At 50.1% G+C, this 121,459-nt stretch overlaps 6 protein-coding genes and 1 long non-coding RNA gene across 16 annotated transcripts; 6 read left to right on the plus strand and 1 right to left on the minus strand.

The window, feature by feature from the left end:
* Positions 1-2,019: 2,019 nt before the first annotated feature.
* Positions 2,020-5,310, plus strand: LOC131581386 (uncharacterized). Its single transcript, XR_009278083.1, has 3 exons — positions 2,020-2,193; positions 4,419-4,542; positions 5,178-5,310. It is a non-coding gene; the product is annotated as an uncharacterized LOC131581386 (long non-coding RNA).
* Positions 5,311-10,750: 5,440 nt separating this feature from the next.
* Positions 10,751-29,447, plus strand: EIF2B5 (eukaryotic translation initiation factor 2B subunit epsilon). The gene is made up of 16 exons (XM_058843502.1): positions 10,751-10,936; positions 12,073-12,197; positions 12,565-12,750; positions 12,847-13,024; positions 14,217-14,297; positions 14,964-15,041; positions 15,122-15,434; positions 16,089-16,234; positions 16,528-16,663; positions 17,117-17,218; positions 17,864-17,971; positions 18,860-18,950; positions 19,709-19,832; positions 24,954-25,079; positions 26,572-26,682; positions 27,731-29,447. The coding sequence occupies exons 1-16, from the start codon at positions 10,784-10,786 to the stop codon at positions 27,794-27,796; spliced, it is 2,124 nt and encodes a 707-aa protein (XP_058699485.1). The 5' UTR covers positions 10,751-10,783; the 3' UTR covers positions 27,797-29,447.
* A 3,531-nt stretch (positions 29,448-32,978) lies between these two features.
* Positions 32,979-66,672, plus strand: DVL3 (dishevelled segment polarity protein 3). 5 transcript variants are annotated; one of them, XM_058843492.1, is made up of 17 exons: positions 33,014-33,276; positions 54,512-54,581; positions 57,929-58,050; positions 58,431-58,537; positions 59,118-59,253; positions 59,512-59,605; positions 59,966-60,035; positions 60,318-60,457; positions 60,655-60,731; positions 61,232-61,299; positions 61,660-61,710; positions 61,832-61,981; positions 62,744-62,875; positions 63,105-63,272; positions 63,885-64,097; positions 64,381-64,779; positions 65,230-66,672. In XM_058843492.1, exons 1-17 carry the CDS (start codon positions 33,110-33,112, stop codon positions 65,259-65,261), a joined length of 2,196 nt encoding a protein of 731 aa, XP_058699475.1. In that variant the 5' UTR covers positions 33,014-33,109; the 3' UTR covers positions 65,262-66,672. The 5 variants fall into 5 exon arrangements, with proteins under 5 accessions (XP_058699477.1, XP_058699478.1, XP_058699475.1 ...); XM_058843494.1 differs by lacking the exon at positions 61,660-61,710 and having other exon boundaries at positions 32,979-33,276; XM_058843493.1 differs by having other exon boundaries at positions 33,015-33,276; positions 64,381-66,672.
* Positions 66,673-67,195: 523 nt separating this feature from the next.
* Positions 67,196-94,400, plus strand: AP2M1 (adaptor related protein complex 2 subunit mu 1). 3 transcript variants are annotated; one of them, XM_058843527.1, is made up of 13 exons: positions 67,321-67,336; positions 68,202-68,270; positions 68,809-68,895; positions 77,786-77,898; positions 83,286-83,551; positions 84,922-85,004; positions 88,466-88,601; positions 88,698-88,839; positions 91,148-91,267; positions 91,784-91,919; positions 92,635-92,732; positions 92,876-92,987; positions 93,284-94,400. In XM_058843527.1, exons 4-13 carry the CDS (start codon positions 77,825-77,827, stop codon positions 93,416-93,418), a joined length of 1,302 nt encoding a protein of 433 aa, XP_058699510.1. In that variant the 5' UTR covers positions 67,321-67,336; positions 68,202-68,270; positions 68,809-68,895; positions 77,786-77,824; the 3' UTR covers positions 93,419-94,400. The 3 variants fall into 3 exon arrangements, with proteins under 3 accessions (XP_058699507.1, XP_058699509.1, XP_058699510.1); XM_058843526.1 differs by lacking the exon at positions 68,809-68,895 and having other exon boundaries at positions 67,274-67,336; XM_058843524.1 differs by lacking the exons at positions 68,202-68,270; positions 68,809-68,895 and having other exon boundaries at positions 67,196-67,336.
* Positions 94,401-95,193: 793 nt separating this feature from the next.
* ABCF3 (ATP binding cassette subfamily F member 3) lies at positions 95,194-105,982 on the plus strand. Of its 2 annotated transcripts, XM_058843500.1 has the most exons (21): positions 95,194-95,349; positions 95,546-95,693; positions 95,767-95,846; positions 96,167-96,222; positions 97,934-98,031; positions 98,147-98,269; positions 98,542-98,808; positions 99,013-99,093; positions 99,631-99,690; positions 100,008-100,064; positions 100,265-100,287; positions 100,876-100,931; positions 101,056-101,256; positions 101,412-101,488; positions 101,724-101,768; positions 102,098-102,230; positions 102,810-102,898; positions 103,093-103,184; positions 103,716-103,848; positions 104,197-104,284; positions 105,078-105,982. In XM_058843500.1, exons 1-21 carry the CDS (start codon positions 95,277-95,279, stop codon positions 105,234-105,236), a joined length of 2,139 nt encoding a protein of 712 aa, XP_058699483.1. In that variant the 5' UTR covers positions 95,194-95,276; the 3' UTR covers positions 105,237-105,982. The 2 variants fall into 2 exon arrangements, with proteins under 2 accessions (XP_058699483.1, XP_058699484.1); XM_058843501.1 differs by lacking the exon at positions 95,546-95,693 and having other exon boundaries at positions 95,232-95,349.
* A 2,197-nt stretch (positions 105,983-108,179) lies between these two features.
* Positions 108,180-112,352, plus strand: LOC131581783 (PHD finger protein 13-like). Of its 2 annotated transcripts, XM_058844442.1 has the most exons (5): positions 108,180-108,416; positions 109,937-110,029; positions 110,331-110,943; positions 111,254-111,292; positions 111,408-112,352. In XM_058844442.1, exons 1-5 carry the CDS (start codon positions 108,315-108,317, stop codon positions 111,632-111,634), a joined length of 1,074 nt encoding a protein of 357 aa, XP_058700425.1. In that variant the 5' UTR covers positions 108,180-108,314; the 3' UTR covers positions 111,635-112,352. The 2 variants fall into 2 exon arrangements, with proteins under 2 accessions (XP_058700425.1, XP_058700424.1); XM_058844441.1 differs by lacking the exon at positions 108,180-108,416 and having other exon boundaries at positions 109,738-110,029.
* A 175-nt stretch (positions 112,353-112,527) lies between these two features.
* Positions 112,528-115,648, minus strand: LOC131581785 (uncharacterized). Of its 2 annotated transcripts, none has more exons than XM_058844444.1 (2): positions 115,345-115,648; positions 112,528-114,388 (listed from the first exon to the last, which is right to left on the minus strand). In XM_058844444.1, the coding sequence occupies exon 2, from the start codon at positions 114,362-114,364 to the stop codon at positions 113,240-113,242; it is 1,125 nt and encodes a 374-aa protein (XP_058700427.1). In that variant the 5' UTR covers positions 114,365-114,388; positions 115,345-115,648; the 3' UTR covers positions 112,528-113,239. The 2 variants fall into 2 exon arrangements, with proteins under 2 accessions (XP_058700427.1, XP_058700426.1); XM_058844443.1 differs by lacking the exon at positions 115,345-115,648 and adding an exon at positions 114,841-114,955.
* Between the last annotated feature and the right edge of the window lie 5,811 nt (positions 115,649-121,459).

Raw genomic sequence — 121,459 nt, forward strand, 5'->3', positions numbered from 1 at the left:
ATAGTCATGCTTTTGCAACAAATGCCTCTTGGTGTTATTTTTCTTTTTTCAGGTTTTGATCATCCTGCCCTCTTTCTGCAGCATTTGTGCTTGTAAAAGTGCAGAAGTAAACGGTGCAATGCTGCGCTGTTTCACACAGATTAAATTTGGTTTGTAATTCATCATTCAGGTTGGGAGGAGAAAGCACCGAAAAAGTATCTTATTTCATAGGCTACTTTCTTTGGGTTTTGGGAGAGTGGGATACAAATAAAACCCTCCCAACACAATTAGCAGCAACTTACTCAGGACTGTTTTTTCTTACAGGAAAATCAAGAAGATTTCAAAGCTGTTGCAATGTTTGAAGTGTAATCCAGCGCAGAAAACCAGTTCAAGGCAGTTCATACTTGGACTGATTGTTCAATTTTTCTTCTATAAACCCAATAATTCAGATGACAAGATCAATTCAAGGGCAAAGAACTGCCCAGGGACCAGAAACGCGTGCAGACCTACATGGGTAGCAAGTTTCATGATTTCAACGCCTTGCACGACACCCACGGCTAATGAGTAATCGATAGAAGTCAGCAGCATGGGTCAGGCTGGAGCCTGCCTGCTCTCACTGGCACAGCAGACTGTGTTGTATGGCTGGTTATTTGATGAAATTAGTGGAAAGGACAAACAGTGCTGTGATAAAAAAGCTGGAGATGTGTCTGGATGAGCATTAATGCACTAGAATGCATTCTAACTATACCACTCTGGCTTTGGGAGTTAGGTCCTTTCAGCTGGATCCCTGGTTCATTTCCCATAGTCTGCAGATGTGCAGCAGTGGCTTTAGTTAGCCTGAGGCATGCAAGGAAAAACTCCTCTAACCCCTTTTCAAAAGCAGCCCAGGATTGTCCCCAAGACAGGGCATAGAAAAGGGGAATGGCCACATCAGAATGTTGTGTTCAGTTCGGTTTGCTTTTCTGAAACAGTTCTTGGGGTGGCCAAGCAGCCATGGCTGGGGCCATACGTAGGCTGTAGCAGGGGAAACTGGTTTAAACCTCACAAAAACCAGAGCTGGTGGCCAGATGCAGCACGACCTTCCCACTGGCACCCAGGGACATGGTCACAGTCTGCTGCCAGGGCAAAGCTGGGCTCTGTCCACTCCTCATCCGCCTCTGCAAAAACAAACCTGTGGGTCCACTGAGGTGAAAGTGTCACTGCTTCCAGCTGCATGGAAACAGCAGAGCCAGGCACAGCAGCAAGGTCACTTGGCTAGGCTGGGATGTGGGTTCCTTTTAGTTGGCTGTTTATGTGGCTGTGCAGAGCCTGCTGGATGGGCACCAGCAGGATGTACCATGGAAAAGTGATGTGTGGATGCAGTAGTGACAGTCTTGTTTAAAGTGCAAAGTGCTGCCTGCTGCTGCTCTCTGCCAGCACCCACAACGCTGCAGCTCCTCTGAGCAGCTCTTGGTCTATGAGCTGCACATCAGACATGGACAGATACCACCTCTTTCATCTTCCAGGAGATGACAAGCTTGCCACTAGCCATGTCTTCACTCTCATTACCCCAAATCCTCCCCATTTCCTATTTGTTGAGAAGTGGCCCTGCCAGCAAAGGGTCTTGGGGATGCTGCATAGCAGTGACATCCAACACCTTCCTCTGCTGCTTTGTCCTCCCCCAGGACACAGTTCGTGGGTGCCATCAGCTCTCTCACCACCTGTTCTCATCCTCTGCAGAGATGCTTGTTGATGATAGCTCAGATGGTCATTACATACCTCACATCTGCGTCCTTCCCTACTGCTGGCAAGATGGGATGCTCTCCTGATGCCTGACAGTGGGAATGTAAGGAAGACACTGCAGGGACTGCCACTACTGCTGGAGTCAAGGTGTCTCTTTCCCCATGTGTCCTAAAACCCTGGGGCTTTTCCACAGTGGAAATATAGCCAGCTCTCAGGTGCCCCTCTGAGATGCATGTGAAGGATGATCCAGCCTAAGCAAGCACACAGCAAACAGCCTGTGGGGAGGAGGCCATTCTGTCCTATTGGAAACAGCATAAACAGCATGACCAAAAAAGCCTTCAAAAAAGTAAAAGGAGAAAAATAATTAAAAATGCTGGGAGCCCCTGGCGGTGCCTGGAATCCCACGTGGTGGAGAAAAGGCCGTCTGGGATGCCAATTTTGGAGCTCGCCAGTGCGATCAGCCAGTTTTAGAAGCAAATGAGAACAGCCAAGGTCAGAGAGCGTTGGGCCTCTGGGATTGTCGCTGTGTGCTGAAAACTGGGAGGCTGGGGAAGCTGCGAGTCAAACACAGCTCTGTCCTTGCTGCTGCAGCTGGGGCTGGGGCTCTCCCAGGTCTCAGGGTGGCCAAGCCCAGGGGCTGGCCTGGCTGCACACAGGGGTAATGGGGGCAAGAAACTGGGGTTTTAGGAGACTCCTGCTTGGGGTTGCAGGGGAAGGCTGGCAGGTAAGTGTTCAGAAAGCAAAGTGGTGGGAACTCTAGGGAGCAGTGAGTAGTTATCAGGGCTTGGGAGACTTGCTCTGTTTTGCTGCTGGGGGAGAAAGCAGAAGAGGCAGCTGTCTCCTGCTTTCCCTTCCCACAAAGAGCAGAAGGTTTCCTGGGATTTCTTTATACAACCCTCCTGTGTACATCTTGTTTTGCTGTGCTAATTGCTTTTGCTTCCTCGGGAAGTGCTGCCTGAGCACCAGCAGCCACCCTGCACTGCCATTACAGCCCCCAGGCTCCTCAGGAGCCCCATGCTGCCCTCTGTGCATTGCTAACCCCAGCCACACAGGGCTTGTGTGGGACTGGCAGAGTGAGTGGATGTGTATATGTGTCCTGGTGGACTCTTGGACTCTGAGCAGTGGATTAGAGCCACAGTGCAAGGAGGCTGGGTCCCAGTCTGGGTGGCCATGGCACTCATTCAAACCTCCTCTCATTGCTTCAGCTAGTGAGACTATGGGGACAACCATTGTGGGACATCAAAAAATTTAGGACAAAGCCTAGGCAACAGCCTGGTTGAGGAATGGTGAAGCCTGCAATGAAGATGTATACCCCAAAAGGATCAGTCTGAAACTTAGAGGCTGTTAAGGCTGCAGAAATCCCTGAAAAGGAAGGCATACTGGTATAGGTTTGTTTTGCCACACAGAGACATGTCACGTGCCTGTCCCATGTGCTGCAGGCAGGGACAATCCCCCAGCTGTTCTGAGCTACAAATAGGAAAAGCCCCCTGTGTAATCATGGCTTAGGTCAACTGGAAACAAAGCACTCCAGCTGCTGTGTGCTGCTCTCCATTGCAACTTGAGAGGACAGGGACCCCCCCCAGCTGTGGCTTCAGGGATGAGAACAGTGCTTGAGGAGGGCCAAGGAGCTCAAGGGTCTGCAGTCTGGTTAATTCAAAGCACAGCCCCACAACCCCACAACACTTAGAACAACAAACAGCCTAATATGACAACCAGAAAAATCTCCAGGCTCCCCCTGCCCTCTCCCCAGGACTGGGAGTGCAGCACATGGGAGCTGGGGGTTGTAAAGCCCATGAAGCATCAGAACCACTTCCTTCAGAATGCAGTTACAGGGTGAGAGCAAGGAGACAGTGGTGAATTCTTGGGGTGGTCAGCAGCTTATTATGTGACCACAATTGTACCACATCTCCAAATTGTGGCTCATTTCCTCCTCCTAAAAAATGCATGACTGCTGGAAACCATGGGATAGAGGCAAAGGAGAGTCACTGTAAGAAAAGCAGAGCAAGGTCTCAAACCACTGCTGGGGAGAAGTTCACCCCATGAGGGAGCCACCTCTGGCTTCTTCTTAAAGACAAAAGAGCGAAACAGTTTGAACTAATGAAACATACACTATTCAGACCCAGCTCCTTGTTGAAGTGAGGCACATGTACCATCAATCACCAGCTGCTCCTGACTTGAAAATACAGCAGCTCCTCATGTGGGTGGGAAAAATGAGCTCCAGCATTGTACAACTTTTGTGAATCCTACTGCTGCCTCCTCTGTCTTTAAAAAAGCCAGGATCTGCACCCTGCACTGCACTTACTGTGGCTACAGTCTTGTCTAAAGTAAGTTCAACTCTCAGGATTAGTTTTTCACCTTTCTGTTTCCTCAATGTGTTTGCAGCGATGCACAGAGATGGTTTTAAACAGATTTTACTGCAGGCATTTATCACATCAATCAGATCACACCCTGATGTCCTGGCTGCAGGCAGAGATGTGATTTAGATAGAGTTTCTGGCTGAACACCTGTGTCACCTGTAGGTAAGAGTAGGCCCGGGTAATGTCTCTGCAGAGAGAATCCCTGCACCATCCACCTGTGGTAGGGAAGAGCTGGGCCCTGGCTGTTCATTTAGAGCTGATTGCTCTGGGCTCTCTTGTTGCATCAGCACGGAGAAGTTACTGCAGTCATGGTATCTTTGGGCTTACCTTTGCCCTGTTTTGCACTTCATGTCATTGCAGATACCCATTCAAAGTTCAAGCCAGGTCTTTACAGATACCCCTACCCAAGAGGCTGTGACTCCCTGCACTGCAGGGGTCATCTCTAAGGACCAAGGACCAAAGCTGAATATCATGATCCTGCTAGGTGAGTTTATTCCCATATAGGGTATTGGCACTGCAGTCGTGTCTGGAGTCCCTCTTTGGAAGTAGAGGCCCTCCAGTGGGGACAGACAGCCCCAGAAGCAATCCAGACTGGCTCTGACAGCATTCATCAAGCCTGGCTGGGTTGGGAGCTGTCTGAATGCTGAGGAGGGAGTATATTCCTACCTGGTGGAGATAATAATTTAATTTAATTTCATCTCAAGTTTGTGACAATAAACAATTTTGATAACTATAAGGCATCAGGGGTGTCAAACCTTGTGATTGGTCATATCACCAGTGCTTTGGATTGTGGTTGAGTGCAAAAGGGTGAAAAGAAGTAGAAATAACACATCTGTTTAGGGCACCCAAGCCAGCACTCAAATGAGAGAGCTGCAGACAAGTGGAGACTGGGAAGCTGCTCCCAGAGAAAAAGCATCCCAATTGCCTGTGCCTAATACTCCCACTGATGTGACAGAAAGTGATGGGAGCACTGAGATGAATTCCTCCATGTACCTTAGGTACAGACCCCCCTCACATGTCTGAGCACATTGTGTTACAGCATTATTAATTGCTTTGACTTGGAAGAAAAAGAAAAAAAGAATCTTTAATCTAAGAGACTTTCTCTTTTCTTGTTTCCAGTGTATTACCTTTTCTTTGGTATCTACTACAGCTGGAATGACCACATCTACACTACAAGGAAAAAGGTCATTAATCAGCAACTTCCTTCAACTTTTCTGCAACCATGTGCATGTTGCACTTTGAAATACATCCCTGACAAATTAAAAGAAGTGTTGGAATGAGTCCATGGGAAACATAAGTTCAGTAACCAGATCTGTAGAATACAACATCTGTCAAGATAACGTGATTTCTCAGCAGCTTTGATGTGCTGGAAGGGGGCCACTGAGTTCCCCTGAGAAAGTTTCCCTTCATTCTCTTTATTAATTAGATCTGTAGGCAGCCTCAGCACAAAGATTTTCTAAACCAAAACCTTGGATGCATGAACAACTGAATGGATCCTTGAAAAGGCACAGTCACTGAACATCACTCAGTTCCCAGACATCCTTAGAAATGTGAAGCCCTTTGGTCTGAAAGTTGTATTACAGGTGCCTTTCCTGTGGAGCTCCAGACTCACAGGGAGAGAAGGGTTAAAGGAAATGTTCCCTCTCCTCTGAACAGGGCCCTTGCAGGAAAGGCATCGATCAGAGCACAGATAGCTGTGCTTTGATCAAAGCTCCCCCTCACTTCTGGCAGACCAGGCAGTGGGAAGCAGAGCTGTCTCCTTCCTGAAGTGATGCATCTGGGGCCAGCAGCGGGGAGAAGGCAGAGGGATGGACTCCTCCTCATTGAGCATCTTCTCCAGGCAAAGCTGGGGCTGCTATGAAGGGAATGCTACAAGAGCCCTTTTCATCCTCTGGACAAGTTGAGAGATGAAGAATAACCCTGCCCTTGCACAGGAGAGGAGCAGCCCCATCTCAGAGCAAGGGAGGAGGAACAGAGCAACAATTCTGGCTGGTGCCTGCTCTGTGTTGATGACACAAGGCCCCAGGTGGGAGGAAGTGGAGGGATGAGCTGGAGCCAGATAAATTGCTCTGGAAATGCGGGCAGTCAGACAGTGACCAGCCAACCTTCTCCTGGGTATTTGTCCTGGCTGTTTAGAAACAGGGAGTTGCCTCCTTGCCCCTGGCAACCCTGATGGCACCATGGGTTCCCTTCTTATGATGCAGGTCAGGTGACACTAGGTCTTGTCCCTGTACTGCTGTGCAATATGGCATTTCTCTGCCCATCTCAACAATCCCAGGGTTATGGTTACCCAGCCCCACACCTTTTTCTCTCTGGCTCAGCCCACGGATCCCTTCCTAGGAGATACTGAGCCTGCCTGGGCTACCCCAATGTATCTCCTTGGGGGGGGGGGGCGGGGGGGGCTCTTCCCAGCTTCTCTTGGTACACGTATCCATACATATCAGAGCTGGAAATGGGTTAGCTGGGAAAACAGGAGGCAGCTCTGCTACCTCCCACCGTATGTACCACTGAACTGGGAAAAAGAATCTGCTCAGAAGCTGCCATCCCATTTCATATGTCTCAGTGCAGAGAGAAACAGGAGCACAAAGGTAGGGTTTGAAGGCCAGAGATCCCAGGAAAGGAGGTGTTGCTGGTGCAGCAGCAGAGCAAAACATTGTATATGAATAAGAAATACAGAAAGGACAGGGGAGCTCTGCAGACTGAGGAGCCTTGCTCCAGGGTGTTCGTGCTCAGGCAGTCCCCATGTGACCAGGAGTGCCTGTCCCTGTGACTGCTCCAGCACTGTCCCCCACGGGAAATGTGCTTTGCTCTTCAGGCTTAAGCAGCTTCTGGGGTCACACAGGGTGGCTGCCTCCAGGGACTGCTGTCCCTGTGGCTGGAGCACATGCCAAGCTCAGATGGCTGCTGACTCATTTTCCACCCCTGAACAGGGTGTCCTCACTGAGCTCACTGAGGAGCCTGTGCCTGCCATGACCAAGTCCTCAATCTCTAAGAGTGACCAGAGGGTTGAATCAGCAGAGGATGGAGCCAGAGCATGAGCAGTGATAGTAGAAGGGCAGCACACAGGTGCTCCTGGATCTGCATGATGGTTACCTGGGCAAGACCACGTCTGTTAGTTGGACATGAGCATCATCACCCTGGGGCTGGTGTTTCTCCTCAGGAGAGCTGCTGGTGAGGAATCATGGAAGCAGTGTCCTGAGGGATGAATCACATCACACAGAATTCATCCATTAACTACTTATGAAATCTGGAAGGAGATATTGCTTGCTGAGGCCATGTGAAGAAAGAAAAATCATTGCAAGCAGGAGAAACTGGAGCAAGGCTTGTAATGGAAACTCAGCTAAAAATCCAGGGCAGTATATCCTGCTGCTAAGCCTGTGTCTATGAGGGCAGGGCCTGGGACCAGGAAAAGTCCCAAGAAGAAGTAAATTAGAGAGAAATTTACCCTGGGACTTTGCTGTGCTTTCCCTCTCATTTCAGGTTCCTGAGCTCCAGGCATGGCTGGTCAGCGGCAGACAGACTGTCACATGGATGTCCCTTCTGTAAGTAAGCAGAGGGGCCTCTGCTGTCCCCTGTCCCCCCAGGGAGACCTGTGCCACACATGGGGAACCTTCTCAGCTTAACATACCTGTGTGGCATCTAGAGACACAGGATGAACATGACCCCTCCAGCCCCATCTCCATATTCTGGCAGCTGGGGAAGTGCTGATGCAGCTCCTGCCTTGTTGCATGTCCCAGCTGGTACAGCAGCTGAGTACAGGGAGTTGTGGTAGCCCAGAGTTCAGGCAGCAGTAATGCATTCTCCCTGTTAGCAGTTGAGGGATGCTGGGCACAGAATCCCCTGTGGTGGAAAGGAATACCAGGGAGTTCTGCAAACAGCACCCCAGGAGAGGTGGAAACCCAGGGAGATGCAGACAGGGTGGCCACATGTCTGGTTCACCTTCTCAAGTCTGTCAACCCAGGAGCCAAGAGCGGATGAAGCCCAGCAGTTCATCTGGCAGAAACCCTCTGCTGAGAAGCACAGGAGAAACCCAAATGAGCAAAGAGTAGATGAATAGCCTGTGAGTCAGTATCCCTGCTGTCCCTGCTTGGCCAGAGCCCAGGGCGTGGGAGGCAAGGAGCCAGGAGGGTTGGGGTGTAGAATCTGTCTGGCTTTCATGCTTACTAACTTACTAGTGGTCTGCAATTTTATTTTTCCCTGCAGAATTTGGTTCAATGCTCAGGTAAATCTCGTGTCAGGCACAGAGTCATTCAGAGGTATAAGAAAGCTGGACAATGTCCATGTCCTGGCCATTGCCTATCCCTTCTCCCCGGGACAGGAGCTCCTCCAAGGGTGCTTGGGGCAGGCAGACCCCTTTCTAGATCTGCCAAGTGAGCATCAGCTGTCCTGGCTAAGTCCAGGACACTCTCCTGAGTGCCCAGGGTTCTCTGTGCTGGGGTTCATGGCCTGCGCTTGTCACATCTAGCACTGTGTGGGAATCACCCCAACCAAACCAGGCTCCCTGCCACCATGGAGTGGGCCAAGAAGAGCTGAGTTTAGGCAATAATTGCATCCCTGACCTGGAGCTGAGATGACAGAAGTCTCACAGCTCTGCTGAAGGCACAGAAGGATGCTCTAAAAGCATCAGAGTTGCTGGCCACCAGGCAGGACATATGAGGGGAAATGAGCCTCATGTTAGGTACATGGTCCTTCCATGCAGATTTCCTGTGATCCTCCTCATTGCAAATCTCACTGCTCTAGAGACCCACTGATTCGACTCAGTCCCTGTGGGGTCCCAAAGCAGTCTAATATAGGACCAAACCCAGAGCTGTCTGCCAAGGCTTAGAGATGCCTCATGGGCCATTGTGTCTACAGAGGGAAAAGCCAGGAAAGAAACAAATGCTCAGAAACAAATGAAAAGAGAAAATTGTTTAAAATGCAGGAACAGGGACCAGAAAGATGTCCCAGAAAGCAGAGCATCCCCACCAGGCTCATCATTTCCGGAGTCAGTGTCTGCTGCCCTGTACAGGGTGTATGCTCTGTCCAGGGATATCCAAGGATGAGGCAGCAAGGAAAAGTCCCACAGTCTTTGTGTCTTCCCACCACCCTGCCCAGCCACTGTGGGATACTGGGATTGACAGACCTCCAATCAAATCCAGTTCCCTCTCATTTCAATTTTCATGAGGTCATTTCAGTTTTAAAAGCTCTCTGGAATTACGTTGCTTTCAGAAAATGTTTGGCCTGGGTGCTGCTGGCCTGTAAGTTCCCAGTGAGACCAAAGGGAAATTGCAAAGCCTGAGGAATATTTATCAAGCTGATTTTGAGTTTAGTTCATTAGCAATTACCTTGATTTGTCTTTCCTTGTTCTTGCCAATTTACCAGGGCAACGTCTTGGAAACTCGCCTCATTTGGAGAGAACAGGATGTAATTAGCCAGATAATCTGCTGGTTCCCCTGTCAACCTCTCTGTGCCCGGTCCCAACACACGCAGTGGCTGTGCAGGCTGGATCAGACCTGATTTCTGGTGCTGTTTATGCACTTAGTGCCACATAAGCAGGAACTAAGATGCTGTCCTGCCCTCAGGCAATGACAAATCCAACTTTTGGATCACTCCTCAGGCTGTGACCCCTGTGCTGAAACCATCTGGGACCCTTTGTTCTGAGGTTAGTTCCTTTGCCAGGGCAACAGAATTCCCAGGGGTATGCAGATACTTATTTTTGAAAAGGATGGAGATGATTTATTTCCCATGGGCAGCTCATTTATATTTTCCTGTTGTGTCCATCCTTGCTGCTTTTTTCCAGACCACTAGCTAAGGTCAAGCGACTCAGCCGCAAGTTGTGGCACAGCAAGAGCTCAGTCACAAGTCACTGGGCACAGATGGCACCACGTAAGTGATGCCTAAACATTTTAACTGCTCAGGGAAATTTCAGGGAATACCCAGTGCTGCAGAGTCCTTCAGGAGACAGAGGAGACTTTGTTTTCTACATCGGTCTTGGACCTGCAATTCAATCGGTGGGGAGGAATACTGCATGTCGCCTGTTACAGCTTTCTTCCCTTTACTAAAGACCCCTCAGCAATGCCACGGGGACTGTGCGGCACTGCCCATGATATTGGGGCAGTGCTGTAGGTCTGTGGTTAAGTGGTGCCTCCCTCAATTTCCCTCCCTCAGGATGGAAAGGCCATTTGTGTGTGCCTTGGGCTGATAAGCGCGTGCCACCTTCCGCCCTTGGGAGAGGCCCTGCTACGGAGGCGGGGGTGCAAATGCCCTGTTTCTCTCAGACCGCAATTGAATTTGAGACTCTTTCAGCCTTTGGCTTGTCACTCAGTAGCAGATGACAGCAGTGAGGACCAGAGCAGGGCATCACAGTGTGTCAATTTATGGGGACCGAGGGGTATCAAGAGAGGCTGGTGAGGTGACAGAGCAGGGGCTGTGAATGCCTGTCCCACGTGGAGGGACAGAAGTGTGACAACGGGGTGCCCGGCTATGGCAGAGAGCTGCGCTGCTCTACCCCCGCTCCCTCCTCGGGAGACTGCGATGAAACGCCTCTCCCCGCTCCTGAGGCCGTGCAACGGCGGATCTTCTCCACGGAGGTGATGCCGGGAGGGGCGAGATGAGGGGGAGCCAAGGAACAGCTCCCGCCCCGCTGCGGCCGGGACGCGCCGCCCCGCGCTGTTGTGTCCCCGCCGGGCGCCCGTTGCCGCTCCCGTCGCGAGCGGAAGCGGAAGCGGCGGCGGCCGCGTGCGGCGATGGCGGCCCGCGGTACCGCGCGGCGCGGGGCGAGCGGGGGGTCCGCCCGCGGCCCCGACCCGCAGGAGGAGCCGCCGCCGCCGCTCCAGGCTGTGCTGGTCGCCGACAGCTTCAACCGCCGCTTTTTCCCGATCTCCAAGGACCGGCCACGGGTGAGAAATCCCCTCTGGGTGCTGCTGCCTGCGCCGCTCCGGTGCCTCCGGGGCCGCCTGTCTCGGTGTGCACCGTCCCCGGGAGGCCGGGGTGGGCAGGGATCTGGCGAGAGGCCGGGCTGGGTCGGGAGGGGGCGAGGCTCCCCGACCTCCCGGGTTCGGGCAGCCCCCGCCGCGGCTTGTCCCGCCCTCCCGCGCTCCGACAGTTCTCGCCCGTGGGAGTTTCCATCCCCTCTGGAGAGGCGGCGAGGATCTGATTGCTGCCTTGGTGCTGTCCGCTTTTCCATATGGCCTGGCGAACTGCGCTGTTGGCTCCTCGTCTGTGGCTGGTGCAGGACTGGCAGCGGGTTTGGACAGGCTTGTTTCTGATAAAGGGAAGAAACGAAATCTTGGCCCTTGCCAGCTGTAACGCATTAAAGAATATGGCCAGAAAAATGGATGGGGGTAGTACTTTAATTATCCAACTCAAAAGGCTGTGTGTTAAAGGAACACGAAAACCATCTGGAGACTTTAAGTCTGAACAATTATCTTACCTCATTTGCTGATGAAGTGTTGGTGGTGCTTGTAATTATACACGCGAGCTCAGGCCTGAAATGAAACAGCACCAAGAATGAATTAAGGAATGGTATGGCATCACTCAGGTGTGACTCAGTAACTCAGTTTAAAAGTGTGAGTTGAGTTTCAAGTCAAGAGAGTACTTACTTCACTTTAGGTTGGGTTTTTTTCCGCTTGTTTAATTCTGGACACTCATATTCCTGTGGCTTCATCATTCATGTCTGACAGGTTTTTCTTGAAGCAGGTAAAGCCTGAGTCAGGGAATCAGCACTGTTTTGTTGTTTTTTTTCCCAGTCTTTGTCATTTATCTGAGTCTTCTTGAACAGTTTTCAGTGATAACTTCCTATTTTTATGCCTTTCTTTCTGAATTGAGGATCTGCCCCTAGAAGATCACAAATTAGCTCTTACTGTTTAGATCAACTGTAAAACATTTTTATAAAACCTGGTACGGTTACTTGCGTTATGTTTCTGGCACTATTGATCACATTATATCCCCAGGTTGAAAGGGCTGTTGCTGATGTTGGGGCATTGGGTGTTTGTTCAGCTATCTGTATGTTTTTTTGGTTTTGTTATTTTTTCAGGCTCTTTTACCTATGGCAAATGTGGCTATGATTGACTATACCTTGGAGTTCCTAACAGCAACTGGAGTGGAAGAAACCTTTGTTTTCTGCTGTTGGAAGTCAGCTGAGATAAAAGAGCATTTGCAGTAAGAATATCTTCTTTTTAGTTTTATCATGGAAAGTATTCATCTACCCTCCAACAAGCCTCAAAGGCCTCACTGATTCTTATGAAAACTGTAAGAGGCACCCTTTCAGCAGTGGTCTCCTATTTCAGAAAAGACTATTCCTGCTGTATAGGAGGGTGGTTGTGCAGTTTGTTGAGAGTTGAGTGTTGTGGGACTGCTCCTCAGTTCACCTTCTGAGTGTACCTGAGCCTGGCAATATCAGGCTCACTGTCACAGGATGCTCCTTGCATCCCCTTAGAGGTGTGGCATGCACTGGGACACTGTGTCCTAGTGTGTTGGTAGGAACAGCCTCTTTATGCATTCCTGATGGTTTTTTTCCTTCTTCCAGAAAATCCAAGTGGTGCCGGCACACGTCTCCCAACACGGTGCGCTTTGTCACCTCGGACCTGTACCGCTCCCTTGGTGACGTGCTGCGAGACGTGGATGCCAAGTCCCTCGTTCGCTCCGACTTCATCCTGGTCACTGGCGATGTGGTGTCCAACTTCAATATATCCAAAGCCCTGGAAGAGCACAAGTAGGTGCTGGAAGAGTGAACGCTTGCCTGGTGTGCTGAGTCTGTGGTCTGTAGCTCTCTGAGGAGTGTTCTCATAGTTCTGCCCTCCTTTTTCAGGTTACGTCGCAAGATGGAAAAGAATGTGTCTGTGATGACGATGATATTCAAGGAGTCCTCGCCTGGCCACCATGCCAGGTGCAAGGAGGATGACATTGTTATTGCCATGGACAGTGCCACAAACCGTGTCCTTCACTACCAGAGAACGCAGGGGCTGAAACGATTCCGCTTTCCTATGGTGCGTCTGGAACCTGGCAGGTGGAAAAGGACTGTGGTAGTGAAGCAGCCCACCCAAGGAGATCCTCCTTGAATGAGGGCTGGGGAACTGTCCTAGCTGCTCCTATTGGAGGAGCAGATGATAGGAAGTAACTTGGGGTAAACTGGCTTTTTCCCCCTTAATCTTTATTTGAGGCTTGGTGAAATCATGCTGGGACACACGTTTGTGACTCATTCCAGTTTGAACATGAGGCAGATGTACTTCTCACAGTTCAGGTTTTACCCTTTATTTCCTTTCCATGATGTAAAACAAGGAAATGAGATTATTTGTGCTATCGCAGGGGTTCCCAAATTGGGGTGCATATACCTCTACCATACACAGACTATTTTTACCAAATCATTTAGGTTGGAGAAGTCCTCTGAGATCAGAGAGTCCAACCTTTGATCACCACCTTATCAACTAGACCATGGCACATCCAGTCATTTCTTGAACACCTCCAGGGATGGGACACCGGTAGCTCCCTGGACAGTCCATTTCAGTGTTTAACAACCCTTTCCTTTTTGAAGTGTTGTTGAGCCTGACTTGGGGTGGAATTACAGAGCTGCAAGGAGTGGTACCTCCTATTACCTGTTTGTTGACTTAATGCAGTAAATGTCTGTGGAGGCACTTTCTCAATGAGATAGATGGACCAGATTTTTTTTTCAACTCAGAACTAAAGCTGTGTTTGTATAATATTTTCATCCCCAAATCAGTAGTCAAGAGGTTATTTCATGTCTTCAAATGGAAGTACAAATCACTGTAGGAAACCAAAAAGGAAAAACCAAAAGAAACAAAACCCAGCAACACAAAACTGACCCACAGCTGTAAAAATTGTATTTAGCTTTATCAGTGTTTTTCTTTTGTACAGTTGTAGCTCCCAGAGACTGAGGTAAGGAGCCTCCTGGAAGAAAAGTGATTGTTGGAAGTACAAGCTGTTTCTGGGAGGCCTGCACTTTCTAAGGGCAGGGGCAGTCTCTGCTGGCAGACACTCAACTCTTTGTGTGACCAGTCTGTGCTTGCTAAGATTGGGTTTAGTGTAGTTTCTAGATTTCTCTGATTCTCAGAACTTCAGCTAGTTTAATAATTCAGTCAATACTGCCCCTGGCTTATAGAAGCTTTTGGGGTTCAGTACTGCGTGGGGCACTCAGGTCATCTGAATTTTTTCCTCTATCAGAGTCTGTTCCAGAACTCTATTGAGAATGTCGAGGTGCGCCATGACTTGCTGGATTGTCATATCAGCATCTGCTCTCCACAGGTGAGCCTTGCCCTTCCAAGGATCCAAAAATCAGTCTGCACTGCTCCCTTGGTACTAGTGGTGTGCAGGGGCTTTGTGTGGCCTGAGTACCAGGTTTGGAAAACAACTGTCTGAGCTGAGGGCCTGGGTGATCATGTGGTGCTGCTGTGTGGAACACATGGAGGCTCAGTCTGTTTATGGCATCCGCTGCTCAAGCCCAGGCAGAAATACATGGTGGATGCATCCAGAGACTGTCTGATTTGGCACAGAATGAAACTATTTCAGAAAAAATGTGATTTCACTTTGGTAGAATTAACATCTGTGGAGCAGAGGTGGTGGCTGTGCTGTGGAGAAGTGTCAGTACATGTAAGCTGGTACTATGATAGGGTAACATTCATGGTTATTCCAGCTAAGGGTCAGTAACATATCTTCCAGATCTGATAAAGTTTGTCCACAGCCTTCCTTTGGGGGTGAAACTACAAAGTGAGGCTGGGCAAATTGCTTGGAAATGGTAAAGCAATGTCTTACCCCTTTTGAAAACCAGAATCTCTTCATGGATTCAGGAGGAGATGGGAGGGTCAATATTCCTAGCAGAAGGAGTCAGAGCTTTGTTCAAGACAAGACCATCACTTTCCTATATTGTATAATTTGACTCTGTGTTATTTCCATGTACTTTATTCCTGGCAGGTGGCTGAACTGTTCACAGACAATTTTGACTACCAGACACGGGATGACTTTGTGCGTGGTCTGTTGGTGAATGAGGAGGTAAGGAGAGGGTTGTTACAAGGGAGATCCTCTTACTTTGCCTTAGAGAACCTTCTGATGTGCTCCTGCCTCTCTCCCAGGTCCTGGGGAACCAGATCCATATGCATGTAACAACAGAAGAGTATGGTGCTCATATATGCAACCTACTGATGTACGAAGCTGTGTGCTCTGACATCATCCGGCGCTGGGTTTATCCTCTCACTCCAGAGATGAACTTCACTGATGACAAGAACCAGAGTTACACCCACTCTAAACACAATATTTACCGAGGGGTGGACGTGAGCCTTGGCCACGGCAGTGTGCTGGAGGAGAATGTGCTCATCGGGCAGGGAACAGTCATTGGCAGCAACTGCTCCATCACCAACAGCGTTATTGGGCAGAACTGTAGGATAGGTGAGTGCAAGAATGAGGGATGTACCAGCCTTGCCAGGCCAGGACACACATTTGTTGAACTTCAGTTTTTAAAGTGAGTTTGGCACTGAGAGAGGATGATATATGGGTTCTGATTGATTGCTAATGGGGAGAAAGGAGAAAATCTTGGTTTACTAGTAGAGGAAATAGATTAAAGTTTTCAGGGTACCATAATGAAGCTGGAAAGTACTTCATGCAAATGAGGTATTTCAGCAGCAGAGAACGCATGATCTTTACTGATCTAAAGTTATCAACCACCAACATCCTGTAAATAAGGGACATCTGTCCCCATTTTCATGAGCTGTTTCCTAGCAGCTCACTCCTAACCTTGCTCCCTCCTAGCTCACTCCTTCTTTGCCTTGCCTGGATTTTCTATTTTTTTTTTTTTGTGAATTGGCTGTGTTTGTCCAAAACTGAGATGTCAGTTGTCACTTTCAATTCTCTGTAGGGAACAAATTTGTCTTTCAACTTTGGGTAAGAAGTGGATGTAGGCCTCTGAAGTAAATTTTGCCGTTGTCTAACATCCATCATGCATCAAGGGCGTTGGGAGTCAGTAAGATGCTTCCTAGTGGACTCAGCAGTGTCAGAGAGCACCAGACAGCCTTCCTTAACGAATTTGTACTTGGTGTATAACAGGTGATAAAGTCACTTTGGATGGAGCTGTTCTGTGGGACCGAGTGCACGTAGCAGATAACGTGGAGATTAACCATTCTGTTGTCTGTGATGAGGCTGAAGTGAAGGAGAAAGTAAAGCTAAAGCCCCGCTGTGTCCTGTCTTCTCAGGTGAGCTGATTTATGTCTGTTCTGCTTTCTGCCTCTCTTGGTAGGTTACTCATCTTACACTGTACTATTCCAGAACACAGGGCTGCCCCAAGTCTTTTTGCAGAGGTGGAAACTGTGCTACTGCTCCTACCCTTTTCTTCCCTTTGCTTGGCTGGGACAGTATAGTATAAATGTACCCATGCTGATGTCTTCAGTTATACTTGTTAGGGACAGCTTGTCTGGAGGAGGTACTGGTGGAAGTACAAGGGCCAGTCAGAGTGTTTTTCATTAAGATATGTCTCACATATTTTCAGGTAGTAGTAGGTCCTGGCATTACTCTCTCTGAGGGCACAGTGATCTCTCTGCACCCCCCAGATGAGGAGGAAGAGGACGATGACCAGTTCAGCGATGATTCTGGTGTAAACAAGGAGAGCAAAGTGAAATTGAAAGGTATGAGAGTCTGTCTCCATGCACTAAAGCTATGCAGAAGGTTTTGTCTTATGTGGTCTTTTGGGATCTTTACCAGCCCCATGCCAGACACTGCAGGGCCAGGGTGCTTAGCGCTTCATTCAACCTGGAACCTATATGTTCTCATCAGGGCAAGCAAGGATACTCAGCTGTGTCCAAGGGCTTTGTCCTTGTGAAATACTGTTGCTACAGTGTGGGTTTGTCAAGGGATCTAAACATGATCTGCCAAATGTTGCTGCTGTAGGAAGGAGTAAGTCACTTGTCAAAGCATGTGAGAAAATCCAAGCTGAAACCCATATGCATCTGCAGGAATTCCAGCTCCTTCTTGATGAAGGCTATTTAGGGGCAGTAATATGCAGGTTATATCAGTCTATTTCAGCTTTGCCTGTAAGCAGATCCAGTACATCCACACTCTGATTGCTGATTCTTTTTCAGGTTACAATAAAAAGGATGTAGGCTCAGAAGGCAGAGGCTATCTCTGGAAAGCAGATGACAAGAATGAAGAGGATGAAGAAGAGCAGAGACAAAGCCTATGGGGTGAGAAGTTTAGTGTGGTCACCTGAAGGTGAACAGACAAGCATGTGTTGGGGAAACTGGCCGAGTGGGATGCTGGTGGTGGTGTCTAGAGCAGGACTTGAGCTTTGTGAAGCAGACTGGCTCCATGTAACAGCTATGTGTGGAGGGAGGGTGAGAGGTAAAAGCAGGTCATGGAACAGATTCTCTCTACCTGTGCTCTGTGGAAGGTGTTTGTTAGATATTTGCCTTACACTAACACACAGAGCTGTCTGTGCTGGGAATGCTGCACTATGGGTCACTCACCAGGCCCTCCCTCAGATGGGAATATGCTTTGGCTATTCAAGGTGCTGCTGGCTTTCTTCCTGCCAGTGGCAGGGTCTGCTGACATTGCTCCACTATGAGTCAGCAGTCTGCGCAAAATGCAGTTGCTTCTGTCCCTGTCCTTTGTTGTCTGCCTGCAGACTCCCAAAAAATCCCATTATCCTAGTGCCAGCTGTAGTGTTCCCTCTGCAACGAATATAATTATCTGGACCTGTAAATAGAAGCTTCCTTGCAAGGACAGATAGTTGCTGACTTGGTTGGGAAGTCCCTGGGACAGCTGGTTCCTCATGGCATGTGATAGTTGCAGCTTTTTAGTGCTGAATGCTGCATCTTCTCCTTCCTCAGGCCCAGTTATGCACTCAGAGGAAGAGAGCGAATCTGACAGTGACCTGAGCATGGGCTCTGAAGAGCCAGACAGTCGGGCAGCTTCCCCTCAGCTGGATGACATCAAAGGTGAGAGGGGCTAAAGAAGTACAGTGACTCGGTAGATAATGCAGTGTGGGAGGTTTGTGCTGCTTTCTCTGGGTGTACGGGAAAATTCGAGCATCTCTATGCTACGTTGTTTCCTGATCTCACTTCCTGCGTTTTCTACAGAGTTCTTCAGTATTCCCCGTATCACTACTGGGTTAACCCAAGGCAGTCAAGGGTGAGAAACTAGACAAAGAGCCTCCATCTTTCTCATCCTCATCACTGGACCTTCATGAAAGAGACCTCCCTGAGTTGTCTGTTTAAATGGCAGTGCCATTGCCTAATTTTAGAGACTATGGGAAGGTCCAGCAGAGTTTCTCTGTATGGACAGCTTAGTACTGTAATCATTCTGGAGAAACAAATGTCCTTGTAGGAGCTGCCTCTTTTGGCAGAGATGCTTTGATTTTCTGTTTTGTTGTGTTAAGCTTATCTGGATTTGAAAGAGATTCAGGCCAAATTGGAAAAACTCAAAAACTTTCTCATGTTGGAATATCACCACAAAGGAAATGAAACCAATAAATTTTAGATTTGAATTAATGCTTTCAATTATGGGAAGATGAGGTTTGTCTGAATAGGAAAGGCTAGATTGTGAAAGTATAACAGAGTCTTCTCTAAAAGGCTGCAGAGGTAAATAGCTTTGTACTGGTTTCTGTGGATACATCAATGATATTTAGTAGGTGGTTTCCTTTGTTTGAATTATATCCCACTATTTATAAGTATAGTTGCTGTGGGTTTGTGTCAGCTTACAGAGAACAAATAGACATCTGTGTCAGAATGCTTTTTTTGTGAAGGGCATCATTCCTTCAGTAATGAGCAGTTTGAAGAAGCTGTGCTTTTGCCTCAAGTCTAACTGCCTGTCCTTTCTTTCATTAGTTTTCCAGAATGAGGTTCTGGGTACGTTACAAAGGGGTGAAGAAGAAAACATTTCCTGTGACAACCTGGTCCTGGAAATCAATTCCCTCAAGTGAGTTGGGGATGTCCTTAAGCATCCTTGGGGCATCCTTAGGGATATTGTTCCTTATGCTGAACAGTTGGGATTGACAGCAGACATGTCAAAAGAAGAGGAGAAACCATGTGAATGCCCATTGTTAGACATTTTATCAGTATGGAGCATGAGAAATGCAGCTTAGACATCATGACTGAATGACAACAGGAGTTGATGGAGAGCACCAGCTGCATGTCTAGCATCCTTGGTGGTTAGGCTTTTCCTGCCCCTTCTCTGTAACAAGAGATGGAATTGCTGCTAAATAACTGTGGACTGAAGAGAACAAGCCAGTTCTTGGTACGACTGCCTGGAATTTCATGCAGGGTGTGCTGCTCTGGGCATTGCAGCATTCAGCCACCTGCCTGCAGCTGGGGCTGTACTATGGTGTGGCTTGTCCACAGTATTTTTACAGCAGCAAGTCTAGAACACATAATCAGAGTGCGTTTTGTCTAGTGTTTGTCAAATCTAAACCTGTGGGCCTTTATTTGTGAAAGAGCATTCCTACAGCACTCTGGTAAATGTGAGGGTGCTGTCCCTGCAGCAGCTTGTTCCAGTTGTGAAAACAGATTTTCAGGACTTATGCAGGGCCTGATGAATCAGTGATAAAGTGATTTTATTGTCTGAATATTTGCAAAACCAAATAAACAAAAAATAGGTTGAGAAGATGAAAATGAGACTTACTACTCTATCTCTGTGAATAGCCAAATGTTATGGGGTTTTTGCCTTTTTCATTGTAGGTATGCATATAATATTGGCCTGAAGGAGATGATGCAGGTGCTCAGTAAAGTGATCCTGGAGTTCCCACTGCAGCAGCTGGATGCAAACCTGGACTCCCAGAACTATTTCTCAGCACTACTTCCTGTGAGTCCTGCTCTGTTTGACTCTTCCTTGGGCTTGTCTCCTAATGTGTAGCAGTCTCTCTGTGTGCCCCAGGTAGTTCCTGTCTGAGAAATCTCTTTGGTTAAGCCTGGAGCCACTTGAACTCCTTGAGTTCATGAGCCTCTTTGTCTTCTGTAGAAGTAAGAATGAACTGAAACTGTTGTTCCTGCTTGACCGAGCTCAGCTGAGACTGCAGGTGTGGGAGCTCTACTTCAATACCTGTGGTTATTTCTGTTGCCTGTGTGAGACAGTAGAAGTGCATCATTTGTAAAAGAGAAAAGAGAAGGTCTGGTAGAGATGTCTTTACAGGCTTGCATTCCAGCAATGTGGTTCTAAACCCTCTCAAGTCCTGTGCCTGGGACAGTGGGGAGCACAGTGGGGATCCCAGTGAGATCCTTTCCGAGGTCTTCCTTGTCTGCATCCTGTAATTGGTGACAATTTTTTTTAAGCCAAATGTAAAGGCATGATATCGTAGTCCTTGTGCAAAGATAAAGTTCTGCTTTCTTTCTAGGGAGATGGGTTGTATAGTTGGGTGTACCAACTTCAATTTCCTGCCTTATGGCAGACAAAATAGGGTAGGATCTGTTTTTAAAAGCAGTTTTCTCTTAATGGTTTTGTTCACCCAAGCTGAAGTCATTGTAGTATTTTTGTCTCTTTGTCCATTTATCTATTTGACTTTGCAAACTCTACAGATTCTGAAGATGCTCTTTCAGAATGAATAGGTCTGACACATGTCTGGGGCAGACTACTTCAATTTTTTAGGACTACTTTTTTTTTTTTTTTTAGGAGATTGAAAAGAACACTGAACTTCCTCATAATCTTTTCTCTGAGGAAGTATGTGCTTTCAATTGATGGGAAAAGATGGAAAACTAATTCTCCTTTGTGTAGGTGTAAGAATGCTACTTAATTCACCTCTTGGACATGTGGAGATGCCTTCTGCAGAAAACATCCGTGTAAACTGATCTATTCTTCAGATGGCTTAGTGAGATTTTGCTGCTCACTCTGTTTAAATTCTGCTTGCTTTTGTTCATTTTTCCAGACTGTTTTCTTGAATAGCATGTCCTGTCCTAGAAAAAGAGAATTGAAGGAGGAGGACTGAAGAAAATGTTGGAGCACGTGTTGGATTCTAGGTGGAAAGCAGTACATCTAGACAACAGCTTGTGTGGAGTTGGTAGCTATATAGAATAGTGGGATTTTTTTTATCCCAACTGGGATATGCCATCTCTTGGTCTCTCAGATTAGGCTCCTACTCTAGCATGAGCAGTAAAGGAGAATTTCACTGCAGCACCCAGTCAGAAGATGTTGTAGTCTGGGATGAAACATATAAATGCATAAAGTTTTGTGTAATTACCCCAAACCCCTAGAAGCTGAAGACAATGGTAGTACATGAAAAGTTTCTCTGCGTAACTTTGTCCATATATTTTTCATCAAAGGAAAGCTAATGCTTATGTTTAGCAGCAGAAAGAGCAAGTCAGCTCACCTTAACTGAGAAGTAGTAATAATCAAATTGTAATGTTTAGAGTGGCCATGTGTCATGTCATGGTGGCATTTGTCTAGGCAGGGAATTGTGTTCATTTATGAAGTACAAATTACCCTTAGATTTATCAAAGAAAGCCAGGTGTCAAACCAACAGAACATCATGGCAGCCAGTTTCTCCAGATTCTCCCTTGTAAAGAACAACCAAGAAGTTTCCTAGAGAATCCTTCTCTGGGACAGTTTGTGCCTCAGATGATGCCTCCACTGTGTTCAGGATTGCTGTCCTGACTTTCTGCACTGCATTCAGCAGGAGAACAGTGTCCTGGTGAGGTACAGGTGTGTTCACTTGCACTCATGATGTTTGTCACTGTTACAATAACCCAGTATTTGGGATGAGATACACCTCTAATAGATGTAATGAACCAGCCTAAAAAGGCTTATTAAACACACATCACTGGTCTTCTGAGGCAGCAGCTTTGTGTATTTACCAGCAGTGCTCTGAAAAGACCCATTCTTTGGGCAGAAGTTGTACAGCATCTGGAACAGTGGCTTCTCTGCAGCTTCCGATTCCCTGGTTAGCAAAAAGTACATTAATTTACTAATTCTTATTTTCAGTCTGCAAATCCCAAGCCCAGGCTTGGTATTTGGTTAGTACATAATGAAAGCAGTTGCTGCTGAAGTTTGCAGCTAAAACTGCCTCAGGCAATAGCAGTTTTGGGCTGAGAGCTGCTCATGATGGAGTAGTTATGGAAAAGTGTTATTTTGTGTGAGTTGAGGCTACCTGCATTCTGAGAGTGATGGGTATCAGAAGCCCACTGAACCTTATAGGCCTTTTTATGTTTCTCACTCTCTTTGTAGCTCAACCCTAACCAAGAAATGCTGAATTAAGATGGGTTGTTTATGTAAAACCTATGTCAGAGCAGTCCCAGGCAGCTCAGGAGGGGAAATGGTGGGAATGCCATAGTTGTGATGTATGGTTTGACGTGAAACCACAGTATGTGGTCTGAAGTGCTGATGAGCCCCTGAGCATGATGCTCTAAAGTGTTGCAGCAATTTTAGGAAACAAGCATCTGGTAAAGGATATTCCTGTGGGTAGTTTTTTCAGATGAAACATGGAGGCTTGAGAAATAGAGATATCCAGTTTGATGTATGTCAGGCATCTCGTTCAGTTCTTGTACAAACTGTAAAGGAGAGAAGGTGCAGAAATAGACCTTTCCTAGAGCTATAAACCTTTCCCAGATCTGGGATTCTGTAATTGTGTGCATGTGAACACACTGTGGGATTGCTTATTTGGGGACCAAATGGATTTCTGCTTTCACTGAAGCCATTTATGGTGATTAGCACAGTTGCTGTTGTGGTCTGACAGGCTGGAATTACAGTTTTGTCCATCATGTTTTGCACATACTTCCTGATGGTGTTCTGTGCTGGTGGTAGGTATAAAATGATCTTGGTGTTGAGACTGTCCTTCTGACAAGAGAGCTGGATCACAAACCTCTTTGAAGTTGTTGGAATATTGTTGACCAGATTTGATGAAAAATGAATCAACCTGTCAGAGAAATCTCATTGCTTTCTCCAAATTGTAGATTGTTTTGAGGAATTACCTGTGTAGAGTCAAATCTGAAAAATTGTGATATTGTCCATAGGCCTCTCTGTCAGGTAACTTTCCAAATTTTCAGTGTTTCATCAACTCCACATTGCAAGCTTCTAATTCTCCAGTTTAGATTTTCATGAAACTCCCAAAATAGCCTCTCTGGTCATACAGGCTTAGAGGATGTTTTTCCTAGGGGCTCTGTGGGGCTGAGCCCTACTATCCCCATTAGCACCAGTTACAGTGCAATACAACTTGACATAGTATATTTTTACTTCTTTCCCTTTTCCAGCAGCAGGCACACTGAATTGAGTCGTGGGGTTGTGCGTGTTTTCTTTACAAATAACCTCCTTTCAGAAACTCAATAGCTTCTGGTTAGATTTGTGCCTGCTTATGATATAAAGGTGTTAATAGAAAGGTATTACAAAGTGTTTCTTAGCCTGGAAAGAACTCAGTAGCTTTACTGCAGTGGAGGTGAAGATTCCAAAGAATAATAAGAATGAGGAAATGGTTGTAGAGGAGGGAAAATTAAGCATTTTGCTAAACACTAAAGTACCTCCTGTAAATATGCCACAGAACCCTCAGTTGTTTTATTGTGATACTATGATGATCAGGATCATTCTATGCTGTTACTGTTGTTCCTTAAACCAGCCAATGTACCACTGCACATTTTGTTTGTTTGTACTAATCCTCTTCTTTGTTTCTGCTTGAGGCACACAAATTCTAGCATGGTTGCATAACAAATGTGTCTGAAGAGGTGATTGAGTGCAGTACTACTGAGCAGAGGAGCACTGTTTCCTAGCTCAGGCTACCTTTGGTAGTCCTCACCAGCCTGGTGCTCTCCCTCTGTCAGGTCTACTGCCTGTTAACAGTTATCCCGGACAGTATAATGCTGATTAACCCCAAATGTAGGTGACTAAAAGCTTCTTCATCACACCCCAAGCCCCTGTGGATTGCCAGTTTCCCTTCAAAACAGACCAGATGTGTTCTGTAAGGAGACACTGCTGAAGGCACAGCAAACCAGTGTATCTGTGCAAGCATGCCAGGGGTATAGTTTCAGGATTGCCTGCTGTTGAATTACTCCATTTAAAAAGATGTGGAACTCTGATTTAATTTCCTACGATGTTTTTGCAGGGTGGTGAGGTCATGATGTGGCCAATGAAGAATTTTTGTATCTTATCCAAGTTCTGATACCTTTTAAAATTTTTATGGACAGGGATCTAAGTATTATCTCCTATCCCAGATTCAGGTCACTTTGTGCTGCTTTGCAGAGCTCCCTGCTGCATATTTCCCAGATAGGTACAACAAGGGAAGGAGCTGTGGGAGACTCAGAAATAGTTTGAAGAGGCAGCACTAAAATTATTAAACTTAAAACTTCAAGAAAAATAAGCCTTGGAGGAGAGAACAACTAATAGTGTAACAACTTCTTGCCCTTCATCCTTTCCACCCATTCCCTGCAGCAGGCTTCAGGATCCAAACAAGCCTCTGGGCACACAGCAAATGTGTGATTTGCACTTAGGGGCTGCTCTGACGTGTTCCTGTTTTAGGGGTGGTTGTTTTTCACTGTTCACTTCTACTCAGCTGGTAATTAACCTGGCATTATCTTTTTCTATGTTGCCTTATTTGTCCTTCTGCTTTGAAGGAAAATTCCACTGAAATGTCAGCTGCTCTGTGGGGGGAGGCTCTGAGTAGCATGTAGGTATCTCTCCTTATCAGTCTGCAGTGAAGAGATTTTGTTTGAATACCAGACTCCATTGAACACATTTATTGTGATGATCTAGTATTCCATCAAGAGAAGCAAAAATAAGAAAGCTAATAGATATCTTGAAATCTTAGTAAAACCGGGTTCTGTCCTCACATGTGAGACTCAATAGCATCTGTTTCATGGACAGCAAGGGTCAAATACCTGACGTAGTCAGCTGAATGGTTTCATAAAATGCTTCCCTGGGTCACTTTCCTGGTGTAACACAGCTGAGACACAGGGCTGAGTGCAGCCATCCATCTCAGCTCAGGCGCTCTTCTGTGTTTTCTCCCTGCAGCTGTTGAAGAACTGGACCCCGTTGTTTAAGAACTACATAAAACGAGCATCAGATCACTTGAATGCCTTATGTGCCATTGAAGAATTCTTCTTGGAACATGACAGTCTCTGCACATCGATAGCTAAAGTGAGTATCTGCTCCCAAACCTCTTTTTGCTAGATTCACAGTGGAATGCATCCTATTTACATAATCACCTCTCTGCTTTAGGGGAGAGAATTTTGGGGTCTTGGTGGTGAGGGTGTGTAGAAAATCCATCTGTAACAATTTATTTAAAAACAAAAAAAGTTCTGTGTCTGCCTGTGCCTCTGAGGGAGCACAGCTGAGGGTGAGTATTAATTACCACCCTGCAGCCTGTGGGGAGCTATTATTTTGCAGCTTCCAACATAGATGTCCTTGTTGTGTGACGCTGGAAGAGGCAAGGCCAGAGATTCACTCAGTTTATCTCTCCATGGTCCCTGGGATCTCACTGCTAAATGGTTTATCCTACTTTGGAGTGCAAAACAGAAAAGCTGGGAATAAAAGTGGAATTTTATTCAGGCTGAGCTAGTTATGAAATTGGGAGTAAAGGGAATCTGCCATGTGGCTTATTATCTGTCTCCCCACTTCTGAGAATTTTCATATATTCCTCCTCACCATCCTTCACAAATATTTTGTCCCTGCGTTCTGTCTGCCCTATCACATGGAGAGCATTTGACTTGGATTGCAAGGCTTCTTTAGCATCAACTCAGGAAGCCCCTGTCTGTTTCGGAAGAGCTCTCCTAGAGCCTGCTTAACTCTTTGATTCCTCAAGAAAGAGTAATCCTAACTTATGCTACCAGTGCTTCTAGCTGATGGCAAAGCACTTAGGACTGGAGCCAAAAGCCTTCAGTTTGGTGAGCCAAAATGTCCTTGAATTACAGCAATTGTTTGGCATGTGTCCATTGTTCTAGGGGCCTGGGTTTCCCTAGAGGCTGGGAATTGAAGTGACACTTTATATTCAGAGTTGGCAGCCAGCTTTGTTAGTGCTGCGCTGCAAGGAGACCGACAGCGAAGTGCCTGCTCTGCCTGAGCACAAAGCATCCTGAGAAAGCCTGATCGTGTGTCCCCCTTGCTCACGGGGCAGGGGCTTGAGCTGACGAATGACCAGTTGTTTTTGTCACCTGCCATAAGGCCCTGCAAAGAGAGAGCTGGCAGGAGGAGGGAGCCTGGGGTGCAGAGCTGGATAGGTTCATGCTCCTCTGCACGTGTCACTGTTGTATGTAAGCCTTCATCAGTTGCTCATTGGATCTGCTTTGGGCATGGTGTTTGGGTTTGCTTTAAAAAGAACTTACATCTTGAACTGATGTCCTCTGTGAGCCCTTGTTGCCCACTGCTCTCAGTCCTAACCAGCATCCTCAGAGCTGAAACTAGTGGGGCTTCAACTTTGACTCATTATGTGTCACAGCATCCGTCAGGAACATAAGGCTTGGTGGGAGAATCATGCTTATTTTTAACAGTAGAAGGAAAATGAAGCAGACTGAGTGCCTTCTGGTGAAGACAGAGCTGAGAGACACAGCTTACGTGCAAGCTTTGTACTTGGACGTGAGCTAGTCCCAAAAGAGTTTATAGAGAGCCTGTTGCTCTTTTCTAATTGATGCAGGTGCTGATGACATTTTACCAGCTGGAAATTCTGGAGGAAGATGTAATTCTCAATTGGTTCTCTTTGCGGGACACGTCTGACAAAGGAAAGCAGCTTCGTAAGAACCAACGGGTGAGTCACAAAGGTGTTGGGAGAGGCCACAGTGGGGGGAGAAAGACAGACAACAGCTGCTGAAAGAAACTTCAAGTGAAGTTTGGTGTCACTGTCACCTTCTGTGGAGCAGCTGCCATCACATAGGAGGCCAAGAAACACTGCACAAAACCAGTGCACTAAGCAACACAGATTTGTTCTCCAGAGCAGACATTTCTGTGCATTCTGCCATAATCATCCTGTTTGGATGAGGAATGGAGGTAGTATGAGGATTGTTTCTAGTGGGCTCTCTGTAGCACAAGGCCAGCACTTTCTGGAGTAGCAGCACGGCTTCTCTAAGCCGACACCCATTTGCAATGGGCTTTAGGCCAATGCCCTGTGTGCTGGCCCCATGCAATTCCTTTGAAGCTTTCATTCCTGGCTCAGCAGTCCCTTCACATATATTTCTAAGCATTTGCTGTACTGAGTGGTTTCATTTGGCTTCTGTTGCAAGGAGCATATAAACTTCCCTCCTCCATCAGGCAGAACTTTGTGCTGCAGTTTTGCTGAGCCCTGTTCCAGTCCTCCTCCCTGGATCTGGAAGAGAAGTAGAGGAAAAAAAGCCATCTGAAGAACAACTTTGTTCAAGACCTTTGCAAAGTCAGCTATTAGTATAGGTCAGCAGTGCTTTCAGCTGCTTGTTCAAGCCCAGTTAAAATGTAAAATGAACTGCCTTTATAATAGCAGTTTCTAAGGGACAAGTTTTTTTCCCAGCAGAGTTTTCCTAACATGTCAGCTAAGGTGAAGCTGCCATCAAACTTTTGTCTTTTTGCTCAGTGTTGGAGGGATTGTCTGACTGGAGGAATTTCCTTTAGGAATTTAATCAGTCTGCATTTGTCTGTGGTATCCCAGTTGTTTTTCATCTAATTGTATCTCTCTCCCTCAATCTGCCTTCATTTCTGTTTGTTCTGGAAACATTCTCTTTCTTGTGCATTACAGTGATGCTCACTCACACAAGTGTATTTGTTGAGCATTTCCAGCATCCCTTAGGTGTCAGTTGTTACCCAGTTATGTCTTATTCTCTCTGCAGCTCCAGAAGTTTATCCAGTGGCTGGAGGAGGCAGAGGAGGAGTCGTCTGACGGCGACCAAGACTGACACGGTGGCTCAGCATGAGAAGAGGCTCTCACTGCCTTTCTGGGCCAAGTGGGCAGGGCAAGATCAATGCCAGTGCATGGTGTGTAGATGTGGGGCCTGACATCGAAGTGACTGACAATCCCATCATTAATTCAGTTGTGTGTTCCCAACTTTGCCACTTCCCTCCCTCCCTCATTTGCACCTTATGTTGCAACCCAGTATAAAAACTATAAGGGAAAAGCAGGAGGCGGTGATACCTAAAATCCCTCTGGAGCCTGGATATGATGTACTGTAAGCTATTTTTGGGAGGTCCTTGTTACTAATACAAAGGGAGAGAGTAGATGCAAATGCATACGATGCCCCTGTAGACCTAACCATCAGGGTTGTGGAAGAGTGGTCATACAGCTAAGGTATTTGGAGTCATTGTTGCTTCTGGAGCTAAGGGAACTCCTGCTGAAGAGACACTGGCAAGGTTGGTGAGTAAGAGCATGTGGATTAGGGTCTGGAGTGCAGGACTAGAATTCAGGTGTTCTTGTGCCTGGAGAAGATGCAATGTCTGAGGATGCCCAAGGCATTTTGCAGCCTAGAAGGCACTTCTGTGATCTTTACAAAAGGGAAAATCTCTTGCCATCTGCCCTGTTAGGATCTAACACAAATTGCACAGCGGAGTTGGTAAAACCATGTGTTTCTGTAGAACTGGGGGTGATGTGTGCTCAGCTTCCCCACAGGGTTGGCTGATGGTGGATGGCTGTATGGATCACCATACCCTGCACATATCATTCTTCTGAGCCCCCAGCTTAGCAGGCATGTTTTAGAGAAGTGTCTTTTTGGTTTTTTTTTATGAAAAGGGAGCAGAGGTGCCTGGCTCCTCCCACTGCACCAACTACACTTGGGTTTTGCCCTGGGGGCATTGACTGCACCAGCTGCTTTGAGGAGAATGCAAGTTACTAAGTCCTGCTCCAGTGTGAAAAGGAGCGAATGGTATTTCCTTCAGCAGCACATGGTCTGTGTATCCACATGATTTCAGTTACATAAGCTTGCTTACTTCATGGCTGTTTATTTATTTGAAAACTTTCCTCAGACAGCAGGGAAAGTGCTGCAAACCCACTGTGAGGCTCTGCAGCTGCAGAGCAGCTCGGCAGGCAGCAGGGAGTGCGTGTGCCTCTGGCTCAGACAATGTGTGGCAGCAGCAAGGCCTTTAAGAACAGCTTACTTGGAAGTGTCACTGTGCTGTGTTCTCCCCTGCTCTCAAAAAACAGAGTGAAAAGGGTACCACAACCATCAGCTTGTGTTCATAGGTGGGTTATTTGTTGGATGTTCTGACCTTGCCTCTGCCCCTTCAGGAGGAGCATGGAATAAATCCTTTGCAGGGGGAAATGCACTGGAGCTGCCCACTCAGGATATTTACTTGGCCGTTCCGTGGTGCCACAGTTGTCAGTGAGGGGACAGCATTGGATGCTGGAACCAGGGATACTGCCTCTAAAAAGCTGATGTTCAGGCAGGGCCATCTTGTGCACTCACTATCAGTTGCCAGGATTGTGCATAAATGTCCTTGTTTTCTGACATTGCAAACTCTGTCTTGTAAATGTTGGGGAAATAGTTGGTTTCTGAATTTTCTGTATCTGCCAATATTTAATTCAGGGAGCAAATAAAAACTATCCTGGTGTTACCAGCTTCTTTCCTTTTTTTGTCTTGGAATTTTATGTCTCCAGTCCCTGCCCCTGAGCAGGGCTTCATGTGTAAGTTAAATAACTCAACACTGCTTTTTTCTCAGATTTTAAGCACACAGTAGGCAGGTAGGAAATCAGCATAGCACTGAATCAATGAAAGTGTTTGGTGGTAACTCATGACCCCTGTTTGCAACTAGAGAACAATCCATTAAAACTTCCGAACTTGGAATCCTGAAGTGGGTGAGGTTTGGTTTTGTACAGAATTATGTTGCAAAGATGAACCTTAAATTTAAAGAAATGTTATAATTTCTCATTATGGGACTTGATGGCTGATATGTCCTGCGTTGTGCCCTCCTGATGTTGGGAAATAGGAGTTGGCAGAGGCAGGGGAAAGGCAACTGCAGAGCCCTTAGTAAAACCATTTACAAAACAGTGGCAAGACTTGGTTATTTTAAAATTTCTTTGGACATCTCAAGTATTTTTTTTTCCTTTTACAGGGTAAAAATGACTTAAGAATAAATTTAACATGTAGTGCTGTAAATAGTTCAGTTTGCCAGAAGTTCTTGATTATTTCTGCCAAGTAACAATTACACTTTTGTTTTTACCACATTCCTTCCTCCTTTGCTCCAACTTTGTGGTATGAGCTGCTTTTTTACCTGGGAGTTAAAATCCAAGGGGAGAATGTTGCTCTATGGCCATATCCTTCAGGCTCTGGTAGTGTGTGTGGTGGGGTAGTTTTACAGATGCCAAGAATAGAGTAGCAAAAAGAAAACAAATTAGGACACTTGATACTCTCCAAGGTGGAGTTCTGGCATGGTGCAGCATCCTTATTTACTGATATGTGTGGTACTTTTTAAAGGAGAATTTACTCCATTGCTGAAGTGTAGGATGGGCTTGATGCTTTCTTACTGGTTCAGTCAAGATGTTTTTTTGGTTGGAAGACTAGAAATGCCTTTGAGAGCAATCTTGAATGTGGAATCATTGCTGCCCATCTCTGAGCAATGTAAGCAATAAGTACTTTATTTTCCTAAGGCTATAATAATCAAGTTGTTTTACTTTCCATCAGGGAGGGAAGGGGAAAGGGGAAGGGAAGGAAAGGAAAAGGAAAAGGAAAGGAAAGGAAAGGCATTCCTGTATCAAGCCCATAACTTCAGTTAACAATAGTAATCCTTTTAAAAGAAGATAATAGTTTGGTGTTGGTTAAAGGTGTAAGCAATGGAACTCAAGTACATCCACCTCTGCTTTGGGCTGTTCCAAGGTGCACTAAATATGTCTGAAGCCTTTGTACTCTCTAAGGAGAAACAATGTTATCAATGCTGCAATTTTTAAGTTGCTATAATTGCAAAAATAAGCTAACAGGCAGTTCAGAAACTCTTCCTTGAGGACCTTGGAGTGCACAGCATAATCCCCTCCTGCTAATTTCTTTGTCACTGTATTAGTGAGTCATACACCACAAGGCCTCTGTGAGCAGTGAAACCAATCTATCATTGAGTCTATTCTGTCACTTGGCCTGTTTTAAAAGAAAAGGCAGCTGTAGCAATGAGATTTCATCTATTACTACCCTGGGGGGTGTGGTACCGCTCCCCTGAGCTGCATGTGCTCCTTTGGGAGCTCAGCACGACTGAAAATTGCCCTTCTGGTAACAAAGGTGTCTAATGTGTACAATACAGGCTCTGAGGTGCATCCACAGCTGTGCTGGGAGGTGGGTGAGACAGTGGCCCTGCCAGGGGCAGACTAGGATTCTTTTACATGTGCCTGCTTTTGGGGCAGAGAGGTGTTACAAAAAGACTTTAGGATTAGCTCTGTCAGGGTTGACCCAGGAAGAAGCAACTTAAACTAAACTTTTCCATTCCTGACCTGGATTCTTCATTCCAGGTACACCAGCTTTTACCACAGAGCTCCGAGCATAAAGAAATTATAATCTTCCAAGAGCTGATGTGGAAACACGGGAGTGTCTCAGACCTCTTACAACTTCTGCTTACCTGAGGACTTCCCTTAGATTCTTACTCTTTTTTCAGTTTAATGTCAGGTTCTTCCCCCAGTCTAGCAGTGCTGCCCAGGTAATAACTAGCAATGCCTGCAGGACTATTTCATGCATTAGGAGGCTTATTTAGCTCAGCCTGCCTGCCCGCCTGAGGAACGTGGCTCTGTTCCCTCTGGGATCTCTCTGGCTCCTTTTCCTACAGCAGGGGAGTCTAGTCTGAGGGCTGATCTAGTCTCATGCTCTGTGCAGGCCCACGGTGTGGTGCTTCCTCTGCATTTGTTCCTTCTAATCCAGGACGGTGCAAGGCAGTTCTTGCCCTTCCTGTTGGTGGGTGTTCCCAAAGCTCCATCTACCCCAGCTCTGCTCTCAGCCACAGCTCCAGGAAACTGCTGATGGAGATGGTTCCGTGGTGCCCATTGGGTGCTGGCAAGGTGTGCAGAGGGGAAATCAGACAGCCTGAGACTGCTGTGGAACAGAGGCAAGTCCTAGGGGCTGGGGTCACAGTGCTGATGACTATAGGTAAGAATGTGCTGGGGTCCGGAGGGATAGAGGATGGGAAGAAACCACATAGCCAAAAGGTGGCCAGTTGAAGAGGCCATGGTATGTGGAACAAGGGATGCTCATGAAGAGCAGAGGAAAGAGTCTGCTTGGTGAGGAAAAGGTCTGAGTACTGGGATTAGTTGTTGGATGGTGACAAGGGGTTCAGAGGGAAGCCTCAGCTGTAGATGAGCTGGGGTGGATGATAGTCCCTGTGTGTAGTGGCCATCTGAGACACAGTACAGGAAGCTCAGAGGGGTCTGTACATGGGAGAGTAGAGTAGAGATGGATATGCCTCATGTTTTGTAAGCTGTACTCATGGGGCACATAGCTGTGTGAGGAGCACAGGGAAAGCTGAGAGGTGTGTGATAAAGAACCAGGGCTGCAGATAGAAGGGGAGGCTTGGAGTGTGGACAGAAGCAGAGGTTGTGGGATACAGGAACGACCCTGCGTGTGAAGCAGCATCAGAGGGTGTAACAGGGGTGTGAAAGCTGAATGGGGGTGGGGAGCCTGGGAGAGGTATATTGCCAGCTGGCACTGGGAATGTGGGTGCACGGGGAGTACCAGGCTGTGGATAGGAGGATGTGGTTATAAAGTATAAATCCCAACGCACCCACGGGCGATGGGGCTGGAGGTGTGCAGTCCCAGGGGCCGTGCACCCCCACGGGGCACAGTGGATGGGTGTGAAGGGCGGTCAGGTCCAAAAGAGAGGGTCAGTTCCAGCGAAGCGGGGGGGTCTCCTATCGATGCGGGATCTGGCTCGGGGGCAGGGTGCGGGCCAGCATCGTGGCGGGATCTGGGCCCAAACTCCCGGGCTGCCCGCTGAGCCTGGTCCCGGCCCATGGCAGGTGCCGGTGCGGGGTCGGTCCCGCTCCGCGCCGCGGCCCCGCGGGGCGCCGGTTCCGGTTCCGGCGGGGCCGGGACGGCGGGCGGGGCGGGGCCGGCCGAGGCCGAGCTTGCGCCGTGCAGCCGGGCGGCGCTGGGACCCGGAGAACAAGGGGCGCGGGGGGAGCGGGCGTGCGGAGGCCGCAGCCGGGCCGGGCCGGGGCGCGGGCGGGGGCCGGGCCGGGTCTGGGGGTCCGGGCCGGGGCGGAGGAGGCGGCGGAGGCAGAGGCGGGGGCCTGGCGGCCGGGCAGGGGCGCCATGGCGGCGGCCGAGACGAAGATCATTTACCACCTGGACGAGCAGGAGACGCCGTACCTGGTGAAGCTGCCGATCCCGGCCGAGCGCGTCACCCTCGGCGACTTCAAGGGGCTCCTCAACCGCCCCAACTACAAGTTCTACTTCAAGTCCATGGACGACGACTTCGGGTGAGAGCGGGCCCGGGCCCGGTCCCCCGGGGCCACGCGTGGAGCCCGGGCCCCGTGAGGCTCCCCGGGGAGCAGTGGGGGGCGACTGGAGAACTCCCGCCCCTCACGGGGCTGAGGCCGGGGCTGGCTGCCCCTCGGCCCCGGTTGCGCCCCGGGACGGCGGGGCCGGGACCCCGGGGCGGGGAGGTGCCCCACTCGTGCCCGGCGCGGGGAGGGGGATCCCGATCCATCCTCCATCCCCATTGCCTTTCCTTGGAGAGGATGGGGGTGGTGACCCCCTTAGGTTCTGTCTGGGGGGACACACCCTTCGTGCACCCCAGGGTCTCACCTGTGGGGGGCTGGTGGTGGTAACCCCCTGTGCACATTCTCTGGGGTTCGTTGTCCCTGGGTGCTACCTCCGGGGACAGCCCCACATCCTCGGATCCCGCATCAGCTCTGGAGAAGCTGCTCCATGCTAAACTTCTCACTGAGAGAGCTGGTGATATCCTGCTTTAGGTGCCAGAGGTGCCTTGGAGGAGACCATCATCCCCATCTGAGGGTCACCCCCTCCCCGTACTCAGGATGTTTGGCCAACACCTTGCCTGAGGTAGTATCTCCCATGCAGGCCACATTGGGGTGTCTAGGGTGGCATCCCCAGGTCTTATCCTACTCAGGACTGTCATTACCCACCAAAAGGGCCTGGGCATCGCCCAGTGTGCCTGCCTGGAGAAAGTGCCCCTTGCTCCCTCCTCCAAAACACAGTGTGGAGGTAGTGCCACCTCCATCAGCTCTTCCTATGAAATGTATTTGGGACAGTTTTGTTCTCCTAACATCCATTTTGGGGAGGGACATCCATTTTGGCAGCTCTGTCCTCTGCATCTCATTTTTGGGAAGAATGCATAGAGAGGACCAGCTTTCTCCTCCCCTGCCCCCATGGAGAAGGAGTGAGAGCTCTCCATGTGCTGCCTATCTCTGAGCAGGGGGTGTGTGCAAGACCCACTGTACCGATGTACATGTCCCATCCTCAAAGTGAGATTCCTGTGCTCAATCTCTGGTATGGAATAGGGGTGCAGACCTGCCTCATATCCCATCTCCAGCAGAGCAGCTCTCTTCCAACACTGGTGTTTCCATCACCTCTTTTGTGATGCCCTTTGGTTCCTCCCATCACAGGTGGTGAGGAGGTGTGTTCTGTCCCTTGTTTGGATGTTGTACTCACCAATCTTCTGGGGAGCCCCTGTTGTCTCTTATTTGCTTAAAGTTGGTTACTGTTCTGGGGAGCAAGTACCATGTGAAGCCAGCTCCCTGTAACACTGTTTGTCATCAATTTGTTGTGTCTGGATTTCCTACATCTAACTTTAACCTTTTTGAGCACCTCTTTTTCAATTCTGGGATGCTCTTGGTTTCCACAACATAAGACTCTTTACTATTCCTAGGACTTTGGTATTTGAAGGAGTTGTCCTTCCTCCTCTGAAGATTTAGTGTTTACAGTAGGTCTCATGTATAGAGCTGGGATTGCAAAGTGTTTTCAGTTTTATAGCCTCTCAGTGTCTTCTCACTGCACCAAATACCTCTCTAGGCTGTGATTTTGGCTTGTACCCCATGTTGAACAGGGCTGGGCCTGTTGGGGCTTGGATGAGATCTTTGTGGCTGCCTCAGCAGGGGGTGCTCTCCCCTCCTCAGCCAAATTATCCCAGTGCCCAGGTTCCCGTTAGTTCGGGAGGTGCCAGCTTTCAGATGAGGCTTGAAATTTGGAGTCACTCCTTTGACCGCAGTCTGGGATGCTTTGCCTCCCTCAATTCCTCCTGACCCAGTGGAGAGCTTTAGTCCTCAGAAGCTTCCCCGTTCTCCCCTGGCAAATAGAAGTCTCCAGTCCTCATTTTCCATAAATTTCCTCAGCAATATCAGTTGTCTGTGGATCATTTCCTGTCCCTCAGCTGTTGAGTAGTGTTGGGTGCTATGAAACAGCTGCGTCTCCCTGTCTTGGAGGGGACCATGTTCATTGGTGGGAGAAGTGAATTCTCCATGTATGCTGTTTGTAAACAAATGCTTTGGGATCCTTTGAAATGTTTTTCTTGAAGTGAATTCAAACTTGTCTTGAATGAAACATTGCCATGTGGGTGGGAGAGTGCGCAACTATAAACAAAGTTTAGTAATAAATAGCAGTGTCTCACGTTGGGAAGAGGGGTCTGGTGGCAGTGAAGTTTCGTGCTGTGCCTTTTCATCCTCCTCTATCTCTTTAAGGTTCTACAAAAGGAGGTTGAAGATAGATTAACAAAACACAACAATAAAGCAGCATAGGGAGTTGTAAGGGGTGATAGCAGGGAGAGGGGAAAATCACTCAGAAAGATACCACAAGATCAATTGTGTCAGAAATGCATGGGATGAGATTTTTGTTGTGGCCAGTTCATCTGTCTTGTTTGGGAAGCATAAACCTCTCTGGAAGGGAAGGTGCAGCTGAGAGGGGGTCGGGGGCTGTGTGTGGACAGTCTGTTCCTTAGAGAAGTCCCGAACAATGAGTTGTGCAGTTGGAGCAGCATGTGCAAGGCCTGGGGTGTGACAGAGAGCAAGCCTCTTGTGGTGTCACCATGAATGCTTCTTCAGGAAAGCTGTCTCTGCTGCCTTCCAGACAGCTGAAGAACATGCTGGTGGTTGGCTGGAACATGGTGGGAACAACCAGAGCAGTCCAGCTGCTCTGAGAAGCCCTGAAGCCCCAGGCAGCATACAAAATAGAATTAAAGAATCATTTTGGTTTGAAAAGACCTTTAAGATCATCAAGTCCAGCTGAAAAATTTCATGATCCCTGGTAATTGATGTCCATGAGAAAGCGAGCCATTGGCCTGCAGGGAGAATCAGAGACAGAAGGGCAGGAGGCACCTTGGCTGCTTGACTATAAATGCATGGGCAATTAGAGAAAACTAGTAGGAGGTTAACAATGGTGGCATTCAGAAAGCTGTGTGACAGGGAAAAGCGTTTCTCACACATGTATTCCTCTCAGCTCCTTTCCTGAGGGGATTGCCTTGGGCTGCCTTCTGTCTGGCTTGTGCTGGGCTGCTGTCAACTGGGCAATGTCCAGGAGTAGGACCCAGGTTAAAGCCCCCTCTGTGAGAGATGAAGTAGATTGCCTTAGGGCAGCTGATGAATGAGGAAGAGGCCCGCAGGTCCCATGGCTCTGCTTTGGACCTTCTGCAGGATCCCTGTGGCATAAACCAAACTTTTCCTCTCATCTGTTATTAGGAACGGAGGCATCTCAGTTTCCAGAGCCAGCTGGAGCAGGATGTCCAATGTTTCCTTTCACCTCTGTTGCCCAGTCTGAATTCTTCTCGCTCTTCCTCCTTTTTTCCAGGCTGTGGATCTCCAGTCTGGTATTCCCTTCAGCTCACCCCATCCCCAAGGCAGTATTACAGCCTCAGTCTTGGTGTGTGGGATTTTTCATTCTTTTGTTTATCTTGTTAATATTTGTTTGCTCTGGGAATCAGAGTTGTGATGGAGCAGCTTCAGTGTTTACATCTCCTTGGAAATGTGAACTGAGGTTCCCCTGGGTGGCTGTGGAGTTGTCGGGCTATGGCAGGAGTTAGTGCTCAGCTTCAAATAATTAAGACCCAAGAGTGGTGTCACTTCTGGGTGGCAAGGAGGAGAAATGAGAAGAATTCATGCACCTGGTCCTGGAGAGAGGAGTTGTGAGCAGCAGGAAGGCTGTAGGGTTTTGTTCCTGATGCAGTGGGCTACAGCTGTATGTAACAGGGTGCAGATATCTGTGCCCTTGCTGGCTTTGTGTGTTGCTAATCTCAGAAGTGGAGGCATATGAAGATCAGCTGATGGATGGTGTGAGTGTGGCAGTGCACAGATGTGGCAGACTCTTCTTGGATCTGAGATGCTTTGTGTGGATGTGTCTCACCATGAAGTGTGGAAATACCCTTGGCTGCTAACATTGCACTCATTAGGGAAGGTTTCTTCCTGCAGCTGAATCTTTTCATTCAGTGTTTCACAGGTGAGAGCTGTGTGCTGGTCAGCAGGAGAGCACCTTAGATCAGTGCAGTGCTTGTGAGATGCACATTCTCCATTTCTCCATCAGACCTCCCCCAGGTTTTTCATGGGATTTTGAGCAGAGTTTTAAATTTTTTCTGTTGTTGTTGTTGTTCTTAATCCATAAAATTGAAAATCCAACTGTGCCTTGTTTTGTCTGCTTGACACTGGGAGCTTCTTGGGCAAACATTTGTGTGGCTCTTAGAATGACAGAGCTCTCAGCTCCATAGAGGTGCTGCAAGAACAGGAGTGTAAATTCTTCTGGGCACCTGTGCCATTGGGAAGGGAGCAACCATGCTGATGGTCTGTAGTTCGTAGTTTGCTGGGACATAGGCTTCAGTCATGTGTCAAAACATGACTGTGTTCAGTCAAACCCAAGTCCATCATGAGAAATGTAGGGTAGCATGGACTTCTCACCAGCCAGGTATTGTGCATGTTTGCCTCAGCTGAACTGCAGATTTGTCTTTTCATGTGGTACAACTCTGAGAATATTCTTATATCAGCTGAAATGTGATTTCTTCTGATTCATTTTGTTATGATCATGTTTCTTATTGATACTGCTCATTTTTGTTCCCACTGGGGCATGCCAAAGGTTAGGCTAAAGTTTACAGAACAGTTTAATGGGTGCAATTTGTATGTCCAGGTAAATCCTTAGCACCTGCCCTGAAGTTATGCCTTGTCTTTTCATAAATTGTGGAGTGCCTGAAAGTTTGAATTTCTTTTGCCTGTGAAGAAATCACTTCGGTGATCATTTCACTTATCTTCACTCGGCCACCTCCCCTCTTCTAGACTGGAGAGCCGAAAGGTCTCATTCTTCTGCAAGGGGACCACTCCTCCCTCCCTATCCTACTGGTTCTGCATTGCTGGGAGAACACCAGTGATCTGGGGTACAGTGGTGGGATGGTGCTGCTCCTCCCACTGCTGCTGGTTTCTCCCTCTTACAGGTCTCAATTCCAATTTTAGTTTTATAGCTGTGGTGAGTGATTCCTTGGTCTCAGCTGTGAAGTGAAAATTGGTATCCAGCTAATGACTGGCCCAGTATCTTATCCAGACCTGCTTAATTATCACCTGCTCTCCAAAGCCGGGTATGAGGCAGTGATTAGGACAACACTCTGGAGGCAGAACAAAGCGGGCGCTGCTGGAATTCCCAGTGTAGGGGTCAGATGCCATTGGTATTTGGCGGCCTCATCTCTGCACATGTGCATGAGGAAACGTGTTGATGCTCTCTGAAAGGCTGAGTGATTTATTTTTATTGCAGGGTCTTTTTGAAATTGATGCCAGCGGTGACTGTCCTTCTGGCTGGAAATGCTGGGAGCTGGGGAAGGGATCCTAAACTTAATAAGCAGTGTCAGTTTCTAAGCAGTGGTGAGCACTGGCATAGTGCCCTTGCCTTTCCTGCCAGCTCTTTGTAGCATGTGTTGCGGGAGTTGTTTTATTTTGATTTTGGGAACTTTCTGAAATTTATTCTTAATTGAAAACTTTTGCTGTCTCCAGAAGACCTTTGCCTGTCCCATGCCCCTGGTGGAGACTGCTTCCATGTCAGCATGAATTTCATGCTGGGAGAGGATGGCAAGAAGCCTGTGAGTGAAAGGGCCTACAAAACTCCCTTGTGAGCCCACGTCCTTTGTGGTGGTCTAAGTGACAGCATTGGCCCTACTGAAAGGTGGCTATCACTTTTTTCCAGTTTCTTGTCAGCCCCTGTCCATTCCATGTGGAGGGTGAGCACTTTACACGAGAGGTCACAGCAACCCATCTGTTGTGCTCCAGAGGATGTGTTTCTGTGCCTGCTGTGAGGTGAGCTGCCCTGGTTAGCAAGGGCGCACTGGAAGTTACTTCAGACATTTTGTATGTAGGTTACTGCAGCCTGTGCCTCTGTCTCCTGAGCTGGATTTGGCAGAGAGCTGCTAACCACTGTCTGCATTCGTGGTGGGGAGTTCCTGTAATGCTGCCCATGCTGAGGGTGGCCCATGGACACTGGAGCTGATTCTAGCTGGAGCTGCTGCTGGAGGCCGTTTCCAAGTGGTGTGGTGGTAGTGGTGGGGGCTGCAGCAGTGCCAGGGCTGAGGTGAAGATGGAGATGGTTAGCTGACAGTAGTCCCTGCTTCCCTGTATTGTCTGTGCCCGGCCCTGTGTGTCCTGCTGTTCAGACCCAGCTATTACTGACTCTGTAGGTGTCTGGTGTTCTCAGTTGTGGTTGGAGCTGCGCTCTGAAGGCCACATTGGATGGCAGTCACAGCTTGCTTTCTTTGCCCAGGGGTGGCGTTCAGAAAGCCAAGTTCGCCAAATCAGGCTGCAGACCAATTTCCCTAAGGCCTTGTGTGTCCTATGCAAACAATGAAGCTTTACAGCAGCTATTGAGCTAGTTTGCAGCCAGAACTGGTCAGAATTTTTTTTTTTTTGCTGAATGTATTTTCTCCCAAAATATGGTGTTATGTTGAAGCCAGCATTTTTCTTAGGGAGGCATTGTTTTCTGTTATGTGTTTGATGGGAATGTTTCTTAATTTTAAGCCTCTTTTGTCATTTCTGAAAAAAAGAGAAAAAAAAGAAAAGTCAAGAAACCTTTACTCAGCCATGTGAATGCAGCTGTTTTGGTTCAATTCAGTGTTCTGAAATCATCTGGAGGACTCTGGTCCTCCAAATCCCAGCACAGAGCAAAATCCTACCTTGATGTTTCAGAAGTTGCTGCAAAGTAAATCAGTGTGCCCTGACTGTGGTACAGCTGTGCTCCAGCATGGTTCAGTCTTGGAGGTCAAGGCAAAATGCCATAAAAGAATGTCTCATAAACCACCATAATTTGGGTCACGATCTGAGCAGGGTTTTTTTGTCATTATGGGATGATAGTGGTGGCCTCACTGTTCGGTTTTATGGTTCCTGCTGGGGTACATCTTTCTAAAGTGAACTCTAGAATTTCATCTAGAACTTTGCTGTTCCTGAATCCCAGACATTGGCTCACCCACAGGGTGAGTACTGGGTCTTCTGGGTGGTAGTGTAAGCAGTGATGTTCCTTTCTACATGGCTGCAGTGAGAGCAGGATGTTGCTGGGGAGACAGTGTTTCATAAGAGACTTTGAGAAGGAAGATGCTGGCATGCAGGGGTGGAGGTAGATGGTCTATGAGCCCAAGGTCATTGTGCTTGGAGGACTGAGCTTTCAGTAAGTCCTTCTTCACCATCACGGTCCTGGCCTCTTTCTCCTGTGATTTTTTTCACCTGGTCTCCTAGCAGGTGTGAACTCTTGAAGGTGGACGCAGCCACCCATCACTATGCAGGTGGGTATGCTTAGGAAAGAAGGGTTTGTGAATATAAGCAAAGAAAATCTGGTTTCCCCTGCAGCTTTTCTGCTGCACACATGGGTTTGGCTTCAATCCTCTATCAGGGTGGGCATCAGGCCCTTTATCTAGACTTGAAAGCTGTATATGTAGAGGTGTAGGGAGCATAGTTGAAATTCCTGAAGTCCTATTTGAGTTCAGTGTACTTAAAGGGGTGGGAAGCCTCTTCCATGTCTGCATGGCAGTTGCTGAACTGTTCTGAGCTGAGGGTACCTGCTGTAATGAATTGCTACTCCTCCACCCTTGACTGCATCCAAATAGATAGAACAGTATTGTGGTTTAAGGTATTTGATCTGTGAAAAAGCCTGTGAAGAGAAGCTGGGCTTCCAGAACACAACAGATACTGAGTCCACAGGAAATTGCCTTCATGTTGCACCAGCTTTGCATCGTGCTGCACATCTGATGAGGCAGCAGTCAGGGCTGTGTGTTTTTGGTGTTTCCTATTGATTTCCTCCTTGCTCCATCCCTTGTTTGTTATTCAGAGCCTGCCCTTCTGACCTGTGCTGGATGGATTGTTGTTTTCCAGAAGGGGGATGTGGCACCACGTGGCTACATTACTGTTTGTCCCGCTGGTGCTGGCTTGTTAGGCAGCAGCTGGCAAGTTAAGTAAAACTTAATCCCGCTGGTGGCTGCCGTTAGAAATTTTTGGACCAAATCCTTTTGTAAAGGCTTTTTGGAAGGCATTTCAATAAGGTACAAATAGGGGAATTAGTTTAATCTCTGTGACTTTGTCTGCTTTGTCCATGTGCTTATCTGTGTAATGCCATGGTGGCCTTAGGAGAGAGTGTGAGCTTTTGGGCTGTGAATATCACTGTCTCTGAGGACTGCATTAGCTTGCAGAGCTGAAGCATTAGTGTTTCCCTGAGCCCCAAAGCTCTTGGTTTCACTTGTTTCCATTGCTATATTGTTACTACTGTAGCACTAATATTAAACCCATCCAGGAATGGGCTGGAACTCTCTGGAGGCTTTGGCAGGCAGAGATGCCTGGTACTGACCTTCCTGTGCGGTGTAACTCTGTATCGCATTGGAGGGCTGGGACTGTTGTGGTTGTTGTATCAGTTATTTATTAAAGTCTACATGCCAGAGGCATTGTTTTTCCAGTCACAGCTAGCTATGGAAGGCAGCAGAAGCAGCATTTGGGTACCCTACTCCACTAAATCCTTTGTGGTGATTATCTCCTCACTGGAGTGTCTGTCCTTGTGGCTTGTTGACTAAAATTTGTTAGGATATTAGAGCTGGAGGAAAGGAGGATGCAGTGTGAGCAGTGACTGAGTTGCTGCATTGAGAGTCTGTCCTTCTGGTCGTGGCTGAAGACAGAAGTTGAAGTGGGAAAGGCTTCCTCACATGACTTGGAGCAAAGCTCTGTTTCTGAGAGAGCTATCATTGGCTGCTCTGTGGGAAGGTCTTTCCTCTGCTGGTTTTTGACCTGCCCCTAGGGTTTGGAGAGGAATTTATTTGCTTCGTGGTCCCTCTGATCGCTGGCAGCTGTCTCTGTGATAGGCTGGGTAACAGTGTTTGTGGATTTTTCCTTGTTTGCTGGTGGCTCCAGGCTGGTTCTGGGGACATTGAGAGTCTGTGTTTCAGGAGCTTTGGTTCTGCATGGATTATTATAGCAGGGAAGCCGATATTAGTGCAGTAAACCTGCCCCTGCCTGGGCTTCAACTCTTTTGCTGAGCATTTCTCTGACCACCTACTCCTGGTCTTTTTGTGTGTCATGATCTACAAGCAGATAGGTTGTTCCCTGTACACTGCATTGCGCTGTGCTGCTGTTGACAGTCAGAGCAGTGTCAGCAGCAGGTGACAACCTTGGCTAGGTGGCCCGATGCCATCAGGGCAGGGAGAAAGTTGCTGCAGTGCTGATGGCTGTTGCCTGGTTGGCCCTAGGGCGGAGCAGCTTCTTGAACTGAAGCTTTTTTCAGAAGCTGTGATGGGTATGCAAACTCCATACTTGTGTCTGCATACAGCTAACCAGCTGTCCCAGTTCATTCAGCCCTGCCTAGCTCAACCAGTATGTTAGTGCCATTCACACAGAGACTTGCCTTTGAGCTCAGCTGGGGCTGTACCATACTGGAAATCCATATAGGGCCTCAGTGCATGAAGTCTTGCTGTTGCACTGTGTTCATTTGAGTTTTCTTACTGGTTTTGTGGCCCTGAGAAGGGTGGATTTTCATGGTTCTGGCTGAAGAGCTGAGTCCCTTATGGCAAACCTGCCTTAGACCTAGAGCTGGTAAATGCACCTTTAGATCCTGAAGGGAGTCCTGTGAGGTGGATTTTTCTTCTAGATTAAAAATGTGTTGTTTCAGCTGGGGACAAAAGGTTAAACTTGTGAAAACTCTTTAAGACTGTTCCTTGTCTAGTCATCCTGGAAGTACCAGGGGACTTTGCAGATGTCAACATCTGCATCAGTTTAGGGTAAGCTCTGTGTTTCCTTGGGGCAGTTCCAAACTAACACAAATTGTGTAACATCTTTGCCAGTGTGCATGATGTTGGAGCTGGGTCTGACTCAGCTGTGCCATGTAGAAAGCTTTGTAGATTTGAGGTGGGGACTGTGTCTGGCCGTGTTGACTGTAGGGTCCAGCTGTGTTCCTGGTTGATCAACATGTGATGCTGGCACTAAGTGTTTGTGGTCACTCTATATGTAACTTACAGGAGACATGCTTCAAGGGCACTTGATGTCAGTGTTGCAGATAATTAGGAAGCTGAAAACCAGGGTGGTCTTTTAACTTGACTTACCAGCAGATCCACAGACACAGGAAATGGCCCTAATGCGGTAATAACATATGATGAGTATTTCTGGACTGCCTTTGGAAATAGTTAATGTGTAGAATGACCAGTTCAACACAGTTACCGAGCTCATGGGATATTTACAGACTTGTGGACAGGTTGCGCAGCCTTCCACTGCACTCTTCCATCCTTGAAGGACCTAAGAGCTGGCAGCTGTGGCTTTCCAACCCTCCACAAGAGGAACATTTAATGTCATGTGATGGTGATTTCTGGACGACAGTGACCATTTCCCAGCCTTTGGTGCAGTTGTCAGAGACAGTAGGTGGAAGGCTTTGCATGGTATGTGACAGGGTCAGATCCAGGAGTTCACAGTGTCAAAGAAAAGCAGCAGTTGGACCTGGCGCTACAGTGATCCAAAACTGTCCTCTTTTAAACTGAGGGGGAGCTTGCCCTCTTGTTTAAAAGGAAGATGATTCCTGGTGTAGAGGTGAGTCCTGGTGGGACCTGAACTGAATTCTTTAAATGGGAGCTGTGAAGACTTTTAATTTGCTGTAATGTATTGGGTCCTACTATACGGCTTTCATCTGCTTTCTGGACCTCTATTTGAGTAAGTTGTGTGCCAGCACATGATTGCTTTGGTTAGGACTGGAGCACCTTTCTTGCATCTTTCTTCCGAGAGTTGAACAGTATTTTCATGCTTGCTGGGTTGTTGGCTGGAGGGCAAGCCTGGCTGGCCTGGTAAAGGATGCTTGGTAGGCATCACTTGTATTCAAGGGTTTGGCCCTCTGTCTTTAATGGAGTTTGGTGAATAAGATTGATTTTAGTGAAACTGATGAAGCATATAAAAGGCTACTAAAATGTGCTCTGTTTGCTGAGTTTTTATACACGGAATTTTTTGTACTATCCTCTGCATGATACTGTCAAAAGCAGTATGATGAGGAAGAAAAAGAATGAGTATCCCTGGCCTAGCAATGGTCAGAGAAGTTTCTCATGGGTGTTCAGACCCCTCATACTCTCTTCTGCCCATTTTTCAGTGTTTGCCCATTTTTCAGAGTACTGCAATAGCTTGGGATCAGGGGCAGAATTCTGTCTTTGCCACCATGCAGCTGTTGTGACACTGAAAGGCTCTTTGCGTGAGTCCTTTTCATTGTCTTTGGCAAATGTTTTGTGGTGAAAGTTTGCTATGAACTTTATTAACTGCCTGTTGGTTTTATGGGGGTTCTCTGTATGTCTTACAGACCCAGTTAGGAGAGCTGTTGCTGATGGCAGCCCAGCTGGATGTGCAGAGTAGGTGCAGCCATCTACAGCCTGTCATGCTTCAAGACCCCTTCCCATCGGGTAGGAGGTTGAACCGGTTTCCTGGGGAGACTCTTGCAAAATTGTTTATGCAAAGAGAGAGTAATGTGAGCTGGTCAGTGTCTTGAGGACAGGACACATGTGGAGGGTGCTTTGTCATCTCCTCTTGGAGATCTGTCATTAAATTAAATTAATTATTAACATGATGGGGGGAAATGAACCTTGCTCCTCTTCCCCACAGACATCTGCTTTGGTCTGTGTGGTCCTAGATCTGCTCTGGAGGTATCTGGCTGGCAGAAGGGTGCTCCTAGAGCATAGGGCTGGTGCTGGGCAGGGATGCTGTGCTGGCTGCTCATGATGATGAGGTGCTGGTGAGCAGACTGCTCTGTGTTTCCCCAGGTGTGGAAGTCCAAGCTTTCAGACTTTGTTTCCCACCCTCCCCCTCTTCCCAATTTCCCCCTCTTCTCCTCTCCTTGCTCTCCCACTGAGTTGATGCTTTTCCAGGAATGAGCTGTACTGCTGGCCCAGCACATTCCACAGCAGCAGCGCTTTCTTGGCAGGAACCTCACTTGCTGTTAGAAAAAGCAGGACTGATTTGGTGTCCCTCAGCTGAGGGCCAGAAAAGGAAGGCCTGGTCTTACATTCCTCATGGTGCATGCAGAGCCTTCACAGGCATCATGGCCTTCGCCCTTGGTTGTGGTGTATGTGCAAACATCACACTGTCCCCCCAGCAGCCCTTGGGGCTCTTTACAGATCCTCACAGTCGCCTTAACCAGTGTGAAGTCCCTGGACATTGCAGGGAAGGCTATTGCTCTTCTAGCCAGACTAGAAAGGGGGGAGTGAGTTCTCCCTCATGGGGAGTTGCAAGAAGCTCCCTGTGGGGCCCAAACACCTCATTCACAAGCTTCTTGATAAGCTGGTGTTGTGTCCTTTGCGTTTTGTTACCAGCAGTAGCCAGATAAACCCTTTGTCTACCTCTGCACTTTTTTCACCTCTCTCCCTTTTCCTCTGTCGACAGGAGCTGGCGTTTTGCAGCTCTGCCTTGTGGGCTCTTCCTGCTGTCTGTGTCCAGATGGAGCTAAGTGTCATAGCAGACCAAGCCTCCTTCCTCCGGTGCGCTTGCTGTCTCACAACATTAGTGTGAACCACAGCAACCACATCAGGATTTTACCCTGTCTCATACACATCTCTGGCTGGGGCCTCATTGGGCCTGTTTCCTCTCCCACCCTGAACACAAGCCCAGCTTTTGGCCACTGTTATTATATCTGTGGAATTGTCTCCATTCCCTGAAGGTCATTTCTGCAGATGTTTAACCTCAAATCTTTTTTTCTCACAGTGAGTCCCTGCACTTGTCTTGTGCAGGGCTTGCGTTGGGCTTTGTAAGCTTTTAGTTATTGAGGAGCTGAAATTGAGCTACCAAGGTAAAGAACCTGACTTGGCTTCTGCTGGAAGTTCCCGTTTGTCCTGATTTCCAATTCAAAGAGAAAAAGTGTCACTGAACCTTCGGGGGCCTGCAGAATGCTTCCTTTGATGATGTCTGTAAATGTCCTTCCGGAGGTTGGAAGCATCGCTTGGGTAGGGCGGGATTAATTAGCATGGAGGTGCCTCCTGCAGTCCCCGTGCAGCTTCCTGCAGCCGGTCTGTCGGTGGAGGACAGGCCTGTCGGGCTTGGTTGCAGAGCAGGGCTGCAGCCAGATGGTCACTTAAGGATCAAGGTGGGAGGGGCCGCCAGGGCTCTGGCTCACCATGAAATCAGTTTGTAGCTTTGCTTTGATAAGTGCTGCTCCTGGGCAGGCCTCTGAGCCTGGGTGGCTCCTTCCTAAATGCCATTCCTTTTCCAGTCTTTGGACTAGGTGAACAGGAGGTCTGATCTCTGTCATCTCCCACCCAGTCAGTGATGCCTGTAGGACTGAGCACAGATCCAGCTGGAGCCAAGCACTGCCCAGACCTAGAGGCTCTGCTTGTCCTGGTGTTTGTCCAGTGGAGTGATTGCAAATGTGCTTATGAGGACTTCTCAGGGAAAAGTTGGCATATGGGATGTCTGTTCAGCCCTTTCCTGACTGACCATGGAGGCAAAGCACAGAAAGCTGGGAGTGGTGCATGAGGAGGCTGTGGGGCAGCAGAAGTGAACATGGTTGAGGGAGGCTCTAGGCCCATAGCAGGGGGATTGGGACTTAAAGGTCCTTTCCAACCCAAACCATTCTCTGAAAACGAAAGAGTCTACTCTTGAGGAGTGCAGGTAGTATGGAATGGTAGTATGAAATGGAATGACCTTTGAGGAGTCCTCGTGGTGCTCCTTGGACTTGTTAGGAGGGGTGGCTGCTCCTGCACAAATGCAGAGGTGTGTTATTGTTGTGGTAACAGGACAGCTGCTAACATATGCTTTGTGGTTTTTGATTCTTGAAAAGCACAGCAAGTAAAGACAGTGCTGCAAAGCAGTTCATGTTCACATGGGGTCCAGGAGGACAGCAGCTCCTCTGGGGAGGAAGGTCCAACAGAATGAAACCTTCTACAAATCTGTCTCCCTTTTTATCTTGTGCTGCAGTATAGAGGAGCAGTGCAGAATACCCTGTGTGGGAGCTTGCAAGGGGAATTAAATGGGAGAGTGACAGTCTGTTAATGGTCAGAGAGCCCTTCTCACCCCAGTGTCATGCAATTTGTACTCCTCTTTGCACAGGAGGTGAAAATACAGTGAGGGAGACCCAAAGAGTGCCTTGGCTTACAGAGATAGCTCAAATCCTCTAATCCTGTTTGATGCATCCTGTTTGCCTGCAAAACCTGAGGTCTCGCAAATACACGTGTGATCGCTGCCATGTGTATTCTCTGGTTAGGCCTGTAGCCCTTGGGTGAATTGTATCCCCGTGGGAATCAGACATATCATGTCTGGACTTAATCTAACAGGCACGTATTTCCCAACTGAAATCCCAACACTCGTAGAGAATTGCCCTGTCCAGTTTTCTCTTCTGGTGAAATGGCTGCAGAGCTAATCCCTGTGGCCTCAGCATTGTCTTACGGAAGAGATGAGGATTTTGCTCTAGAGCCAGGAGCTGCTCATATTTGGGTAGTAAAACATGAAAGTGCTTCCTTTTGCTATGCAGCATTATTAATCTATACAATTATTTGGAAGCAAGACATCCCTGCCCTAAGGGGAGTGTACAATAGGTCTTGAAAATGAGATCACATTTCTAGTGTGTAAATCCCTGAAGCTTGTGCTGTTGGGTAGAAGTGTCTCCTGATGGTTTTTTGTTTGACTGGGGTTTTTTTCTTCCTTTCTGAGCTGTAGAGGATCGGGGCTGTTAAGGTTACAGGAATGACCAACCTAATTGTGCACTTCTGGAATGTTGTAACAGAAGATTGTTTATAATTTAATTTCTGGGCTTTGCACTGTTGGAAAGAACATTGCTGTTCTGTAAAGATCTTTCCTCTTAATAATTGAGGAGACATTTACTTTTTTATCTGTTCTACTAATTTTGCATCTTTTTAGTATGAAATTGTCACTGCTCAGTTGTCTTCTCAGTCTTTGCATGTCCCCTGTTTTTCATCCTGGCCATCAAGCTGTCCAACATGCTTGAGAGATCCCCATCCCTACCTCCCTTCTTCGTTCTGACCCCTCTGATTCAGCTTTTGTGTTTGCCTCCACATCTGTGATTTCTTCTGAGTATCCTCCCCGCTGCGAGCCCTTAGATAGGCAAGTTGGGTGACGGGACTGCCAAAGACAAGTGGTAATTGCTGCTGGGCTCCAAGCCTGCCTCCAAATCTGGGGTTCAAATCCTGTGGAAGCCTTTGTCCATGCCTCTTAGATTTCTTCTTTCACTGGGCTTGTATTACTCCATCAGAGTTCATCGCAGGGACCTCGCTCTGGCTAGCGGATGCTGCTGAGGAGAGACCAGAGCTGGCTGAAGCTAGAAACTCGCTTGTATCCGCAGCCTCAGCCAGGCTGGAGGCCACCGAGGGGAAACGAGGAGGCTGGAACACAGCAGCTGCGCTGGTGATGTGTGCGCAGCCGGGGTCTGACACGCCACGGCCGTCTCCACGGCTTGGGGTTTATGGCCTCCTTTCTCTCCCGTGCACACTCTCTTGATCCCCACCTTCCTTTCATTCCTAGGACATGACTCTGTGATATAAAATACCCTCTAATTTCCTGAGTCGGGCTGGAACTCCCCGGAGAAGGCAGTGTCTGCATGCCCGTCCCTCACCCGCCTCTGCATCCATATTCCAGGCTGCCAGCTGCTCCCGCCGGCAAGGCAGCGGGAGGGAAACTGGGAGCGTGGCATCTTCCCAGGCCGTGGGGAGAGGGTCTGCTGGCTCCAAAGGAGGAGCTGGTGGGAGGGTAGGGATGGAGCCAGGGTTGGAGCTGGGTTTCCTTTGCTTCCCTCCCTGCTGCCGGGGTTGTCCCTTCCCCTCCCCCAGCTGCATGGGAGCAGATGTGCTGCTTGTGTCAGCCCTGGCAGCCCCCTCCGCACACCCCAGCCGGGCTCCTGCGCAGCCAGAGCCTCGTCCCCTCCTCCTCTTCTTCCTCCTCCTCCTCCCCCCGACTTGGCCCCGTGTCACTGGGGATGGCGGTGGAATCATCCGCCCACTCGGCCTGCCTCCCCTGTAACCCTCCCTCCTTCCTCCCTCCCGCAGGTCTCTTTGTTGGAAAATTCAAGGCAGATGAGTGCCGGGGAGCGCTGGGCCTGCGGGCCAGGCGCTGAGCTGCAGCTTGGCCTCGGCACGTCTGCTGGCCCCAGGACGGGAAGGGGGCCGGGGAGTGCCCGGCTGCAGGGCAATTCTCTGGGCAGGGCAGCAGCACCGAGGGTCCTGGACTCGCACTCGCCTGGGCAAGGCTCGGGTTGCCTCCACATGAAAGGTTTTTTTTCCTGGCCACCATTCTTAGTCGTGTTGCACCCAGTCCCCAGCAGGACATTGGGACATTCAAAACCTGACAGTAAACTCAAAGCAGTCCCTCTGAAATCAGCCATAGGCAGATGTTTTCCGTGGGCTCTGGGGAAAGGAAAGGCTTGCTGAGAACTGAGAGAGCTCGAACTCCTTCTGGGTCTGCTCTTTCAGAGTTCCCGAGCTCGTACTCTGTCAGGTGGGGGCTGTTCCCAGCACGTTCACAGGATGGTTTTCCCTGCCGGCACATTCGCGGGACAGTTTGATCTCATGGCTGCCTCCCCGTTCAAGCGCGGAGCAGAAACGTGGCACTGCTCACAGCTCCCCCAGAGGCTGCTCGCTCAGTGGCTTCTGACGTGTGAACCTGCGGTCGCGTCCGTGTGAGAAGTGTGACTGGAAGAGTGGTGAGAGGTGGGAGGAGGAAGGGAAGGCTGCTGTTCAGGCTCGGACTGGAAAGGAATGCAGGGCATGGATAGCTGGGATGGTGTGAGGGGTGACAGATGTGAGCAGCGCTGCAGAGATATTCCTGCTTGGCATGTGCCTGACTCCAGCACTATCAGTTTTTGCTCTGTAGAGTCTAAATATATAATCCATTGTGCTCTGGCATCTGGGTGATAAATAGTGATAAATAATGTAGTAGCTGGGGAAGGAGGGAGAAAACTGCTCCGGGGTGGAGCTGACCCCTGGGATGTCTGGGGCAGCTGCAGGGTAATAAGAGTGAGGAGGGACCAGCTCTCAGGACAGAGGGAGCTTGTTCTCCATCAGGCATTGCAGCTGAGGCTCCGTGGGCGGGTCTTGGGGCTGGTTTTCTCTGTCCCCACTGAAAATGGAATAGTTGACTTGTGCTGAGCGGTTGGTCACCTTGACCCAGCAAATATATCACCCTGTCCCTTCACCCACAGGCAGGGCTCTGTGTCCCTGAGCAGGCAGCATGTAGCGCTGAAAATTGGCTCTGCCTGAAGTTCTCTAGGAATTGGATGCAGTCCAGGCTGCTGGCGACAGTATGAATGGATGCTAGTGCAGCCAGGGCAGGGTGCATGTGTGTGTGCAACTGGGAATTGAGATGACAACTTGCCTGCATTGGAAAGGGCTGATGTGGGCACCAAAGAGGGTGGGTCCCAAAGGGACGGCCTGTATTTGACATTCATCTGGGCTGCAGGGGCTTTGGGCAGAGGCTGGCACAGAACATGCTGAAGAAGCATTAAGCTAGCAGGGTTTTAATCCATTGTCACTGCTCCTTTCCTGCTTTTCCTGCTTCTCCATCTGTGCAAGAGGAATTAACACACATCCTGGGAGTGGATTAGACTGCTCAAACCATGACCTCCTCTTCTGTGCCTTCTGGGGATGGGTAGCCTTCGTGCAGTCCCTTTGCTGGCTCTCCAGTGTTGTCAGGGATTGTGAGTGCCAGCTGCCAGCAAAGGCCTGGTGACATGCTACCTCTCACCCCGTGGGACAAGCCTTTGCTGAGCGTGTGTGACACTGGTGCAACCAGTGGGGCTGGTAGGGTGGAACGAGCCTGCTCCCCAGGTCTAGGCTTCCAGCACTGTTCATTTGCCTTTTGCTGATGCCTTGTGAGTGTTGGCAAGCCTTGTGTCCTGTTTTCAGGGACAGCTGGGGCAGCTGTTGGCACACCGGGGAGCACAGCTAGGAGCCCAGAGCACCTGTTTCTCCAAGCCCCAGAGTGCTGCAACTTGATGGCACTCTGGGGCAATGGGTCACAGCTCTGTGTCTCACCTTTGCATCCTCTTCGATTCTCCGTGAGTTGGGGACTAGCTTGGGGACCTTTGAGAGCTGTTGATAGGATTCCGCTTCTGACTAGTGTTAGATACTTATAATCTATGTACTTTTAATACATAATTTCTCTTGGTTTCACATTTTTTTACTTTGTTCTCTTTTGTTGGAGTCTCCTGCTCCTCCTGCCCCCCTATAATTTATTCACTATTTAGTTACTTCATGTTTTAAGCATAATATGTGTCAAGCCACCTGTCTTGGTTTAGGGGGAACACAGTATCACAAACTAATTGTTATATATCTTTGTATTAAATTGGAATGCTTAAAATGTTGTCGTTGGGTAGAAAAGGAAATGAGCTTGTTAAAGCCTATTTTGGCATTTGATTTATCAAAGATAGTAGTAATTGAATCGTCTGAATTTGCAAGTTGTTTTAATTGCATATTCTCTGTGGGAAAAGTATTTAGGGATCCAGTGATATTTAAAATAAAAAAACCAAAACAACAAACCCAAACTTTCTCCAAAGAAAACTGATTTTTTTTTTTTACTTCTTGGAAAGAACAAAGTTAGTGCTTCTTTCACTGTGAAGGCTGGTAAAAACATAGCTGTTTGTGTAATACAGGGACATAACATTATGGTACAACTATAAAGCTTAAAGTGATGTTGAAATATTATGTATGTAATTAAAAAGCAACAGTATCATTTGGTAAGCAGCATGTTTAACGTTTTTCACTTTCATCTATTAGAAATCTCTGGCATAGTTTGTGATTCTTTCAGATCATTATAAATAGGCTTAAATTATGTATTTCTTTAGAAATAAGCAAACTGGTAGAAATATGTCTGCTGGAAATACAGTACAGCAGAAACAGTCTGGGAGGTTGCTGGAGTGTGTGGAAGAACTTCCTTATACAGCGGGTGGGGAAGGCAAGCACTGGACCTGTTGTTTGTGAACAGAGAACTGGTGGGTGATGCGATGACTGGAGGCTGCCTTGTGCACACCAATCACAACATGATAAGAGTTTTTGATTCTCAGAGAAGTAAGGAGGGGGATCAGCAGAATTGCCACCTTGGACTTGCAGAGGGCAGACTTTGGCCTGATTAGGGACTTGGTTGACAGAGTCCCTTGAGAGGCGGTCCTGAAGGGTGAAGTAGCCCAGGAAAGCTGGATATTCTACAAGAAGGAAATCAAAAAGATGCAGGGGCAGGCTGTCCCTATATGCTTGGAAGACAAGCCAGTGGGAAAGAACAATGGCCTGGCTGAGCAGAGAGGTTTTTCTCAAACTCAGGAAAAAGTAAAGTATTTTACCTTTGGAAGAAGGGGAAGCAACTCAGGAGTGCTACAACGATGTTGTGAGAAAGCTAGGAGGGCCAAAGCCCAACTGGAACTTACCTGACTACCCCTTAAAATGTTTTTACAAATAATGTCAGCAACAAAATGAGGGCTAAGGAGAATGTCCATCTTTTATTGGATGTGGGGGGAAACAGTGACAAAGGGTGAGGAAATGGCTGGGGTACTTAATGTCTTCTTTGCCTCAGTCTTCAATAGCAAGATCAGCTGTTCTTAGGTGCCCAGCCCTCTGATCTGGGAGACAGGGACAGGGAGCAGAATGAATGTAATACAAGAGGAAATGGTCAGCAACCTGCTATGCCACTTAGATATACAAAAGTCTATGGGGCAGATGGAATCCACCCAAGGATACTGAGGGAGCTGGTGGAAGTGCTCACTGAGTCACTGTCCTTTACCAGCAGTCCTGGTCAACCAGGGAGGTCCTGGGTGACTGGAGGTTGACAAATGTGATGCTCATCTACAAGGAGGTCCAGAAAGAGAATCCAGGGGAACTACATGACTGTCAGCCCAACTTCAGTGCCAGGGAAGGTCATGGGGCAGATAATCTTGAGTGCCATCATGAGGCATGTACAGAACAGCCAGGCAATCAGACCCAGCTGGCATGGGTTTTGGAAAGGCAGGTCCTGCTTGACCAACCTGATCTCCTGTGACAACGTGGCACAGTGTAATGGATGAAGGAAAGTCTGTTGTTGTTATCTACCTGGGCTTTAGTAAAGCCTTTGGCAGTATTTCCCACAGCATTCTCCACGAGAAACTGGCTGCTCATGGCTTGGGCAAGTACGTTTTCCCTGGGCAGAAAACTGGATGGTTTGGTCCAGGAGGTTGTCAGGAATGGAGCTACATCCATTGGCTGCTCACAGTGGTGTTCCCCAAGGCTCACTACTGGGGCCAGTCCTGTTTAATATCTTTATCAGTGATCTGGTCATGGGGATTGAGGGCACACTCAGTTCACAGATGACTAAGTTGGGTGGGAGTGTTAATGTGCTGGAGGGTATGATGGCTCTGCAGAGAGGTCTGGACAGTCTGGATTGACAGGCCAAGGCCAGTTGTGTGAGGTTTGACAAAGCCAAGTGCTCAGTCCTGCACCTGGGTCACAATGCCACACAGCTCTGCAGGCTGGGGGGAAGGCAGCCTGGAAAGCTGCCTGCTGGGAAAGCACCTGGGGGTGCTGGTTGACAGTGGCTGAACATGACGCAGCATGTGCTCAGGTGGCCAAAAAAGTCAATGGCACTGTGGGTTGTGTCAGCAGTATTGTGGACAGCAGGACCAGGGCAGTGACTGTCCCCTGTACTTGGGACTGGTGAGGTCACACCTTGAACCCTGTGTTCAGTTTTGGGCCCCTCCCTACAAGACAGACATTGAGGTGCTGGAGTGTGTCCAGAAAAGAGCAACAGAACGGGGCAAGGGTCTGGAGCACAAGTTCTGTGAAGAGCAGCTGAGGGAGCTTAGTCTGGAGAAAAGGAGGCTCAGGAGGGACCTTATCACTCTACAACTCCCTGAAAGGAGGGTGTATTCAGGTGGGGATTGGTCTCTTCTCCCAAATAGGAAGCAACAGGACAAGAGGAAATTGGCTCAAGTTGTGCCAGGGGAGGTTTAGATTTGACATAAGGAATATTTAGTCACCAAAAAGGTCAAGCACTGAAACAGGCTGCCCAGGGGAGTGGTGGAGTCACCATCCCTGAAGGTATTTAAAAGTTGTGTAGATGTGGCACTTGGGGACATGATTTGGTGGTGGCCTTGGCAGTGCTTGGGTAATGGTTGGACTTGATGATCTTAAAGGTCTTTTCCAACCTAAATGATTCTATGATTCTGTGATGTGCACCTGAATTTTGGCCTGGGTTGCCTGAAGTTGTGTGCAAATACCCATCTGGGAAAGTCTCCTTTTCCTCTGAAGTCCTGAACCTAGCTCTGACCCCTCTCCTCTCCTCTCTGCAGGGTGGTGAAAGAAGAGATCTCGGATGACAATGCCAAGCTTCCCTGCTTCAATGGCCGGGTGGTGTCGTGGGTAAGCAAGCCCCTTGCTTCAGTGTCTCTCAGCCTGTTTGTGCCCTCTCTGAAAGCACCGTTTGGATGTGGAGTGCCAAGTAAAGCACAGGGGCTGCTCCATGCTATTGGTGTGCTGATGCTCACGAAGCTGATGAGCTGGATCCCCACACTCCAGTCCCTCAGCTGGAGATGGAGCTCTCTGTGATGCTGGGTCCTCTGTGCCAGGGAAGATGTGGGATACCTCCATGAAGAGCTCATGGTAACTGATGCCTAGCAGAGATAATGGTCATGGCCTGTCCACAGCATAACCCCTGTGCCCCTATGGCAGGGTCAGCTTTCCAAGGAAAGTCCCGCTCCAGTGACTGGCGCAAAGGGCTTAAGTGACTTTAGTGCTGGTGAAGCGGACTGGATTTGACTGCCCTGAAGACTAAAGGTACTGCCTGGGCAGCTGCAGGACAAGCTTTTCCCTCAGTATCATGCCATGCACATGCTCTGCTCCCTGCTCGCATGCTTCCCTCTGTCCCCACGGGAATCCTCCGTTAGTGGGGGGAGTTCTCCACAGCACATCATCCAGTTTTCCCTCTGCTGAGCTGCAGTTTATGCTGATGAGGGTGTGTGGATCTACACCAGAAGGAGAGCCAAGACTCATGTGCCTTTTTCCAGAGACCTCTAAACAGATCCTGAACAGTAAAAATCCTCAGCAAATCAGGTTAGGTCAGACCTAATTCTACTTCTGTCCCTGCACCAAACAGTGACAGGGGTAGGCAGGGACCCCACTGCTGACACAGCTGCCGCTGGGATTCCAGCCAGGGGAGCAGGGTGCAGGCTGGAGCAGGGAGGAAAGGCTGTGCTGGGCTCCCGCACAAAAAGACGGGGCTGGCTGCCTGCCGTCCTCCCTCTAGCGGTTATCCAGGCCCTTCGGAAAACAGCCTGTGTCCAGCTCTTGGCCACCACACATTCCTCTGCATCCATCCTGCTGCTGCTGCATGTGCCCCAAGATGTCTCCCCACCCTTTCCAGCTGCTTTTTGCTTTCACCTGCCCTATGGGGAGTCCCAGAGTCTCTAAATCCATTCCATTGCTCCTTTTTTAATCTGGTGTGCTTTTCCTTGTGATTCATATATCCATGCAGCTGCTGGCTTTCCTTGTAGGAGCTCTCTGGTTGTTCAGAGTGAGTGGCACAGATCTGGTGTGGGTCTGTCTGGTGTGACCACCATGCTGCTGCTCTGCTGGACTCGATACTTGCAGGGAACTTGTGCCCAGAGTGAGCATCCCTACCAGCTCTTGTGCATGAAGGGTAATGACAGTCCCAGAGGCCTTTGTGCACCTGATGATCCCTTTTTCTACACCTCTGCTGAGAGTCTCCTAGTCCATGGATGGTTTGGGGGCTGAGAGGGGTGCACTTGCTTTGCTGCTTCTGACAGACAGACTGGGATGATGCTATTTTAGGAACTCAGTACTAATGTTAGCAACAGGGAAAGACGGGGGCTTGAATCCAAGTGAGTATTTCCTGACAGTGTGAGAGGCAGGAAAAGTGCAGGATGGTTATCAAAACCTTCCTGTGAGGAAATCCCAGCCTTGGGAGTGTTAGAGGAAGATAGCATCAATCCCGCCAGCTTGGGAACACCCCCTCAAGTCTCGTCACTACTGTTTGACAGCTACCTGTGGCTAGTTCCCTCTGTCCAGATCTATTTGCTTGATGTTGCTTTGAGATTTTCAAGCATAAAGTATTATATGACTTTTCCCTAGGCAATGTTGACCACTTTCAGCGTCTTTTCTACTCTGTGCTCCCAGGCAGTGGCTACCAGAGTAGAGATGTGGCCCTTAGGGAGGGGGATGTGTCCTAGGAAGACAAGTCACCAGGGAGGTTCCAGGAGCAGAGCCAGGGAGGGAAGCTGACCTGAGCGTGAGACAAGAGCTGCTTAGTTGTGAGAGCAGGAGTCGTTGGGCTTGTCCTGGGGCTTGTAGGACAGGCTCTGCAGCTTTTGACACTAGAGGCTGCTCTCTGCCCTGTCTGCTGCCTTGGCTCTGGCTTTTTCAAGGCTGCCTTGTCTTCCTTGTCTCAGCTACATCACTGTCTCTGTTACCAATGTCTCTGGCAGTGGACCTCTCATCTGCTGCACTAATGATGATCTGTGGGCTCCAACCCCCCCCTTACGAGGGTTTCCCCAGTTCCTGAAGGTGGGTAGGGCACAGCTCTTTCATCAGTGGTGCTGGGAAGCACTCAAGACCTGTATAAATGGGCTGTGCTTCTAGCATCTGAGTTGGCATCTGCTTTTGGCTCCATGCAGATGTGGTTCCCTCACCAGCAAGCAGTAGTGCTGCTTCTGAATTTACCCTGGGTATTATGGTTCAGACAGCAGCTTTTATCCAGCTTATGTTTCACATTTCTTCTGTCCTGAGCAACAGTGGGTATCTCTCACCTCTGTTCTGGAGATCCTGAATGCCTCTGTCAAACTTTTTGTTGCTTTCTTGCTTGGCCCTATTGGGATTAGCCCAGTTCATTACATCTTGAAATTAAGGGAGAGTGCAAATCTGGACAGGGGGCAATACTGGGGAGCAGTTCATTCAGGCTATCCTCTGTTTCATTCCACTGGTGAGCCTCTGGCCCTTGGGAGAGTCTCCAGCTCATTCCCTGAGCCCTGAAATTGATGGTTTATTATAGAACCGGAATCACAGTGTGTTGATGTGCCTGGGCTGCCCCACAGCATGGCTGCTATAAAGAGTCTCTAGGGTTTAACCCTTTCTTGAATTTCTGCACTGGGGAATCCATTGAGCATCCCAGAGATTGGGTGAAGGTTGTGCTCAAGTCAATAACCTGAACACAGCCTGAAAGTTTGTGAAGCACATATGGAAGCCAGAAAAAGCCTGTTTCAAGAGTCTGTTTCAAAGCTAGCTTTGGCCCTGAGCTCTGTTACCCCCAGCTTCTGAGGATTGGGAAGGTTAAAGTCCTGCTGGATCCCACAGCTTGAAGGCAGAACTGTAGAGGCTGCTAGAGCTGAGGAAAGGAGTGACTTGTAACTGCTTTTTCCAGTTTGAGAACTGGGGGAATCCAATCCCTACTGCAGGATGTGTGCTAAAGGTTACCTGAGTGTGTGGTGTGGGTGTGCAGGTGATGTCAGAGTGTCCAAGCACGGCTGTCACCCAGCCAGGCTTCATTGCTGGGTCAGGAATTCCTGAGCCACAAATAGCCAGTGTCTGGGGGGAGATGTTGCTACATGCTTGGCCTGTTCCATACCTGCTCCTGGGCATCTGCTGTTGTCAACTGCCAGAAATGAGATCCTGGGCCAGGCAGGCTTTTGGCCAGCTCCTTTGGCCACTCTTCTAAATGTTTTCTCTGTTTCCTTTTCTGTCTCTCATCCCTCCAGCTGGTGTCTGCAGAGGGTTCCCATTCAGATGCTGGCTCGGTCTGTGCTGATAACCAGACAGAGCTGCCACCCTCCATGGAGCGCACAGGAGGAATTGGAGACTCCAGGCCCCCCTCTTTCCAGTAAGTTACATGGACATCTGTTCTGGTTTCCAAGGGATGCATGGTGCATTTACTGTAGTATAGACTAGTATCCCAGACCGAGCTGGGACACTCTTACCCAAATTGTCAGGGATGACAGCCAGCAAGAGGGGAGGAGAGTGGGGCTGGGAGCAGATGTGCAGTGTGTTATTCAACAAACAAGGGCATGCTGAAAATAATGCAAGGAAAGAGCACAGCATCCCCAGCCCTTTGCCCTGCACGTAGATGTGCTGTGGTTGTTCCTGTCCCTCAAGAAGGAGACAGCTGATGGCTGGAACCTTGTGTTGGTCAGGACAGAGAAAGAGAGAGCCTTGTCAAGTTGTTCCCTGTTGAACATATTTGTTGCTTTTATCTCATCACAGCCCTAACACTGGGGGGAGTCGGGAAAACTTGGATAATGAGACAGAGACAGACTCGGTGGTGTCATCACAGAGGGAACGACCTCGTCGGACAGATGGGCCTGAGCATGGTGAGTGTTGGTAATGTGGTGAGAGCTCTGCAAGGGCGTGGCTGGAGCATGGTGGCAGCACCAGCTCTAGACTTGGGGCAACTTTCTCTGCTCTGTAGAGCTTCCCAGCTCAAAAGGGCTATTCTGTTCTTCTAAAAGGGCTTTTAGAAGGCCCATAGCCTCACACTGGAGGCAAGAGCTAACACCTTTGTTAGAGCAGAGCTTGGTGTTGAACCCTTTGTGGTCAAAGGAGATATTTCCTGTAGAAGCCTCAAGAGCAGGAGACAGTTGTGCCTCTGTCTTCTTAGCTGAGATGCAGAGTGAGCTTTAGCCTTGCCATTTGTGCTGCTTCTTGCTCTACCAAGGAAACAGCTGCAAGTCTTCCACAAGTTTAGCAGCATTGTTCCTACTGGTCCATCAGCCTCTTCCCCATCCTGTAGTGATAAAAGAGGTATCCCATAGGAGATGGATCTGATCCCAGGGCAGACTGGAAGTTATTTGGCACTAGATGGGTTTGACTGGTGGCCAGATTTGTTCTGAGGAGGTTGCCATGAGCCCTGCATAGGGGAAGGGTTTGTCTCAAGCCCTTGTCTTTTCACAGCACCCAGGGTAAATGGGACAGTGAAGGGAGAGCGGCGCCGAGATCTGGGTGGGTACGAGAGCTCCTCCACACTCATGAGCAGCGAGCTGGAGACTACCAGCTTCTTTGATTCAGATGAAGATGACTCCACCAGCAGGTAGGAGAGCTTGGGTCTTGGGGAGGCACTAATTTCCCTCTGACTCCCAGAACAGAGAGATGCCTTTGCAGGGCGCAGTAGTCCTGGGCTCAGACCTGCTTCTGTCTCACCCAGCAGACCCTTCTGCCATTGTCTGTCCTCCATGTGCATGTTCTCCTCTCTGCCCCTGCAGTCTTCCCTGTACTATCTCCATAGCTCTCTTGCTGCCAGAGCCACCACTATGGCAGCAGAAGAGCTGACTTTTGCTTTTGCCTGCAGGTTTAGCAGTTCAACAGAGCAAAGCAGTGCTTCCCGTCTAATGAGGAGGCACAAGCGACGCCGGCGGAAACAGAAGGCTCCTCGCATTGAGCGGGTACCCAGGAAGGGGCTGGGTATCCTGGGGAGGGCAGTGCAGGTCAGGGTGGGCTCTCAGGGATTCAGCTGTTTCTGCTGTGGGCATGGGTTTGGATGAGTGTCCAAGTTCTGAGACTTGCTGTGAAACTTTTCCAAACCAATGTAGCCTCAAGAGCTGGGACCACAGGCCTTGTCTCAGCTGTAGAGAGGACCATGGCGGTTCTCTGGCTCTGCAAAGCTCCCAGGATAAGACTGGAGTTGTGGGTGGTGGCTGTAGTGCCACAAGGAGGGACAAGAAGGAGAGGACAAGTGGAAGAAGCTAGGGCTGGGAATGTTACTGAGGCACAGGAGGACATCTCATGTTTCGCTTACGTTGCAGTCCTCATCCTTCAGCAGCATCACAGACTCCACCATGTCCCTGAACATCATCACGGTCACACTGAATATGGGTGAGTGGGAGGTGTGCATGGAGCCTGCAGTCCTTCCAGAGCAAGATTGGGTTGTGGAGAGGGAACTGGGGAGGGGGCAAAGAGAATGCATGAGGGAGGAGTGAGAAGATTGATTCTGTAGGAGATTGGCTTCTGTTGTAGAAATTGCCTCTCAAGAGTTTGTGTGTCTCAGGAAATGTCTATGTGACAGGGGTTCAAATCGCCATCATTAGGATGTGGTTTTACTGAGGTTAGGTGTGCTTGATGCTTTGGGGTGACTTCTTTCTCTTTCCATCCCTGCAGAGAAATACAACTTTCTGGGCATTTCTATTGTGGGACAGAGCAATGAGCGTGGGGATGGAGGCATTTACATTGGCTCTATCATGAAGGGAGGTGCTGTGGCAGCTGATGGCAGGATTGAGCCAGGAGACATGCTCTTACAGGTACTTCACACCCACATATCTCCATCTTTGGGCCTGGGAAAGCAGTAAGAAAAGACCCAGAAGCCTCCCTGAGAACTTTGGCAGGCTAAACCCAGGAAGCTGTGCTTGGAAGGAGGAAGCTGAGTCACTGCTGAGCTGAGTGGGGAGCTCAGCCTCTGGTCACATCTCTGGGACTCACCTTTTTGTGTTGTTTGCAGGTAAATGACATCAACTTTGAGAACATGAGCAATGATGATGCTGTACGAGTGCTGAGGGAGATTGTGCACAAGCCGGGGTGAGTATCTGGGTTGTTCCTTCCATCCAGGTACATCTGCACAATTTGTACTTGGGGTGTGTGTGTCGTATCTTCCAGCCAGTGCCTCTGCAGTAGCTTAGAAGTTAGGTTGTTGGTGTTGCTGTGATTCCTGGGTTTTCATGTCCAGTGCAAGAATTGCAGCCAACGGAATTGCAGGGAATTTGGGTCTGTGCCCCTTTTTTTGTGGGGATGCCGTGTTGTTGCTCATTGCAGGGCAGTTGGACTAGATGGCCTTTAAAGATCCTTCCTGAAACAAACCATGCTGTGATTCTCTGATTCTATTTGGGTCATCAGCAACCCTCAGCAGGGTCACATAATTTTGTTCATGTCACTAGGGAAACCCATAGCTGGAGGGGAGCAAGGTCACTTTACTGGCAGCTTCTCCCTGTCTCTCAGGAGAGAGCTGGCACACAGCATCCGCCCATCATGCAGGGGTTTGTGTTACTGTGCTCTGGTTCTAACTCACCTTTTTGTTGCAGGCCCATCACCCTGACCGTGGCCAAGTGCTGGGACCCCAGTCCGCGGGGCTGCTTCTCGTTACCCAGGAGTAAGTGGATAGCTGACCCACCCTTAGTGCTGGTGCCTAGCTCATGTGAGAGCCCTGCCTTAAGCACATACTTGGTTGTTTTCTTGTTCCTCCCCTGTGTGTGTGATTCCATGGGGCACTGAATTGGGGTTTGATGGGGTTTCAGCTCTCCTTTTAGGAGGCTGTTATATCCTATTCCCAGACCAAAATGCCCATAAGCCCAGCCCTCCTTCCCACATCACGCTGGGGACGCGTTTCACTGGGGCAGGGAGGTCACTTGCTCGGGGCGCCAGAGGAAAGAGAAACCCCCACTTAAGTCATAGGGGGATCTCTCCCTCTGCACCTCTCCTGCTGACCCTCCCTCTCTTCTTTCTCTCCCAGTTGCTCCCCAGCGGATCTGGGCTGGGCCAGACTCTCCATGCTCCGATCCGGGTGAGTCCCGGCAAATACTGGGGATGGAATGGGCTGTGCCGAGTCCCTGTCCCTCCCCAGAGGTTGTTTTGATGAGGTGATAATTTCTTACAATTACTGACCGACTCTTTCTTCAATGCAGGTGAGCCCATCCGGCCCATCGACCCGGCAGCCTGGGTGTCTCACACAGCAGCGATGACTGGCACCTACCCAGCGTACGGTATGAGTCCATCCATGAGCACAATCACTTCCACCAGCTCCTCCATCACCAGCTCCATCCCAGAGACTGAACGTAAGTTCTTGTGCCTCCGTGCTGCACCCGCTGCACGGCCTCCTCACTTTCACTATGCCGAGAAGAGAGCAATACATCTGCCTGGGGACAGCTGGGGTGGCCCAGATCTGCCCTGCCAAGGGACTGGGAGGGAGGCAGCTCTCGCCAGGCTGGCACTTTGATCAGTAGGAGTTCTGCCTGGGAGAATTAATATCATGTTTTTCAGCCTTCTGTGTGAGGAGAGTAGAGGAGAGTAGAGGAAGCTGGGTGCAGTCAGGAATTCTGGCAGGTGTAGAGGAAAGGCTCAGACCAGTCAGAGGTTAGCTGCTGAGAATGTGGAGCCAGATGGATTCAGCATGTCCCTGGAGCAATTTCGAGGTCCTCCCAGACAACAGATAGAGCAGAGTAGAGGAGGCAGCTGAGAGCAAAGACCCTTGTGCTGGGGTCAGGGTCCTGCTGAGCACAGGGCTCTTGGTTGCTTTTTGAAAGTTTGGGATGATTTGGTATGTAGAGCCCTGAAGCAAGGGTCTGGAGAGCCTGGGTGAGGCAACAAGCCAGGAGTTTGTTGTAAGTTTGTGACTCTTGCCTGGGCTTTGCCCAAGAGGAAACGGCTGACACGTGAAGATAACATGGGAAGGCTGGAAGGGGGCAGCATGTACCCCAAGGCTGTCTGCGATGTATTGTTCCCCAGCCCATTCCTCCTGTGTGTGATGCTTCCATGTGGCCCTCTTGTCTCTTCTGTCCTTTCTCACCTCTGCCTACCTTCCTTCATCCACACCACAGGCCTCGATGATTTTCACCTGTCCATCCACAGTGACATGGCCACCATTGTCAAAGCCATGGCCTCACCAGAGTCAGGCCTTGAGGTGCGTGACCGCATGTGGCTGAAGATCACCATCCCCAATGCCTTCATTGGTAAGAGACTGTGCTGCCTGCAGCAGAGGCAGCGACTGGGGAATGGGTGGCCCATTTTCAAGTAGGCGTGCAAGGGAGCATCTGTGTCACCATAAACAAACTGTTGACTAGGCAAGAGTCACAAATTGAACCTCTTGACCCACTTTGTCTTTGCTCCAGTGTGGCTCACTGCCTCAGGGGTCGCCATCTTCCTCTCTCTTGCCAAATTTAACTCTGTACTTGGTGGCAGGTTCGGATGTGGTAGATTGGCTCTATCACCACGTGGAGGGCTTTACAGACCGCCGTGAGTCCCGCAAATATGCCAGCAATCTGCTGAAGGCTGGCTACATCCGACACACCGTGAACAAGATCACCTTCTCGGAGCAGTGCTATTACATCTTCGGGGACCTCTGTGGAAGTATGGCTCTTGGTGTGGGTGGGAGGGAGAGGATGGAGGGGTAGTAGTCCTGCAGAGCCCTGCTGACACCATGGGGACACAGTAACAGCCATTGCCATCAGGCTGGGCCCCTTGTTCTACAGACCCTGTTAAGGGAGTGATGAAGAATATCCCAGCTCCCTTGTTCTGCTGCTGAGGTAGTGAAGTTGGAAGCAGCATTGAGTGTCACCTACTATGTGATCTTTTCTCCTAGGTGGTCATAGCAGAGTCTTAGTCTTTACTGACTGTCTCCAGGCTCTGAATTTCAGTGCTGGCAAGAGGTTGATGCTCAGGCAACTGGGTTCTGTTCAAATAAGGTGGGGGAAGGAATTGGCAGGATGAGCTGTAGTTCTGGTGTGGTCCTTTCCCACCAAGCTGGTCTCTGTATTAGAGTGGCAGCTTGGACTCCCACAGCCTGGCAGTTGTTCAGCCAGGAAGCACAAATGGTGGCATTGACTAACAGGGAGAGTGCCAACTTCTTGTGTCTCCTTGCATATCCTGTCCTTATCCATCAGCAAGAATGGACAGAAAGCTGCTTTACCACAGAGTTGTTTTTCTGCTTGGATTAACCCCTGTTCTCTGCTTTTCTTGCAGACATGGCTAATTTGTCTCTTCATGATCATGATGGTTCCAGTGGTGCCTCTGATCAGGACACTTTGGCTCCGCTCCCCCACCCAGGAGCTGCACCCTGGCCTATGGCCTTCCCATATCAATATCCACCGCCTCATCCATACAACCCCCATCCCGGCTTCCCTGACCCAGGCTACAGCTATGGAGGGGGCAGTGCAGGCAGTCAGCACAGTGAAGGTGAGTGAAAAGGACTAAAATATGCCTGCAGGTAGGCAGATGTCCTGTTCAGTACAGGGCAGCAGCAGGAAAAGGCTGCTTAGGCAAGGCCTAAGTATGTGGGGGAAGAATGAAAGGGAAAGGGTTGTGGGGCTTGGTGCTGAAGGGAGACAGAGAGCACGGACTGTGCTGGGGCCTGGCTGTGCAGGAGCATGCTGCAGTCCTCCCTTGGGTAGAGGAGCATCCATCTGTTCTTCCTGACTTGTCTGAGCTGGCACCTAACCTTGCCTCGTGTGCTTTGCAGGGAGCCGGAGCAGTGGTTCCAATCGTAGTGGCAGCGAGAGGAGGAAGGAGAGAGAGAAGACTGGGGAGTCAAAGTCAGGCGGCAGCGGGAGCGAGTCAGACCACACCACGAGGAGCAGCATGCGGCGTGAGCGTGCGGCCAGCGAGCGCTCGGTGCCGGCCAGCCAGCACAGCCAGCGCAGCCAGCACTCCCTGGCTCACAGCATCCGCAGCCACCACAGCCAGCAGTCGTACGGGCCGCCTGGCCTCCCCCCTCTCTTCAGCCCCCCCATGTTGCTGATGCCTCCACCGCCATCAGCCATGGGGCCCCCCGGGGCGCCGCCGGGCCGTGACCTGGCCTCTGTGCCCCCCGAACTGACAGCCAGTAGACAGTCCTTCCGAATGGCCATGGGCAACCCCAGTGAGTTCTTTGTGGATGTAATGTGAAGCGCCCGTCCCCTGTCTGTCTGCTGTCCCTCCTTCCCCCTTCTATCCTGTCGTTTGTTTCCTAGGACCAGCCCTGGCTTCACCCCTTGTTTTTTTGGGGTTTTTTTTGTTTCTTTTTTTTTGTCTTGATAAGGAAAAGAAAAAAAGGGAAAAAAAATAATAAATGGAACTAAACCTTGATTCTAATCCCTCCTCGAGTGGGGTGGACAGGCCTGGCAGGCCTGCTGGGTGCTGTCAGCCCATCCCGCCACCAGACTTGTGTATTGCCGATGGTAATTCCCTCCTGCCATCCTCTCTAACCCCATTAATCTGCATCCGTCCCAGCACCCTGTGCTGCTTGCCCGTGTGTCACTGCTGCCTCAGTCCTTCCACCCTAAACATCTCTTCTTTCTTTTCACCCTTTTGTGTTTCTTCTATCAAGCAGCAAAGAATTACGGGGTGTTTGACTTTCTCTGAGCCTGCCGCCCGTGGGGGGGAGAGCTGGAGCGTGGCGTGGCCCGACAGCAGGACACGGAGCTCCAGGGGCGCTGGGCACGCATGGCGCTGAAGATGGCTTCTTTCCTCCCCCTCGCGGAAGATGCCCTGCCCTTCCCACAGCCCTGAGAGGGGAGCAGGGACCAGCCTTATATATGTATTTTAAATCCCATTGTAGTTGCCTTCTGGCTAATGCATGAATGTTCCAGGGCTTCAGTGCCTCTAGGGAGTGGAGAGATGCTGCCACTTCCCTCTTGCCTCCCTTGTCTTGCTCCACGTACTGGCCAGGTCCGAGCCTGACACTGCCTCATGGCAGGACCCTCCTTCACCTTGGCCAGGCCTCAGGGCTGGGGCCTGTACTTCTGCATCCAGCCCAAAGAGGTGGTGATTGCCTGTGCAGTCTCTTGTGTGACTCGGTGCCCTACACCTGCCTTGGGGTTCTTTGGGGGGATTTAAGGGCAGAGCTCTGCTCCTTCCATCCTGCTCTTTGCCCTCCTGCCTGCAATGTGCTGCTGCCTGTCCTGTTTGTAGGGCCTGTCCCATGCCTGGGGCTGGCGGTGGCGGTTGTGGCCTTCTCCCTCCTGCTGTCGTGCTGCTGCTCAGCTATGTGATACCTTCAGGGGCCTGGACTGAGTTAGAAGGTGAGGGCGGGGCACAACTGGTTCATTTTCATGCTTTGGAGAAACGTGGAGGTCCCTTGTATTTGCCCTCTGAAGGGGCTGAGTCGGTCTCCTCCTCTGCCCAGTGCTGCTGGCCTGGCTGCTGGGAGGGACAAACCTCTGGGACAGCCCCACTCCCTCTGGGCTGTTAGCAGTGCCTGGTGGCAACTCGAGCTCTCTGGGGATGAGACTGCAGCCAGAACCGTGGCCTTTGGGCTCAGTGTGCACAGGTGGGCTGGGACAGTTGAGTCTGTTTGCTCCAGTGCTCCCTGCCCTTCTTCCTTCCACTTCTGGGTACTTGGAGACGTGCCTGGGGCTGGGGCAGCCCTTTCCCCATGCCCAGGGCAAAGCACGGTACAGTATGGACACGCTCAACCCTGCTGCTGTTGGTGCTGGCGCCCCGGCGCCCTCTTCTTCTGCCACACCGTGGCTTTCTCCATAAGCGTTACCTCCTTTGGTCTTTGTTGTGTTTGCCATTTTTATACAATGGAGTTGAACTGTATTTTGCTCCCTGGGAGTCTGCATTGCCCCTGCAGCCCCACTGCCAGCTCTCACGCGCCATCAGTTCATCTCCCTGACTCCCTAAAGCCTCTCCTTCCCTCAGCCCGCTGGAGTCAGACTGTCCCCAGTAGCCTCCCTGGCCACTGCTCACCCCTTGCCCTGCCCCACCCACTGGGTTTTATAAAAACAACACCAATCTCCTTGTTTTTATTTATAAACATAGTTTTATTGGACTCTTGCCTTGTGTCGTCCGTTTCTTCTTTTCCCCTAGCCTCTTCCCTCCTCCTGCCTTTTGCTCTAAAGCAAGATCCCAGCAGCATGAGGGCATCCTGTGCCATTGTGCCAGCTGTCTTTTCCCGGGTTGCCGAGGGTGGCTGCGGGCTGAGTCTCTCCGGAGCAGGGCCTGGGGGGGGGGGGGCTCTCGGGGTTCTCTGGGTCCCCATTTCCAGCGGCAGCACTGCGGGGAGAACCAGGGGCGAGTCCGACCGCAGGAGCTGGCCCGTGGCGGAGGAGTGCTGGGCGGGGGAGTGAAACGCTTGCATACGAGGCCAGCGGGAGCTAGCAGCCCTCTAGAAGGGTGTGGCACCCTCAGGACTTTACAGGGCGAGCGCGGCCTCCTGCCCGAGCGCACGTCCGGCCCACCCGCTCACTGACCGCAGCTACCATGCTGTCCCCGCCCCGCCACAGACTACAACTCCCAGCATGCCCTGCGCGGAAATAGCTGTCCCGCCCCTGCCGCGCTGCCCCCTCCTTACGGAAGCGCACGCGCAGTGGAGAGGCGCGGGCGGGGCGCGCGCGCGGTGTCTCTGCAGTGCGCGGGGGGGCGCGGGGTGAGGGGGGGCGGCGCCGCCATCTTGGGCGCGGGGCGGCGAGCAGCGGCGGCGGTGGCAGTGGCAGGTGAGGCGCCCCGGGCCGAGCTCCGTGCACCGCCGGGCTGTGCGGTCCCCGTCCCTCCTCCGGGCGGCTTCCTGCGGTCGGGCTCGCTCTGCGGCCGCGCCCGGACGGTGGCCGAGCTGCCGCGGGTGGCGGCTCTCTGGGAGCTGGTTAGGGTCTGCAGGCCCAAGGGTGGGGAGGAGGCTGCAGGGCGAGGTGTCCTGCTCGCTGTCCTTGGGAGGGACGCGAGAGTGCCCCCGGAGCCGGGAGGGAGGGAGAGAAGCAGGGCCGCCCGGGAGGGCTTTTTCTCAGCTTCCTCTGAGGGGGTGCTGGGCGACCCCATCATTCGTGCTCAGGGGGATTATTAACAGCTGTTAATTACCTCTCTTGCTGGAATACCTGTGTGGCAGCCCTGCGGTGCTGTACCGGGGGAGGGTGGGGACGGGGTCGGGCTGTGTGTGGCACAGGAAGACCGGCACCGATGCGTCAGGTCATCGTGAGCAAAGGTTTTTTTCAGTCGGATCGGGCTGGAACTTCACCGAAAATTATCTGCATGTACTACTGATCCAAATGTGAATTAGCTGGGTCATAGCTTGCACTCTGCTTCCTCCGTGGAAAACCTGCTGAGGCAGAACGCAGCGCTGCTGATGCCGAACTGCTTATTCTGAGGCTTAAAGCAGGCTCCTGTCCAGCGGTTCTTCTGGATGCATTTCCACATCCATTCTTCCCAGGACTAGGTTTTTGGATTCAGTAAAACTGCAAGAAGTGCAGCCTGTGTTTGTCACCCAGTGCAGTTGACTTCTTTCCCCGCTGGGAAATGACTTGCTTTTGATCTAGTGTTCTCTCCATAAGCTGTGTGAGTCCATGATCTGTTTTCTGCTTGCTTTAGTATGACAAAGCTGCTATCAAGTTTTAGCCTCAGGCTGCCAAAATCTGAGCCTGGAACTTGCCCAGATAGGTGAGTCTGGATGGCTTCTGTGGCTTGGAAGTCTCGGTATTGCAGGCTTCTAACTGTATATGGGCTCATGTGGTGTTTGGTTGGGCAATATTGACTTGAATGCTGTCAGAGCTGTAGCTACTATTTTTTCCTATAGTAAAAGCTGTGTGTGTCCCTGTGAGTTTTGCTTGGAGGGACAATCTCAAATCTGAAGAGATGCTGACGAATTGTCTACTTCCATATTTTTCCTGTCAGAAGGGAAGCATAACTCCTCTTCTGTAGGAAATGCCATTTTACTGACATCTAGTGACAAAGATACCTGGTGTTCTTTGGGCTGCAGAGTGGCCATGTTCCAGGGAGAGCATTGGGATGTCTGAAGGGTGTCATGGCCGGCTGCTTCCTCGTCCCAAAAGAGCACAGTCCTGGCTTTTGGAGAATTGAATCTTGAGGCTGTAAAGGGTTACATCTTGAGTTCTTTGAAACACTGGAGACTGGACATGCATTCTTGCTTGCTTGCTTGATACTATCTCTTTCCTTTTTTTTTTTTTTTGTGGAACAGGAACAGTCACTAAACAAAACAGGCTTTATAAAGAAACTTCCTGTAACCCTAGTTAAACTTCTTGCTTCGTCCCTGCATCAAAAAAAGGTAAAGCTAAGACTATCTTTTGCAGAACAATATCTTGCACTGGTTTTCTAAGCTTATTCTGCTGAAGACCATTAGAGTATTTAAAGGCTGTTCCTGGGGCCAACTGGAGGATGGCCTGTGGTGCCAAAATATAATTGGTTTGTGAGGCAGAGTCTGTTTCTTTCCTTTAGGGAGTGACCTACTGAGTCAAAAGTTACTGGCAAGTCATATATTATTTTGATCTTGGCAGGAGGTTGACAGCTCAGCTAAAAACTGAGGCACAGAATGTGAAATGCAGTTATCTGCTCTCCAGTAAGAGTAGTGAGAGAAAAGCTGACACATCAGGGCACCTAGACCATTAGTGGTCTTCAGAGTACAAGCTCTTACTCAAACTCCACTCTGTGCCTCTAACCTCTTCTGTTAGAAGACACGTAGGAAGCATATCACTTTTTCAGGTTTCTAGCTCAAGAGTAAAAAGCAAGTAGTTCAAACTGACTTTAGAAATGCTTTGGTAGAACAGGTAGAAATAGAAAAAGGCATGGGGACTGTTCACATCAGGTTGGGCTCAAAATATGGCAGAGAGGTATATTAAATGCTGTACCTGTGATGTTTTACTGGAGTAAGGGAGCTTCTTGTGTTTCCCTGTGTCAGTATTCATCTCTTATTACTCTTCAGACTGGCTGCGTGCAGTATGGCATGAAGAAGTGGGCTGTAGGAGGAGAGCCTGGTAAGAGAACGTGCTTCTCTTCCTGCCCACTGGTTATGGGGATTTATGGGATTGTGTTTAAAATAGGAACAGTTTCTCTGAAACTGATGGGTTTATCTCAGGAGCTCTTTAGCTCAGGGTATGCCCCTTAAGTAAATTATGCAGCCTGTCTTCCCCAGGATGAGGTGATAGCAGCTACTCTTGTTTAAAACCAAGCGCAGCCCATGACCTCCTTGGAAGGTGGCTAATGCAGCCCTCTAAGCAAAGCTTAGATGCTCAGATTAGCTGGTGGGGTGATGGCATTGTTTTGAGCCTTAATCTTTTGGGTTGATAATGGCTAGTGCTAGCTGAAAGGATGGTTGTTTTTCCAACTTCACTTTGCGAGGGCAGCTTGACTAATGCACCTCCTGCTTGAACTACTGTCACTTGTCCAAGATCATACTGATTTCTGGAATGCAGAAATGTCTGCATTTGGTGATTTGCCTTCAATACCTCTCCTGCTTTCTTCCTGGATGAGAACTCAGCAGCTAATGTACCTTGAACTGCTTAGTTAGATAAGCTCATTAATGCACAGAAGTCTTACTTACTGTTAAGTCAGAACCCAAACTGTCTTTTAATAGACTACTGAAGGGGTTGGTTGCTTTACACCAGCTTATTAACTGACTTGTGATTGCTGTTTCCTGGATGTGCTCTGTAGATTACAGAAATCAGCATTCCTGTTTGCATTCAAACTAAGTGATGTCTGTGCTGTAGGAAACTTCTGGCCCCATAGTGGGAGTGACAAAGTCCAAGTCTTGGGTCTTGGGCTCACTACTGATCAACTTGTGTTTATTCGTACCCTGTCCTGGATGGTACAGGAAACTCAGTGAAGCTCGTGGCCTATCTCACAGTAGGGCTGTGGCCAAAAGGGCTCTGCAGGTGAGCAGTAGTCTTGATATCTGCTCATCCAGCCTCAGTCAATGGCTGGTTGAAGCCACCTGTAGTGCCAGACTTTTCAGGACAGGTATCTCTGTGGTAAGAATATCACCCACTCAGCTGGCTTGGGAAAATACAGCTGATCCCAAAGTTGCCCCCTAAAATGAGTGGACAGATGTGCTCACTGGTGATGCTGCTGGTACTCATCAAATCCTGGCACAGTTGGGGTGATAATGTGAAACTGTAGTTATGTTGTTACGGGCAGCCTAAGAACTGCTGCAGTCACATTGCTCCTGAGCAGTTATTCTTGACCTGCTGTGTCACCACTGTGCCTCTGAAGAGAGGATACAGAGGATTTGCTGAGCAGATGCCATGAGAGCAAACAGGCCTGGCTCAAGAGTTCAACTTCTGTCTATACTAGGCTTAGAGAAGCTGTCATGGAAGAATACAAAGAAATGTGTTTGTGCTTTCCTAAGGCAGAAATACCAGTATACACCCAAAATTTATGGTGAATCTGGTATCATTATGCTGTAGGCACATTACATTGCTAGTAACACATTTCTTCCAGAGAGTTCCTGATCCTTCAGGAGCTAGAACCATTACTTCTTGCCTTGCATGTGAAACTGGAGTTAGTGCAGCCATGTTCCATTTACCACTGAAGAAAACTGATTAAAAGTTAACTTTTTTTCCTAAGCAAATTTGAGCAGATCAGCTTGTTTGTTTTCACTTGTGCAAATACAGTTACAAAAGGCGCAGAACTGTGTTCCAAAGTTTATGGTGTAGGTTGAAGTCACTGTCTTTCTTGGTGCAGGGAAGAGTTAATAATTTGTGTGGTTTCATATGAAGGACCTCAGATTATGGTACAAAGGTATTGGAGAAAATAACTCATTTGAATATCTGTGTATCTGGGATTTAGGCTACAATTCAGCTTAGTCTTTCATACCCTTATGAACAGATGACTGATACTGCAGTTGTGTCTTACTGCTGGTGTGATGCTGTGGCTTCTCAATCAGAGAGACCATGGAAGGCTGCACTGAACAGAAACTGCAACATTGGTACTGTGTGCTGTGGTGGTTCTGAAAGAGTTGCTGCAGCTAAACAGCTGCAGGAGGAACAAACTGTGCTGGTTAGTTGATTCCTTACATGTGCTTTGTTTAGTCTAAGAAAGCTCCGTGCTGCGTGTTGTTCATTTTTCTATAGCTATTATAAGTCAGAATTGATGAAGAGGATATGGAAGAGGAAGGCTGGGCTCTCTCCTGCTGCAGGAGGGACGTGCTGGATCTCCACTTCCTAAGTGCAGGTTTAGTGTCTCATCTCACTAGGTAGCTCCCAGTCCAGCCACTTGTTGCATCCCATCATGTGTGAAACTGACAGTCCAGCAACAGGATCCTGCTGCCTGACTTGTGCTCCTGACTTCACCCATCCATTCCAAGTAGGAGTCACTGAAAGGATGAAATCTGACTTTTGGAGTCACCACCTGTTTTTACATCAGACCTAGTAAACAGAGCATTTTCCATCTATGATAGAATCAGCAGGCAAAAGCAGTTTTTCAGATATTCTGCTTTATTATGTCTTTATCTTTCTCTGGAGTTGCTTGGTTATGGTCTGCAGCTCACCTGCTGCAGACTGACTTCTGGAACTTCATCCAGCATGTCCTGGTGGTTTGAGAGAGGGATGTTTATTGCATATCCCCTTTGCAGAGTGGGAGCACTGAGACATGATTTGAGTCGAGTATGTGTGATTCTTAGGAAAGTGCATGTTACTGTGTCAGTCATTGTAGGCCCAGCTAATCCTCCTGCTTTTCTGTTATGTAACTACTGAAATGCATTAAAATCTTTATCCCAGCCTTTGTTTTTACACATATACTTTTTTTTTTTTCGTAGCTGGCTGTCTTAATGCTTTAACTTTGTCACAATTTCTCTGAAGGTATATTTTAATGCTCTTATCTTCACTTGAGCAAAAAGGCATTCTGAAAAGTCATTTCCATGTCATCTGAACTGCTGGTGGGTTTATAAGCATGTATACAAGTGTGTGGTCTGTCTGTGATGTTCTTCATGCTCTTTTTCTGTTTATAGGTTGAAATGGAAGTATATGGGGATGTGAGCACTTGACAGGAGGGTAGGAAGCCTACTGGCCTTTTTTATTTGTAGGAGCTGCATTCAGATGTTACATCTACCCCAGTAGCTGCTTGAAGAATGCAAAGTGTGTTGGGAGAGGGCTGTTGTTCCTAAATTGAGGTGGTTACTCACCAACTGGTGTGAATTCAGCATAGATGTGGATTATCCCTGTACCTTAACTAGAATAAATCCATCCATACTGTAAGTAGAAAACAGGGCTGTAAGCTACTGGTGTGGAGCAGGTTGCCATATGTTCGAGCTAGTGGAACAGAAGGATTGGAGCTGCAAAGCTCTGAAAATGCAGTTGATGGATCATTAACCCAAAGGTTTCAGCTAGAGTCATCCCGGTTTCCAGGCACTTGGTGGTAAACAGTTCAAGAAATGGTGGGCTTTGCTCTTAAGCTGTGTCTGACAGTGAGATATTAGGCTGAGGAAACTCAGAAACAGTGTAGAGCAAGCTCCCTAGAAAAGGCTGACTGGAGAGCAGCAGAATGAGTCATTGAAAGCTGATTGAGCAATGCTTTCTGAGTCATGTCGCTAATGCACAGGGAGCAGATGAACCCATCTCCTGTGCTGGAGTTTTTATTCTGAGGCCTTCTGATTCCAGCAGCCATGAGTCACTGAATATCAGTCTCAAATTAATTTCAGCCCTTTTCTCCGCAGTTCTTAACCACTGCAAGTACTAGGATCTTTCACTTCCATGCTTGATCTGTAAAGAAAACTATTAATTATTTTAAAAATATGTGGAAGATTGTGCTGTGTCTGAGCTGTACCACTAAAATCCTCATTCTAGTTAGAATGTAACCTTGAAATAGTTGAAAGGAGTATCTGTGAAACTTGAAACACAGAGGAGGATCAAAACAAAGCAGGCTTGTTTTCACTGCAGCCACTTCGAGGAGAGCAGTTGTCATCTTGAAGAGCCATTCTTCTTGCTGAGCTTTAAGCAACTTTCTTTTGCATTCTGTCCTTTGTATAGCTTTCTTCTCTGTTCATAGATCTCTGGGCTACTTACTCCACCTCTTGAGTTTCCAGCTGTATGGACATGCTTCCATTAGCTGATGGAAGTAATTCTGTCATGGAGAGGGAGTGTAGTCACTCTGATCTTGTGTCTTGGAGGGATGTAATGCAAGGTTTGAACAAAAGGCTGGAATGTTGTCCATGTTCCCTGAACCCCCATCATGGGCAAGCTTGGTGAAGGCTGACAGAGAGCAGCCCTGCACCAAACTGAACTTGCTGTAAGTTGTGTTGATGCCATTGTGCTGTCTATGCTTGTGATGCCTGGAACTCTTCAAGATGCTGAACTGCAGAAGTTGAACAGACAAGGGAGATTTGCTTGTAATTGTGTTAAAACGTCTTGCATAGTTGAGACCTCCTTGTTCTCTGATGCCATTAGATGAGAGTGCAGCCAGAGGTTGATACTGCATGTGTCCCTCAGCTACTGCAAAGAACTGACTGATGGCTGGTACAGTTGGGTACGTCATCTAAACCCCTTCCCTTAGTCACTGGGTTTAGCCCATGTAACTTTGCTGGTACCTGGGAACACTTCACTGATTGTCTAACACAAATCATTAGGTAAATTGTACTTAAATGTGAATTCAGGTTTAATTTTTAAAGCTGTAGAATTGTGGGTTCTTTCAAACTTGAGGAGAATCATAACTCATATCAAGGCATTCTGCTGCTACATGTGAAATGATGCTTGTACATGTCTCAGGTATGTATGGTTGGTTGCCCTTATAAAACAAACTATCAGAATGGTCCTGACCCTGTGGCCAAATTCGTAGTAGTAGGGAAAAGTACAAGCTCAGGTGTTAACCAGGGCCTCATGTAGCACAGAGCTAGCCCCTTTCTGACTTTGAGCAATTTCTTTATTGAGTTGTTTCACCAGTGTAGTACAGCAAGCACACATCAGCTGGTTGGTGGCAGATCTCTGCATACTTCTGTTTTGTACTATACAAGAATTTACAATAAGAGCACTCCTGGTCAGTAGTTGTGGCAGCGGGATGTGTGTAGATATGAGAGTATTCAGAGTAGTAAGGGCAAAGTAGACCAAAGAGGTGCAGATGGGACTACAAAATGAAACTCTAAATCCAAAATACACAATTGTACAACAGTGCATATAGGAGGTGTGTGGATGAAGTAGCAGAGGCAGTTCTGGCTTCATCTGTATCTCTGCAGTATGAACCAGTGCAGCTCTTAAATGTGCCAGTGAAGGTGGAACCAGGAGCTAACTTGGTATGGGCAATCTAAACTTGAACTCTTCCTGGGGTATTTTGTATAAAGAGGAAGCCTAGCATATAATTGCATTGATGAAGATTTTTTGAAGACTAAAAGCCTTTGAATCATGATCCATCTACTCTCCATCAAACATGCTTTTACTAACATGTAAAATGAGGAAGTAGTGGACTCTGTTGCCTGGTGCTGTGATGCAATTAAAAATGCTGATTTTTTTGCCTGTAACTCCAGCAAATCTGTTACAGAATGTGTTCTAACCTAACATACAAGAAAGCATGGCACCATTGTTTCAGTCAACATTTAAAGTTTGTAGATCTTCCTAAGAGAAGGCTTTTAATTTCCAATGCAAAGCTTGATCAGCAATCTTCTATGTGTTTTATAGTAATGCAGTAAACATTCAAATCAAGGCTTTTTCAAAAAGTGATTGGCTTGTCATGCTGGCAAAAGGCTTTGTCTTGTGTATGCTGCATGTCTGATCCTGTTTTCATCAAAGCAGACATTTCCTTTCTACTAAAAATAGTGAAACAAATAACTTAAGTAGCATTAAAACCCAAGAGGGAGATTTTTTTTTTTTTTAAGACTAGGATGTGCTTTCTAGGATTTTTCTGGAAAGGGTTTGTAGGATTCTTATGATCCAGCTTTGACCAGTTGCATAAGCTTCCAGGAAGCTGCTCTATACAATGCAAGTCTTAAAGAGAATGCAGGAACTCTTCACCTTTGATTGCAATAGTCCATAGCTGAATGTGGAAACCGGCACTGTAGGAGTCTGAAAGCGCATACTTGTTTCTTATCTGGAACGAGAAAACTAGAAAATAGGAAAGAATTTTCTAGAGTGGGCAGCAAGTTGCTTTCACTGCCATAATGTTTCTCATTTTTTTTCATTGTTTGGCCTGTGTGAATGACCTTGTAAACGTTCCAGCATCTCCCTGTCTTGTTGGGCAGCTGTGTCCAGTTCTCCATGTTTTGTGTTTCAGCCGTGTGCGTTACCTCTTTGTATCCTTTTCATGCCTGTGAGGGCTGTGTGCACTGTGTGTAAGTAGTTGTGAGTGTGGTACAGCCACTTCCTTAAGACTGAGAAATTGGGTTTGTTCGGTTGACCAGTGGGATTGTCTTTTGCTGTGGGAATGCTGATGTTGCTGCCCCTACAGTTTGTAGCCTTGGTCATGAAATAGCAAGCAGCCATAAAAGGCTTTTCACACTCTAACATGGGAATCTTGGAGCTGCCTATGCCTATAGGTTTGGTTACAGAGACTTAGAAGTAAATGAAATACTTGTATCCCAAAGTTATAAAGTGTTACAGTTGGGAATGGAAGAAAAACATATTTGAAAACCTGTTCTGTGCTAATTGGAGTCTCAGACACGACAATATGTTTGTGACAGTGCCACAAGAAGCCACTGACAAATGGCAGAAGACAGCCTGTTAGTAGCCAGAGATACTTGACCAGCAGAATGGGGGAATAAAAGCCACAAAGGTCACTACTGAGCTTTGGGAAAACTACTTGTCTCTTTCTATTTTGACTTAACTGACTTTTGGGCTCTTTCCCCTTTTAATAAGCAGCCATCTGGAAGCTCAAGACCTGTAGCAGAGAAGTACGAGTAGTGTTATTCTTTGAGTAGTCACTAGATGTAGCTAAAAATGTTGGTGGAAAGATTTAGGAAAGCTAAAGTTTCTTTTTTGTCTTGCTGAAATTTAAAGTAGTGTCTGCAGTGTAAACCTTGGTTTAGCACAGAACTCACATCTGCTGTACTTCCTTCAGATGGGCAGCTACTGTAGTTTATTTGGTGTAACTTCTAGAGAATACATTATTCTTGATAATCCAGAAGTCCTTCAGTCCCTCTGATGTGTGTATTGGTTTTGTATTCTCTTTTTTTCCTGACCTTTGAGGTCATCCAAGGCTGTGTCACTTTAACTTTGTCATTGCAGCATTTCTGAGCAGACACATATCGGTTCATTGTCAGCATCTGTCTCTAGGTTGGCCTCTCCCTATCCTTTTCATCCAGCCCAGACTAGTGGGTGTAGGCTAACCCACCCAAAGAGCAGCGTGGAGATGGTTCTTATCTAATGCTTTGCAGTGCCCAAGCTAAGCAGCTCCTGTGTGATCACCCCAAGACCTGCCCTGTTAGAGTTGCAGTTCTCTTCTGGGGACTAAGCCAACCAAGCAGTTGCTGCTTGTGGGTATTATGACTTTGACCTAAGTGAATAGGAATGCCTAAAACTCCAGGAATGGGATCCGGTGAATTAGCTGTATAATATATTTTAAAAAGTCTTCTGTATCAGTAATGTCTACCCTATTAATAATATCTAATGTCTTTGGAGAGAGTTTTGTAGCTCTTTCCAAAGCAATCTTCCTTTGAAGAAAGAGAAAATCAGCAGTTTAGAAGGGTAACTTCTGAGGGACTGTCTCCCAGTTCAGGTGGGTCATGATTGAGGTACTCCAGTGGTACCTTGTGGCCAAATGGCTCTCAGTTTGAATTCTGAAGTGCAACTTGATATGGCTGCTAGGGATTAGCAAAGGCTCTTACACTGATTTGTAAAAACTATGTAAAAGTGGTACTAAACAGAAATGTATTTGCTGCTGGGAGCCCCCTGTCATGTGGCGATAGGCTTGGTGACATGTGAGACATTTGTGTGACCTGCATGTAAAAAGACTTAGGAATTTGTATCTGATGAATTTTGCATCTCATTTGTATCTCAGTAGTTAGGGAGACAGACACTTTATAGTAGAAGCGAGGGGTCTGATTTGCTTGTAGTTCCAGGCCTGTGTTTTTTTTCACATTCAAGAGGTATGTTTGGATACTTGTCCTTGAGGCTTAATCTGTCCATACTGCTTTTTGGAATGAGAAGTAAGACAGCTTCTATTTCAGTGCCAGTTTTAAGCTTTAGTCCTGGCTGCAAATTGTTTCTATACAGCCTACTTATATATGCTCTTACTTGCTTCAGGTATTAAGCAACATGGGAAGTGAAGACTAAAGTTCCATCATGATCGGAGGCTTGTTCATCTATAATCACAAAGGAGAGGTTTTAATCTCTCGCGTCTACCGGGATGACATCGGGTAAGTGCTTCTGTTGCATCCCTGGTTTTTGCATTTTTGTCTCATTTTGGTGCAGTAAACAACCCAGAGCTGCTTTGTTCTGCATTAGCTGTGCATGCATGTAAGACTGCAACTCAACTTGCTGCTCTAGGCTTAGCTTAGAAAAAAGAAGTTTAAGCCCTGGTCACCTACACTGAAGGATGGCCTGCAGCCAAACCTGGGACTTTGTTTTGGATGGTAGGGATCTGGCCATTATTCCAAATGCTTCAGCAGCATGGACTGCCACTGTGGGAGCTACCTCAGTGTAATCACTAAAACTTTACAGGAGCAGTAATGTGAGAACTGTCTGCCACAAACTATAGCCAGGGCTTTGAATTAATTTCAGGCACTGATGTCTAACATCAGGTGCAGGCATGCAGGAGACTGTGGTCTTGGAAAGTTTTATCTGCAAGCAGTCTCATAGCAACCATGGCTGTACTACTACAGCTGACTTTCTGTCCCCCAGCTTTGTATGGCAGCCTTGTGTGAAAAGCTTGCATTCATTGGGTAACTAAAGTTGTGAGAAGCCTTGAAGACCTTCAGTAGATTGTAGGTGTCTTGTTGCACTTCCCCCAAGTGTTATGATGCTCACTTAGACTAGATCTGTGCAACCCTTAGGCTGCTAGTTTCCAGAAGGTATCTTACTAAAAATACAGTGTCTTGTAGGCAGTGGATAGTGCTGTAGGGAACTGTAAGTGATGGTGCTGCTTGGGCTGAAAACCTTAAATTTAAGGATTTTGTGCAGAACACTACTCTTTCTAGTGGGTTTTCATTAGTGACAGGCATTAGGTAGAAGTTAGTAATTAAGCTGGCAGAGTTAAGACAGAGCTGATGGAGGGAGAGCTGTGGTAGGTGCTAATTCAAAGTTCAGTGAGAGAGAGCCTGCAGGCCAATTTAGGGGAAAGTAGTTTCTACCAGGTCTCCACAATAGTCAGTGGTAGGATGTGCTGCAGAATAACTTGTTGCTATAAATTACAAAAAACTGTCAAGCCAGTCTGCCTTCAGACTACTCTGGTCTGAAGAGTATAGCCCTTCTGGTTATGGATTGTCTAGTGGAGGTTAAAAGTTGAGGTAGAACTAGTAGCTGGTCAAGGCTTGTACTGTTTCATCAAGTGAGCAGTCAACACTGTCTGTAATGAGGCTTCATGTAATGAGCTTTTAAGTCTCTTGGCTTTTTCTAGGTCAGCTAAGGTAAAGTAGCTGTTCTAAGGTTGACTGAGTTATTCCAGGACTTCCACACATAGCTGAGTAGCTGTTCTAAGGTTGACTGAGTTATTCCAGGACTTCCACACATAGCTAAGCCAAGGAAGCATTGTATTTCTCAGGCAGAAAGCCAATGGCTATGATGCTTTGCCTCTTCTGTACAAACTCTCATAAGTCTTCAGTACTTCTTAGCTGAAGCTCTTCAGAGCAATTCATATGACAGGACTGACTTTGTAAAACTGGTATCACAGTGACTGAGCCAAGCCAGTCTGGATTATAGGTAACTGGAGAATATTTCAGGTGGGGGCTAGGGACACTTTCACTGCAGTTTCTGGTAAAAATATTTTTTTGTGGTTTGCACAAGATTGTTCTCAAACTGATGTTTATTCAATAAGGCCTTTTGATTTAAATGGCATTATGGCTGTGGAGATGCAAACTGGGGAGCAAAGTAGGTATTTTTAATATGACTTTCTATTGCTTTTTATCTTGGCTCATTTCTCTTACAGAGTAAGTGCCTTATGTTCAGTACGTGATAAAGTACTTCCTGCTGCCTGGCCAGACAAAGCTAGAAAATGAGATTTCCTGCCTGATCCTATCTTTTTCATTTGGCAGAGTGCCAAAATATTCCCGTGTTTTCTCTAGGACTTGAGGAGCTGGTGTTCCTTTCAGTGAAATTATCTGTGCAGTTCTTGCGAAAGTGTCAGTCTTGTGACTTAGGTGGAGCTGGTGTTGGCTGTTAACCTAACTTGCTCCCCAAGGTACTGGATTTCTTCTCAAACAGGCCTTTAGTGCTGGTTTAGATTTTTTTTTAAACGTGTAGCCTTACAGAAAAATTTGTTATAAAATGGCTATGTCTCATCTTATGGTGTAATCAAGAAACTTAGAGTCTTTCAATTTCCTAGCCTGAATATTAGCATTAATGCCAGGTCTGCTTAAAATTTTTAATATCCTAACCCTCAGTGGGAGGTAAGGAAAGTAATAGCCATGATACTGTCGTTTGTACTCAATGCTGTAGGAGTTCTGTCTCTAACCAAACAGCTGAGTGATAGATTTATAGCATACTATACACTTCTTAGTGTAGTTACAGTTCCAGTTCCTAAGCAGAAGTGCTGAGGGCTGAACCCACCCTGCTTGTTGGGAGGAAGTTGGAATATAACTGCTCCCTATCTTCATGTGTGATTGACCCATAAGACTCCTTAGTCTTGGCCATTGCCTTTGGCATTCTGAAGCCTCAGTTTCCAAGCTGGGGGGGTATTAAAGGTCATCTGTGGTTATAAGAACACCTCCCCTTGCACAGTTTAAGGGCCTTAAAAAGCACATACTAGCTCAGGTGTAATGACCAAAGTGATGAACAACGAGGATATCCCTCTTTTGACTCCATTAAAGGCAGAAATATCACAAAACTTGAACTTTCTTTGCTTGCAACTTAGAATGGCTTTGGTGCATGTAGCGCATCTGTCCATACAGCAGCTAGCTGCATGTATAAGCAGCCTTATGAAAAAAAAAAAAAAAAGCTAAACACCATGCATATAATTCAGGATACTGTGGAGAGTTCCACTGTAATTTTTGAGTGCCTTGTTCTTCAGTGACTTAGTTGTTGGAGAACCTACCTGCATTTAAGAATGCAGCTCTGTAATAAAACTTAAGCTATTTGAAACTGAGCAGCTTACATGACAAATTGCATGCACTTTAAATGTAATAGGTGTTTGGTTTCTGAGCTTCTAATACATCACGTCAGCTTTGTGGCTCTTGATCCTTAAGGAAAAAGTGCAAGCTGGATAGAGCAGTGTCTGAATCTGCAGGATGTGCCCTATCTCTCCAGATGTGCTCCAGCTCTATCAAACTTGCTGTATTTCCTGTTGGCTGGACCAAACCAGAAAGCATCAACCCAAACACCTTCAAATGAGGAATACTGTCATAGAAATTCCCACCCAGACTTGTAGCTCTGTCCTGAGGCAGACCGGGAAGAAGATACCGGATACTGCGCGGTCCCCAGGTGATGCCTCTGATTGAGGCTTTGGGGTTTCTCCACACCAAGGCCTGCTACCTATATTAGCAGAGCAGACTGGGTATCACTGCTGTGATACAGGTGCAGCTCACCTGGACTAAATGCCAAGTTAGCCCTCAAGTTCAGCCAAACACAAACCTGTCCATGCTGACAGCCTGACCGTGGCATGTCAGTGTTGTACCTTGCGAGGGCTTCATTGCTGCTGTAGCTTGTTACTGTCCATCCAATACCACCTTGGCCTTTTGTGCCAAGGAGCAGGGGGAGGGGGTGCTGATTGGTCTCTTCTTATCTCTTTGGATTCATTGTGCCTTGTGTGTGTGTTTCTAACCCTTTCTCTTGTTGCTGTCACTCCTCCTTTCTCCGCTGGCGCCATTTCTGTCCATCCCATCTCATTGGCTGCTGTAGCAATAGGTAAGAGACGCGTGGTAGGCCATGACTGGCACTGCACAGTGGGCACCTGGTGTGCTAGCAAAGCCTCCCTGACCTGAGGCTTCTCCTGTAGTGTGAACCAGTCTGGTGACTGGTTCTGGTGCTACTTTTAGTGGGTTAGAATTGTGGCCAGGAGGGCTAATGCTCCAGAACAAGCTGAATTTCTCCGTGCAAGGCTTATTGGAGGGGAGGATTTGGGCTTTTAGATATTGTTATTTTGTAGTAGATTAAATTGCTTTCTTACGGAAAAACTAAAGTAGAAATTAAATATTAATTTAACTCCAACTTGCAAACTTTCTGGAACAGTAAAACCTGAGAAGTATTCAAAAGCCAGAATTTTGCTTATGGGGGAGTGTGTTTATTGGTGAAACTTCTGCATATGTCCCCAGACCTTCAAGGACCAAACACCTGCTGTGGTAGCATATGTTCCTTTGAATATCCTTTGTTTTCTAACTTGGAGCTGTGTGTTGGATTGTTGACAACCCTCAGTGCTTACAAGCATTTGTATGCCTGTATCCTTGCTTGCAAGGATGATATTACTGTCTGCTCTCAAACATGTTTCTGCATAATCAGTACCATGGCCTTGATGGTGCAGTCAGACCCCCTGTTCTACAGAGTGTCTGAGAGTATGAGTAATAAAGCACGACTAAATGAGTCTTGGCTTTGTGTGTAGACTGTTGCTTTAAGTTTTGGTCATGTAATATAAGGCACTTGGGCTTCCTTCCTGTATTCGCAGGATTGGTGGATTTAATTTGGGAAGTTTATTCTGACTTATAGTTACAGGATAAGGAGACCAGTGTGCAAGAGCTGGCATCCAGTATGTCACTTGGAATCCTTGTGTAACAAGGAGGGTTTTTTCCCCCTGTTGCTAGTGTATAGACAGTTTGGATCAAAGAGGGCAGCATCTATGGGCAGCTTGCACAGCACTTTTTCAGCACGGGGCAGAACCCTTGGCTGTTAATGGTCCTGGACCATGCACTGACACGTTGCACTGTGGGGACTCTTGAGTGCAAGACACCTGTTCTGAAGCAGAGCAGTCTTGAGGTGACATGGAACTGGAAAGATGACGGTGATACTAATCCTCCTGCTGCTTTGAGCCTGCCCTCCAAGGTGTTTGGGGTATGGAGGTGAGCTGGATCTGAGAACTAAAGCTCCCTTCTGGAGTGTACCTGGGCACTGACATCTCTTGGGTGGCCCAGGCCAATTTTGCTGTTTTTCCCTTGGTTGTATGTCTGGGAGAAGCTGCCATTGACACATATCTTGGGAGACTACAGCTTGCTTTGGGGCAAGAGTGTGAAGGCCTGGGCATGCAGAATAGACGATAATTAGGTGTTTGGTCAAAACTGGACTCTTTGATCCATATGTTGCTAATGTGTTTGTTTCCAGCTATGACAATCAATTGAGAGTGCTGTTGAAATTAATTGAAGGGAAAGTTTCTTTGTCATCTTACTCCAGATGGAGGTTTGCTTCTCCTTCTGACTACACTTACACTGTAGTCCAAGCTCCCTAGAGACCAGTAGCACTCTCTCTCCTTGAACTTGTACAGAATTTAGTGTCTAACTCTGCTCAGAGCCTTCACTTGTCCCTCTTAGAGACATCCCCAGGCACCCTCCCTAGGTGAGCTTGGTGTGTGTAGTTCAGTGTCTGACCGTAATGGCATGAGCAGAACTGTGCAGCCAGCTGGTTTCACATTCGCCGTACTGACTCGTCTTTGGTGGTGCTTTCGTAGGCGCAATGCCGTGGACGCGTTCCGCGTCAATGTCATCCACGCACGGCAGCAGGTGCGCTCGCCTGTCACCAACATCGCCCGCACAAGTTTCTTCCATGTCAAGCGCTCCAACATCTGGCTGGCTGCTGTCACCAAGCAGAATGTCAACGCTGCCATGGTATTCGAGTTTCTTTACAAGATGTGTGACGTGATGACTGCCTACTTCGGGAAGATCAGTGAGGAGAACATAAAGAACAACTTTGTGCTGATCTACGAGCTGCTGGATGGTAAGATGTTTCCCCTACATATTGTGGCCTATTGCACTTGGTCATTCTGAAATCCTTAGCTTAGTATGATGTAGTAACAATCCTTGAAGTATTTTTAACATGCGTGGCAGAGCTCAAAATTACTTGTTCAGCTTTCTATCACCACCTGTACTGCAAATATGAATGGTACCTCAAGCCCATAACTTTGTCCTGATTCTCTTCCCTGAAATGTTGGGAGCTGTGCACTTGTACAACAGACAGCTGGTACTGGAGCTCAGCTTCTGAGGGGATCCTGTGTAGATGTCAGGCTTTCCTTACCCCAGGGTATACAATGAGGACTGTCAGTAGCACCTCTAAGGCCAGCTGGTGCCCAGGTGGCTCTAGCAGTGTATGGAAGCAGTCACCCCAAGCTTAAGTTGACTGCCCCTGTAAGTTGCCTTTTGGGCTCAATTCTGAGCAGGAAATCAATAAAACCCAATGTGCTTTGTCCCAGCCCTACCCTCCCGCACTGATACAGCTCCACATTTCACCACAGATTAATAATAGTGTCGCTTCAACTGCTTGTGATATTAGCCTGCTTGTGTAGGTTGCCCTTGAGCTGCTCCTGTTTCACGTGGCATGAGCATTTTGTGTTAGTTACCTTTCAGTTTGTTTTCCAGACAAGGCACTACGTGTGTGTCCTGGGATTCTTAGCCAAGGGTCACAGTGACTGATGTTTTCCCTGTTCCCTCAGGGCAGATTAAGAGACTGCCTGTTCTCTGCTTTGGTCAGTCACTGCTGTCTCCTTGGAGGCACAGTGAGCTCAAACCTCCCATGTTGCTCAGTATCATGTTAGTGGTCTTCTTTCCCCTCTAAATCTCTTGTGGATTGTTCCCTTCCTCTTTGAGGGGAGTAGGTGTGCACTGTGTAGTTAACATCTGTTTCCCTCTTTCATTCATTCGTCCTACAGTGCCACTACTCAGCTGCTGTTTTGGGTTTTATTACATCTTCATAAGAGCAAAACTTTTTTTAAAAAGCTACAAAAATAAAATTGCTATAGTGTTGTATGAGCTGTCTATTGTCCCTTGGATGTTTTTGGGAAAACTCAGTATGCCCTGTGCAGATGGCTAGGTTAGTTGATACTTAGTCCTGAGGTGTGGTTGTGTTTAAAAGCTGGCAAATTCATCACTTGCACAGGTTTCCATCACCCCTCATCTCCAAAGTATTGCTCTGGAACTCAGTGTAGGAAGAATGATTCTTTTATCTTGGTAAGGAATGCTACAGCAACTTAGCCAGAAATTCAATGTGTAAGCAGTATATGTGCACTAGTTGCCTCTCTCCTTATAGGACAGTTGGCCTAGTTGATGTGTTTATACCTTGTAGCTCTGAACTAACCTTTTACCCTTCTATAGAAATCCTGGACTTTGGCTATCCTCAGAACTCTGAAACAGGGGCCCTGAAGACTTTCATCACTCAGCAAGGCATCAAGAGTCAGGTAATCAGAGGAATTTGGAGTACAGCACTGCTCTGGTGGTTATTTTTTGTTAATTCAAGAGAGTATGATCTTAATTACCATCTAACCATTTGGACCCATATGGAAGGGAAGGTGCCTGAATAGATTGAGAACACCCTGGCATGGGTGTATCTCAGTGGCACCTTTTTCTAAGTGTCCCTGCACTGTGTTACCTCATGTTCCCTGGTACATGATAAGATGCAGGAGGAAGAGCCCGGAGCTAGGATAATGTCAGTCCCTTGGATGTAAATATGATTGCTGACTTCAGGCTCTGCTCTGTGTCAGCTTCTGAGAGGATAAACAAATCTACCTGCTGAACCAGAAGTAGCTCTTTTGCATGTGAATCTCACTGAGCAGGTCTGTTTTCCACCAGAGCTGTCAGGATTTCATGCCTGCCTTATAATGAAGTATACCTTCAGCCTTGTGAATCTTGCTGTTAAATCAGGAAGCTTAGGTTGCTCTGTCTCTGCCTGTAGCATCCTTGCAGGTCAGCGTCAGTACAGCCTGAGCTTTCTTAGGTTAGAGATGAGAATCTCTGTTGTGCTTTTAGCATTGTATTAACCCTTGCAACAAAGTTTACATAGAGTTAAAAGATAAAGACCTGTTGGGAAAAAGATGGTTAGTTGGACTGGTTTGGGGAATGTATTTAAACTAACTCTAATCCTACTTCAGGTACAGCCCTTGAAACTAGGCTTTCTGTCTCATAAGCTCATGCTTAGTCTCTGAATTCAAAGGAAACTCATAGTCTGTTTCTCATTTCCCCAAGGAATATTGTCAACCATGTCCATATGTGCAAGTCAATAATGAGGACTTAGCCGAAAAGTTAGTCCTCTCCCCTGCATAGCAATGAGTCAGGAAAAAAAAAGCTGGGAGTCTGTGGCACAGTAAAGCTTCAGCCTTAGGTACAAACAGAAGCAAAGGGCTAAACAAGAGCCTACTGGTGACTGTTTTTGTTCAGGTTAGCAGAGGTCAGTCTCTGGAGGCTCTGTTTCAACTCAGTTCATCAGCACTAATTTCCTGAGAATTCCTTTTTAAACTTAATCTAGTAGGAAGACTAACTGCATTTTCAAGAGGAGGCGAGAGAGAAGCTGCCCCTAAGCAACATATTTCCTGCTAGAACAGCAAACTGTTTTGCAACATGGCCAGATGTGAGTGCATCCGGTCTCAGTCCCCATCACGAGTCCTAGTGTAAATCTCTGGCCTTCTGCAGTCTGACAGTTTGGGCAGTCAGCACTGAAGATAGCTGAATCAGCTCCTGTTCCTAGAAAAACTCAAAACTTACCACCACCCTCCCTTCCTTCCTTCCCTTGCTCTTTTTTTTTGGTTGGTTTTAACAAACTCTTGTGCTGTTTGTGTGCAAACCACTGTCACAGCATCATGCTTAATTCAACAGCAGGTTTATTACTTTCCTTACAAAGAAGAGTTTGGTTTTCAGCTTTACACAAGTAAGCGGTTGTTGTGCTCAGTATTGGAATTTTGTGCAGCCCAGTTCAAAAACCAGAAGTAATCCATTGCAGGCACAGGATAAGGGCACCAGTTGAAACAGTACCTGCCATATTTCCTTGTCTGCTCTCTACTCTGGTACTTCTAGCCTTCAGATCCTCATTGACTTAAACTTAGTGACTTACCCATTCACACAGGTACCCAGGAACAAAATCTGGGTCTGAACAGTGTCATTTGTGTTCCCTATCTTTGCTTAGTTCCTGATGATGCTTTCCTTGAGCTTGCATCCTGAGGAATTTAAGGAGCAAAATCCACTTATGGCAGACTTTCCAAACTCAACTTTTTGAATTTATTCTCAGTAAAAGATTGAAGGCATACTGAGCTGTTGTGCTCTGAATGCCCTCCCTGTATGGCTACAGCGTTTTTTCCAGGGCAGGTGATCTTGCAATTGCAAGATCTGCTTTATTCTCTTTGAAAGCATGCCTGAAACTGCTGCACAGCTTACCAAGGAATTAGCTGTGTGCTCTGGGAATGGAGTGATATGCCACACAGGTTTTAAAAGGTGTTGGTATGCAACATAGTTTTACTTCTAGTCCCTACAGTTGAAGTAGCCCACTACCGTAGATCAACGTCCCTTTGGAAGACAGAGCAGTGGGTATTAAATCTACATGTTCTTCTACAGCTTGAACAAAGCATTGAACAAGGCAGTGCTTTTTTTGTGGGACAGACAAGAGAAGTACTTTGTGCACTGTATCGAGCACTTTGCTAGGCAGTTCTCAGGGGATATAAAACTGTCTCTTCAATGATATGGCAGTGGCTGTGCTTGCTCAGGAACTGACCGTGTCTGTGGCAAGAGAATGTGTGAAGCTGGGATCATGCACTGCCACCCTGTGGGCCCACTGCAAGGCTGCTATAGGAGAATCCCTTGTGTCTTGTGCAGTTGTGGTGGAAGAGCAGAATTAACAAGGATACCACTTTATACAGGGCCCAAAGTGTTTGGTATTTCTCATAGTTTGGGCATCTGTGACATGGTAGACATTCAGGATTTGCATTAGGAACACCAGCATGAGTCTGCTCTGTGTCAAAACATTATTGGGAGTGGTATTTTGCCTGTCTCTCCTGCTCCATTTTGCATTGAGATTGTCAATAATGGGCCAAGTCTGAAAATTCATTTCACTGCTTGGAGTGCTGGGTTTCCTGCAGGGAGCTAAAGGTCAAAACCCCTCATCTTGTTTGTGCTAATTAGCTACCTAATTAACAAAGAGCTGACCTGCTTTTTTCCTGTCCTCAGGTAGCCTTAAGCCTAATCTGCCTCTTTCTCCCTTCCTCCCTTCTCTTGCTATTGACCTGCTTGCCTGTTAACCCTGTCTACACTGCACTTGCTACTATACACTTCTTGACTTTCTGCGTGTGACTGGACCCCACCTCTAGCATCAGGTAGGAAACCTCTCTGTGCCTCTCAACACAGCCCTTGGTGCTTTTCAGAGGCTTAGAGCCTGGGTGCTGTTAGATGCATTTTGGGTTAGTGTTGGTATGTAACTCTTATGACTGCAGTTATTAAGAAACAGGCCTTGGGGATTAGCTCTCTTGTGGCCCTAGGGTTTCATGTTGGATAATGGTGTGAACTGCTACATCAATCTGTTTTAAGCTTCTCTGCTTAATATGGATTGATGTGACAGTCTGAGACATGATTTGAATGCTATTGGTGGAGCCCATGCCTCCTTGCACTAAGAGGTAGCCTAATGGACTTGCTAACAAAAGAGAACAATGTTCCCTGCTGTTGCTATGACCAATTCTTGGTTGGGCATAGAATTTGATGTTCTGAGGAGGGAATGACCAAATCATGTGAGGTGTGACACCTCACCTGTATCTAAATGACTAAAGCATTTATGTGTAATAAATGGCAAGTGTTTGCTCTTAGTTTCAGAGCAAGGTTTCTTAGTCTTTGAATTTATTTAGAGGAATTTATTTATGTCTAAGATGTCATTTCTTCTCTTCAGACCAAGGAAGAGCAGTCCCAGATCACCAGCCAGGTGACTGGACAGATTGGATGGAGACGTGAAGGAATCAAATACCGTCGCAATGAACTCTTTCTTGATGTGCTGGAGAGTGTGAATCTCTTAATGTCCCCACAGGGTAAGTAGGAGGTGTTGAGCTGGCATCCTTCTCCTGCTCAGGGTTTGTGAGTGGTGACTCTTGAAAGTGTTCTGAACTCTGATCTTCTCTAACTAGGTCAGGTTTTGAGTGCCCATGTCTCTGGCAGAGTGGTGATGAAGAGTTATCTCAGTGGAATGCCAGAGTGCAAGTTCGGCATGAATGACAAGATTGTCATTGAAAAACAGGGCAAAGGGACTGCGGATGAAACGGGGAAAAGGTAAGAGGTTTGGACCTGGTGACCACTTGCCACCAGGGACTCTTATGAAAGGGCAGCCCTTAATAGCTTTTCTGATCTGACAGACAAAAAGCTGGGTTTTTTTTTTTCTTCCCTTCAAATGGTACTGCTAACGTTGGATAGATGAGTTGTCATGTCAGCCTGAGGGCCTCAATACAGAGGGCTTCTCTACAGTTCTTTTAAGTATTAAGATTCAAACATAGTTTAAAGTGTAGAGTTATTACACCTGAAAACGCTTCCCCAAGACGGGTTTTCCTAAAATCTGTATCTCTAGCAGTTTTGCTCAGTGCAGAGAATCTGAATCATAAAAACAGTAGCAGTGCTCCCAAGAAATAGTGAAAGAATCCCTCTGCCTGCTTTACCTGGACTGTTCCTACAAATTGGAACAAAAACTGGGGAAACCCCTCCTGCTGATTACAGGTGATCAGTGGCTTGTGAGTAGGAGACACATCCTTTCTGAGAGCCCAGCTACCCTCCCTCCCAGCTGCACCTCAGTCAATACCCACACTGAAGGTGGAAACAGCTCTTAATGCCTTCTCCAGCTTTCCTGCTTGGGGTGAAGAGATAAAAAGCAAAGGGACTGCCACTTTTGTCTCACTAACCATTTGCAACTCATCTGTATTTCTCTTGGTTGTTTTGTTTTGTTTTGTTTTTTTGCTGACCCCCAGTGAATTGGGAAGGTAGATAATCTGCTTCAGCTTTGTGTGCACTCTGCTCTCCCCCTGTCTCTTGCTTTGTGTGACTTATGCATGTAACCTGGATCTCAGACACTTTCCATGATGGTTCCTGTAAATGGAGCTGAGCTGCTGTTTGCCTTTTCTCTCAGAACCAAGCCAAGAGCTATCGCTTCACTGTCACCTTTAAGCCATCTTTCCTGAATCTGAATTGAGCTAGTAAAATGGATGAGCCTGTGATGGCTGATGAGCCCAATGAGGATTTTCTCTAGTGAAAATATCAACTGCACAGGCCTTGAAGAGTCAGTACACTGTCCCAAAGCTTCTGTGTCAACTGCCTTTGACAGTAAATACTCTACTTTTTTGAGTTTCAGAAGTAAGATGAACAGGGATCTTTGTAGGTTCTTGCTAGCTGTGATTATCCAGTGGGCATCTCCAGCTTGGAGACGTTACTCTCCAGAAGCATTTAGTTAGAGGTGACCAAAAGGGACAGCTGCTGTCAGTTGCTTTTTGGGACCTAGCTTGTGGCAAGGCCGACCTGGAGTAATGCTGCCTGAGGCCTGGAGCAGTCCTAGGCAGAGGGCTTTCCTAGCCGTTTTCCAAAGAAATACAAATTAGCTGGCTAATGTTGGTTGTCATCTGGGCAACAGATTAGTAAAGACTAACTCCTCCTTTTGAAGCACAAACCACACCACTGGTGGTAGTGTAACTAGACAGCCAGTCAGCCTGGGATCAGTCTGCTTCCCCTTTATTTAGGTAGTGGTGGTTCCTAGGGCAGCTAAACCTGCTGTAGTTCTCACACTATTTTGGCATATGGACATGGTTGTCCTGTTGCTTCCAGCAGTTGAGGCAGCTTAGATACCATAGTAGTACACTGCTGCACATTCTCTACACTGCTGCCTTCTCTGTTGCTCCTGCCATCTGGTCCCTTTCAGTAGCTGAGGGGTTTTGTCTGGCCTAGGACCTGTATTCTCAGGAATTAGTACGTGGCACAAGTTCAGTGCTGACAGGTTAGGCTGGTGCACCTACATAGACAGGTGGTAGCTCTTTAGATTTTTAGGAGAGATACAGACTTGTATGTCACAATATTGTGGTTTTGGCGATTTGGTTCAGAATCACCGGCTGGCAGTGTGGAAATGAACAGCTGTGAAGAGATTTCTGAACAGGAGGACTCTGAACCTGGCATTTCCTGGCTCTGTGGCAGTGGGATAGCTTTGTGGACAGGAAAGTGTTTTCTCTCCTTTGAACTGTGCTGTGAGAAGACTTGGGCTAGCAGAGTTGCCTTTGCAGTACTGAGTGCTGCTGGCAGGTAGACCCAAGCATTGTGTTGCTGGCTATGACAGTAAGGGTACTCTTCTAAGCTTTCTCCTCTTTGGGGAGAGGAGAGAGAAAATTCTTTAAAACAAGCTTCCTGAAATATGATTTTTGTATGGTAAAACAAGGAAAGTCTGAGCCAAGAGGCTGCTGTCCCCTAAATCTTTCCCTGCCTCCCCAATTCCCGGACACCTGCGATGGCAATATGCTCTGTAGAGTAGTTTCTGCCTGGACAGATTTTGACTGCACCAAGATACCAGAGCTGCAGCTTGTGCTTCTCTAACTCTGTTTTGTGTTTTTAGTGGCAAACAGTCAATTGCCATTGATGACTGCACTTTCCACCAGTGTGTGAGGCTCAGCAAGTTTGATTCCGAGAGGAGCATCAGCTTCATTCCACCAGATGGAGAATTTGAGCTCATGAGGTACTGTGGGTGCAGGGTGAACAGGCTGGTGTTGGCATCTGCTTCCTGCTACAGTAGTGTTGCTGCTCCCAGGCAGTCTTGCAGCCCTTGAGCACTTAAGAAATACATACTTACCCCCACCTTTTCAGAGTGGAATCTCTAAGTTGTCCCACAGATCCATGTGTTACAAATGTGGAAGCCCAGCTGCGTTTAGTTTTCTTTGCCACAGTCACAGTGTTGGATGTGGGTTTTCTTGCTTTTGAGCTTGCTGTATCTGTTGTTTTTAGTGTTTAACACTGGTGTCCTTGAACAAGGCTGTTGACAGGAACCAGATATAAACCACAAGAAGCCATTGCTGCCCTACAGCAGCACAGAACATAACTGCTGTTTCCCTCTGGGATGTTTCCCTTTCTGGCTGAGGTTTCTCAGCTATTTGCTATATTCAGAGATTATCTCTTTAGGAGGGTATCTGATACAGTTTGAGGTGTAAGGGAGTTAACTCCTCCTCAGAGTTCACTGTGGCTTCCATCCCTGCAGATACCGAACCACGAAGGACATTATCCTTCCCTTCCGTGTGATCCCACTGGTGCGGGAGGTGGGCCGGACTAAGCTGGAAGTGAAGGTGGTGATCAAATCAAATTTCAAACCTTCCTTGCTGGCCCAGAAGATAGAGGTAAGAGAAGAAAAACCAGTGGTATCTTGTGCCTAGAAATCATGCTTCTAGTTTACATCCGCTGTGGTGGAGTCCTCACAGATGAGTCTTCAAGCTTGAACAGGGCTAAAAAGGTGAACTGAGTATCTCTTAGATGTGTGGTGCTGCTGTGCTGTGGGAGGGGGCTGCTGTACAGTAGGGAGGTGGGAGCTGTTTTCATTTGCACAGCCACCGTGGCAGGGGCAGCTCATTCCATCCCTGCAGCAACTGTTCACTTAGCTTTTCAGGCACTGTGAAAATTTCATGTTCTGTCTGCATGATCTGATGGTATGCCAGACAGGCAGCAGGCTGTGAGCTGTGTAAGACAGGCTAGGGATGGCTTTGCAGTTTAGTCCCCATCTGAGAAGGCTTACTGCTGCAAGGTTGGGCTGTCCAGAGCCTGCTGCAATGCCTGGCATCCTTCCTGAGCTCATCTTCCCAATGTAAGCCAGGATTCCTGCAGCATGGAGATCTCTGCCCTGTTCTTTAGTGACTTTTGTGTATTACGGAATTGTGAACCTGTACTTCAAAGCAAGAAACTGGAGAGGTAGCCTAGGATGCCTTGTGGTAGCTGATGTTCTCTGGGCCCTGAGCTGGGAGAGACAAGGCCCAAGGGGTCCAGGACAGACCATCTGAAACTGCCCAAAATGCCCAGGCTGCAATCTCCTTGCCCCTGCTTACCAGACTGTGCTTCCAGGTCCGGATCCCAACACCCCTCAATACCAGTGGAGTGCAAGTCATCTGCATGAAAGGGAAGGCAAAGTACAAGGCCAGTGAGAATGCCATTGTTTGGAAGTAAGTGAGCATGTTGGGACGGGCCTGCAGGGGCAAGTCTTGGGGAGGCAGGCTCTGTGTAGTGCTCCTGTCTACCTTGAGATTATGTAGTAAGAGGGAGCAGAAACTCTGGCACCTTCTCACTTCTGGGCTTTCTCCAACAGGATAAAACGTATGGCTGGAATGAAGGAATCCCAGATCAGTGCGGAGATTGAACTGCTGCCCACCAATGACAAGAAGAAGTGGGCTCGGCCTCCCATCTCCATGAACTTTGAGGTGAGTACCTGTCTGCCTTTCAGGATACACCCAACCTTGGAGAAGCTGTGTCAGTCCCACAGGTTTGAGCATTCCCTCTGACAAGCTGACAGGTGAGGTCAGCCAGATGGCAAAGCTAATGGAAGAAAATTGCCCTTAGAGCCACAAGAGTCTGGCACCATGCATGCAGGGAGTAGTGAAGGGAGCAGTGGCTCTTGATGTCCATTTCTAGATGCCAGGGGTCCTCTGGCATTTGTGTATGGAGAGCATCTTACCCCCATTCCAATGCTCTCTGTTGCCTTTCCCTCTCTCAATAGGTCCCATTTGCACCCTCTGGGCTGAAGGTGCGCTACCTGAAAGTCTTTGAGCCAAAGCTGAACTACAGTGACCACGATGTGATAAAATGGGTGAGGTACATCGGCAGGAGTGGGATCTACGAGACCAGATGCTAGCCCCAGCAGGCTGGCAGGCTCCCTCTTCTCCAAGCCATGCTCTGCCTCTCCTCGGTCTTCAGCTACATTCAGAGATGTCTGCCTGGCCCCTCAACGCAGATTGAAAGACCCTGTGGCTCACCCCGGGAGCGGACTCGCCTGCCCGTGTTCAGTTACCACCCACGCTGCAGATGAAGTTCAGAACCCAGTCGTGTGCAGGGGTGCAATCAGCCTCCTGCTCCCTGTCCCAGGGTGGGCAAGGGCTAGTCTAACTCCCATCCTCTCGTGATCTTTCTAGGGAACGTCCACCATTAAACTCCTCTTCTGTTGGTGTCTCACTACTTGCATCATATCCTAGTATTTTTGAAGTTCTTGTGCATATGTACTCGTAGAATAGACCTAAACATAGACTGGACAAATCTGAGTTGAAGTTACCCTGGCTTCTGTACTAGCTATTGCTGTTGTGGTAGATGTTGCTGGAAAGTCTGAGATGTCTGGGGTGGTGAGTTTGTTGGGCCCCCACCACAGGAGATGGTTGGCTCACCAAATCTCACCACCACCTTATTTCTTGCAAAGTTGTCAGTATAGAGTCCTGCCGTGGGAAGGTTTGTGACCAAAAAGGATGAGGGTTTAGGCTCTTGCTGGTGTGTATGTGGGTGGCACAGCATTTCAGGTCCTTGTAGCATTTACCCCTATCCACTGCTGGCTTGACCCAGTCTGTCCTTTCCAAACAAATTGGAGACATGGCCCCACTGTCCCAGGGAGTGTGGGTCAGCTGAGCTCTGTCAGGATGTGAACAGGGTCTGTCCTTGGGGGATCTCAAATGCAGCTGGCAGTAAGAGCCCCCTGACCCAGCTTGCCCTCTCCAAACTTCTACCAAATGCTTCTGGGTCATAGGAATGCTGCTGCAACCCACAATCCTGCTTCTGGTAGTGTGGTCTCCATTTTGTACACTTTGTGATTTGTCCAGCTCTGAATCTAATAAAGTATGTAGAATGGAGAAGGCTGCCTGCGCTGCTGTTTGGGACTGGTGCTGCAAGAGCCTGGGCCTGGGCCACAATGTCTTGGGGCTTGCTTGTGCTGCTTCCCCAGCCCTGGGCTGCTTGGAGGCTAGTAGGTGAAAAGGACAAGTGATGCTTTTGTTTCCAGCTCTGCCAGTGCTGCAGCTCCCTGGAGAAAGGAGGATGTTCTGGACCTTCCTTGGGGCTGCAGCTGGGATGAACTGAACTCTGTGAAGTGTGTCCCAGCCCCCTGTAAGTCAGGCTCCTGTGTCCCAGCCAGGCTTAAGAGAATCATGGTCATCTTTCCTTGCTTGCACCTGAAAAAAAACTCAAAAGCCATTTCTCCTTTTAACTTGGCTTTTGGTAGTGGGGGCCAAGGTGGGTGCTGTGTGGGCTAGCTGAGGGATGCAGCAACTGCTGAACAGCTGGACCTGGCCTTTTTCTCAGCCCCTCTGCCTTCAGTCTGTGAGCAGGTGAGGGTGTCCAAGTGGGCATTCCCTGTCGGTGGAAGAAAAAGTTCAAACCCAAATCCCAACCTGCAGTGTCTTGACTGTAGTTTAAAAGCAGAAATTCTGTTTTCAAGAGAAAGAGAGAAAAAATTTCAAGCCCTCCCAAAGCCTCTTTCTTTCCCTGGGCGACAGGACAAGCAGGGACTGAGCGGGTTTTGGGACCGTCCCGATCGCTCCCGGTGCCGCTGTCCCAGCACGTGGCGCCAGGTTCTCCACTCCTGGCGCCGTAGTGCGCAGGCGCAATCGGGTCTGGACTACATCTCCCGGCGGCCCTCGCGCCATGGCGGCCGCCCGCCTCCTTCCCGGCAGCGCTCGCCGTCCTTTCCGGCTTCGAGCGGCGGCGGCTCCGCGGGGCGGGCTCGCCCCGCCATGGCGTCCTGCGCCGACATCCTCCGCTCCGAGTTCCCCGACTTGGACGGCGAGCTCTTCGCTTACGTGACGGGTGAGCGGCTCCTGCCTGCCCGCTGTGGCTCGGCCTCCCGCGGCGCCGCATGTCGCGACACCTCCCCGCTGTGGCGACAGGCGGCAGCGCCCAAATCGCGACAGGCGGCTGGGGAGGGGTGGGGTACGGGGACCGGGAGGGTGCCACCTGTCGCGACAGCGGCGGGGTGTGCAGCGCCGGCGCCGTGTGCCCGCAGGGATCCTGCACGGCAGCGGGGCGGACTTCGAGTCGGTGGACGAGCTGGAGGAGGCGGTGGGCGAACTGCTGCGGGAGGTGTCGCAGGACACCAAGGACGACGGCGCCATCAGGGAGATCTGCCAGCGCCTCTTCAACACCCTGCAGCTGTAAGGGCACCCGGCGTTCCCCCGCACCCCCTCACCCCACTCATGTACCTTACCCTTCTCCTCCTCTCCGTAGGGACGAGGGCCAAGCCCAGCGCTGCAGCCAGGTGCTGCTGGATGCCCCCATCCAGCTTTCCCAGATAACTGATGGATATGGTGAGTGATGCCCTCGGCTCACGTCCTGCCCAGGGGTGCTGGAGCTCGGAGGGGCTCGGGGCACTGGGTGTGCTCCCCTGACCTTGGGGAGAGGAGCCTCAGGCTCTCCCTCATAGGCACACATCTGATTCTCATTCTGCTGCTGAGCCATGGGCAGCGGTGCTCAGGGGGTAAGTTGGGGTGAAGGTCGAGGTGGTCCCCTCATCCTGTCGGGAGAGGGATCAGTCGTGTCTGGGCTTGGGTGGTCGTTAAGGCAGGACTTTGTGGAGCCTCCCTGCCACACGTGCTCACCAACCCAAACCCCACCGTCTCCCTTGCAGGCGACGCCAGTGCGGATCTGCTGCCAGGGCTGTTGCTGAAGAGAGGCCAGACCTCGGTAAGTGAGGGCTGTGACCTTCCTTGTGCGAGCAGCTGACACGTGGGGCTGCAGTGCCCTGCCCTGCCCTGCTCCAGTCCAGGTTGCCCTTGGAGAGCAGCTGAGGCAGGAAGCATCCTGGCTAGGAGCAGAGCTGCAGGGGGTACTGCTCCTCTTGTGAGGCTCTCTGTCATTTGGGAAACTCTTGACCTTGGTCTGGTGAAGAGGCTCCTTCTCTGCTGACATGAGTTAGCAACTTATTAAACTGACAAGATCTATTTTGCTTTAATTTCTTAGTGAGCTCTGACTTTTGTGAGGACCTTTGGCTCCTACAGCAAGGCCTTTGATTGAGAAAATAGGATGTCCCTGGATGACATCTTGAATATTCAGTGAGGGGTAAAGCCCTGAATAATGACAGGAGGGGGCTGTTACAGGTGGGAAGTTAGCAGAGAGCTACTGCAGGGACGTTGTAAGCCCAGCTCTAGAGCCAGGAGTAGATTGTTGTGGTTTGGGAAATAAGATCAAGAGCAGAGGAGTTTGGAAGTAGTTCCACTCCATGACCTGAGGAAGTCAGGACATCTGTATTGATGGAATGTGTAGCTGCTCAGGAACAGCCTGGCTTGCTGTCTGTGTTGAATGTGCCAAAATCTGAACATGGGTGAGGTGCAGCTGTACATCCACAAGGGAAGGACAGCAGTATCTGTACAGTGTGGGCAGTGTCTTTGCCAGGCTGGTCTCTCACAGAGCTCCCTTTCCTTGGATTAACATGCTGAGGATGAGAACCCTTCACTTAGATGCTGAGACCTAACGTTATCCCACATGTCTGAACGGGAGTCTTAAGCAAAAACTGGCAGCTCTGGCTGGTTTTGGCTCTAGAGTTGTTGAGGCTGGATCACTTTCCAGCTCTTGTGTCTGCAACTCAAAAAAAGGATCTTCAGAAAAATTGGAGACAATTTAGAGAAGGCATTGGGAAGCCTGTCAAGCTTTGGAGGACGTCTTACTAGGAGATTGAGAAAGCTGGGTATAGTTTACAGGGTGACTTTGTCTGTAGGTGTGGGGTCACAGCTCTAGTAACAAGACACTTTTCAGTCTGGCATGCAGGTCTGTAACATGCTCCAGTGCCTGCTGAGTTGCCTAGAAATATCTAGGAATGTTCTTGGTCAGCCACAAATATTTGATTCTATGCAGGAATAAGCTGGAGTGGCCTGAAAGCCTGGCCAAGACCAGAAGCCAGGTTAAAACACTTGGCACCTTCTTGCCTTCAGGGTTAATTAAATGCTTTTTGTCTCTGATCCACTGCTCAAGAAGAGTTTGTTCTAAACTGGCTAACATTTAACGTGCTGGGGAGGGAAACACCTCATGGTGCACTTCAAGGGTAGGTGCAGGGTATACCAGAAGAGGTGGGATGGCAGGTTGCTGCTGTTAAAGTGCCTTGGCTGATCCAGGTCCCTGGAACTGCAGAAACCAACTATACGATAGGGTCAGCCAAAACCTCAGCATTGCTGGGGCAAAACTTGTGTATGAGCTGTTGATTTAGGACTTCATTCCTGAGGCAGCTTTCTGGCCTGATTAGCCTCCTCAAAATATGTTTGAATCTGTCCCAGTTTCCTTGTCCTTCCTCCCTCCCTTTCTTCCAGGCTTGAGAGGTTGATTGATCTTTTCTCTGGAGCTGGACTTTTGGGGGTTTTGCTGAAGATGCTCTCTCTTCTTCAAACTCTGTTCTGTGTCCCAGATGGTGAATGCCAAGAAACTGGAGAAGGCGGAAGCCAGGCTGAAAGCCAAGCAGGACAAGAGGCTGGAGCGGGATTCCCTGAAGTCATCTGGCCCAGTGTGAGTATGCAGGGCGCTTTGAACATTCCCATCCTGCTCTGCTGAGCATGGCTGGGATCTGGCTGTACCAGAGCTTTCCTGTTGAGCCCCCTCTCTGTGTTCTGCCTGTCTGCAGAGTCCTTGAGGAGGCGTCTGCCAGCCAAGCTTCCAGCAAGAAGGAGACTCGCATGGAGTCATCAGGCAAGAACAAGTCGTATGATGTGCGCATCGAGAACTTCGATGTGTCCTTCGGTGAGCGGTGAGTGCGCTGGGGATGTGGGACAAACCCTGGCTGGGATTTTGGACCATGGGGGATTGAGACTGGATTAGAGAGCAGTTGAGAAATTACGGAGGGTGTGGCGAAGATGAGGAAGCAAGGTAGGCAGTGACCCTACTGGCTTTGGGCAGGAGAAGCCTGTGATTTTTACTTGGTTGCAGCACAGCCTGAAATACACCAGGGGCAGGTGGCTGTCGGGTATCTCCTCTTCATGGGACAGTCTGACCAGGGACCTGCCTGTTCCCTTGTTTCAGTGTCCTTCTGACGGGAGCAGACCTGAATCTGGCTTTTGGGCGGCGCTATGGGCTGGTGGGCAGGAACGGGCTGGGGAAGACCACGCTGCTGAAGATGATTGCCAGCCAGAGCCTGCGCATCCCCTCACACATCAGCATCCTGCACGTGGAGCAGGAGGTGGCAGGGGATGAGACACCAGCACTGCAGAGTGTGCTGGAGTGTGACACCACTCGTGAGAGCCTGCTGCGGGAGGAGAGGGACCTGACAGCCAAGATCAGTGCTGGCAGGTGAGGTAGTCCCCTGGATTTCCAGCCCTGCTGTGGGCTCTTGACCACGAGGTCTCATTCTGAGGTCTCTCCCTTCCAAAGAAAGGCTCTGGCAGAAGTGGGCTGTATTTTCCCTACGTTAGTCCTACCTGGGGAGATCAGCCTCCCCCAGCACTCAAACCCTAACTTGGTGAATCCCACACACTCCTCCTTTTTCTGCCCTAGGGGAGAAGGGACAGAAGGTGCCAGACTATCAGAGATCTATGCTAAGCTGGAGGAGATTGAGGCAGACAAGGCGCCAGCAAGGTGAGACAGCCCTGTGAGCACCACTGTGTATTGGCATGGCCAGACCTGAGCAGTGGTTTGGGGTATGCTGCAGCCCTGGGATCCAGCATGTGGGGATGGGATTTTCCCTGCTATACTTCTTGTCTCTTCTCTGTCACAGCCCTGCTGGTTTAGGAATAGTTGAGCTTTCTGCTGAAGCTGGAGGGACTTATTTTGCCCCAAATGGCTTGTATTTTGCTGCTGCTGCTCTCCAACCTCCCTAGGTTCCTGGTGCCTGGGGAGCATTTTTGGGATGGTAGTGGTGATGTGACTCTCTTCCTGGCCAAAGAGATGAAAACTCCTTGCAAATCTCCTGGGACTTCATGTGGATGCTTTGCCCTGCAGGGCTGCATTTACTAGCCAAGTTCTTCACTTGGGTATGCAGGGAAGTTTTCCTGCAGCAGAATGGCTTTAAAGTATATAGTAGAGTTCCCTTGGTGGTTGTGGGTCTGAGACCTCAGACTGTGCTCTGCTGTTGGATGCTGTAGCTGGATTCCAATTCTCTCCCCTTTTCACCAGGGCATCCGTCATTCTTGCTGGGCTGGGCTTTAATGCGAAGATGCAACAACAGACAACCAAGTAAGTACTTTGGGCAGTGAGGCAGTGATGGGGCTGGGGGGATGTTCCAGTTGAGCCCCCAGGCACTGTAAGGAAGAGCAAGGATCTATTCTTGCCTGTCCAATGCGGTGTCCTAGCCTGGGGGTGCCTGTGGTGTCCTGCCACATTCCTGCTGGACCGCAGATCTTGTGCTGTGCCTGAAATCTCTGCAGGGACAAGTGGCCTCTGGGTGACAGTAGAACCAAAAGAGCTGCGGGGTAGCAGGAATCCTTCACACAGGCAAACACAGAATAGTTCTGTATTGAACAGTAACCCCTTTCTGCATCTTCTCTTCTCAGAGAGTTTTCTGGAGGCTGGAGAATGAGACTGGCCTTAGCCAGAGCCCTGTTTGCCAGGTTGGTGTCCAGGCCTTCATTAAGGGGTTAAGCCTCCTTGTTGTCCATGCTGCAAGGTGCAGGGGTGCTGCCTGGGGGTCCTGTCAACCCAGGCTCTTGGGGTGGCGTGTTGGAGGCACTGCAGCTGTGTGTGTGATGAGACACTCTTCACTGATCCTGTGCTCCTTCTGCTTCTGATACCCATGTCTTGTTTTCCCCAGGCCAGATCTCCTTCTGCTGGATGGTAAGTTGATACTGTGAGTCCCCCTCTGACACTGCTGTGCCCTTCCTGGGGTTGGGAACATGCCATGGCCTTTATCTGCCTGCTCAAAATAGCCCTGTGTGACAGGCTGGCCTGGCAACACAGTTGGCAGCAGTGGCAAGGGGAAATCTGCCTGGGCAGCAGCTCTCACTGTGCTCAGCAGAACCTTGCCCTGTGCTTCAACCAGGTGGTCTGCATGTCATCCTGCCCCAAGTTTTGTTCCTTTCCCCTTGCCAGTCCCTGGAATGCACCCTGGCTGCCAGTCTGTGCTGGGGGAAGTCCCTTCACTGCAGAGCATGCCCAGGTTGTGTAGGGAATCTGAGTGAGATGCTGCTGTGAGGCACCAGAGTCTGGGTATTGATGTGGAGTGGGGGGAGCATCCCTGCCTGAGCCTCAGCCTCCATGTGCACACTGCATCACACCCTCAACATGAGTCCCCTGAGCTGGTGGAGGTTTCCATGCAGGCTCTTTCCTCCCCAGCGCAGATCACTAGGCTTTCCTATGGGAAAAAAAATATAATCCAGCCAGCCCCATCCCTCCTGACCTCAGTGCCTTTTCCCCTTCCCTCAGAGCCAACGAACATGCTGGATGTGAGGGCAATTTTGTGGCTGGAGAGCTACCTACAGGTAGGGGGGTGGCAGAAGGCCTTGATACAAAGAAAGGGTGAGGGAGGGAGATGTCCTCACCTCCCTGAGTGGTGGGACCAACCCCTGTGCTCTGGTGCTCAGGCCTGCCTCCTGTCTCCTCCAGACCTGGCAGTCGACCATCCTCGTGGTGTCCCACGACAGGAACTTCCTGAACGCAGTGGCCACGGACATCATCCACCTGCACTCGCAGCGGCTGGACATGTACCGTGGGGACTTTGAGAACTTCATGAAGATCAAGGAGGAGCGGCTGAAGAACCAGCAACGAGAGTATGAAGCCCAGCAGCAGTACCGTGAGCACATCCAGGTACTGGGAAAAGCCAGTGGAGCTGGGGCATTCTTCTCCCAGCCTTGTCCCTTTCTCTCTGCCTTAGTGGTTGTATTGCTGTAGGTTTGGCAGTGGAGCAGGGTTGCTGGTGTTGAAGGGGACTTGGGGCTCTCTGATGATTTTCTCTCCCACAGGTTTTCATTGACCGCTTCCGCTACAACGCCAACCGGGCGTCCCAAGTCCAGAGCAAGCTCAAGCTGTTGGAGAAGCTGTGAGTGCCTATCCTGATCCTCTCTGGAGGTGGGAAAGGGGCAGTGCTCCTGGGAAGAAGTGAAGGTTCCCAGGGTACCTGGCATATACACTTGTGGTTTGGGCTTTTTGGGTGCCTGTCTCTGGTCCAGAGGCTTTGGTTTGAGTAGTGTCACAGAGCTAAAGACTCTACCCAGGCTTCTGGTGTGGGAGCAGACCCACAGTGCACCTTGGTTATATGTCTCCTCTTCTTGCAGGCCAGTGCTGAAACCTGTGGACAAGGAATCTGAGGTGATCATCAGGTAAGTGTCCCCTGAGCCATTGTTTGGAGGGCACCTGGCTCCATTTCTGACATGAGCTGCTCCAAGGTCCTGTCCCAGCTGGGACAACCACCCCTTTTTGTAGGCCAGTTGTACTCTGACAGGGGGACCAGAGAGGTCCCCTCGCTCAGGCTGGGTTCCTTCCTGGGTTGAAGGCTGCAGGTCTTTGTTGCCTTCTCGTGACCATCCTTCCCTGAGGCCCTGCAGGGTAGGGAGCCCTCCTTGTCACCTGGGGGGTTACAGAGCTTGTTCTGGGTGGTTGGGAGTCTCTGAAGTTCCTGGCCGTCTCTCACCTCTTCCTGCCTTCTCAGGTTCCCCGATGGCTTTGAGAAGTTCTCCCCCCCAATCCTGCAGCTGGATGAAGTAGACTTCTATTATGAGCCAAGTCACTACATCTTTCATTCCCTCTCCGTCTCTGCCGACCTGGAGTCCCGCATCTGTGTGGTATGTGGGATTGCAGAATAATGGAGGCTGCGAGGGACCTTGGGAGGACCCTGCTGAAAGCAGGGATAGCTTTGATTGTAGGACAGGTTGATCAGGTCCTTGTCCACTTGAATTCTGGATGTTTCCAGGGAGGACTGTTTCTTCCATTCTTCTGGGTCCCATCACAGCATTTGATCATCCTCGTTTTGAGGAGCACTGGAATATTTTTCCTAGTACCGTTTAGAATTTCAATGGATACCTCTGAGAAGAGACTGCATCCATGTACAACTCCTGTTAGATGACAGCAGCATGTAGTGGGGGCCATGCGACATTGGATGGGGCAGCAGACACTGTGCTTGCAGATGAGTCTGGGGCCGAGTAATCCTTAGGCTTGAGGGTTGGGGAGGGAACATCTGGCACTGCTGCCAGTGCTACTTGTCAGTGATAGGAATGCAGCTTCCTGGTAGCTGAAGTCACCATTTATGCTCTGTCCTGCTCCCCCTCATCATCTACAAGAACTGAAATTCCCTGATCACTGCCCCCCTCTCCGAAGTGCCTTGATGGATTTCACATTCTCCAATGCTGCTGCTACTTCTCTAGGTTGGGGAAAACGGAGCTGGCAAGTCAACCATGCTAAAGATCTTAATGGGGGAGCTGGCACCAGTCAGGGGGATCAGACATGCTCACAGGTACCTGGTTGGAAGGGCTGGGGGACGGGGAGGAATGGTGCAGCTGGGGTGCTCCTGGGCTGGGCTTTGGAGCAGTGGCTGCTTGAGCAACAGTTCAGCACACCCACACATATACCCCCTTATGGCACTGCAGCTATGAATGCTGTGGTTGTAGGGTCTGGTACCAGCTCCCAATCCCTCTTCTCATTCTGCAGAAACCTAAAGATTGGTTATTTCAGCCAGCACCATGTGGATCAACTAGACTTAAATATCAGTGCTGTAGAGTTACTGGCAAAAAAGTTCCCAGGTGAGTTTTTGTTGATCCCCAAGGTTTCCTTTGCTGTGCATGGAAAAGCATTGATTTGTCCATGGTCCTGGGCAGAAGGCTCTGTCCCACCAGTGCTTAAGGGTCATTGCCAACACTGGAATAACTCCTCTTGTACCAGCCAAGTTCAGGTCATCAGCCATGAGAAGCAAGGGTAGCTGGTAGTCTGCAGATCTCAGACTGGTGCCAAGTTTTGGGGGCAGATGAGCTGCTTTCCTGCTCATAGGATGAGCAGTGGATCCCCTTTCCCAGTTGCCAAAACCTCTGGTTCCCTTTTCCATTACTTGACACGGTGACAGGGACTTGGGAGTAGCATTACTTGGTGTCAGTCACCAGCCTTGCAGCCCCTGTCCTGACTGTGTCAGTCAGGGTTTCTCTGCAAATCCCCTGCATGGGAGGGAATTGCCTGGGAGTGCTGCTGAGCTCCTGTTTGCTGGTGTGGCAGAGGCTGTCCAGCTGTGGCCCTGTGTCACACCAGGTGTGCCATAGCTGTGTTGTGACATGATCCTGCAGGGAAGACAGAGGAGGAGTACCGGCATCAGCTGGGGAGCTACGGCATCTCCGGAGAGCTGGCCGTGCGTCCTGTGGCCAGCCTGTCTGGGGGTCAGAAGAGTCGTGTGGCCTTTGCCCAGATGACTATGCCCCGGTAATATTCTCTCAAATGCTGTTAATTTTTGCATGGTTCCATCCCTGGAGCTTGCTTCACTGGGAGGAAGGCAGGCATCCAGGGACTTCCTGCTACTCCACAGAAGCCTTGTCCTTGGGGGTTTTTGTGGGGAGGGAGGTGTCATCCTGGGAAGACTGTGTGGAGAGGGGCAGGTGGTTTTCTCCCACTGCTTTGCAGGATAAGAGGTGTCCCTGGGACTGGGCAGCACCAATCCTTGCGCCAGGCACATGCCGGTGGCTGTGGTTCTAAGCATCTAAAGCAGCAGTCAGGATGCAGACCCAGCCTGAGCCTGTTTCAGTGCATCCTCAGAGCTGTCTTCTCTTCCAGTCCAAACTTCTACATCCTGGATGAGCCAACAAATCACCTGGACATGGAGACCATTGAGGCACTGGCAAAGGCATTGAATAAGTTCCGGGTAAGATTCTCCCAGAAACATCTCATTTTTCTAGCACCTCCCGCACCTCCAGCTCAACTTACTTGGTATTTCAGCCATGGTTGGATGGTGAAGTGCCAGCAGTAACTTCAAGTCTAGGACAGAATTTGGGAAATGAGTCATATTTCTGCCTTAGCTATCCATCCTGGCCGTTTCTTTACTTGATGGCTTTGGCTGAGGGAGGCATTAGCAGCCCAGAGAGCACCTTGTCCCATCCTCACCTACACTTTGACTTTTCATGTGCTGTGTGCCTCTCCCAGCCCTGCCTTGGGACTGCTCAGATCTTCCTTAGGCATGTTTTATTCCTGATTTCCAAAACCTCAGCCTCCAGATTCCACTGTGATCAACCTGGATCTCGCTGGTTGTTGCTTAGGTTGAGGCAGTTTCTCTGTGACAGAAAAGCTTAGCTGAGGCTGCTCAGGGCCTTACCCAGACACCTTTTCACTGTTACTGACTTTGTGTGGATTCTCCATCCTTGAAGTTGCTGGAGAGTTGGAGAGCCGGTAACAAATCTTGCACTTGCCTTCTGAGAGTGGAGATTAAAATGTTACTACTGCACATGGCTCCTCCATAGGTGATCTGTCTGTCCCCCTAAAGGGAGTAAAGGCTGGGATGAGCTCCCTGCCAGTAAAATACTGCAGTTTTCCCTGGAGTAGATGGAAACCTGAAGTGCTGGGCACAGGCTGGACAGAGGCACAAGATCTCCATGCCACCAGTCCTGGTCCCTGAGTTGTGCTCCACTAAGTTCCCAATTTTCCCCCTTGTTTATTGACAGGGTGGTATAATCCTGGTGTCCCATGATGAACGCTTCATCCGCCTAGTGTGCCAGGAGCTGTGGGTGTGTGAGAACGGCACCGTGACACGTATTGAGGGTGGCTTTGACCAGTACAGAGACATCCTGAAGGAGCAGTTCCGGAAGGAGGGTTTCCTATAAGGGAGGTGGGAGCCAGACTGCGCCGGGGGCTGGAGGGCAAAGCTCAGCCGCCTCGGCATCCATCCCAACTGTGCCTGGCAGAGCGCTGAGGACGCTGCTGCCCACATGGACCGTCAGCCATGCCATCAAACTGCCACCTGAACTGCTCTCCCCTCCCGGGGCCGGGTGGAAGGACAGCGTGGGAGCAGGAGCCTGGTGTGCATGGCCAGGGGCACGCCAGGGGCTCTGTCACTGGCCAGGGCTGTGCCTGGCACTGGGCACACTGGGAAGGCTGTGCCTGGAGCTGCTGCTGTGTCGAGAGGAGGGAAGGCAGAGCATCCTGACCCTTGGTTTAACTCTGTGCTCTGCAGGGCAGAAGAGCTGTTGTCCGTGTTTCTTCGCTTCACCCTCTGCCTTTTTATTTCTTTGTTTTTTTGTTTAACTGCCTGAGCACTAGTCCTGCTCCATCACATGCAACTGTCCTCCCTGCTGCCTTGGAGGGAAATGAGGCGTTTGCTGCTAAAAGTGACCCCCGCCTCTTCCCCAGCCCCCTGATGCTGGGGCTTGCTTACGTCTGTAGTGCCGAGGGAGCCAGAGCCCAGTTCTCCTGGGCCAGCTCCTTGCTCCTTTCCCTGTGCTGCTGCCTCGCTGCCTGCCTTGCCTTTGAATCGGCCCAGGGGTGGGCTGCCCTGGGGTGGGCTGCTCAGTATCCCTCCCTGCCCACCCACACAGAGGTTGTGGTGTAAATAAACCCAGGACGCAGTGGGTGCAATGCTCTCCTTTCCTTGGGGGGCTGTGGGGCTTGACTTTGGAGGGGAGGGGGGATTGTCCTGCTGTTGCCTCAAGCACAAGGCTGGTAAGGGGGAGATGCTTTCTAGATGTTTCTCTATTAATTAAATGGCAGCTCTGTGGAGCAGGTGAGGCTGGGACCGCCTGGATGGAGCGTGCCAGTGTCCCACAGGGTAGTGGGAGGCCAGAGGCCACCCCTGGCGGCATGGAGCTGCTGTGAGGCTGAGGTTGGATGTCAGTTCTGGAGGGTTCCGGGTCTGGTTGTGGTTTGGGGGGGGAAATGGGCTGAGGGTGGGCAGGAGGAAGGGGGCAGAGCTTTAAATTATATTAACCAGGGAATGGGGATGTATTTCTGGGTGTTAGAGAGGAGCCAGGAAACACCAACACCTTAGGAAGCAACAGGGTAATACCCATAAATCATCTCAAAGGAATTATTAGACAGGGCTCCTCCCAAGCGGCAAAGAGGTCCCCAGCTGAAGTGTCTCCGCACCAAAGTGTGCAGCATGGGTAACAAGAGGAGCTGGAAACCCTGGTGTAATTAAAAAACTATGACATAATTGCTATCAAAGAAACAAATGCATCACACAACTGGAACACTGCAATGGAGGGCTACAAGATTTCAGAAGAGGGTGGGAAGGAGGGGCAGGGGTGTTGGACTCTCCTAAGGAAGTGATAGATAGTGAAGAGCTGCCCCTGAGTAACAGCCATGCAGAGGTTGAGAGCCTGTGGGTAAAAATCAAGGACAGGACCAGCAAAAGACAGTCTGTGTTTGGCATCTGATACAGGCTGCCTGGTCAGGGGGGCTCTGCTGATAGAGCTCCTTTGCTTCAGACATGTTGGCAAACTTGGTGTATCTTTTAGTCTTGCATCCAAGTTGTTTATGAAGATTTGAAGAGCATTGCCCATAAAATGGAGCTCTGCAGAGCCCTACTAGTGACTGGTCATCAGTGTGATGTAACCCCATTCACTATAACCCTACCTGTAAGCCACCCACAGCATGACATATTTATCTATCTGTGTGCTGGACATTTCTGTCCAGAAGAATCCTGGGAGAGACAGTATTGAAAGCTTTACTGAACTCAAATTTTGTATCAAGGCTTCCCTAGATGAACTACTTGAGTCACCTTGTCCTTAAAGGAAATTAAGTTTCTCAAGCAGAACTCTCCCCTCATGAACTTGTGCTGGCTGTGACTGATGCCTGCATTGTCCTTCAGCTATTTTTCCATAACTCTCAGAATAATCTTCTCCATAATTTTACCAGGCACTGAAATGTGACTGACAGGCCTATCGTGCTCAGGATCATCCCTATTGCCCTTTCAGAAAACTGGGAAAATGCTTGCCAGTTTCCAGTCAAGTGGGATCTCTCCAGATTCCGATGGCAGTTCAATAGTAATTGAGAGAAGTCTCATGATGACATCCACCAGCTCTTTTGAGTACTCTTGGATGAATTCCATAAGGCCCCATACACCATCCCTATAAAGGGACTCAGCTGGAACGGTGGATCCTGCACAAGTTTGAGATTGACTGGGAGTTCATCATTCTCACAGCCACGGTCCTCCCTCAGGGACCCCTAGAGCCTATGACCGGTGTTGAAAGCTGAAGTGAAGAAGGCATTGAACATCTTTGCCTTGTCTGTGTACCTGCTTGTGGGGTGCTCATCCTCATCCAGTAACGAAAAAACGTGAATTCTGGGGTGGCTTTTGCTGTTGACATATTTAAAAAAGAGGGAGTGACATTTTCACTGGTGGATAGGGATGAGAAAAGGGGGCGATGGCTTTAAAGTGAAAGAGGGGACACTTAGATTGGATATTAGGATGAAATTCTTCCCTGGGCGTGTGGAGAGGCAGCGGCACGGGTTGGCCGGAGCAGCTGAGGATGCCCCAGCCCTGGAGCTGTTCCAGGCCAGGTCGGATGGAGCACCCCGGTGGGGTGGGTGCCGCCCCGCCCCCGGCGCGCGGGGACCGTTCGAAGGCGGTGTTCCCCCCGAGCCCCAACATTCCATGAGCCGCGACCCCGCGCGGGCGGTGGGCGGTGCCTCGGCGTTGCCGTTGGCGGCGGCGGCGGGTCCGGGCGAGTCCAGCCGGGCTGCGCTCCCGTGCTCGGTACCGGGAGGGAAGGACACTCACCGGCACCCCCCCGCACCGGGACGGTCGGCGCGAGGCCCCGCCCCCGCCTTCCCCGCCACCAGGTGGTCCCGCCCCTGCGGCCGGGGCGGCGCTCGAGCCTCGCTCCCACCGGCGGCGGGCACCGCACCGCACCGGGACTGCTACCGGCACCGGGACTGCTACCGGCACCGCCACCGGCACCGGCATGAGCGCCGGCGGGCAGCCGGCGGAGCCCTGCCCCCGCGGCGGGCCGTGCTCGGCGGGGAGCAGCCCCGTGCCCAGCCCCGCGTCCCCGGCGCCCGAGGAGGTGAGCGGGGCAGTGGGGAGCGGATCGTGGTGGGGGGCGGCTGCGTGCTGGGCATCGGGGCTGCGGGGCCGCCGCGGGGTGCGGGGGTGCCCTCGGGAGGGGGAGTGGGCTCGTGTGGCTGTGTGTGTGCGTGGGGGGGGTGTCCCCCCGTGTGTGTGTGCGGGGGGAGGAAGTCCCTTCTGTGTATGTGTGTGCTGGGGGGGTCCCCTGTGTCTGTGTGTCCGGGCGGGTCCTCTCCTTGTGGCTGTGTGTGTGTACGGGGGGGTTCACTCTGTGTGTGTGTGTGTGTGTGTGTGTGTAGGGAGGGGGTGCCCTCCGTGTGGCTCTGTGTGTGTACAGGGGGGGTCCTTCGGCGTGGCTGTACGGGGGGGTCTCCTCTGTGTGGCCATGTGTGTGCGGGGGGGTTGTGGGTCCCTCCGTGTGTGTGTGTGTGTGTGTGTGTGTGTGTGCGCTGGGGGGGTCGTGTGTCGCGCAGGGCCTCGTGGGGGAGCGCTCCGTGCCGGAGGGTGGTTGTGCTGGAGGGGGAAGCTCGGCTGGGGGGGCTCGGTGTGTGTGTGAGTGTCTGTATGCGCGGGGGGGGCGGCTCCGTGTGTGCCCGCGGGGGCTGTGCGTGGGAGAGGAGCCCTCGGGGGGCGGCTGTGGGCACGGGCGGGGGATGCTGCCCCGGGGGGGACGGTGGCGGCACTCGGGATCCCCATGAGGGGGCCCGGGATGGTCGGGTTGGCTGGGGGCTGCGGGGGTGCCGGGGTGCGCGTCTGTGCGAAGGGGAGCGGGGGTGCTGCGCGCCGGTTCGGGGGGAGCTGGGGGTCCCGTGCCGGCGCGGTTGCCGCGGGCGCGGGGGTGTCGGTTTGGGGGGCGGGGTTCCCCCCGGCCGGTCGGCCGGGGCAGGACCGGCAGCGCGGCGCCATCTTGGGAGCCATCAGGTGCCCGGCGCGGGGCCGGGCGGCGCGGGGGGCCGCCCCCGACACCCCCTCCCAGCCCCGGCCGCCGCTGCGGGGGGAGCGCGGCTGCCCGGCCTCGGCTCCCCCTCGATCGGCCGCGGGGTGCGGGGCTGCCCCGGGGGGCGCTGGTGCCGCCGGCGGCGCCCGGCCCTCCCACCGCTCCCCCCCCGCGGACCGAGCCCCGAGCGCGCCGGGCGCTGCCCCGGGAACGTCCCCCATCCCGGAGTCACCGCCCGTGGGCGGACATCCCGGCACCGGGCCCCTGATTCAGGCTCCGCCAGCGGCTGCCGGGCTCTGGGTGTCCCGGCATGTCGTCACGGTGTCGTCGCGTGTGTCCGGCCCTCCCTCCCCCCCCGCCCAGCCCCGCCACCACCCCGCCCGCGATCTGGGTTTAAAGGGAAGAGCTGCGTTTGCCTCGGCAGATGATGAAGCGCTGCGGGAAGGATGGATGTTTGGGTGACCTCGATACTCTGTGCTTGTAAAACGGCCGGTGGTCCAGGGCTGCCGCCAGAGCCAGCTGTGATACCGGCTTGCTTGGGATATCCGAGGAGTTTAATCCACTCGCGGTGTTTCTTGCAGCCACTTCAGAAACGGCGGAGAACTGTGGAGGATTTCAACCAGTTCTGCACCTTTGTTCTGGCCTATGCAGGCTACATCCCATACCCTGAAGAGGTAAGTGGGCTTGCAGTGTTCCTCTACAAAGACACTGGTTATCCTGGTCTCCCTGCCATGTGCAGACACAGCTCCTAATCTTAAAGAATCATGGATTGGTTTGGGTTGTGAGGGACCTTAGAGATCATCTATTTTCAACTCCTCTACCATGGGCAGGGGTGCCACCCACTAGATCAGGTTACTCAGGGCCCATCCAGTCTGGCCTTGAACTTTGGGTTGACACTGCTGGAGAGTCATTCTCTCCTTACCCCAAATATCTGTGCTCTGGGTCTAATCCCTCATTTTCCCATCCTGTCACTAGTATGTGCCCTGGACCCACGGAGGCAGCATGAGCCCCCAGAACAGCACGGGGAGCACTCAGGACAGCGATAGCTCGACCTCATCTCACTCCTCTGATGGCCACATCCCAATGGACAACAGGAAGAGCAGGAATGCTGTGGCCAGGGGGGCTGTGGGCAGTGGCCTGCTGATGAACAGCCCTGCCTTTTCCACCGCCTTCTACAACGTCCGGCCCCAGCAAATCAAACGGAAGAAACCACCAGCAAAGAAACGCATTTTGGAGCAGGAGGTGAAGAAGAGGGTGCCACTGAGTGCTTGGAAAGACTTTGGGGCGGAGCAGGATGGGGTGAAGCAGCTGGCTGCACTGGCAGGACAGCTGTCTCCTGTGAAAGAGGAACTATTGGAGCCTTCCCTCAACCCGCCTGGGGACCCCCAGCCCAGCTCCCTCCTGGAGGAGCCGACGACGGAGGAGAAGAACTTGATGTATGGAGCACAGGGAACTGAGAAGCCAGCAGATGATCCTCAGCTTAAGAAGCATGACACCGTCTCTGGAGAGAGGAAAAGCCCTAGTCCCTGTCACACCTTGGACCAAAGCACAGGGGAAGATACAAGCAGAGAGACCTCCCAGCTCAGTGGTAAGTGTCTGGGGGACTGCAGAGGGCCCTGTTGTGCTGCAACCAGTGCCAAACGTTGTCCCTCCCTCAGCTGGAGCCACCCTTGCTGGCCACAGGGAGGGCCTGTCGATAGCCCAAGCTTCTCCCAGTAAGAGGAATACTTTTGGGACCTGGGGGGCTGAAGAGCAGAGGGCAGGGAGCTGACTTGCCCTTTGGTAGCTGTGTTCTGCAGAGCAAGTAGTGCAGACCTGAAACAGGTCTGAAGTGGGGTGTAGGGCTGCCTTACTCATCTGGGTTTTTTTTCTCTTTTCTCCCCCTTTTGCAACTTTAGCAGTCGAATTCACAGAAGTTCCCAACACCAAAGCAGAAGGTGAGTGGGGGGCTGTCCCGTTTAACACCAGTAGAACTGGCTGGTCTGGCCACAACCAGACCTGCAGCTGGTACGGTGGTGTCTGACCAGTGTCTCCCTCTTTGTCCCTGAGCAGACGACGATGCCTGGGATCTGATCACCTGCTTCTGCATGAAGCCCTTTGCAGGGAGGCCCATGATTGAATGTAATGAATGCGCTACCTGGATCCACCTCTCTTGTGCCAAGATCCGCAAATCCAACGTGCCTGACATTTTCATCTGCCAGCGGTGCCGGGATGCCAAGCAGGAGATTCGCCGCTCCAACCGAGCTCGGACAGTGCCCCGCAAACGCCTTGTTGACTGATGCTCCTGCAGAGCAGGAAGGCTGGTGGTCCCTTTTTAACCTGAAGACTTAGACAATCAATGCACTGGCAGGGGAGGGGCTGGGACACAGAGCCAGACCATCCCCCTCACTCCTCTGGCCCCTGAAAGCTGCCCTGCGTGTCCTCCCTGAGGATCATACTGGCAATAGAGCTCGGTTATCCCAGAAGTGTGCGGAGGATAGGAGGATGGTCCAGATGCTCATCCCTGTGGGTGGTGTGTTAGTGTTTGTGATCTCCTGGGGCCCCACATGCACTAACTGTTGGATCCCACCTCCTCCTCACAGCCCCTCCAAAGAGCCCTGCCCATGTGCCTTCTGCACTTTCCCTGGGGGATGCAGGCCCCGCTCCTGTCCTGGTGACACTCAGCTCAACCCCCACCTGCCAGTCCCCATGACTATAATTCTTAACTGGGTACTTTCCTACTTGCACATCTGGTTACTGTGGGACCACAGCAGGGGGCAAGGTGTGGGACAGCCCCCTGTCACACAGCAGCCCCCAGGCTAGTCCCTGTGCCTCTCTCCTCCTGTGGAAAGCCTGGGCCCCAAAAGTGCTTTATGTTTTTATAGTTACTTTGTATTATAGTTAATTTGTATTATAGTTACTTTGTATTATAGTTAATTTGTATTATAGAAAATTCTGGTCCTTGCCCTGTGGAGTGTGACTGGAGTCTTATGTATATAATAAATACTTTTGCCATAACAGCGGTGGCTTTGGCATAGGTCAGTGACCTTGGTTCTCATGTCCCTCGGGAACCCAAGTGGTCCCCTGCTTCCCGTCTGCTGTGGCTGGGAGGGGACCTGGTGTAGTGACACCTCTCAGCCCTGCTATTCCCCCAGATAAATCCCAAGCTGCAAAAACAACAGGAAACAAGCAGACCAGTGCATCTATATTTAATTTGGCAATGACCACCTCCCCACACTGCTGTTTACAGGGATGCTCCATGGGTGAGCTTCTGGAAGTGCATGGCCTGGGGGACAACCTCTTAAGTGGGAATCACATTCCAGAGCCTGCAGGCATCTCACAGGGAGTGTCATGGGTTATTCCATAGAAGCAGCAGGTCCGATGGCTCAGGGAGGAAGGGTGTCCATCTGCCCTTGCTCTGATGCTTTAGGCACATCGCTGGCTCAAAAGAGTTTTGTTCTTGCGCTCTGACAAACCTTCCTGTCTCTGTCTCCACTCTGGAGCGCAGTTAGAAATTAGTCCCAACAGCAATTGAGGTGCCAAAGGCTCCAGTTTTCTCCACAAAATAAGCCTCTAATTCCAACACAGAGATATCATTGGCTTCATTTGCAGATCCAGACGCGTGCCTGCTTCCATTAGGCATGCTGTTGGGACAGGTGGGGGATGCAGTGAGGGCGACAGGACAAGAAGGCTCTGGGAGCTGTGTGCTGACCTGGTTGGGGCAGCAAGAAGGCACTGTTTGTGGGGACCCTTACCAAGCAGGGTCCTGCTGGTACAACTTTTCAGTTCCAAGGCTCTGAACGGTTCAGGAACAGCAACTAACCTGGGGGTAACTTCTATGCTAGGGGAGAAAACTGGAGTTATGCAGCCAAACAAGTAGCCAGTTGAGGTAGGCCAGCAATGGTCTACTCCTCCTTGGCCAAGACAGAGCTGCTTGCCTTCTGCTCCAGTTGGGGAATCACTGCCTCCGTGTAAAACTTCTCCAGCTTGGGCACTGTCTCCCCCCAGAACTCCCTATCAAACTCCACAGGGACCACAGCTGTCTCCTTGTTGGTGTGCACCACAAAGTCAGCCTTCTGGAAGCCAGTGGTTCCCAGCTGGCACTGGACCTGGGTAAAGTAGGGATGATTCTTCTTCAAGGCGTAGGAATCCCCATCCACCTCCAGGCAGAAGTCCTTGTCCTTGCAGGCCTCGCGCACTGTCTTGTTCCTGTGCTTGTAGGGACACTTCACCTCCAGCAGCCCCAGGTCTTTCCCTGTGGCTGCATCCTTGATGATCCCATCCGGGCTGGCAGCAAGCCACTTCTTCTCCGGGTGAATGAAAAGGCCACAGTCCTCCACTTGCACTGGCTTTCCCCCCTTCTGTGATTTCTGCTTGTAGGCTTCCACAGCCACCTTCTCATTGCGGATCCCCCAGGACATGGCTGGGGTCTGTACCTTGGAGCCAGAGCTCACCACCTCTTTTAGGTAGGACTTGGGCACCTCGTCTGTCTTGTTGTTGGCAAACTTGCTGTTGGCAATTTTGGGGGCTATGGAGGCAGTGATGCGGTTCTCCCGCCACTCATACCACTTGGGGTTGTTCTGCTGGCCCCGGGTCTCCCTCTCCACCCTCGGGATGTCCTGGCTTTTTACAGGCACCAGGAACTGGTCGCAGGCCTTGCTCAGGTCAGCCCCAGGCTGCTTCTTCTGCAGGCATGGGTCAGTTCTGGCAGGACCAGCGGCTCCCTTGGCATCAGGCACCTTCTGCGTTGTAGAACTCCTTGTGGGTGCTCTGCTCTTTTCCCCAGCATCTCCTCTGGCTCCGCGGGATGCTGTGGATCTTGGCTGAGCAGAGTCTGCCTTTGTCCCCCGCCCCTGCGTGGGGGTGCTGGCCTTGGCAGCCGAAGTGCTCCGGGATTGGCTCCCTGCAGCTGGGGTCTTGGCCCGGGCGCCTGAAGTCGAAGGTGGGGGCGCAGCGGGGGCAGTTCTGGAGGCGGTTGTGGCCGGTCGGGGGGATGATGTGCCAGCAGACTCCTTCCTGGGTCTCCCCATTGCTACAAGTCAGAGGATCTTACACTGTGGACATGGAATAAAGTTTAACGCAAATCTTCACAACACTTATTTCCCTTTTCCTGGCCCTCCCTGCGCCTGCTCCGGGGCGCACCGTCCCTGCCAGAACTGCTACTCCCACACCTTCCCTCGGCTCACGTGTCACGGTGGATTGGCACCTGGCCCAGCTGGGGTGCTTGTTCTCACCCCCCTTCCCCGCAGCCCAGCCCCGAGGGCAGGGCGGGGGCACCGCGGCTCCCCGGAGCCGCCTCGGCCGGGACGCGGCAGCGCTGCCCGCAGGAGCCACTTTTGCCCGGGAACCAGGCGACTTCCCCGCGGGCCCATCCGCTCGGCCAGCGGGAACGCCGGACAGGCGAGGGGGGCGGGAACCCCCCACACCCCCCCGGGGGTCCCAAGCGCGCTCCGGAACCGCGGTCCGGAGCTGTTCCGGCCGCCCCTCCCGGTGCCGCCGCTCTCACCGCTCCGCCGCTGCCGCCGCTCCGGACTCGCTCCCCGCCTTCGCCACAGCCCGCCTTCACCGCCTGCACCACCCGCCTTCACCACAGCCCGCCTGCACCGCCTGCACCACGTGCCGCAGGGGCGGCGGCCCGAGGGAGCGGGGGGCGGGATGGGGGTGCGGGGCTGGGCGCAGCCGCCGGCCAAGCTCCCGGTCCCCGCTAGAGGGAAGCAGCCGCTCGGCCATTCGCGCCGCGGGATGTGCCCGGGCATGCCCGCTCCGCTCCGGCCCGACATCCCTCCGCCTTCCCGCGCATCGCGCCGCCCCCGGGACCCCCGAACATTTTACGGCGGGCCGGGGACAAGCCCCGCAGGGCGGGGGTCCGAGGCCGGCCCCTCGCGTAGCCCCTGCCCGCACGTGGGCAAAGGGCTGAGCCTCTTGAGCTCCACTGTGAAGGGATAGGCTGACCTGACGGGACCCCGCCGACCCCCGACGGCCCAAGCCGGTCTGAACCTCCATGTCTCACCTCGAGCAGACGTTCGGGAGAAGGGCAGGAAGCTGGAGCGGCGGTACCCAGCCTCGAGCACCCGCTGTGCGGATGTGCTGCGTGTGCTGCGTGTGCGGAGGGTCCCGGCGCAGGGTGGCACAGCACGATGCGGGGTGGCCACAGCACAATGAGGGGTGGCCACAGCCCCGCAGACACAGCCCCACCCCCGAGCCTTGCAGGGGGCTCGCCCGCCGTGCAGGAAGCGGAGGCGGGCGTCGCCGGCACGGGAGTTTCGGGTTCCTCAAATCCAGGCAGTTTCGTTTTCTCCTGAGAGCCTGGTGCCAGCGAGCGAGCCCCGCCGGGGAGGCTGCTGCGAGATCCCCTCGCCCGCCCCCCACGGCTGGGAGCCCCTGTTATTTTCGCCTGCCGAAAACAAATCCAGCAGCCACCAGTGTGTGGCCTGGGTCTGTGTCAGAGCCAGCCCCACAGGGGCTTCCAGCCCCTCCATCTACCTCTGCCAGCATCCTGGGAAGATTTCAGTTAGGCAGGCTGGAGTGCTGGCAGCATTCCCAGCCCCTCTCCCCAAGGATCCCAGATGTCTCCACCAGCCATCTCTATCTCTGCTGATGCGTTGTTTCATTTCCTTCCTTCAAGCCCTCTGTAATTCCCTACAAGTGGGCAGACCAATATTACACAGGTTAAGCCAAAGTGTGTCTGATTTTGACTAGCACCTTCCTCCTCCATGGCTGTCCATCCTCAGGATGTGCTTCAGTTCTTGTTTATTGAGGAGCAGCTAAACAGGACGCCCCTGCCCCTCTCCCTGCAGGCAAGCTCTCTGCCTGTGCAATCTTCAGCGAGGTTTGAGGAGCTGCAGCTGCATTGAGCACAGTTGCTGCCAGCCTGGGTTTTGGGTTATTTCCCAAAATTACTAAATTCACACTAAATTCACAGGTCTTGTCGGCTACTCAGGACCTGAGAACATCTGTAAAATCTCTGTGGTCTGTGCCCCCTCCAGCAAGCCCTGTCAATGGGTGATAATTCAGCTCAAGGAAGAGGTGATTTGGGGATAAATACCCAGATTCTGATTGCTCCCTTGGGTGGTGCTGCAGCTGCTAGTGAGGTGTTACTGGGGTGTGAGAATGCTGAATGGAGCCATTGGGCTGAGCTGGGCCTCTGTTGGCAGAGTTTAGCACGTCCTAGCTCTGCTGAAGAGCAATGCCAGCTCTCCAGGTCTATTTGTGTCTGCGATGAACTGCTGGAGGGAAGCTGTGACAGTGCAGAGCAGGGACACAAACACTCGATGCCTGATGCTGCTGGGAGCAGACTGGGATGGAGCCTTTGTGTGTCTCCTGCTGAAGGTTGCCAGCATGCCGGGGGAGGCTCCGCTGTGTCCCCAGCGCTGCACATGCCGCTGTTATTCACCTGCTGTCACGCCAGGGCCGACGTCTGACGCTGTGGGCTGGCCAAGCTCCATCACCCCGGTTGGTGGCACTGAACCAGTGCTCACATTTGGATGCTTTTCTTCGCCTCAGCTTGGCCTAGAAATGATATCTCAGAGAAAAATCAAAGCTTGTGGGTTTTTTTCTGGGGCTGGAGTGGCTCTGGCGCTTGCTGTGATGATGGGAGCAGGAGTCCCAGGCAGGTCGCAGGCTGTGTGGATGTGTTGTGGCGTGTGTGGGGCCTCCAGCAGCTCCCAGAGCTGGCGGCTGTCACGGGGGGATAGCACATGGATTAGCATCCTTCTCCTGCGGTTATAAAGGAGAGGGAAGGGGAGCAGCTGCACACTTCAGCTCTCCTCTCTGCACCAGGAGGGGAAGTGATATGCCATGGGGCATCTCACATGGGGGAGGGAATGGCTCAGAGTGCTCTAGCAAGGGCCCTAGGGATGCACAGAGTGCCTCTTGGCCAGATAATTGTTGACTAAAGCTCAGGGTGAGGGGTCAGGAAGGAGGGGTGCATCTCACACTACCGTGTGCAGCAAAGGACATCTTCCTCTGACACTTTGCTCCGTTGCTCCTCCTGCTGTCACCTGTGAAACCCGTGTCAGGGAGCTGAAGATGTAGTGGCATATGGGTCAGCTCAGAGGTGAGATCTAAAAATACCTGCTGAGGACTGGGGACTGCTCCCCTTGTGGTGCTGCTGGATTTTTCTGCCCCAGTTTGTGCCTGGACTGGCTCCAGGTTCGGTGTGGCTGTGACGGTGGGTTCTGTAGTGCAGGAGGTGGGGGGGACTCCTCTCGGTGTGCTCTATAAAAAGCTGCAGCAGCAGAGTCCTATCTATAGCACAGGGAGCTGCCTGGGAAAGGCAGGGCAGGGATTAGCCCAAATCTGATGGATTTCTCTGGTCCTGCTTGGGAACGTGGGGCTGTCAGTGGCTGAGGGATTCCCAGTGCGCCCTGGGCTGTGAGATCTCCCTGCCAGCAGACATGTCCTGACTTTACTGGGATTTTCCTGACTGCCTGCACCTTCCCCAGGGGGGTTTATTGTCACACTTGTCACCCAAAAGCTGGGCTGTCCCTGAATCCCCCCTCTTTCCTGTTCCTCAGGGCATTTCACTGCAGCCCAAGGAGGCTGATGAGGAAAGCCCAGTGGTACCCCAGGGCATCTGGATTTGGGGTGGATATTGAGCATCTGCCTGCTCCCAGTCATTTTGTTATGGTCTCAGGGCAGCTGAGACCTTTCCTAGTGAAGCTGGTTGTGACACTTGTGGCCAACATGATTTGAACCAGAGAGTTCAGCTGGCTGATGGGGGCTATTTTGCCCCATGATCTGTTGTGGGGGCACACAGGGGGGTGGTTACGTGTCCCAGTCAGACAAAGCCCATGGTTTTTCTTGCTGCAGCATCACCAGGGGTCTCACCAGTACCCTAGTTTGCCTGGACATTGTTATTCTGTGGGTACAGAGCAGCCCACAGCCATGAGCTGTGCTCTTGACTGGTGCCTGTCACTGTCTGAGGGTGTTGGCTGTCCCCTGAGACCCCCAGCGTTCCCCGTGAGAGCATCCCCCACCCCCCCCCAGGGTGCCGGTATAGGGAGTGTGTCTCTTTAATGAGGCTGGGCTTGGAGCAGCTCTGCTGCTGGCACAGGGAGTGAGGGATGGAGCGAGGGCGGTGAAGGAGCCAGTGCCAGAGAGGGAGCCTGCAGCAGGGAGAGGCGGGGAAGGACCGCTCATCCCCCGGGTACCGCAGCCACCCAGACAGAGGGACAGGGAAACCCATCCGCAGGGAAGAGGGCTCTGCAGAAGGCAGGGACCCAGCGGGTACTGAAAGGAGCCTGCAGCCTCTGTGTCATCCTCATCCTCCTCCTCCTCCAGGTAAGGACCAGGGGCAGGCAGGGCAGTGATCATGGTGGCCTGGGACCCTGGGGGTGTCCCGCAGTTCCTCAGTGTCCCAGGGTTGCACATCTGCTGTCAGGGCAGCTCTGGGTCATAGGAGGGGTGAGAGGTGGAGGTGAGACAGCAGGGCCACAAAAGTGCTGAAATCACCATCCAGCAGCAGCCGGACAGGGCTGGCTCCAGCAACTGCTGGGAACATGCTCCAGGTTATCAGCAACCGGTCCCTGAGCCACGCCACAGCTGTCCCGAGCTGGAGGACACTGGGACCCTTCTGTGGGACTGCCCTGCCAGGATTTGCCCTTGTCAGGGGAAATCTGTGTGGCTGAGACGTTTCTTTTGGGGGGTGCCTGTGTTAGGGCGCATTGAGGACAAGTAACTCCTGTTCCCTGACACAAGGATGGGTTTTTCCAGGGGTTTTAGTGGCTCTGGGAGGCGAGAGCAGGAGTGCAGGTCCTGGTGGTCCTGGATGCGGTGTCGGAGTCAGGGTGTGAGTGCCAGCTTGCACGCGCGTGTGCAGTGGACTCTGCTCCCTGTTCCCACTCCTCAGCAGACAAAGCAGGAGGCACCACAGGCTGGAGACAGTCCTTTGACCCATCCAGCAATTCCTTTCCCCTTCACTCCTCTTTGGGCTCTGTGAAGTGGTGTGTCCCATGGGAACAGGGCAACAGCACCATCACTCCTGGCTCCGTGGCCTTCTCAAAGCTCCAGGAGCTGGGATGGACCCTGCTCTCCTGCCTTTGTGCCCCGTGGGATGTCTCACAGGGAGGGGAGGCCAGGGAAGCAGGGGGCAATGCAGTTGAGCAGCAGGGGCAGTAATGGCTCCTCACTCCAGGCACCCTTGTAGAGGCTTGGGCTCCTTTTATCCTTTCTCTTGAACCTGCCTATGCATCTGTCATCAATGGAAATTTCCTCTGGATTGGCCTGTGTTGGGTTTGGCCTCTTCCTTCCCCTGGACTGTGCTGAACCCCAGCTTGGGTGGCTGCAGCAGGTGAAACTCTGACAACTCCCCAGGCAGCTAAGGAGAGTCCACTGGACTCAGGCACCTGACTCCCTGCAGCAGCCTTGCTGGAAAACACAGCCTGCCCACAGGCAAGAAGAGCAACATTGGTTTATTCTGACCTAGGGAAGAGTCAGCTCCTTCTTGCCTTCACAGATGGTTTTTAGCTGCCAGCACAGAGCTACCCCCAGCCTGCTGTAGCCCTTTTTTATTGGGGTTGTTGCTGGTCAAAGCAGCTCCTGCAGGCAGTAGGTGGAGGGGAGGAAGAAGAGAAGGCTGTGAAGGTACTGGAAATCATGCTGAGGATGGGGAGAGGGCTGGGGAGACCTGTTGGTGATGCCACATCGGCATCTGGGGACAAGTTGCTGCCCCAGGGAAAGAGGATGAAGAGGCTGGGGTGAGGAGCATCATGTCTGGTTTTATTCATTACCACAGGGCTTAGAGCAGCCAGCACAAAGCGTGGCAGGGCCAGATGGGGCCTGTTTACTCTGTGAGAGTAAATGTAAAGAGAAGTGATAAAAAGCAGCCGGGACAGCTTCTCCAGAAAGTCTCTGGTAAACAAGCTGGCAGTGACCCGGCCGACAGGTGGCACGGCAAATAGTGGGCACGTTGCTGAGCATTAAACTGGGTGCCTTGGGAACAAATTGAACAGCTTTTGGGGAGAAATGTGTCTTTAATGGCTCAGTGTGGCTGGGTTGGAGGCATCCTGGTCTCCAGATCCCATCTGGGTGCTGGGGTCAGGACAGGAGCCAGCTGTTGAAGTTCCAACTATGGAACTGCAAGTGTGGAGGAACAGCAGGCTGAGCAGGGATCCTGTGCCACCTCGTGTGCTGGGGGCACAGTTTGGGGGGCACAGCAGTGCATGCAGCATCCTGCACAGAGGGTGGAGGGTTGGTGATGATGGGGCGTGGTTGGGTGGCCAGGATCTGCCAGCATAACCCTGCAATGCCAGCTGAGCTCTCCTCTGGTGTAATGGACTGATTTTCCTGGGATGCAGCCACGTTGCTAATGCACTTCAGTGCTTCTCCAAGGCTCCTTGCTTTGTGCCAGCTGAGAGTTTGGTCCTGGTGCTGCCTCCAAGGATGTAGCGCTGCTCCGCTTTCAAGGATGCTCTGTGAGAGGCTCTCTGTGACCACACCCTGAGCCTCCCGTTACCAAAGCTCTCACGAGCTGTTCGTAGGATGAAGGCCACTGGAGTGGGGGCACCAGATGGCTCACTTGTACCTGGCTTTGTCCTTGCCCCGGGCACATTGTGTGCTGGAGCACCAGCACATGGTTTGGGGCCGGGGCCTTGCTGCTGCTGGGTCACAAGTGCTTGGGGCAGAGCAGAGGTGCAGATCCCATGCACACTGTCCACAGATCCACACAGCCAGGGCTAAGGATGACAGGAATATTTTACACAAATATTTGATGGCACAGGGTGGGCTGATGTGGGAGAGATGCCTTGACTCCAGACAATTAATTGTGATGGTGCTCCTGGGTGTTTTTCCCAAGGGGAAGAGAGGTGTGGAGTGGGTTAGTGCCATGGCTGGAAGGCATCCCCAGCCACCTCTCTTCCTGCCAAAAGGTGGGACCCCAGACACATCCATTTCTGGGCAAAGAAGATGATGATCATCCACTTGTCGGGCTCCACCCTGCAGTGCATTCCCCCCTGTGCTGTTCTTCCGTGCAGCACTGACCTTGTTGTTAATTATTAAACCCCCAGCAAACACTGCTCGCTGCTTTGTCCTAGTTACACTGTGGGCTTCTCACCCTTCTGGTTGGCTTTTTTTTTTTTTTTTTTTTTTAAACAAATTACCCTGGTAACCTCTGTGGATGAATGGAG

The sequence above is a fragment of the Poecile atricapillus genome, chromosome 8 (genome assembly GCF_030490865.1).
Source record: "Poecile atricapillus isolate bPoeAtr1 chromosome 8, bPoeAtr1.hap1, whole genome shotgun sequence".
Classification (NCBI taxonomy): domain Eukaryota; kingdom Metazoa; phylum Chordata; class Aves; order Passeriformes; family Paridae; genus Poecile; species Poecile atricapillus.

Coding starts and splice junctions, on each gene's coding strand:
- EIF2B5 (XM_058843502.1), top strand. CDS start 10,784: ATGGCGGCCCGCGGTACCGCGCGGCGCGGGGCGAGCGGGGGGTCCGCC. Junction 18,951..19,708: donor CTGGAAATCAATTCCCTCAA/GTGAGTTGGGGA, acceptor TTTTCATTGTAG/GTATGCATATAATATTGGCC. Junction 25,080..26,571: donor TCTGCACATCGATAGCTAAA/GTGAGTATCTGC, acceptor TAATTGATGCAG/GTGCTGATGACATTTTACCA.
- DVL3 (XM_058843492.1), top strand. CDS start 33,110: ATGGCGGCGGCCGAGACGAAGATCATTTACCACCTGGACGAGCAGGAG. Junction 59,606..59,965: donor AGGCTCCTCGCATTGAGCGG/GTACCCAGGAAG, acceptor CTTACGTTGCAG/TCCTCATCCTTCAGCAGCAT. Junction 61,711..61,831: donor CTCTCCATGCTCCGATCCGG/GTGAGTCCCGGC, acceptor TCTTCAATGCAG/GTGAGCCCATCCGGCCCATC.
- AP2M1 (XM_058843524.1), top strand. CDS start 77,825: ATGATCGGAGGCTTGTTCATCTATAATCACAAAGGAGAGGTTTTAATC. Junction 88,840..91,147: donor GCGGATGAAACGGGGAAAAG/GTAAGAGGTTTG, acceptor TTGTGTTTTTAG/TGGCAAACAGTCAATTGCCA. Junction 91,268..91,783: donor GGAGAATTTGAGCTCATGAG/GTACTGTGGGTG, acceptor CCATCCCTGCAG/ATACCGAACCACGAAGGACA.
- ABCF3 (XM_058843500.1), top strand. CDS start 95,277: ATGGCGTCCTGCGCCGACATCCTCCGCTCCGAGTTCCCCGACTTGGAC. Junction 100,288..100,875: donor AGATCTCCTTCTGCTGGATG/GTAAGTTGATAC, acceptor CCCTTCCCTCAG/AGCCAACGAACATGCTGGAT. Junction 101,489..101,723: donor CTCAAGCTGTTGGAGAAGCT/GTGAGTGCCTAT, acceptor CTCTTCTTGCAG/GCCAGTGCTGAAACCTGTGG.
- LOC131581783 (XM_058844441.1), top strand. CDS start 109,802: ATGGATGTTTGGGTGACCTCGATACTCTGTGCTTGTAAAACGGCCGGT. Junction 110,030..110,330: donor ACATCCCATACCCTGAAGAG/GTAAGTGGGCTT, acceptor TCCTGTCACTAG/TATGTGCCCTGGACCCACGG. Junction 110,944..111,253: donor AGAGACCTCCCAGCTCAGTG/GTAAGTGTCTGG, acceptor TTGCAACTTTAG/CAGTCGAATTCACAGAAGTT.
- LOC131581785 (XM_058844444.1), bottom strand. CDS start 114,364: ATGGGGAGACCCAGGAAGGAGTCTGCTGGCACATCATCCCCCCGACCG.